The sequence below is a fragment of the Benincasa hispida genome, chromosome 10 (genome assembly GCF_027475165.1).
Source record: "Benincasa hispida cultivar pf3 chromosome 10, pf3_genome.v1.1, whole genome shotgun sequence".
Classification (NCBI taxonomy): Eukaryota; Viridiplantae; Streptophyta; class Magnoliopsida; order Cucurbitales; family Cucurbitaceae; genus Benincasa; species Benincasa hispida.
This window is the reverse complement of record NC_143487.1, coordinates 16,000,318-16,136,400: the sequence shown is the minus strand read 5'-3', so window position 1 is coordinate 16,136,400 and position 136,083 is coordinate 16,000,318. Positions and strand designations below refer to the sequence as shown.

Genomic DNA, 136,083 nt, shown 5'->3' with positions numbered 1-136,083 from the left:
TCTCATTTTCATTAATCCTCCACTTGATGTATCTCATACATCATACCGATTATATCATATATAATCGAATTATCTCTTGTCAATTTGAACGTTTGAAATCAACACCAAGAACTGATTCTCAACTTGAATCTATTGAGCTACCAAGAGAACCTTATGGATCTGTAGCTCGAAGCTTCAACGATACGTGAATAACTGACTAAACTCTTTAGTCATAGGATCCACCATCAGTTAACTGACAGACACTCCACTAAAGACTGACAGCTAAACTCTCCTTACTATAGATATATTATGTGTCCATACCAACCAATCAACAGTGCAATAACCCTTCATAGATCACTCGTAAGTACAGCTAGGTCAATAACCATTATGTCCCTATAGTTACATCTAACTCCTTAAGTACCACTAATCTCTCTAATAAACATAAGTCATAGTCCCACTATGACTAGGTCCTCTCTTCAAGAGAGAAGCTATGTCCACTATGTTCAAGCTCCAAAATCAGCTCTTAAGGGAACAATCTATCTACTTACTCCTGCTTCGGAGAAGGAGTGAATTTCATCTTGTGTAACTGAGTTCCCAACTCCCACATCAGACAAGTCCCCAAAAAGGTAGGCATATTGAGTTGGAAATTTGGCCATTCTCACCCATACTAATCAAAGGACCGCCTTCAAAGGCAGAAATTCCAAAAATACTCATAATTGAGGTCATGTCAACTATGGCCGTTTGGATGAGATGTAAGTCTCCAGTATCAATGGCGTTATATACAGAGACGAATCATCTCGTGGTCCGATCTTATACAAACTTTTTGTATAGGACACCCTCGCTCGCATGTCTCCACATGAATGGTCAAGATCTACCATCTGTAGTAGTTAACAACACTTGCAAACATCTACAAAACGGGTCGTATCCATAGTGTTACAAGGATCGGGAATCCCTCTTTAATCCTTATACTATAGATCTATTTAGATTATCACTTAAGGCATGATCCACTTGTATATCTCATATACATGTTTAAGTTTACATACAATAACTATGGAGCTTTGTTTATTGGATATGAGTAAATGCCAAATAAAATAACTTTTATTTTATTCATAACAATGTGTACAGATTACAAACTACGAGACTCCAGGAGAATTAGGACACCAATCCCAACAATATTCCACTTGTCCTAATGCCTCATAAATATATGTACAATATACAATAAACTAGGGCATACCCTAGTATCATCTCCCACTTACCCTAGACAAGATGCCGCATGTCCCATAGACCCAGACTCTCCAGGTGACCCTCGAGCACTTTAGCCGTGAGAGCCTTTGTAAATGGATTAGCAACGTTGTGCTCCGTCGCGATCTTAGTGACAATCACATCAGCGCGATGCACGATCTCCCTGATCAAGTGGTATTTTCGCTCTATATGCTTGCCCCGATGATGATTCTGAGGTTCTTCCAAATTTGCAATAGCTCCGCTTTTATCGTAATAGAGAGTGATAGGCAAATCTATATTTGGAACAATTTCCAAATCTGAACGGAACTTTCTCAGCCAAACAACCTTCTTAGCTGCTTCACAAGCTGCTACGTATTCGGCTTCCATAGTGGAGTTCGCGATGCATCCTTGCTTGATGCTTCGCCAGATTACAACCCCTTCATTCAAAGTTAACACTGACCCTAATGTCGATTTGCGAGAATCTCTATCGGTCTGAAGGTCAGAGTCCGTGTATCCTGTAAGAATCAGATCCTTATCTCCATCCACAAGCATGTAGTTCCTCGTTCTCTGAAGATACTTGAGGATCGTCTTGATCGCCATCCAGTGATTAAATCTTGGATTGGACTGATATCGACTGACAATCCTTACTGTATAGCAAATGTCGAGTTTGGTACACAACATTGCATACATTAAGCTTCATACTGCTGAAGCATATGGAATCCGTCTCATCTCTTCAACCTCTTGAGGTGTCTTAGGACATTGATCCTTAGAAAAAACGATTCCCTACCTAAAGGTTAACAAACCCCTCTTGGAATCCTACATCCTATACCTACCAACATTTGATCAATGTACGATGCCTGAGATAAAGATAACCTCTTGTTCTTACGATCTCGAATGATTTGGATCCCTAGAACATACCGTATCGCACCCAAATCTTTCATTTGGAATTAGTCAGCTAACCATTTCTTAATTTCAGTCGAATACCCTACATCATTCCCAATGAGTAAGATATCATCCGCATACAGTACCAGGAAAGCTACTGAGCTGTTGATGGTCTTCTTTAAACACAAGGCTCATCAACATTCTGATAAAAGCCAAACGACTTGATTGTACTATCAGATCTAATGTTCCAAGATTTAGACGCTTGTTTCAGCCCATAAATGGTCTTATTAAGCTTGCAAACTTTTGCTCTTGATCTTGAACTACGAACCCCTCTGGTTGAGCCATGTAGATGGTCTCCTCAAGATTACCATTAAGAAAGGTAGTCTTGACGTCCATTTGTCATATCTCATAATCATAAAATGTGGCTATGGACAAGAGTATCCCGATAGACTTGAGCATGACAACAAGTGAGAAAGTTTCCTCAAATTCCACTCCCTCAAAGGTTTTCACCTTTCCATCTACCCTATTTTTCGCTTAGAGATCCACTTACACCCAATATGTCTTACCCCATCAGGAAGATCCACAAGCTCCAGACGTTATTGAAGTAAATAGACTCCATTTCCTGGTTCATGGCCTTAATCCATTCATCTTTGTCAACGTCCTCCATTGCTTTCTTAAAAGACAATGGATCCTCGACCCCAGCATTAGAAATAATGTTCTGGGCTTCAATCAAACCCATGTAGCGATCTGGTGGTTTCATAACCCTCCTACTACGTCGAGGCAGTCTCGACTCTTGAGCTAGTTGACTAGATGTACCAACCTCAACAATTCTTGTTGATCTGTCAATCTGTTCATAACTCTTGTTGAACCTTCAGTAGTCTTAGTCTCACTAGAAATATCATGTAAAACAAGCTTACTTCGTGGCTTATGATCCCTTATGTGGTCTTATTTTAAGAAGATAGCATTTATAGAAACAAACACTTTGTTCTCACTCAGATCATAGAAGTATCCACCCCTTGTCGAACACGGTTCCAACTTCTTCGGGTTAGTCACAAGCACATGTGTCGGACACCTCCAAATCCTGAAGTGGTGTAAACTACCTTTACGACCTCTCCATAACTCAAAAGGTGTTGCAGAAACACTTTTCGAGGGAATGTTGTTCAGAATGTAGCATGCAGTCTCCACTGCAAAACCCCAAAACGAGTTTGGAAGATGAACATAACTCATCATAGATCGAACCATGTCCAACAAGGTTATGTTTCTCCTTTCTGATACACCATTCTGCTAAGGTGTTCCTGGGGCTGAGAGTTGGGACGCAATCCCATGTTCTATCATATAGTTCTGGAATTGGAGGTCCATATACTCTCCACCACGATCATATTTTAGTGTTTTTATCTTCTTACCTAACAAGTTTTCAACTTCAGTCTTATACTCCTTAAACTTGTCAAGGGCTTCAGACTTACATTGCATTAGGTAGAGATACCCGTACCTTGAATAATCATCTATGAAAGAGATGAAATATTCATGCCTACTTCAAAACCAGGATGAACCACCTCAAATAAACATACATCCTATATATATTCACAAAGATTAATGGACTGGGATGAACCACCTCAAAATCGAAAATAAGAACTCTATTTATTACATTTTCCATCGAGCAAACCGGTTCACAGGCGAACCGGGTCTTGAACCGCCCAGGCAAAGCTCCTCATCATTTAGTAAATGCGGCTGGGTATACGATCGTTTAGCGCACAAGAGAAAACATGCGAGTTCTAAACGATCGTTTAGACGACAATGTAGTTGCGAAGCCCAATCATCTAGTCGATCACTTAACAAGCGATAGGTAAACGATTTACTCCGTGATCGTGTAGTTAGTAACTAATCGATGAAGCTTGCTGAGCTACACGATCATTTAGTGTGCGCGCATTAACCTGCGCCTGAGTATCCGATTCTCTATGATCGTCTACCCCATCGTTTACACGACTCGACCAATGCTTGGTCTTCTTCATCTTCGAAGAACAGCAACCCTTGCTACGAAGCTTCTTCACGAACAACTCACAGACTCAAACTCTTTGAAATTACAGACTCGATAGCAGTTAATATGCCTAAAAGCGCAGGGGCCCTTATAATTAATTTCAAATGTAAAAGAATTTAAACAACCAAAGGCTTTATCCCAGAAACTCCATTAATCCACTTCCACATAATTATTTAACGATTAAATAGAGAGTAGACATGCTTTTACCCATCGAGAAAGTAAATGCAATTCTTTGCATCAATGAATTTAGTATATCAGAACTTGGCTCTAATACTAATTGAACGAACTCTTATACAAGAGTCCCTCTGAGTGGAAGCAGATCATTCCAAACTCATTGTGACAGAATTACCACATTTACATTCTAACAGAATAGATATGCATTTAACAACTAATTATCAGCATGCTTTTACCAATTCAATAACAAGAGAACAAGAAATACGTAGTAGTTGAAGAACACTTCTTCACAAAAATCTCGTTCTTTCCAAGGAATGCTTCTCTCGCTCTCGCTGGGAAAATCCACTCCAATTGTTCACCAAATCACCGTCGTCTACCCATGAACGAACTCCGTACGAACACAGCAATGGGGATGACACCACCACTTAGAACCCTCAGTATTCTCGGTGTGAGTATCCAGGAGATGTGGGCTTTGTTGGATTTGGCAGAGGGAAAGAGGAAAGGAAGATCGTATACAATGACCAAGAAAATGGGAGAATATCGGGTCTATCATATAGACAATGCTTGATCGTTTAGGAAGCGGTACATGATTGTTTAGTAAATAGGTTGCGATCTTACAGACGACCGTTAAGTAAATCACTCGGGCGCGCGATTGTTTAAGAAAGAGCTAGACGATTGTTTAGCAAATCCTATGCGATCGTTTAGAAAGAAGTGCACATGTATACAATCGTGTAGAAACATTGAGCTATTGTGTAGGCTCTCGATTTACTATGTGATTGGCAGTATACAACTCATGAGCAAATTCTCTGATCTCTTGCAAAATAAAAATGATTTTCATTTTATTCTTTAGTTACGAAAACTAAATAAAACCTCCCACTATCACACGATTATGGAGAAAATGCCGGCACAATTATCCTATAATTTTCCAATTAAAAATAATAAATAAAATCATATTATATTCATTAACCTATGGTTTAATATCACATATAAACCATAGTGTTTTCTCCTCCACTAGATATAAATAATATTTATATCCATTTTTCTCCAAATAATATATCTCATACATAATGTCAATCATATCATATATAATTAACCAGTTCAATCATATCATATACTATCGAACTCCCTCTTGTCAATTTGAACACTTCAAACTGACCCAAAAACTGATTCTCAATTTGAATCCATTGAGCTACCAAGGGGACCTTATGAACCTATGGCTGAAGCGCCAACGGTATGTGAATAGCTGACTAAAATCTTTAGCCATGAGATCCACCAACCGTTAATTGCCAGGCATTCCACTAAAGATCGACATCTATACTCTTCTCACCACAAATATATTTATGTGTCCATTGGATATAACCAATCAATAGTACGATAACCCTTCACAGACGCTCGTAAGTACAGTTGGGCCAATTTACCGTTTTGCCCCTATAATTACATCTAACTTCTTAAGTACCACTGATCCCTCTAATGAACAATACAACATAGTCCTACTATGTGTGGATACTTCTTGGGCCACGAGAAGGTGTGTGGCGCAACATCGTTCAAGCCCCAGGATCAGCCCTTAAGGGAGAAATCTATCTACTTACCCTTACTTCGGGGAAGGCGTGAATTCCATCTTGTGTAGCTGAGTTCCCAGCTGCCAAATCAGACGAATCCCCAAAGTGGTAGTTTTGAGTCGACGATCTGACGACTCGCACCTATGATAATCAAAGGACTGCCCTCAAAGGCAGGAGTTCCCAACTCATTCAGGATTGAGGTCATGTTATCTATGGTCATCCTAGTGAAGTGATGTCTCTGCCATGAATGATGTTACATAACGAGACTAAAACACTTCATGGTCAGGTCTATACAAACTCCTTGTATAGGACGATCCCGCTCGCATGTCTTCACATGAATGATCAGGATCAGACCATCTGTAGCAAGTCACAACACTTGTAACTATTCTACAAAGCGGGCCACGTCCATAGCGTTACCAAGATAAGGTTTTCCTTCTATATCCATATACTACAGACCATTTTCGTTATCACTTAAGACATGATCCACTTGTATGTCTCCACATACATGCTTAAGTTACAAATGATAATCAGGAATTTTAGTTTATTGGTTTGTGGTAAAGCAAATAAAACATCAAATGTTCATAGACAATAAGTGAAGAAAATATCATATATTATACATCACAAGCGTTTGCTCAAAACTGTGTTTATAACTACAGGACACGAGAGTTTAGGGCATCATCCTCAACAATCTCCCACTTGTCCTAAAATGAGTGGGGTGTATATACAACTAGTACAAAACAATAAACTAGGGCATCAAGGCCCAGTACAAAAAATATCTCCCACTTGTGCTAGTCCAGCCGCGGGCGATCCCTTAGGCCCATGCTCTGAAGGTGACCCTCAAACACTATAGCCATTAGAGCCTTCATAAACGAGTTAACAACGTTGTGCTCCGAAACGATCTTCGTGACTATCACGTCCCTTCGATGCACTATCTCGCGGATGAGATGATACTTTCGCTCTATGTGTTTGCCACGTCTGTGACTCTTTGGCTCCTTGGAGTTCGCTACAGCACTACTATTGTCACAATAGCCGGTGATGGGTCTAGACATGTCTGGAACAACTTCCAGCTCTGTCAGGAACTTCATGAGCCAAACGACCTCCTTAGTAGCTTCACAAGCCACTACATACTCGGCCTCCATGGTAGAGTCGGTGATGCACCCCTGCTTAGTGCTTCGCCACACTACTGCTCCTCCGTTAAGAGTAAAAACTAAGAGTCCTTATCAGTTTGAAAGTCAGAATCTGTGTATCCAGTAAGGATCAAATCCTCAGTTCCATACACGAGCATGCAGTCCCTTGTTCTTCGAAGATACATGAGGATGTTCTTAACTGCGGTCCAATGACCCTGACCTGGGTTAAACTGATACCAACTGACTATTCTCACAACATAGTAGATGTCTGGTCTAGTACAGAGCATCGCATACATCAAACTTTCAACGACATATGTATATGGGACCCGTCTCATCTCATAATCATAATAAGCAGCAATGGACAGGAGGATGCGGATTGGTTTCAACATGGCAATAGGCGAGAAAGTCTCTTCATAGTCGTCTCCCTCCACTTGGGTATAACCCTTTGCCACAAGTCGAGCCTTGAAGGTTTGCACCTTCCCATCAGCACCCCATTTTCTCTTGTAAATCCATTTGCAACCTATAGGTCTAACCCCATCAGGCTGATCTACAAGATCCCATACTGAGTTTAGGTACATCGACTCCATCCCGAGATCCATGGCTTTGACTTATTCATCCCGGTCAACATCCTCTATTACCTTCTGATAAGACAATGGATCCTCAACGTCGTCTTCGACTACTATAGCCAGGATTTCCATGAAATCCAGATAGCGAGCAAGTGGGTTCACAACCCTCCCACTGTGTCGAGGTTCCCTCAACCCTCCCACGAACCGACCTACTAGATGAACTATCATCAATGACTCTTGCTGATGAAGTAGGCCCTTCAATAACTCTTGTTGAAGTTTCAATAGTTTCGTTGGAAAGCTCACATAACACGACCTTACTACGTGGACTGTGCTCCCTAATATGATCCTCCTCCAGAAAAGTAGCGTTCGTAGAAACAAACACTCTATTTTCCGACGGATCATAATGGTAACCCCCTCGTGTACCTTTGGGTAGCCTACAAAGAGGCACAACCTCGACCGTGGGTCTAATTTATTTTGATTAGTATCAAACACATATGCTGGGCAACCTCATATATGGAAGTGACGTAAACTAGATTTACGCCCGTTCCACAACTCTAGAGGTGTTCTCACAACACTTTTGGATGGAACACAATTGAGTATATATATTACAGTTTCCACTGCAAAACTCCAAAACGAGTCCGGTAAGGAAGCGTAACTCATCATCGAACAAACCATGTCCAATAAGGTTCTTTTTCTCCTCTTATTCTGCTGAGGTGTACCCGACGCTAAGAGTTGGAAAATGATTCCATGTTCTAACAAATAGTCCTAGAATCCTGAATCCAAAACCTGTCCACCTCGATCCGATCAAAGTGTTTTAATCCGTCTATCCAATGCATTTTCAACTTCAGCCTTGAACTCTATGAACTTTTCAAGGGATTCAAACTTCCATTGCATCAAATAAACATACTCATACTTAGAGTAATCATTAGTAAAACTAATAAAATACTCATAGCCTCCATTGACTCGCACATTCATAGGACTAAAGAGGTCATATTGTACTAAATCTAGAGGCTCTTTGGCTCGATAACCTTTTCTAGTAAAAGGTCTTTTAGTCATCTTACCCTCAAGGCAAGATTCACACACCGGTAACGAATTTTCCTATAATCATTTAGAAGGTCATTCTTCAACAACCTCTTAATCCTATTGAGATTGATGTGCCCTAATCGAAGGTACCAAAATTAGGCATTTTCTTTTGGAGAAACCCGTTGATATTTAGTTTGAGTTACGACATTTTTAAACATCTCTATGTTATGGAGGGAACTTAATGCTAACGACCTTAGTACATACAAATCATTTTTCAGTTTTGCTGTACAAATTTCTACTCCATCTTTATGAATAAACACTTTTTCACATTAAACTCAAGAGTATATTTACATTGTAACAAGCACTTTACAAAAATTTTGTAAAATAAGAAATTTATTCTGTAAAGTCAATTGTACTCCTCCCACTACCACTAGGATCTAATCCCCTGAAAAGAAGAACAAACATGCTTAGTGGTTCCCGAATCAATAATCCAGGTAGAATCATCATTCTCCACTAAACAAGTTTCTAACAATAGTAAATCATATTTACCTTGTTTCGCCTTGGCTGCCTTTTTCTCTTTTAACCAGTGAGGACAATTCCTTTTCCAGTGTCCTTCTTGGTTGCAGTGAAAACACTTTCCCTTGTCAACTGGCACCATACGCCTATTCCGCTCGGCGACAGGTGGTGGGTTAGTAGGCACCTTCTTCTTCCCCTTACTACCCTTCTTCTTCTTCCACTTTCCAGTGTTCGATGTAGAAGGTGCAGACTTCGTTCCAGAGGTCGAATCTCGATGGAACTTCTTTGAAGATGAGGCAACATTTGCCTTACCTCCCCTCTTCTCCTTACTTTTCAGTAAGAATTGATATGTCTGCAACTCATTGAGGAGAGTTGTAAGGGTATAGTCCACATTATTAAGAATCACATTGCTAACAAAGTGTAAGAAGCTTTTCAACAACAAATGCAGGATTATGCTAACCTGACTGCCCTCATCGATTCTAAAACCATTCATCTCCGCCACATTGAAGTGGACCATCATGTTAAGCAGCTGTTCACAAACAGAGGCGCCTTTCTCCATTTTGGAGTTAAAGATGTGTTTAAGAGCCTCATGCTTGAGCTGTCCCGACGGTTGTCCGAACATCCTTCGCAGGGACTCCATGATCTCACGCTCTGAGACCATGGGCTCATGCTTCTTGGCCAATACGTTAGTAATACTGGCCAAGATATAGGCTTGGGCCTTCTCATTCACCCATGTCCAATGCTCATATGCCTCCCGAACATTTCAAGCGGTGTTAGGAGCTGGAATAGGAGGACACTCCTTCGTAAGGGCAAACATGAGATCCTCGATGATTAGTATGGTCGTAATCATATGTTTCCAACTAGCGTAATTGTTGCAGTTAGCTTATCGGCACTAAGCAACGCAATTGTGGCTATAGCCATTTTAAAACCGTTGTTGAAAAGATGAATAAACTTCTATAAGTCTATGCTTAAACCACATTTTAACACCAATTTTAGTTTTAGCAAAATAGTTTCCAAGTACCCTAAGTTATAAGATTTCTATTTTACAATGATGCCCTAGCAATGCAGGACAAACAACACTGGTGGGGTGATTTGATGCCCATTCACTGGGATGAGACACTCTCAACCATTAGGTAGAACGAACTCTTGGAACTGCACCTAACAGTCACCATTTGTTCGGTCCAGAACTGTTAACCCTTAACAATTACATGTAAGTGTAAACCGTTATTTTCATCCCTAGAGTCCCGCCCTAATGCGCCAATCGTAGGGAAAAAGTAAATTAAGACAAGAGACTAAGTAACCTTATCCTATACAAGAGATCAAATAAAGAAACGTGCAAAACTGCCATCCTATAGGGGGACATTCCCAGGGTGCTTTGAGGCAATGCATAGAAACTTTATCCAAACAAACGAGAGAGACCGTGGGATATGCTGTAGCACGTCTCACTCCCACTTACTATGAACATTCTTTCCATCCACCTTGATATTGACCTACCCAAACACCATTCTTTAGGGGGATGCTTGATGCTCGTATTTATAAAGTGGAAATATGGATGATATGCGTTGTGCACTCAAGTTTCCCCAATAGAATTCAAGTGTAAATTCTTCTGAGTTTCTAGGTAAGTCCAGGGTCGAACACAGGGTCGTGTGAAAATAGATGGCGTTGGTAATTTTGATGAAAACTTTGCGGTAACTAAAAAAAATAAAGGTGGCAGATTTGAGAAAAGACAGTTGCGTTGATAGATGCAATGAGTATGCACTGAACGAGTTGAGAAGATCTTTAGCTAGCGTTACTTGGGAATGCGTCAAACTATGCAATCATGTTACAACCATGCACAACAAGTCATTTTCCAATGTAAATGCGATGCTCCTAAATCTAGGATGCATGTGTTGAATGAAAAATGTCCATAGAGCTCATCCCTAAGTCTTTACTCTTGTCCTATGCGATGATGAAAAATGCATGAAAGCAAGGTGACCGCATACAATCATTTCCTATCTCTAGGATGCATGCGATGTGTTGATAACAAATAGTGCTCATTCCTAAGTGTCTATCTCTCGTTTATGCGTTCTAATCTGGCTCTTTCGAGTCTAGATTCTAACCTGACTTTCCCAAGTCTAGATCCTGTCCTTAGTCTACCCTCTCGAGTATCTCTAATGGACGAATGAAGCATACATAAAAAAGATAATCGCAAAGAATGAAGATTCCCTAGTTGTGCTAGCTAAATGCTTCTCAACCCATTCAACTGATTTAGCTATTCATGCGTGAATAACAAAAAGTGAACAAATATAGAGAAAGAAATTCCATTCTTATAAATGAGTTGAGTACAAAATGACAATGGAAAGTAAGGGTAGAGAGCCTGGTAGCAATTCCTTGCTGACCGAGGCTTATTACACTGAAATCTCTATTCTGATCTAAAGATGTTCCCGCTTCCGTAGGCATCGGCCCTCTCTCTGTCCTTGGAGCTTCTGACGCTCTCCTAAACTTAACGAAACAATCTACCGGCACAACTTCTTCCCTCGCGTCTGCCTTAAAATGAAAGAAAACTAGAAACGTGCGAACTTGTGGAAAAAAAGATTGTAAAAATGGTGAACCCTTTTTCTGAAGAATGCACTTGGTATTTATAGAGCATCCATGGTGAAAGGCGACTTCTCTCTCCTAGTTGTATAGATGGGACAACTTTAATTCCTGACTGATGCACCGCATAATTGTCACCGATAAAGCTGAATATACTTTATGATCGTTATCGGCTGTCAACTTAATTTGGATTCGTCTGTCATCAGCTTTTTGTCCCATCGCTCTTAATTATCCTTTCACCTGGATGTGCCCACCATGTTGCGCTGACCAAGTTGCAGCGATCCTTCTTGGACGAAGTTTGCGAGCATGATCAACGCAAAGCCTTGCGATGAAGTTGCACTCGACCGATGATTTCCTATGATCGCAATCTTGCATTGCGTTAACGTATATTCTGCACAAAATTACAAAGATCAACTGTTCTAATGCGCCGAACGCATGCGACCGCAATATTATAGAATTTATGCTTAATGGACGCAATTTAACATATTTCATCAATGCAATCCAACATTGTTTAAGAACTTAGCACTATGATAATGTGCATTTCTGCCCGTTATCAACGCTCCCAGGGTGCCACGAGGCCAAGGATAGATCTCACAGTGTGGACAATAAAGGGAGAAATGCGAGAGGTTTAAATGACGCATCAAATGCCCCAAGTACCTCCCACTGAATGTTCTACCTAGGGGTTCATTAACCTAGACAATTCGACTATTGATTTTAGTCTAAGTCATTTTAGTCCGCTAAAAAATAACTCTTGTCTTTTAAATTGAACAAGTTCAAGTAGTCACATTAAACTCTTTAATGGACTGTCCTTAATCTTGCATGCATGCATCAAATCTATCTAATTCACCTTTCCAGGTAGGTTCCCAGGTAGGGGTGTTCCATTTCCATCACCTTAAATACTCCAGCCTAGACAAAACCCGCCTTAGACAAATTATCCCTCCTCTAAATTGAGAAATTCTTAACCAATCATTAATACCAGAACAACTCTTGCTCCTATAACGACTAGCCATCATTAATTTGGTCAAGAAATCATTAACTTGCTTAAAAATTTCCTAAAAGTGTGACCCGCCATTTTAGGCCTTAGAAATCTGCTCCGAGCAGCCAATTTGAAGGGAAAAAATCCGATTGGGGAAAAACCTAAAACAAAACCCTATCCATTTCTGGAGTTCACTTTGAACTTGACCAACTGCACAAAACTCATTTGAAGCGGGACGCTTCTAGGGCACCACGAGGGAGTACAGAATGATCTCACGGTGCGAACCAATGACAGAGACCGTAGGACATGTTGACACACACTCTTCACCCACTTACTATAAACACTATTTCCATCCACCTTAATATTGACTCATGCAAACACCATCCGAAGGGGGATGCTCCCAGGATACCACGAGGCCAAATATGAATCTCACAGCGTGAACATTCAAGGAGAAACTTGAGTGGAATCATAGACATATCAAAAACATCTCTTCCTACCATTGAGTATTTTATAACCTAGGGTTTAGTTTACTTAGAAAAGGCACGACTAAGAATTTTAACTAAGTGACTTTTTAGGTTTTCCTAAGAGTAACTTTTACCTTTGATAGTTAAACAACTTTTGATCATCATCCATTAAACTCTTTAACAGAGTCTTTGACCAACTGTCGCATGCTTGTAGAAAATCTATCTAATTCACCATTCCAGGTGGGTTCCTAGGTAGGGGTGTTCGATTTCCGTCAGTTTAAGTACCCCAGCCTAGAAAGAACCTGCCACAAAAGATCCCTTATATATAGCTTTAATACAATTTTGTCTTTTATGCCAATCAATTTAATCCTATTAAGCCGATTTAAAAAGATTAAACGAGGTTGCTAATCCCATTAGGACCTTTTAAAGAATCTCTTAAGGAAGAGCATCCATGAGCGCTCGGATCTTTCCAATTTCATTGTGACCAAAATACAACACATACATTTTTACAGATAGTTATGCAAATTAACACTAATTAACGGCATGCTTTGATAAATAAAATACAAAGGAAAGAGTTCTCATACCAGTTGATGACTCTCTTCAAAATCAAACTCAAACGCAGTGGAAGAACCTCTACACACTCTATTGCCCAGCAAATTAGTCGGCTGCGGCAGCACGATCAACTACACAAACAACGGCAACATGAAAAAGCACAAACAAGTAAGCAGCGGGGACGACACCACTAGTTAGAGCCTTTGGTATTCTCGGAGTGAGAATCCAAAGTGTGGTCTTTGGTGAATTTGGTAGAGGTAGAAGGAAAGGTAGATCGTGTAGACGATAAGCAAGTGGGAGAGAATGCTATCGTATAGCAGAATGCTTATCATTTAGAAAAAGCTACACGATCGTGTAGGTTTTACTAAGCGATCGTATAGTAAAATGTATACGATCGTTTAGAAAACGTGGCATGCTGGACGATCGATTAGGAAAGCTAAGCGATTGTTTAGGGAAAGGTGTACGATTGTTTAGATGATAAGACTCTATCATATAGGCTCTCAAGCTAGGCAATCGTTTACGTTTCCATACCAATTGCGAATTTTCGAACATTTTTCCAAATGAAACAAATTTTCATTTTATTCTTTAGTTACATAACCGAACACGGCTGCTCTCACTAATGCACGATTGAGGAGAGTAATTTGGTCAATTATCTCATAATTAATCAATTTAATAATAAATGAATATAATCATATTATATTCTTACGCTATAGTTTGATATCACATATCTACTATAGTAATATATCACATATCTACTATAGACACAAACATAAAATAATATTAAATTTATTTTCCTTTTAATTCATTTTATTTTTAAATTCATTCTTTTTAAAGTCAATCCAAAAATAAAAAACATACCATGTGTAAAAAACTAGCCGTTAGACACAAACATAAAATAATATTAGATTTATTTTCCTTTTAAATTTCTTTTTAATTTCAATTTTTTTATTTTAAATCAATTCAAAAAACAAAAGTACATCATATGTTAATCTCTTAATGATCCACCATCAACTAATATGCTACCACATGTCTACATGCAAATGGCCTGGTTATGCTACGTCATCCACCATGTATTTTCTCTATTGACTTGTTTCGGTCATATCGTCTTCGTTTAGCTCCGATTTGAATGATTTAAGAGGTGTTGGAATCGTTATTCCGAGCTCTACGCTATGGACATATTAAAACACTAAGATTTTCAGTAATTAAAAATTGAGTTTGTTATCATCAAAACATTGATTAATTAATTAGTTAAAATTAATTAATTTGAGATTAAGGGCCAAAAAGCCAACAATCTCCCCTTTTTTATGATGACAAACCATTTAAGAAAAATAGCTTGAAATACATGTAAACCATATGTAGCACATAATAAAATTCAACATATCACCATAAAGATCATTCTTGAAATTCACTCAAAAAAATAAATTATCCCCCTAATTAATACAATCAAAATCATAACAAATTTATAGCATATTTTTCTTAAACTTCTCCCCATTTAGAATCATAAAAAAGAATAATTAAGAAAAATTTAGAACTACATAAATGTTTCCCTTAAAAACATGAACATAAATTTAGCACAACTCCCCCTAAGAATATTAACACATGCTTTCCATATCTTCCTCTATCAAAATGCCTTCTGAAAGATTTAACAAGTAAAATTATAAAATCAAGAGGAATCACAACGAATAAAACCGAGCTCAAGCATATTTTTGCAAAAGTTTTCTTCATTCAAAGGCTTGGTAAAAATATCCACTAATTGATTATTAGAGCCTACAAATTCAAGAGTAATATTATCATTTTGCACATGCTCTCTAATAAAGTGATGCCTAATATCAATATGCTTAGTCCTAGAATGATGTATAGGATTTTTAGTCAAATTAATAGCACTAGTATTAAGAAGAGTTCAAAAATACCTATACCGTTAATTTTAGATTTAATTGTTAATGTTTTGTTTAAAAAATATCTTGAACTTTCAAAAGTTTCAAAATTTCTCTTATTGTTAGTACATGAACATAAACCGTTAGTACTCGTTGCAAAAGTATTTATAAACTTTAAAATAGTTGCATTAGTACCCTTATCTTAAGAAAATGGTTAAAAATGCTTTTATCGTTTATTTACACTCGTTACCTCCTTCTTCCATTTCCCCTTCCTCTCTTACTTCAACTATGACCTTAATACTTCTCTATTTTCTGTTTTTCTCCCCTCTTATGCTCATCCTTGTTAATTGTTTGACATTCGTTTATCTCGTAAAAATATTTTTCCTTTTAGTTAAGGTATATAGATTATAACCAAGAGAAAGTGAATAATGAAAGTACCAAGAAGACCTTAGGACTTATATATTTTATCGAGGATATACGTTAGCAGCTAAGTATGTGTTAATAACTAAATATGTTCTTTTTATATTTGGTTATTTATCGTTTTGGTAAGTTTTAAGAGAAAATTTTTATTTTGAAATATTGTGAGTTTGGTAAGATTTTATGTTTTAACTTGACGTTTTGATTTGTATTTTGTTGTAAGAAAAATGGTGCAAAAATTGGACAAACGTATATGGAGAGAAAAAAAGGAAATATGTAAATAATAATGATAGAAGTATTTTTAAACTTTTTTTTTTTTTGTAAGGCTAAGAACATTAGTGCCTTTTGAAAAAAGGAAATATTCGTTTAAAAAATTTGCTTTAAAATTGAATATTTTCAAACTCAATAATACTTCAAACAAATCACTATATTAATGATTGAAGTATTTTTAAACTTTTTTTTTGTAAGGCCAAGAAATATGATGTCTTTTGAAAGTTCAGAAATATTTTTGAAACGAATATTAATGGTTTGTGTTCATATACTAACATTAAAGATATTTTTTAAGTTTAAATGTATTTTTGAAACTTTTGAAAGTTCAAGGATGTCTTATAAACAAAATACCAACGATTCTCGTCCAAAATTAACGATGAGAGTATTTTTTATTTTTTTAAAAGTTTAAAGGTATTTTTGAAACTTTTGAAAGTTTAAGATTATTTTTTAGACAAAACACTTATAATTTCCATCCAAAACTAATGATAAGGGTATATTGTGAAATCCGGATTTCCATTTTTCCTACTTAAGCAGGTGGTTAAGGAAATTCACTAAGTGAAAGTTAAATCCTATGTTGAAGAGAAGGAAATTTCTGAGTGTTGAATAGATTTTCCTTGAGTAGTTTTGAGTTAAGCTTTAATTGATGAAAAATTGGCTAAGTGTTGGACTGGGTATTGCTATGTGTTGGCCATAAGACCTTGGAGAGATTACTGGGGTAAAGGGAGAAGAAAAAGTGTGTGGAAGCTTGACTTGTGGGAAAAAACTTGAAAAATTGGCTAAGTATAAACCTATATGATGGATGTGTTGGATGCGTTGGATGATGGATGCGTTGGATGCGTTGGATGCATTAGATGCATTGGATGATGGATGTGTTGGATGCGTTGGAAGGGTGGTATGCATCCATATGGTTGAAGGAAGAAAGTTGAAAGTGATGCGTTGGAAGGTTGGATGGCACGAGGGTCGGTTGTGCAAAAGGCATACGGACGCAAGGGTAGGCGAGGACGCGGGCAGGGCATGCACTGGAGGGTGGCATGCGTCGATGCACAACGCCCATGCATCGAGCGGCCGAGTGAACTCTACCAGCCATGCTAAGCGTCCATGCCGAGCGAGCCCATGCGTCGATGCCAGCGCCCATGCGTCGAGCGGTCGAGCGAGCCTTGTGAGCGATGCTAAGTGCCCATGCGTCGAACGACCAAGCGAGCCCTGCGAGCGATGCTAAGCTGTCGTGCCAAGCGATGCGTCGATGAAAAGCTACCATGCCAAGCAATGTGTCGATGCCAAGCTGCCGGCGATGCGTCGATGCCAAGTTGCCATGCCAAGCGAGGCGTCGATGCCAAGCTGCCGGACAAGCGCCCATGTCAAGCGACTCGTACGAGCGATGCGTTGATAACGAGCGAGCCATGCGATTGATGCTAAGAAACCATCCTATACGTCGAGGCCGTGCAACCTTGCTATGCGTTGGAGTTTGACGATGGCTTGCACGATGGATGCGTTGGACAAAGGCCATGCGATGGGCTAGGTTGGACATATAGTGGTTGGCCCTTGCGTTGGTTAAGGCTTGCGATGATTGAGTGAGTTAGGTTGCGATGGTGTTGTGTTGAAAACCAAGGGGAACCAAGAGTTTCCATGCGTTCATGGCCTACTATGCGTTGAATATCCAAGGGTTTGTGGACGCATAGGAAGGATGAGCTCATATGGAGGACGTCTTCCGGATATGTGGCTTGTTAGGAGGAATTCTTAAACCTTAAGCAAATTAGGTGGATACATAAGAAGACATGTAAAGGATGAGGACTATGCATTGATGAAAGAAGAAGAAGACACATTGGCTTACGCTGATGTAAGAATGCGTTGATGATGTGAAGAAAATACACTTGGACATGCAACCAAGAAGAAGGTGTCGGCCATGGAGCAATCTTGGACGCCTATAAATAGGGCCAAGGACTTCAGATGAGAACTCAAATTCTCTTCAAATTACATAAAGAAGAGTGTGTGAGGACTAATTGGGAGAAGACCATGCGTTGGTCAAGAAGTTCCAAGAGGGGAGATGCTGTCGGACAGAAAAGACAGGAAGTAGTATCAACTTAGAATAAGGAGTTCTCCCAGAATACTCGTGCGTTTGATGTGATTCTAAAGCCATCTAAAAGGTAAAAGAGTCTAGTTTTAATGGTGGGCTTCCGAAGAAGAAGCTTCAAGTAATCGGTCTGGAGAATGAGGAAAAATCAGAGGGGTCGCGCTATCGAGTAAGCTGAGCCAGTATTGATGTTTTGATGATTCCGGCGAAACCACGAGGATTTCTAAGCTAAGATTTTGAGGTAAGATTCCTAAGACATTTTAGAGTATATTTATAGAAGGAAGTATCTCAATTTTATCCATTTTAAATCCATTCTCAAGCAAGAAATTACTAAGTCTATCATACCAAGCTCTTGGAGCTTGTTTTAAGCCATAAAGAGCCCTTTTCAACTTATAGACATGATTAGGAGAATCAAAACTTTCAAACCCCGAAGGTTGTTCTACATAAACTTCCTCCATGATATAACCATTTAAAAATGCACTTTTCATATCCATTTGATACAAAATGAAATTCTTATAAGAAGCAAAAGCAAACAACATTCTAATAGCTTCTAATCTAGCAATAGGTGCAAAAGTTTCTTCATAATCTATTCCTTCCTCTTGACAATAACCTTGAGCTACAAGTTTAGCTTTATTTCTAATGATATTTCCATTTTTATCTATTTTATTTCTAAAGACCCATTTAGTTCCAATTATAGAAGCATGAGAGGGCCTAGGGACTAACTCCCAAACTTGTTATGTGACTAATTGTTATGGAGAAATGTACTAAACATAACATTAGTACATTAGTACTCCCCTTTTACTATCCCCCGACAGGTGGTTAGTCGTCGGGAGTATCCTTTCCACAATTGAGTCTCTAAAACCAACTCCTGATGGCTGAGAATATCGTCGGGAGATCTGGTAAAATTCTGACTATTTGATACGCCGTAAGGAGTTCACGTCGGGAGCTTACCATAACATCCGACGATTTTTTTAGTCGACGGGAGCTTACCAAAACATCCAACGATTTTTTTTAGCCATTGGGAGATGTTCTCTCGATGGGTATTCCCCGACCAATCTCTCAAGAATGTTTACTTCGACGAATATTTTTCTCTCGACGCGTCTTTTACCATTTTTCGGCGAATTCAAGCGTCGGAAAAGTAGTGTTTTCTTGCAGTAGGAACATGTGCCCTCTCAAGTGGTCAGGTTTTATATATACGTATATTGATTTTTGTTGGTATAAAATATTATAGTTGTATTATAGTATATCTACTGTTTTGTATTCCAGAGTACGCTTCAGTTGTCGGGAAGGGAACTGTGGAAATCTAGACAAAGGTTTGGTTCTTACATGCTTTGTTTTCTTTTTCAATTTTAGTATGGATTGATTTTAAATCTTCAAATATATATATATATATATATTAATGAATTGTTCACCATATGGTCCACATTTATTTATATATATTTCTAATTTCAATTTTAATTTTTGAAAAATATATACAATATTTTAAGTTTTTTTTTTAGTATACTCGGAACTGATCAGAAAAACAATTCAATTTTAAATCTTTTCAGATATACATGTAGAAATATACAAATATCTTTACAAAATAATTTTATAAAAATTGATTGAATGATTTTTTTTTCTTATATATTTAGGTGAATGATTCTATAAATATTTATAATAATTTTTTAGTTAGCATTACTTGATCTATATATCAAATATTAATGCATCTAAAATTACATTTATATGAAGGTTGAATTACAAACTTAGTCCTTAAGTTTTGAAAATTGTGACTAATAGATCCTTATACTCTCAATTTTGACTCTAGTTCCTTCAAAATATCTAATAAATTTATAAACTTTCAATTTTATATCCAATAAATTTCGAAAATATTAAGAACATTTAAAAACTATCTATTTTGTGTCTAATTGAACTTTAAATTTTAAATTTTGTAATTAAAAGATACATCAATTCTATATCTAATTGTATCTATTAATAAGAATAAAATTAAATTTAATGTCTAATATAACATTTCATTTTTAACATTATCGAATGTGTAAGAGACCTGTTGGATGCAAAATTGATATTTTACTAATCTATTAAACACAAAAATTGAGAATTTAGGGACTTGTTAGGCTTTTTCTTTTTTAAGTTTTCTAAATGTTCGCAGACTGAACTTTTAACCTTTTTTACATTTGTGCCCCCACATGAAATTCTGGATCCACCATTGGTTGAATTTGACGTCAAGAAAGTAGTAAACTTGATAAACAACTACTTATCGTACTTTACTGAGGTGAAGAATGCAGTTGATGAGATCAATGTGTTGATAAGGCATTTGGGAAATGTCTCTTTCTCGTTTTGTTCTCATAATAGGAATCAAGTTGTTCATATGGTAGCTCGTCATGCTTTTGGTTTCTCTAGTTTGTTTGATACTTTTGTTTCTTCTGATTCAAAAGATTGTAGAAAAAGATGAGTTACTAACTTTTCCAATTAGATGTACGATGTTCTTTTTCATGACCTTTTGTATCTACTATCCCTTAATTTTAGACTTTTGTGAAATTTGCTTCCTTCCAAAAAAAAATGTTGGATTTAATAATTATTGACGCAGTATTAAAATATTTTCTTTTCAAAATAAAATGAAAAAGAAAAAGAAAAAGAAATTTAGGTAAATTTGGCTCTTGTTTTTTCTTAAAATTAAAAATCTTTTATATATACCAAAAAGATATATATTTAATAGCGTAATTTGTTGACGGGTTTCACCACGAACAATGACACTTTTGTCTTTATACCACCACCGGTGGTCGGATCTTAAAGATTGAAATGTGACTCATTGGACCACTTTTAGATGCAAAATCAAAATTTTTTTTGGCAAATTACGATTTTGTGTGATGTCTATTTAGTCAAAAAATTTAAAAAGGATGCTTTTATATACATACATATAGTCCATTTTAGGTTACTTCTCCTAGATCCGATTCCAATCGATTAGCAAAGCATTTTATCCCTATTTTCTTTTATTTTTCATCTTTTATGTACTCTAACTCAATTCCTTTTATCAACACGGCATGTCGATTACAAATTAAAGTAACTTATTCTAATTTAGGTTTTAGGATTTTTTTCTAGTTTCATGTACTCGTAAGTCTTCGAACTAAAATGTTGCATCTACTCGACTCCATTCTTGTTCTTATTGATTATAGTCATATTATTGAACATCTATGGATTTTATGACTGATACTTTTGATTAACATTTGATACGTGACGTATAATCTCATGTTACTCACTAAGAAGCGGTAGGCTAGGTTGGCTTGGTGTAAGTATTCTATGAAAGTCTGGTTCTGGTATTGTGATTCTTGTTTATGGATAAATTCATAGGTGGAAGACATAATCTATTTATTATTGGAAGCTGTATTCATGGTATTATGATTCTTGTTTGAGAAAAGAATTAGTACTACTTGATATTTGTGAATGAGAGAAATGATGGCTTTAGTGTAAGTATTCTATGAAAGTCTGGTTTTGGTACTGTGATTCTTGTTTGTGGATAAATTCATAAGTGGAAGACAAATATTGATGAGTATATGTAATGGATTGGAAATATTGATTCTTGTTTGTGGTTAAATTCATAGGTGGAAGACAAATATTGATGGGCTCGCTATGCAATTTTTTTTTATATTATTTAATATAAAACAATGACGGACATTTCCTGACCCAATACGAGACATATAATGTCGTTTTTAACTTATTTAACCAAAAAAATTGATTCGGCAACGAAATTTAAAAAAAAACAGATAGATTCAGGCTTCAATGTCGGTTGCAACCGACATTGAAGGTCTTTAATGTCGGTAAAGGCTGCAATCTTGGTGTTACTGAAGGCCTTTAATGTCGGTTTTAAACCGACATTAAAGGCAACCAACATTAAAGGCCTTTAATAACAGTACCTTTAATGTCGGTTGCCAACCGACATTATAGCCCAAACAAATTTCTTCTAGTGTACATGTGTATAATTTTTTTTTAACAATACTTTGAATGGGAATTTATTAAATGTCTAAAATTGCAACGCTTTTTAAAGTTTAAGATTAAAATGAGCACTAACAATTAAGTTCAAGATTAAAATTGACCTCATAAAAAGCTAACGAATAAATCTAGGGACAAAATTGATTTTTACCCTCATCCTTATTGAATTTAGGGGGAAAAACGAAGTTTATGCCATTTTACGTTTTTTTTTTTTTTTTTTTTTTTTGTTATATTTTCCATTTGTTCACTAACTAAAATTTTTGCGAGGGCATAAGTGCGGTGATGGGTGGCAAAAGTGTGTTTAGTTCAACTTTTCGAAAGTTTAATTTTGAAAAAAAAATGAAGCGTTTAGAAACTATTCAAAATAGGTTTTGAAGTACTTTTAAAGTATATTTTAAACCCTTTTTATCAAAAAAATACATAAATAAATATGATGTTTTTTTAAATATTTTTTTCTCTAATGTGGACAAGAAGAGGAAGATGAAAGGAAGAAAGAAGAAAGGTAGGGGTGGGAGGAAATTGCTTTGTTGTTATTATTTTTTATTTTAATTGTTATTATAATAAATAGTGCCACGTCAGCATTTTTTTTTCCCTTTTTTCTTTTTGAAACAAGATTAGACTATTCAATTTCGAAATTTGGACTAAAAATATTATTTTCACTAACTAATGTTATTATTTTGAAACAATATCAGTGTGAATTAACTGAAATGAAATTAACGGAACTGTTAATGGAGGCGGCTAAATCAAACATTACCTAGATATTTGAATTAGACCATTCCATTTTGAATTTTCAACTAAAAATATGTTTTTCACTAACTAATTTATAATAATTAGTGATAAAAAAGTAAAATTTAATTAAGTATAATTCTTTCTAATTTAAATTAATTAATAAGTAGTGAGACCAAAATAGTATTGAATGAAAAATTGAAGATAAAAAATGTAAATCTTAAAATTTATGGATCAAATTGAAACAAAAATCATATAAACCATTTTAGTTAAAAGATCATTTTAGTTTCTATACTTTAGAGTTTGTTCAATTTTAGTCTTATACTTTCAAATGTTCAATTTTAATTCATGTAATACCAATTAATATTAAATTTAGTCCATACTATTTGTTATTGTAGAATTTTTTACTGCTTTTTTTATTTCACTATAAAATTTGAAAACATATTCACATATTGTGTTTCTTTACATGAAAAATATTATGATTATTTAATCTATTTCGATAAAAATTAACTTCATCAATGGACTAAATTTAAGATTTACTAAAAGTAAAGGGACTAAAATCAGACATCTGAAAGTACAAATACTAAAATTAAACAAATTTCACAATATAGTGACCTAAATGGTATTTTAACCTAACATTTTAAAGCCTTAAAAATGTAGCATTTGAAAGTAAGACTTGAAATGAAAACTAGACCTAAAACTTATTCAACAATATTCACTTGAATTTATTAACAAAAATGTATTTTATATGGGAAATTGGTACATATGACCCAAAAATTGGGCAAAAAATGTTAAATGGCCCAGTTTTTGAAAAAATGTCGGATGACCCTTTGCCAATGTCAAATCTGAGTGAAATTACCAAAATATACTCGTGTGCACGTAGAAAAACATCTCGCGCTCACTCTCTCATGGTCTCGCTATCGCTTTCTCTCTTGGTATCGCTCTCACTCTCTCTATTATTTTTATCATTCACAAATCACTACTCTCTCTATGTCTCTCAGTTTCGGCCCCTTTTCTCTCTCTCTCGGTCTCTCTCTCTTGATCTCGGTCTCGATCTCTCACTTCTTTTCCTCACTCAAAAAATCACTTTGCATAATCATACCGTAACTAGGTCATTTGTCAAGAAAACAAAGACAATATCATAACTTTACATAATCATGTCGTAGGTAAAGGGGCATTTTGTATTTTTTCAAAAATTAGGTCACTTGTCATTTTAAATTCTTAAAATAGGTTTTTAGGGTCATTTTCCCTTTTGAAGGTTTAAAGTTTTTTACCAACGAAGAAGAAGAAAAAAACAAAAACAAAAACAAACAAAACAAACAAAACAAACAAAAAAAAAAAACTACAAAATCATGTTTGGCTTCGTCAGAACTTCTCGTACTCCACACCTCTCAGCACTCTGCACATTTTGATTCCCTCAAAGATATCGCCGCCGTACTCACTCTTCCGATAACCCCAGCATGGATCCGATGAGTAAACGGATTCATCTGGCGGCGTTGCCGTACCCCGGCAGAGGCCACATCAACGCACTCATGAATCTCTGCAAGCTCCTCTCTCTCAAAAATCCCAACATTCTCATCTCCTTCATCGTCACCGACGAGTGGTTCACCTTCCTCGCCGCCGATCCCAAACCCCAAAACATCCATTTCGCCACTTTCCCCAATGTTATCCCCTCTGAGCTCCGCCGGGCCGATGACTTCCCTGGTTTCATCCGATCCATCCAAACCCATATGGAAGCTCCCGTTGAGACTCTCCTCCGCCGCCTCGACCCACCGCCGACAGCCATCCTCGCCGATACCTTCCTCACTTGGGCTGTCCAGTTGGGGAAATGCCTCAATGTTCCGGTCGCTTCACTCTGGCCCATGTCCGCTACGGTTTTCTCCATTCTTTACCATTTCGATCTTCTCGAGGAAAATGGGCATTTCCCCGCCGATCTCTCAGGTAACTGTAAAATCTATTTAATAAAAATTGCGCTTTTGTAATCGGATTTTAATTTTTTTTCTTACTTTGTTTTGAAGAGCGGGGAGAAGAGATTGTCGATTACTTCCCTGGAGTGTCGAAGATCCGTCTTGCAGATTTGCCGTCTTTCTTCTCTGGCAATGGTCTCCAAAGTGTTGGATTCGCTGTGAAATCCGCCCGTTTCGTTGATAAATCCCAATTTCTCATCTCCACCTCCGTTTACGAGCTTGAATCCTCTGTTATCGACACCTTAAAGGAAAAATTTCCCTTCCCGGTGTACACCATCGGACCCAGTACACCATATTTCGAGCTAGAAAGCTCCGCCACAAACGACTATCTCCGGTGGCTGGACTCCCAAGCAGAGGGCTCTGTTTTGTACGTGTCGCAGGGGAGTTATCTTTCAGTCTCAAGTGCCCAAATGGACGAGATCGTTGCTGGTGTGAAAGCCAGCGGCGTTCGGTTCTTGTGGGTGGCGCGTGGAGATGATGATCGGTTTAAGGACGTTGACAGAGAAACTGGGATGGTGGTTGGATGGTGCGATCAATTGAGGGTTCTGTGCCATCGCGCCATCGGGGGGTTTTGGACTCACGGCGGTTGGAATTCGACTCTGGAAGGGGTTTTCGCCGGTGTTCCGATGCTTGCTTGGCCGATATTTTGGGATCAATTCCCGAACAGTAAGAAGATTGCAGAGGATTGGAAAGTTGGGGTCCGATTTAAAGCAGTTGGGGGTAGGGATTTGGTGAGTAGAGTGGAAATTGCGGAGTTTGTGAAGAGATTTATGAACTCAGAGAGCATTGAAGGGAGGGAGATGAGGAACAGAGTGTCGGAATTACAAGAAATTTGCCGGCGAGCGGTGGCGAAAGGTGGTTCCTCTGATTCCAACATTGATGCATTTCTCAGCCATATTTCTGTAGAGTTATGAATGAATTAAGAATTTGTTAGAATGAATAAATATTCAATAAGAAGATTTTCAATATCTTGCTTCCCTTCATTAGATAGTGTTTCCGGCTGGGTCAAGAAGGGAAGTTCGTTGTAGTATTTTCTTCTCTCTCTCCTTCGTTTCTTTACTTGTTTTTAAGTTAACAATGGGACTATGTGTGACAGAAAATTGGGTTAAAAAATAATGTGATTTTTCTAAAAAGCAATCATAAAAATTAGGTACATAGATAGCTTTTATTGGAGGGGAAAATCGAGTACCCGCTACAAGTTTCAATCGAGTCAACCTCCATGATTGCTATGTCATGTGACTTGGTCAAAGGATGGATTGGATCCACGATTTTAGTATTTTTATTATTTTTATTTTGATTTTTTTTTTTTTTTTTTTTTACTTCTAACTAGATTTTAGTATAAAAACAATTTTTATTATAGAAGTTTACGTGAAGTTAATAGTTGAATTATAAGTCACTCAGTTTTTTACAAGGGATTGTCTTTGTGTACCTCTAGATTAGTTTCGTCTTGTTGTCGTTGTCGTCTACGACAAATATGCCTTTGATCAGTGTTAGCAACATTGAGTCGGTTTGTCTGTTGAATAATACTTTCTACATTTATCAAGGTTTGATCACACATTGAATCCAACTCTGGTAAATTGTGTTGTACTTAATACTTTTGTACATCTTAGATAAAATTATTCTACATATTTGAGAATGTAAGATATTAAAGCTCTTGCCATGCTACAATAGTAAACGTCGTTAGATGTGATAAATCGTCTCATGATTGAATCGTACCAGGAAAAAAAGTCATATGATACAGTTGAGTCATTTCTTATTTTTCCCTTTGCACAATAATCATGACGTGCACGCCAATACAATATATATTCTGCATGAATTCGGCGTCAATCTTAATTGTGCTTACCTCTCAAATCAATCTGGTGTAGTGTCGGGTGTATAGCACGATGAAGGTACCATTTGTCGTGAACCAAACTATCTCAACACACGATCTAGTTGATGCGGCTCTACTATATGGAAGCATATAAAAGGACTAACGGTCAACCAAATGTCTTGACCATTACAACAGTAATCAAGTAGTAATGACCAAATATCTCGCGTGTATGGTGTCCAATTAATCTGAAAAAAAAAAAAAAAAGAATAATTAGATACTTGAAAAGTTTATAATATTCATTTATATATTCATTTGTTACCTGATTATGCATCAATCAGTCAAATATTCGTCAGTATACTAGCAACATATTTGTCGACGGTTCAAAGGCAGCTAATACACCATTCCATCTATTTTTTTTTTAAAAAAATACAATTAATTTATTTTATTACATAAAATGATAGCAGAATGAATGTATAAATAAATAATACCTGGCACTAAGTGGGCGATGACCTGGGGCCTGTAACTGGACTTTGCTATAATTTTAAATCTTTCATAAGTCGTGGCCCCGCTATTTCCAACGCTTGTACATCAGTAGCCCAACAAAGTCCTCTATAAAGCCATGCAAGAAAAGCATCATCCCACGAGTACGTACCAACATGCTCGAAATCAAACAATAGAGAGAATCATAAGATGTACTAGAATATTTGACTTGCCAGCGAAAAAAAATCCTCCAACAAACTGCATAATGTATGCTCGTGCATACCTCTGTATGCTGATGTCGTTGGCATCAGGAGACTATTTTAGAAATTGGGACGCTAACCACGGGATACCCAGTCTTGCTCCTTTCCAATTATTTGGTCGAACGTCCAAAAGATCGTCACAAATAGTTTTCCAATCATGTTGTAACAAACTTGTCAGAGGTTCTACGTCCACTCGTAATCCAAACTAAAGAGCAACATCCTGCAACGTAATTATGCATCTCCCACAAAGCATGTTAAATGTGTGGGTTTCTAGTCTCCAATGCTCTACTAAAACAGTAATGAAACGTCAATCCAGTTGGATAAAACCAATCTGTGCAAGCCCAAGAAAATAAGCATGTTGTACATAAGGCATAATACGTGGATCAAACGGGATAGTACATTGTGCAAATACCTCTTTTCTTCGACAGTCTAAAACTACAATAGAAGAACTATCCTACATCGATTGTGAATAATGGGTATTTGTTGATATAGTTGAACAAGATTAGAAAGACCAGGACCCCCGATGCACAAACACTAAAAGAGTATAAACACATATTAATATAGTCAATTTCATAACAAAGTCCATTACATTAAGAAAAAAAAATCCAACTTCAGTCCAAAAGATAATACAAACTCTATTTTATGAACAGTTCAAAAAGTTGTTTTTTTTCTTATAAACAGTCCAAATAGATCAAAATTCCAAACAATACGAATATTTTCTTCAAAAAAACCAAATACAGTCCAAGTGTTCAGTCCAACTTAAAATATTAAACTACAAAAAAAAAAAAAAAATTCAAATTATACACAATACTAGATCTATACAACACAATCCCAAATTTTCAATCAAAATATATCAAAACTCTAGTTTTTTATGCAGCATTTAAATAAAATAGTAGATCTATGGAGCGCAATCTCATATATTGAAGAAAAAAACAAAACTTTACCTACGGGTCAGCGACAGCAGGAAGAACAGCGACGATGGTGGACGATGGACGATCGTGGACAATAGACAACGGCAGATGGAGGCTACGAACAATGGCTGTGAGAGAGAGACAAAAAGGGAGGAAGTTTGAGATGGGGAAGAAAGTGAAGGGAGAAGGTCGTGGGGTTACTTTTGGGACCACTAATTCGTGTATCCCATACATAATTTAAGGTAGTCGTGTTGCATGTCTGTACATGTGGCAGTCTATGTGTGCCAAGTCTGGCCAGGTGTGCCAGATTCACATGGCGGGAAGGAAGTCGTGGACCCTATCTACGATTTAGGTGTAATCGTATATTGGGTCTACTATTCCACTATCCCATTTTTGTCAATACTTTCAACTCAACCTTATTTTTGTCAATAATTATTAAAATAACATGATTTTTTACAATAAAATAAAATAAAATAAAATAAATCAGAAAATTAGAATTTCAAACATTCACTTTGTAAAAAATACTCCTGAACTTTAAAACTTTCAAAAAATGTCGTTAACTTTTAAGAAGAGTTCAAAAATACCTATACCGTTAATTTTAGATTTAATTGTTAATGTTTTGTTTAAAAAATATCTTGAACTTTCAAAAGTTTCAAAATTTCTCTTATTGTTAGTACATGAACATAAACCGTTAGTACTCGTTGAAAAAGTATTTATAAACTTTAAAATAGTTGCATTAGTACCCTTATCTTAAGAAAATGGTTAAAAATGCTTTTACCGTTTATTTACACTCGATACCTCCTTCTTCCATTTCCCCTTCCTCTCTTACTTCAACTATGACCTTAATACTTCTCTATTTTCTGTTTTTCTCCCCTCTTATGCTCATCCTTGTTAATTGTTTGACATTCGTTTATCTCGTAAAAATATTTTTCCTTTTAGTTAAGGTATATAGATTATAACCAAGAGAAAGTGAATAATGAAAGTACCAAGAAGACCTTAGGACTTATATATTTTATCGAGGATATACGTTAGCAGCTAAGTATGTATTAATAACTAAATATGTTCTTTTTATATTTGGTTATTTATCGTTTTGGTAAGTTTTAAGAGAAAATTTTTATTTTGAAATATTGTGAGTTTGGTAAGATTTTATGTTTTAACTTGACGTTTTGATTTGTATTTTGTTGTAAGAAAAATGGTGCAAAAATTGGACAAACGTATATGGAGAGAAAAAAAGGAAATATGTAAATAATAATGATAGAAGTATTTTTAAACTTTTTTTTTTTTTGTAAGGCTAAGAACATTAGTGCCTTTTGAAAAAAGGAAATATTCGTTTAAAAAATTTGCTTTAAAATTGAATATTTTCAAACTCAATAATACTTCAAACAAATCACTATATTAATGATTGAAGTATTTTTAAACTTTTTTTTTGTAAGGCCAAGAAATATGATGTCTTTTGAAAGTTCAGAAATATTTTTGAAACGAATATTAATGGTTTGTGTTCATATACTAACATTAAAGATATTTTTTAAGTTTAAATGTATTTTTGAAACTTTTGAAAGTTCAAGGATGTCTTATAAACAAAATACCAACGATTCTCGTCCAAAATTAACGATGAGAGTATTTTTTATTTTTTTAAAAGTTTAAAGGTATTTTTGAAACTTTTGAAAGTTTAAGATTATTTTTTAGACAAAACACTTATAATTTCCATCCAAAACTAATGATAAGGGTATATTGTGAAATCCGGATTTCCATTTTTCCTACTTAAGCAGGTGGTTAAGGAAATTCACTAAGTGAAAGTTAAATCCTATGTTGAAGAGAAGGAAATTTCTGAGTGTTGAATAGATTTTCCTTGAGTAGTTTTGAATTAAGCTTTAATTGATGAAAAATTGGCTAAGTGTTGGACTGGGTATTGCTATGTGTTGGCCATAAGACCTTGGAGAGATTACTGGGGTAAAGGGAGAAGAAAAAGTGTGTGGAAGCTTGACTTGTGGGAAAAAACTTGAAAAATTGGCTAAGTATAAACCTATATGATGGATGTGTTGGATGCGTTGGATGATGGATGCGTTGGATGCGTTGGATGCATTAGATGCATTGGATGATGGATGTGTTGGATGCGTTGGAAGGGTGGTATGCATCCATATGGTTGAAGGAAGAAAGTTGAAAGTGATGCGTTGGAAGGTTGGATGGCACGAGGGTCGGTTGTGCAAAAGGCATACGGACGCAAGGGTAGGCGAGGACGCGGGCAGGGCATGCACTGGAGGGTGGCATGCGTCGATGCACAACGCCCATGCATCGAGCGGCCGAGTGAACTCTACCAGCCATGCTAAGCGTCCATGCCGAGCGAGCCCATGCGTCGATGCCAGCGCCCATGCGTCGAGCGGTCGAGCGAGCCTTGTGAGCGATGCTAAGTGCCCATGCGTCGAACGACCAAGCGAGCCCTGCGAGCGATGCTAAGCTGTCGTGCCAAGCGATGCGTCGATGAAAAGCTACCATGCCAAGCAATGTGTCGATGCCAAGCTGCCTGCGATGCGTCGATGCCAAGTTGCCATGCCAAGCGAGGCGTCGATGCCAAGCTGCCGGACAAGCGCCCATGTCAAGCGACTCGTACGAGCGATGCGTTGATAACGAGCGAGCCATGCGATTGATGCTAAGAAACCATCCTATACGTCGAGGCCGTGCAACCTTGCTATGCGTTGGAGTTTGACGATGGCTTGCACGATGGATGCGTTGGACAAAGGCCATGCGATGGGCTAGGTTGGACATATAGTGGTTGGCCCTTGCGTTGGTTAAGGCTTGCGATGATTGAGTGAGTTAGGTTGCGATGGTGTTGTGTTGAAAACCAAGGGGAACCAAGAGTTTCCATGCGTTCATGGCCTACTATGCGTTGAATATCCAAGGGTTTGTGGACGCATAGGAAGGATGAGCTCATATGGAGGACGTCTTCCGGATATGTGGCTTGTTAGGAGGAATTCTTAAACCTTAAGCAAATTAGGTGGATACATAAGAAGACATGTAAAGGATGAGGACTATGCATTGATGAAAGAAGAAGAAGACACATTGGCTTACGCTGATGTAAGAATGCGTTGATGATGTGAAGAAAATACACTTGGACATGCAACCAAGAAGAAGGTGTCGGCCATGGAGCAATCTTGGACGCCTATAAATAGGGCCAAGGACTTCAGATGAGAACTCAAATTCTCTTCAAATTACATAAAGAAGAGTGTGTGAGGACTAATTGGGAGAAGACCATGCGTTGGTCAAGAAGTTCCAAGAGGGGAGATGTTGTCGGACAGAAAAGACAGGAAGTAGTATCAACTTAGAATAAGGAGTTCTCCCAGAATACTCGTGCGTTTGATGTGATTCTAAAGCCATCTAAAAGGTAAAAGAGTCTAGTTTTAATGGTGGGCTTCCGAAGAAGAAGCTTCAAGTAATCGGTCTGGAGAATGAGGAAAAATCAGAGGGGTCGCGCTATCGAGTAAGCTGAGCCAGTATTGATGTTTTGATGATTCCGGCGAAACCACGAGGATTTCTAAGCTAAGATTTTGAGGTAAGATTCCTAAGACATTTTAGAGTATATTTATAGAAGGAAGTATCTCAAGATAAAGCCTAAAACTATAAGTAATTTGAGCTTTAAATTGAATCTGGATCGTAGGGATCAAAAGGGAGCCCGAGGTGACCAAGGAACTTCTAAAGAGAAAGGTTCCTAAACGATTAAGGTGAGTGGTTATTGTATTTTGTATTGTTGATATAATAGGTAAATATATATAGAGGATAATGTTAAATTGGCATGATCAGGGATACATGTTTATCTGATTACTATGCTTGTTGAGATATTGTTTGTATGTTTGTTTTGGAAACTAAAATTGTACCCGGGATATATAGTTAGCATGCTTGAAAAGGGTACTTGACAGAAAAATATAGTTGCCTTCGGTTGGCAGAAAATGATAGTTGGTGACGACCGACGGAAAATATAGTCAAGTTACCTAAGCATAGCTAGCAGGAAAATAGTCGATGTACACATTGGTGAGATAATAGGGTACAGGAAAAGTTTCCACAGGAATTGTTGTTGTCTTAGTATACGTGTGAAAGTACTAGGGATGTTTTTATTATGTAATAACCAGCAGTCAAGTAGGGTTGATTGTTTTAACCAGCAGTCGAGCTGGGGATTGTCCAGCGATTTGGCTGGAAAATAATAATGAACTTGTGGTAATGTTCTTGTTGACTATGCATTGCTTTCCCAAAAGTATATTTCTGTTGACAAAGTTATTTGTTTATCTAAAGGTACCACTCACTGGGCTTTATAGCTCATATTTTTCTATGTTTTATGTTTTAGCCCCCCTTCCCCCTCCAGGTAGCGAAAGGTGAGGAGTTCTAGGGTGCTGCTAAGGTCAAGGTCTGCCACGTACCACAGTTACACTTCCGGAGGGTTTACAGTTGTTCTTATAAATTTGTTGTTAAGTCTTGGAGTTGTATAAACATTAAATTGTTGTAATTAAATGGGCCTACTTAATCAGTTGATTGTTGAATTTCTTCATTGGTATCAGAGTTATTTCCGCAAGAGTTTATTAAGCAGTAAGTGTCAACGAAAGGGTTGATAACTGCTGCAGTCACGCCCTTTCTCAAGCTCGGAGGGTAGTCTGGGGCGGGGTGTGACAGGTATTTTCTTAACTTTTCTCGAAAATTTAAAGGTAATTTGAAACTTTTGAAAGTTCAAACTTCAAAGGTATTTTTTACCCAGAGTACAAAATTTAAGGGTATTTTATATAATTTATCCTTTTATTTATTTATGGATAACTCAAATTTGGTTGTATTAATGTCAAATGATTATCCAAACTAACTATTTACGTACATCACAAAGTATCATCCAACTTTATATTTTCCTTGGAGTCCATTTGTTGTCATGGGTTATTGAGACGTCAAAAATATTCTATTTGTTTGAAGTATTATTGAGTTTGAAAAACTCAATAATACTTCAAACAAACTCAATAAAGTTGATACATCACAAAGTATCATCTAACTTTAGATTTTCCTTGGAGTCCATTTGTTGTCATGGGTTGTTGAGACGTCTCAACAATCCCCGATGGGTAAAAAATCGTGATGCATCCATCGGGGATTGTTGAGACGTCGATCGCAACTTTAAGGTGCATCACAATTTTTATAAACATGCAAATTCTCGCCGATTGTTGAAATTTTGCAATATTATGAATTTTTCCAAACGTGCTCTCGTCAATTTTTGATGGGTGAGAACCCACGATTGCCAATAGATAATTTAACATCGGTCAATGATTTGTGATGTAAACAAAAGTTAGTAAAAAATTTCATTTGTTAGCCTACTATATTATATCCACTAATGAGGTTTAGTGTGTGTGCTAGCCTAGTATATTATATCCACTAGTGAGATTTAGTGTGTGTGTATTATATCCACTAATATGTGTGAGCGCGCGTGTTGTGCGTGTGTGTGTGCGCGTGCGCATGTGCATTTGCGTGTGTGTGTGTGTGTGCGATCAAACCTTCAATCTATATGAAGGAAGCCCATGCCCATTATCATTGAGCTAAGCTCGCTTTAGCTTGATAAGGATAAATCCATGTTTATACTAAGAAAACAATAGTGCATGTATAAGTCAAGAAATCTCAACGACAGTTTTTCTACCCTTTAATCACTGACTTTTTGATGTTTTGTAAAACTCGAACCCTAATTACCTTAAATAAGCAAGTGTAAGTTATGTGATGTCTTCCAATGAGTTTTAATGAGATTACGTTTTGGTTAGGAGTGATGGAGAAAGAAAGTAAACTAAAGAACACGAGAACTCTCGGATGGCTATGTAGGAAAGAATGGTTAAGTATGGGAAACTAAGAGGAGACCATGCTATCCTATGAGATTAAATACTGAATTGTACTGTGATGGAGTGGGAAGAAAATAGCTTAATCAAATCACAGCCATTAATCTTCATTAGTGGGCTAAGTGGCCCAAGGAGATTTCATGTAGGATTTTGGACAGTGGTAAGCAGGAAGGCCGACTTCATTTAATTTTTTTGAACAAATTACTTGGGCTATTCGTGTAATTCTAGTGTCATTCGAAAGCTCTGTGTCTATTTTCTATGGTTGTGCTGCTGGAGAGAAAACTCGCCGGAATAAGTCCGGAGGAGCAAAATAAAGACGAAGGGTTTGTTTCTCGGGTGAATCTAAGCCATTAGTGAAGAATTGAAGCTCCATGACGAATTAAGAAGATTTTTAAGCTAAACTTTTGAGATAATATAACTTAGTTATAAACAACTTTGTAGAATGAAACTTTTTAAGATGAGGCCTGGAAATCAAGGTATATATTTTTTAAATTTGAACTGGAAATTGTTGAACAAGGAGGCAGCTGCTTGAATTGGAGCCAATGATTAAATTTTGAATCTCTAGATAAAACGACGAGAAATTTCGAGCTGAAATTTTAAAGTAATGTTTTTAACTTGATTCTAAGAAAGTTTGTAGAAGGAATTTCCTTTAGATCAGTTCTAGAAATTTAGTTATGAATTGTTGGAATTGAATCTGCAGTTTGATGCTCCAAAATTTTTCTAAGTGTGGGGAGTGTGGGCGATCAAAGGGTACATTCTTTTGACACCCAATCTCTCCAAATTGGCTAAGTGTCCGACCCTCAAAGTGAATGGTAGGAGGCACAATGTGATGATTTGACTTGTGAGCTTGATTTATTGAGTGTGCCTAAAAGGAAGGCTAATGTAAACACTAAGTAATATGCTTATATGTGTAGATTCAACTCCCATTGGAAAAGCCTATCAAGCCTTAAGGAAGCAAACTTGAAGGACCTGTGAGTGACTATAAATGATTTATAAATAGTTTATAAATATTTTAATAATTCATGCTTTATTGACAGTTACTTTTATGTTGGTTATTTTACAAGAAGTTCCAAGCAACGCATTTTTCTAAAGTTTATAAATGCATGCTAGTTACAATGTTTATGAAATATGCTTTGGTACAATGGTTGAACCATGGTAGTTTTCAAAAGAAGATTCTATGACATGTTTAAGTTATAAGTATTTGTATTATTTTAAAGCATATGTGCTCTTAATGTTGTTGAGCATGCGTTAGCAAATGATATTCTTATGAAAATTATGTTTTATGAGATCAAGCTTTTAGTAAGCTTGTTTTATGAAAATGTTTTCCTATCAGGTATTTTCAGCTCAATACTGAAGTACAAGGAGAAGGTATCTGAGTTGTACTACCTAGTTTCAGTTATGTTATGATTCTGATGCTGAATACATAGAGAAGGTATCAGAATAATTCACTCAATTCAGTGATAAGCAGTGGTACCCTGCTTCAGTTATGATCCTTGACATCAGGATCCAGTTTGCTCTACGTGCACGTATGACAGTTAATCAGTTTAGTAGGATTGAACAAAAGGGTTCTTTCCTAACATTGGCTATAAGGTGCTGAACAAAAGGGTTCCCACCCCAGCCCAAGCTTATGGATCTCTCAAACATGATACCCGACGATAAGATTGAACCACGAGGGTTCTTTCTTAGCATTGGCTAGAAGGTGTTGAATAAAATGGTTCTCACCCCAGGCCAGGCTAATGTTTGAGAGATTGAACTAAAGGGTTCTCTCTCAGGTGTTGAACAAAAGGGTTCTCACCTCTGCCCAGGCTTATATTTGAGAGATCGAACAAAAGGGTTCTCTCTTAAACATGATATCTGACGTTGAGAGATGGAGCAAAAGGGTTCTCTCTCAACCGGAAATCAGTTTAGCTATGTTTTCAAATACAATGGTTTTAACAGTTTTATGTACACGTTGCTTGGCATGGTTTAGTTCCAGTATTATGTTTTCTAGCTTTCAGTTTAAGCATGAGATTTATGTTTTTATTAAGTCACTCACTGGGCGAGTAGCTCATTCTTTCAAATGTTTTTCTTTTCCCAGGTAATGGTCATCTCCCCAGAGGTTAGCTGTCATCCTGCTCTACCACTCAAGGACCGGATTTTATTCAAGGACCTGGATGGTATTTTTGCTTTTATAATAACTATAATTTGGTCGCAACCTAAACTAAAATTAAAACACTAATAGAAACTAGACCTAAAAAATATGACTAAAAAGATTTTTTTTTTTTTTTTTTTTTGTGAATTTGAGGAGCACAACGGAAACACGAATATCGATATAATATAATATTAAAATAAATAATATATAATATATAATAAAATAAATACATATTAAAATAAATTGAACATCATATATAAATAAAAAAAATAAATTAAGTTAACAAAATATAAAATAAAAAATTCTCTAAATTCTCCATTTTCTCTAATTTTCATGGATTTTGCCTAATGTGTGTCTTCCAAAACCCACCAAATGTCACTATTTATAGACAATTTGACAAGTAGAAGGTGGATTACATGGACACTAATAATGTGTAATGTTGAGACACATGGACAACACTTTGGGTAATCGAGGCATGACACATGGTCAATGGACACTAAGCATGAGCATTTAATTGACATCTATTATCATAATATTTATAATACTCCCCCTTAGATGGCTATCATATATGAAATATGTCTCGTTAAAACCTTACTAGGAAAAAAAACCTAATGGGAAAAAAATCCTAGTGAAGGGAAAAGAGTACATATTTCATATAATTTATACTCCTAAAAAGTATATTTACTTCCTCTCATGGAAACTTCACTTGAGATCTCTGAGTCGCCGCATTCCAATGCTGTGCACCAGTTTTTCAAAGATTGCGGTAGGTAATGCCTTTGTAAATAAGTTTGTCAGGTTATCTTTCGAACAAATTTATTGTACAGTGATATCGTCATTTTCTTCAAGATCATGAGTGTAGAAAAGCTTTGGTGGTGAAATATGTTTTGTTTTATCTCCTTTAATATATTCTCTTTTGATTTGGGATATGCATGCTATGTTGTATTCGTATAATATTATTGGAAGATTTTTACTAGAACACTAACCACATGTTCCACAAATGTGTTGAGTTATTGATCTTAGCCATATACATTCTCTACTAGCCTCGTGAATTGCAAGAATTTCAGCATAATTTAAGCAAGTAGCCGTTATGGTTTGTTTCACTGACCACCACGATACAACAGTTACTCCACATGTGAATAGATAATCTATATGAGATTTAGCTTTGTGTAGATCAAATAAATATCTAGAATCTACATAACCAACTTGATCAAAATTTGATTTATTTGAATAAAACAAACTCATATCAATCGCTCCTTGGAGATGACGAAGTATACGTTAATTCCGTTCCAATGTCTTTTTGTTAGATAGAAACTATATCTTGCTAATAAATTTACTAAACATATAATATCTGGTATTCTATTATTAGCAAGATGCATAAGTGCACCAATTGCACTAGATATGGTACTTCAGGACTAAGAAGTTCTTCATGTTGGGGTTGATACCCTAAATCTCGTAGGGTCCTATAGTTTGTAATTGTATTGTACAAACTTTTTATTTATTTAATAAAATATGAGATGTTTTATTTAAAATTTAGTAGCATTAAACCCACAAACTAATAAACTAACATTCAAGGTTATCACATGTAGCTTAAACATGTATGTAGAGACATACATGTGGATCATGTTTAAGTGATAACCTAAATGGTCTATAGTAGATGGATAAGGTTGGATACCTTATCATGGTGACTGATAACAGGCAGAAATGCAAGTTATTACAACGCAAATAAGTAAAACATTGAGGGAATGCGACGATAAAAATATACAAAATCATGTCCAAAAGCGTTAAACTGAGAATATTGCGATCGCATGTGCCCATCGCATAAAAGCAACTAATTTACTTATTTTGTGCAGGAAAAATGCGTTGGTGCAAGTTAAATTGAGATCCAACGAATTAGGCATCCCGTGCATTGAAAGATTGCGATCGTATGCGATCGCGAGAAGTTGCTCAAGAAGGTGGCCGCATAAAGATGGCGTATCAAGGTGAAAGCTTAATAAATCATGATGGGATGGAAATCTGATGACAGTCAAATCCAAATTTAAACCGTTAACGACACACTGTAGCAAGTACATTCAACTTTTCGATGACCATTAATCGGTGCATCAGAGTAGAAGATTTAATGACCTCCCATCATTGCAATCATTAGAGAGAAAAACTTCTTCACCTTGAGCTCTATAAATACCGAAGGCCACCATTGTTAAAGAAGTTCGCCATATAGAATAGAGATCATATACAAGATAGTTAGCCGTTAGTTTGTTCATAATCATACTGAGAAGACGGAGATGAGCGAAGAGAAGAAGATGCCGAGAGATCATTCCCAGACAGCTCGAAAGACTGTCGGGAAGTGCTACAAAAGGAGAGATGGTCAACACTTGCAGAAGCAAGGATATTCATCTGAGTAGAGTTGAAGTGAAAAGACAGTGTAAAAGGCCATGGGAAGCAAGACATTGTTACCGGGCTTCTTATCTCTGCATTCTATTGTTATTCTGTATTCTACATTTAATCTATAGAAAATGAAAATCTCATTTCAACTTGTGTTCGATCTCTCCATACTTCGCATGAGTAGCTAAATTTTCGAATGGGTTGAGAAGTACTTAGCTAGCATGACCTAAGATCTTCACGTTATGCAATCATCTTGTCTTATGTATGCGTCATTCACCCTTTAAAGATGCTCGGGAGAGTGGTCTAAAGATAGAATCTAGGCTTGGGAGAGTCAGATTAGAATCTAGGCTTGGGAAAGTCAGGTTAGAACTGCATAAGCAAGAGATAGAAACTTAGGAATAAGTTCTATTGCTATTAACACATCGCATGCACCCTAGAGATGGATATGATAGTATGCGGTCACCTTGTGTATGTGTGCATCATTCATCATCGTATAGACAAGAATAGAGGCTTAGACATAAGTCCTATCGACATTATCGTATACATCGCATGCGTCCTAGAAATAGGAATTATGGCATTTGCATTGGGAGATGACATGTTGTTGTGTGTGTAGCATGATCACATAACTTAAACGCAATCTTAGGAAGTGTTAGCTAAATCCATTCTCAACCCATTCATCGCATACTCATTGTAATTCTCGATTTCATCAACTTTTTACTCAAATTCGTCTCATAGGAAATATACTTAAACAAAACACCATCCAACTTATTTGTTTTCGCTATCCTAAAGGAATCAAATTTACTATCGCATAGTAACTCAGTAGTCCTTGTGTTCGACCAAGAAACCTAGTGAGATTTATACTTGGATCTTATTAGGAAAACTTGCATGTGCAACGCATAACTCATCACTGCAAATATACATCATAATCGCATCATATTTACAACACATCAGTGACACTACGAATACGACCCGCTTTGTAGGTGTTACAATTGTTGTAAAGTACTACAAATGATTTGATCCTGATCATTCACGTGGAGATTTGTGAGCGGGGGTGTTCTATACAAAGGAGTTTGTATAAGATCGGACCACGAAATGACTAGTCTCATTATACAACGTCGTTCATAATAGGAACTTACACTTCACCAAGATGACCATAGGTGACATGATCTGAATCCTGAGTGAGTTGTGAACTCCTACCTATGAAGACGAACTTTTGATTTGTATGGGTGAGAGTGGCAAAATCGCCAACTCGATAAGCCTAATATTTTAGGGATTCGTCTGATTAGGGAGCTGGGAACATAGCTACACAAGACGGAATTCACTCTTTCCCCGATGTTGGGGTAAGTAGATAAATTTCTCCCTTAAGGACTGATTCCGGGGTTTGAACAATGTGGCGTCACGCCCTCTCTTGGCCCGAGAGGGGTTTGATCATAGTTGGACTATGACTTATTGTTCATTAGAGAGATCTATGGTACGCGAGAATTAGATGTAACTACAAGGGCAAAACGGTGATTTTGGCCTAGCTGTACTTACGAATAATTTGTGAAGAGTCATCGCACAATTGACTGGTTATATCCAATGGACATAGAAATATATCTGTAGTGCAAATAGTGCAATTATCGGTCTTTAGTGGAGTGCCCGACAGTTAATGGATGTTGAATAATTTAATTAAAGAAGTTTAGTTAATTATTCAAGTACTATTGGAGCTTCAATCTATAGGTCCATGAGGTCCCCTCTGTAGCTCAACAGGAATTTAATGAATTGGATTAATTTGAATTGTTCAAATTAAATTAGAGAATTAATTAGATGTGATATAATTAATTTTTTAATTATATATGATATAATTAATATAATGTATTTGATACATTATAATATAAAGTTTATTTGAGAGGAAATAAATATTTGAATGTGATTCAAATGTTAATTATGTGAATTTGATTCATATTATTAAATTTAATATAAATGGAATTTATATTAAATACCATTGATGAGAGAATTAAAAATATAAGTATATTATATATGATATAATATTAAACCATAGATTATATGTTATACATGATATATATATATATAATGATTTTATTGTAAATTAAAATTAATTTATTAATTATATTAATTTTGGATTTTGGATTTTAGGGGGGGACATAACTTCCCTCCCCTGATCGCTCTCAACTCACGAAACGAGTGGGCAATTATGTGAGTTTTGTTTTTTTCTTTTACAGAAAGTTTACAGAGAAGAAAACATAAGAAGCTTTCTCTAAGAAAATCCCAATTTCTCTCTCTCTCCTCTCAATTTTCCTCTATCTCTTCCAAAACTAAGAGCCCACTTAATTCCTTAGAGATTCTCATTCCATTAGAGAATACAGGAGGCTCCAATTGGTGGTGCCCATTTTGGATTATTCGTGAATTGTTCGTGACAATTTTGAAGAAGAAATTCGTGAAGAAAGGTTCTTCAAGTGTAAGTCATCTCTAACTCTATTTCTCTCTTTGCATTTATTAAAGCATGTTGTAAGTTTAGTTTCTGCATAATTTTTCGTTCTGTAATTTTGCATTTTTAGAAATACTAAAAATTGGGACGATCCACGTTTTCGCTCAGGGCCTTCACAGGTTCATTCACTTCATTATCATCTCGAGGTCAAAATATATCTTTCGTCACATCTAGTGAACGAACTTTCATTGGAATATTTAATGGATGTGTTTTGTCCATATAAAACCTTTTTAAAACTTTTTTTTTGTACAAGTTGACTGATGAACAAATATTCTCATTTGCTAAATGTTCAATTTGCAAACCTAGGAAAAATTTTGTTTTTCTAAGATCTTTCATCTCAAATTCTTTCTTAAGATATTCTATTGCCTTTTAAAGCTCTTCAGAAGTTCCAATTATATTTAAGTCATCAACATATACTGTTCTAGCAATATTATTCCCTATATATTATGAATAAAAGAAACACACACAAACACGCATGCACGCACACATAGATATATATACACACACACAAACACACTAGTCTTGTTATAATATTTTTTTTTTCATATTTAAACATTTATTAAAATATAAGGAGGGTCATGCCTTTATCAAGTACAACATTTACTTTATCCATATTATTAGTGTTAGATTTAGTATCCTAAATCTTGTATATCTTGTAGTTTGTATTTTGAAAGAACAAGTTAATTATATAATAAAATAAGAGGTATTTTATTTAACATTCAGACTGCATTAATCCAATCCAATAAACTAAGATCCAAGATTATGTATGCAGTAAATGAATAAGGTTGGGTATCTTATCTTGGTAATACTACAGATATGACTCACTTTGTAATAGTTACATGAGTTAAAAATGTTATAGACAATATAAGTCATACTATTCACGTGGAGACATGTGAGTGTGGGTATCCTGTATAAAGAGTTTATACAAGACTAGACCACAAAATGATTGGTTTGTCTTTATAACACCTTTACTTGAAGAAACTAATATTTCATTAGGATGACCATAGGTGACTTGATCTTAATTCTGAGTGAGTTGTGAACTCATGTTTATGAGGGCAATCCTTTGATCTGTATGGGTGAGAGTGGTCGTGTTAGCCAACTCAACAAGCCTACCACTTTGGGGATTTGTCCAAATAAGGAGCTGGGAACACACATACACAAGAAGAAATTCGCTCCTTCCCGATCATAGGGAAAGTAGATAAATTGCTCCCTTAACAGCTGATTTTGGGTCTTGAACAATGAGGCCTCAGCCTCTCACGAGCTCGAGAGGTGTTGGTTTATAGTAAGAAAAAAAATAATTTGTTCATTAGAATAATCAGTAGTACTTAAGGAGTTAGATGTAACTATAGAAGTAAAATGGTATTTTGACCCAATTGTAGTTATGAGCAATTTGTGAAGGGTCAACTCAATGTTGATTGGTTATATCCATAGGCACATAAATATATCTACAATGCGAAGAGTGCAACTATTGATCTTTAGTGGAGTGGTAGATAGTTAATGAATATTGATTGATTTAATTAAAAGAGTTTAATTAAATTAATCTCATATCATTAGAGCTTCTAATTTGTAGGTCCATAAGGTCCTTGTTAGCCCACTAAGGATAGTAAAAAAGAATGATTTGAATTGTTTAAATTAATTAAAGAAATTTTATATTAAGTATAGTGAATTCTGATAGATATGATCTATAATCCAAATTATATTATAATAGAGATATATTTGAATGAGATTCAAATATTAGATTTATATGAATTGGATTCATAAAGATATATATGCATATAAATATGTGATATTTGTATGTTAATTAATTAATTAACTCTATATTAAATTTGGTTTAGTATATAGTTATTTAATTTGTATGCTAATTAATTAATTAATTAGCTAAAAAGATGAAAGTGAAAAAGCTTGAAGAAGGGATTACCCTCTTTCCCTATAAATATACTACTATAAGCCTTTTTAGAGTAAGGTTTGTTTTTGTGAAAAATAACCTAGCCTCCACCCTTCTTCTCTAATCTCCCTTCTCAAAACGAATTTTTTTCTAAAAATTCTTCCATCAAAAGATCTTGGAGCCCACACTTCCCATCATTTTTTTATTCCAAGAGAAGGACAAAGAAGCCTTAGAGGTGGTGTTCTTGTTCGTTGAGAAGCTCGGAAATGTTCGCGACCTTTGAAGGGAAAAACATGAAGAAGGAAAAGAATCCACAAAGATAAGTCATTTCTTCCCTTCATCTTCATTAGAAGCACGTTTAGGTTCTTTTGTATGTTTATCCTTTGAATATTTTCATGAGTTCACTAATTTTTGTTTCTCACAAAATCATTTTTCAAAATTGTGAGGCGAGCACACACTTCCGCAAGAATCAAATTTCCTTCCATTAGCATGTCCGATCTTTCTCCAATTAAGCCAACAGGTATCTATTCTGCCACACTTAAAAACAAAAGAAGATGTTTCATTTGTTGATGTCTTTTGGGATCGACTATTCATGAAACCATCATTATCTAATTATTCTAGATGCATTTCTTCTTGTGCCATAATTTCATCTATATCGTTGATATTCAAGGGTTTGTCTCTTTGCCAACAATGTATTTTTTCTTTTCGCACTTTTCTGCAAATGCTCCAAAAATTTCTTTTAAGACACCAAAAAGTTGTAAATTGGTTGACCTTAGATCTTGTATATTCATTATATCTTCATGTTTTTTACAGTCATTTTTTTTACATTTTACAAAGTTCATGTTATGATGCTAATCTCCTTGATCTTTATTTGCATCTTTATAAATTATCTAACGATAAAAAGTGTATTTGGAATACATTTTTAAGTGTTTAATTGAAAAAATAAGTCATTTTAAAATAAATTGAAGTGTTTGTCGACAACTCAAAATAGCTTTTTAAGTATATTTTAATCCGTTTTTATCGAAAGTATTTAAATAAAAATGAGTTTCTTGAAAAACACTTTTTATCAAATCAATCCAAACGGGTCTAAAATCTACAAATATTTGGAAGTCCGACTTTCTAGCATTCTTGAGATGAAAAATAAATTATTTGAGAGATCGAGATTTGTTTCTGATATGTTTTCATTAACTATTTGAAAGTTCCATTTTCTATAAAAAAAATTTTATGTGAGGGGTCACAAACCCTAGAAGTCTTAAATTTTATTTAAGATAAAAAAGAATTTAATTCAATATAAAGAAGAAAAAAAAAGGATTTCCTTTAATAAAAGGTTGTCCTATGAAGATTTGAGAAATTTTAATATTTTCTCACATTATTTTAATGGAAAAAAATGTTCCTCAATTCTAAAATGACCTAATTAAAAAAAAAAATTACACTTTTTTTTTTATGGGATCATGACTTCAAATGTTTAAAGAATCAGAGTAAAATAAGATTTTGTTTTAAATGTTTCCTATTAATTAAATGTTATTTTAAAAATTTTATTTCTCATTTCAAGTTATAAAATTTGTCTATCCTTTTTTATATAGATGTGTTGGGATGTTGACACACCGAACTCAATTTTAGTTTTTGCAATCTGTTTTTGTTATTTTTTAAAAAAATCTGTTTAATTTCGATGTCTAATCATTAGTGGTAGTTTTTTTTTTTTTTTTTTTAATTATCTCTCTTTGTGGACATCAACTGTTCCTGCCTCATTGACGACAGTATTCTTTCTCCTTTTTAGAATTTATTCTACTCTTTTTTATTACATATATATTGATGTTTTCTTGCTCTTATTTCCAAAAAAAACCCAAACCATCTCATTTTTTTTTCCTTTTTTTTTTGTTTCATTTTTCACATATTTTTTTCTCTCTCTCTCTTTTTAAAACTACCACACTTGCTTTCTTTTCTCCCCCTTCCCCACCATATAGAAACATTGTTCTGATTTGTTTTATTTATCGAAAAAAATTTAAAGAAATAAAATTTTATTTTAGTTAATTTACATACATATAAAAAAATTGAATCAATTTATAACCAGAAAAAAAAAACATATTATTCCTATGAATTTGGAGAAAGAAAGGAAAGAAAAGACAGAAAAATATAACACTGTTATCAATCAAATCAATAAATAAAAAGTAAACACATTTATGATGGGAAAAAAATTCGCCTTTGCTTACCTGGTTATTGAAAAAATTGTTGAAATCCGGATATTGTATTGTATTATAAATATTATAATAATAGATGTTCATGTTTAATATCTATTGACCATGTATCTTGTTTCATTTTTTAAAGTATTGTCTATGTGTCTCAACATTATACATTATTAGTGTTCATGTAATCCACTCCTACTTGCGAAATTGTCTATAATAATGGCATTTTGTGAGTTTTGGAAGACACACGTCGGGAAATTCCATGAAAATTGGAGAAAGTGAAGAATTTTGATAAATTTCTTATTTTATATTTTGCTAATTTATTTTATTTTGTTTCTTTTATTATTATATTATATTAATTTTAATATTATATTTTATTGGTATATGTGTTCTCGTTGTGTTCCTCGAGTTCACAACACGTTATCAGCACGAGTTCCTATTCTTTTTTCCCCTAAATATAGGTCCTAAAAATATGTCAATTTTTTTCCTCTTTGTTATAATTAATAAATTTAATGTTATTTTGCATATTTAATATCTATTAAATTTCTAATATAAATATAATATTTTATGATAGTTCTGCTATGACAAATCTCACAAAACTAGAATTTTTTGCCCTTGATGTTAATAACAATAATTATTTGTCATGGGTGTTTGATTCGAAATCCACTTGAATGCTATGAATCTTGAAGAGACTATTAAAGAAGGAAATACGACATCAAGTCAAGACAAAATAAAATGTGATGCCCCAAAGTTTTAAAAAAGAAAAAAAAAATAGTTGGTTAATTTGGGAAAAGGAAGATGAAAGTAGGGTTATAAAAATTGGGGCCTCAGGCAACGTGCAAAGAAAAAAAAAGATTTCTTTTTCTTTTTTCTTCTTCTTCCTCCTCCTCTAGCCGCATGCCCGCTTCCCCCTCCCCCCCCTTCTTTTCTAGTTACCGATCGAGCCTTCTTCTCTGTGCCGTCGCTCGTCATCAACTAAGTCCCTTCGCCGATCTTCGTTTCCATCGTCGACCGCGAGCCACCGAGCTTTCTTCACAAATCCGTCGTCAGCCGCGCGAGTTCGCCGATTATGCTTCTTCTTCGCGAGCTTGTCCGTCCCCCAACACAAACGAAGCCGCCGAACGCTGAAGCAGCGAGTCGCGTCGTTTCCAGCCGTGTTGTCTTCTCCGTCCGCCTGTCACTGGTTTGGGTCGTCGTGGATCGCGGTGGTTCTGACCGTTCTACTGTTCAGGGTAAGTTTCGGTTCCCTTTTGGTAGCCCACTGTCTTTTGGGATTCTTGGGCCTAATTTGTGATTGGTTTCAGGAACATGTGGTGGTGAAGGAAGTTCTCGAGCGGTGTAAGGTCTCATTTTGGGACAGTTCGTTAGCCTGAGGTAAGTGGTTTACTGCTGGTGGCCATAAGATTTTGATAAGCCTGCTGAGGAATTTTTATGCCATATGTGAAAATGTGATGAAATCTGTTATGGGTATTTGTGCTGAAATTGAAGTATTCATACTGTGATGAAGTTGGACGTAAGGGTTAAGGGATACTATGATAAAGTGCATAAGTAAACTGGGGATAGTGGGCTAATGTTGATATATGAATGGACTGTATTAAGGCTTGATGTATGAGTAGACTGTGAACATTGTAAATATGGGTAACGGTGTTAAAGTTTGATACTGAGTCATGACCTTGATTGCATGCTTATGTCTGAGATTGTACTGTATGCTTATGTCCATATGAGATTTTAGTAGTTGTTAGTGTACCATTGGGCCATGCACATCGCATGTGTGAGCCTTCGAGCCCACATCTTATGCTTATGTACGGTGTCCTTTTTGCGATCACCACTTGTATTTATGCCTGTGACCTTTGTATCACTACTTATGAAAACGTGCCTTCGGGTTCGCCCCTTATGCCTATGTTTATGATGCCCTTGTCCATTTTAGGTCCATAGATTACTAAGTGGGCCCAATAGTGCACTGCTTATTGAGTATATTTTTATACTCACCCTTTTCTTTCCCTATTTTTCAGGTAAGAGTAATGACAGACTGGTGCATGACAAGAGAGATCTGTGACCTGGCCATTAAGACGATTCACTGCTTCCACATATAGTATCATATTTTGAAATCTGGTTTAGGAGTTAGGCGTCTTGCACTTTTATGCAAAATATATCAATTTTATTATTTGACTATTTAATTTCATTCATTTGTTTTTAGTAGGGTTTAGGGGTACCCCGAATAGTAAATTATTTTACTTTAGTTTATTTATTATTGTTTAATTATCGTTTGAGCATTATTAAGTAAAATTTTGGCTCTTGTATTTGATGGTTTAAAAGAAATTGTACGATTAAGCTTATGCATGCATGAAGTAGCGTCCTAGAATGTAGTAGGAAACTAGGGTCGTTATAGTTGGTATCAGAGCCTAAGTTTTAGGTTCTATAGACGGACTTATATCATGAGTCTAATCTGTTCCTTATGGCCACAAATGGATCTTTCATCATTGCTAGATATGTTGTTTTAAAACCTTTAGGGAAATATATATATATATATACATGAAATCCTACTTGTGTGTTGTCGTTTGATGGTTTACCCTGCTAGTGTGTATTAAAGTGATGTGTGTGGTCACCAGGTATGGACCATGAACTAGAGGAAGGGGCAACCGAGGCAGGAAAGTAGTTGGGGAGCGGGACCCCAACCTACAAGAACCTGAGGTGCAGAGCCAAGAGGTACAGGACCCGCCACCTCGTGACCCCTCTGGGTCAACCTGGCATAGGGTTAGACCAAGAAGCGAGCCTCGAACTTCGACTGTGCCCCCATCATGACCGTCGTCCTCAGAAATTTCAGTAGAATATATAACTATGGCTGCAGCTATTGGGAACGTCATCACACAGGTTGTGGTGGGACAGCTAAGGGGCATGGTGGCTGAGCAGATCGCCTAGCACGTACAGTCACAACAGGTGCCATCCTCGTCAGTCCTGTTACCACCAGTTTAGAATCGGGATAGGGCCATGAGTTGGACCGTAGCAGGCCCTTCGTTGGAAGCTAGATACCTGCGAGATTTCAAGAAGTCTGATCCTCTAATGTTTAATGGATCCCAAAAAGACCACACAAATGCAGAATTGTGGTTGTCCACTGTTGAGGGGATCTTCCAGTACATGAGGTGTCCAGAGGAGCAGAAGCTGTAGTGTGTCGCTTTCGTTCTCATCGACAATGCAATGCGCTAGTGGCGCTCGACTGAGAAAATGATAAAAGCCGGTGGAGGCCAAGCCACATGGGATCAGTTCAAAGAGCAATTTTATGAGAAGTACTTCTCTTCTCATGTGAGGTACAACAAGCAGACTGAGTTCATGAACCTTAAGCAAGGGACCATGACAATGAAAAAGTATGAACAGAAGTTTGACAAATTATCTTGTTTTGCCCTTAACCTGGTGTCTACCGAAGCAAAGAGGGTTGAAAGGTTTGTGCAAGGACTCCGAGACGGGGTGTGAGGCATTGTGCAAGCCCTGGAGCCTCCCACCTACACCGCAGCCTTCCGAGCGGTAGCATGCCTGGGTTGTTCTTTAATGATAGAGTTTCTGAAGTCCCTGATGGAGGAAACGGCCCCTGACCAGAAGATGAAGGTTGAACAGAAAGCTCCGGAACCTCCGCAGAAGGTCCAGAGTACAAGCAAGTCAGTAAGGCATGCCCAACGACAGGCTACGACGTCAGGAGAAGTTTGGAGGGAAAGGCCGGTATGCAAGTCATGTGGGAAGCGTCATCGGGGACGCTGTTTGATTGGCACAGAGACATGATTCAGATGTAAACAGATAGGGCATACGGCAGACCAATGCCCTAGTAGTGGTTTCGAAAGCTAGAATGCTAGCGGCGCAAAGTAGACAGAAAAATTACGCGGATGTTAGGCATAAAGATCTGGAGTTCAAAGCAGGTGACAAGGTGTTCTTGAAAGTGGCGCCGATGAAGGGTGTCCTGAGATTCGGAAAGAAGGGTAAGCTAAGTCCGCGTTTTGTAGGACCATTCGAGATCTTGGACCAGGTCGGCTCTGTGGCTTACCGGTTGGCCTTGTCATCGTCTCTTTCTGTTGTCCATAATGTATTTCATGTCTCTATGCTGAGGAAGTATTTAACGGACCCGTCTCATGTGGTGGACTTTGAGCCCTTGCAACTGAATGAAAACTTGAGTTACGAGGAGAAGCCCGTGCAAATTGTGGCCAGAGAGGTGAAAGTTTTGCGCAGCAAGGAGGTGCCACTGGTGAAGGTTCTAAGCAGAATCATCAGTTTGAGGAAGCAACTTAGGAACGAGAGTACGAGATGAGGGCACTACATCTAGAACTCTTCCAGGATTAGAACTTTCGAGGACGAAAGTTTATTGGGAGGGGGGCGTGCGGCTGGAGAAGGAAGAAGAAAAAAGAAAAAGAAATCTTTTTTTTCTTTGCACGCAGCCCGAGGCCCTAATTTTTATAACCTACTTCCATCTTCCTTTTCCCAAATTAACCAACTATTTTTTTTTTACCTTCGAGTTCGCATCAAGGTAGTTCAAATCGACAGCAGCAGCAGGGTCGGGTCTATGCCACCAGTCATCGGGAAGCTGAGCACTCGGGAACAGTAGTGATAGGTATGCTCCCAATCTTAGGACACTATGCCTTGACATTGTTTGACTCTGACTCGTCCCACTCTTTCATTTCTTCGTCGTTCGTAAAGCATGCTATGTTAGTTTTGGAACCTTTGGGCTATGTTTTGTCAGTATCTACACCGTTAGGAGAAATTATGGTAGCAAATAAAAAGATAAAAGCATGTTAGTTAGAAATAGCAAACCGCACCCTTAATGTGACTCTGATAGTATTAGACATGCGTGATTTCGATGTAATTCTGAGCATGGATTGGTTGGCTACCAACCATGCTAGTATAGACTGTTCTCGTTAAGAAGGTGAATTTTAACCCTTCTCCTCCCCCTTAGAGAAGCCAGCTTTAAGTTCAAAGGGGCCAGGACAATAGTTTTGCCCAAGGTGATTTCGGTGGTTAAGGCCAAGAGATTGATTAACCAAGGTGTCTAGAGTATCTTGGCTAACGTAGTTGACACAAGGGAAACCGAGGTTGCACTAACCTCTGAACCAGTTGTGGGGGATTATCCCGATGTGTTTCCAGAGAACTTCCGGGATTGCCTCCGCCAAGGGAGATTGATTTTACGATTGAACTAGAGCCAGACACTATTCCTATATCCAAAGCTCCATACAGAATGGCTCCGGCATAATTGAAAAAATTGAAGGTTCAATTGCAGGAACTGCTTGATAAAGGATTCATTCGACCTAGTGTTTCTTCATGGGGTGCACCAGTGTTGTTTGTGAAGAAAAAGGATGGGTCGTTACGTTTATGCATAGACTACAGGAAGTTGAATAAGGTGATCATTAAGAATAAGTACCTGCTTCCTCGAATCGATGACCTGTCTGACCAGCTACAGGGTGCTACCTTATTTTCCAAAATTGACCTACGGTCAGGTTACCATCAGCTGAGGATCAGGGACAGTGATATTCTGAAGACTACATTCTAATCCAAATATGGGCATTACGAGTTCATTGTAATGTCTTTTGGTCTGACTAGTGCTTCAGCGATATTCATGGATTTGATGAACCAGGTGTTCAAGGACTTTCTAGACGCCTTTGTAATCGTTTTTATTGATGAAATTTTTGTATACTTCAAGACAGAGGCAGAACATGAGGAACATCTTAGGAAAGTCCTAGGAACACTGAAGGAAAAAAAAACTGTATGCAAAATTTTCTAAGTGCGAGTTTTGGCTATGGAAGGTGTCCTTCCTTGGGCACGTGGTGTCGAAGGACGGGGTTTCCGTGGATCCAGCTAAGATTGAGGCCGTTACCAATTGGCTCTGCCCTACAACGGTCAGTGAGGTACGTAGTTTCCTGGGATTGGCTAGATACTATCGTAGATTTGTAGAGAATTTCTCCAACATGGCCACGCCATTGACCCAGCTAACCAGGAAGGGAGCTTCGTTTATTTAGAGCAAAGCTTGTGAGGACAGTTTTCGGGACCTCAAGCAGAGGTTGGTTTCAGCCCCGGTTCTCACCGTACCAGACGGTTCCGGGAAGTTCGTGATCTACAGTGATGCTTCTAAGAAGCCGAGTTGTGTGCTTATGCAACATGGTAGGGTGGTCGCCTATGCCTCCCGCCAGTTGAAGAACCATGAGTGCAACTATCCTACCCACGACTTGGAATTGGCAGCGGCAGTGTTTGTCCTGAAGATCTGGAGATACTACTTGTATGGGGAAAAGATCCAAGTGTTCACCGACCACAAGAGTCTAAAATACTTCTTCACCTAGAAAGAGTTAAACATGAGGTAGCGCAGGTGGCTCGAGTTAGTAAAGGATTATGACTGCGAGATCCTCTGCCACCCAGGTAAGGCGAATGTGGTAGCTGATGCCCTCAGTCGAAAGGTAACTTATTCGGCCGCCTTGATCACTAAGCAGATTCAGTTGTGTAAGGATCTGGAACGAGCAGAGATTGCAGTGGCAGTGGGGGAAGTCACTTCACAAGTAGCCCAGGTGATAGTACAACCCACCTTGAGGTAGTGGATTATTGATGCACAGCAGGATGATCCCAACCTGGTTTAGAAGTGTAGTCAGGTAGGGTCAGGTTAGGCAAGTGAATTTTCAGTGTCAGTGGACAAGGGTCTTTTGTATCAGGGACGGTTGTGCATCCCAGCAGATGGTGGCTTGAAAGGAGAACTGTTGGTAGAAGCTCATAACTCTCCATTCTCAATGCACCCAGGTAGTACCAAAATGTACCAAGATGTGAAACGGTATTACTGGTGGCCCAATATGAAAATGGAAATAGCTGAATATGTCAATGGATGTTTAGTCTGTCAGCAAGTGAAGATCCCGAGGCAGAAGATAGCAGGTTTGCTACAACCATTGGATGTGCCATAATGGAAATGGGAGAGCGTGGCTATGGATTTTATTACGGGGTTGCCCAAGACAGCAAAAGGTTTCTTGGTGATTTGGGTCGTGATAGACAGACTCACCAAGGTGGCACATTTTATTTCAGGAAATTCCACGTACACGGTGAGTAAGCAGGCTCAGTTATACATGAAAGAGATAGTAAGGTTGCATGGTGTGCCAGTGTCAATTGTGTCTGATAGGGACCCTCATTTCACCTCCAGTTTTTGGAAGAGCCTCCAGGCAGCTTTAAGGTCGTGGTTGAACTTCAGTACAGCGTTTCACCCCCAAACTGATGGGCAAACAGAACGTTTAAATCAAACATTGGAGAACATGTTGCGCACTTGTGCATTGGAATTCTCAAGGAGTTGGGATCCCACTTACATTTGGCAGAGTTTGCTTATAATAATAGCTATCAGGCTACCATTGGCATGTCGCCGTTTGAGGCTCTTTATGGCAGAGGTTATAGGTCTTCTGTTTGCTAGGGTGAGATTGGGGAGAGGAAACTGGTGGGGACTGAGTTAGTGAAGTTGACGAATGAAGCCATGCAAAAGATCGAGGCTAGAATGCTAGCAGCGCAAAGTAGACAGAAAAGTTAGAGTTTGAAGCAGATGACAAGGTGTTCCTGAAAGTGGCACCGATGAAGGGTGTCTTGAGATTCGGGAAGAAGGGTAAGCTAAGTCCGCGTTTTATAGGTCCATTCGAAATCTTGGAACGGGTCGGCTCTGTGGTTTACTGGTTGGCCTTGCCACCATCTCTCTCCGTGGTCCATAATGTATTTCATGTCTCCATGCTGACGAAATATTTAACGGACCCGTCTCATGTGGTGGACTTTGAGCCCTTGCAACTGAATGAAAACTTGAGTTACGAGGAGAAGCCCGCGCAAATTGTGGCCAGGGAGGTGAAAGTTTTGCACAACAAAGAGATGCCACTAGTGAAGGTTCTGTGGCAGAATCATCAGTTTGAGGAAGCAACTTGGGAGAGAGATGACGAGATGAGGGCACTGCATCCAGAGCTCTTCCAAGATTAGAACTTTCGAGGACAAAAGTTTATTAAAGGGGGGCGAAGAGTGTGACGCCCCAAAGTTTTAAAAAAGAAAAAAAAAACAGTTGGTTTCTTTGGAAAAAGGAAGATGGAAGTAGGCTTGTAAAAATTGGGGCCTCGGGCTGCGTGCAAAGAAAAAAAAGATTTCTTTTTCTTTTTTCTTCTTCTTCTTCCTCCTTCAGTCGCACACCCTCCCCTTTTTTTTTCCAATCGCCGATCGAGCCTTCTTCTCCACGCTGCCGCTCATCGTCAGCCAAGTCTCTTCACCGATCGTCGTTTCCGTCGTCGACCGCGCGTTGTCGAGCTTTCTTCACAGATCCGTTGTCAGTCGCGCGAGTTCGCCGATTGTACTTCTTCTTTGTGAGCCTGTCTGTCGACCCGATGTAGACGAAGCCGCCGAACATAGAAGCCGCGAGCCGCGTCGTTTCCAGTCGTGTCGTCTTCTTCGTCCGCCTATCACTGGTTTGGGTCGCTGTGGATCATGGTGGTTCCGACCGTTCTACTATTCGGGGTAAGTTTCAGTTCCCTTTTGGAAGTCCACTGTCTTTTGGGATTCTTTAGCCTAATTTGTGATTGGTTTCAGGAACATGTGGTGGTGAAAGAAGTTTTCGAGCAGAGTAGGGTCTCGTTTTGGGATAATTCATTAGCCTGAGATAAGTGGTTTACTGCTGGTTGCTATAAGATTTTGATAAGCGTGCTGAGGAATTTTTATGCCATATGTGAAACTGTGATGAAATCTATTATGGGTATTTGTGCTGAATTTAAACTATTCATACTGTGATGAAGTTGGACGTAAAGGTTAAGGGATACTGTGATAAGGTACATGAGTAAACTGGGGATAGTGAGCTAATGTTGATATATGAATAAACTGTGTTAAGGCTTGATGTATGAGTAGACTGTGAAACAGTTGAAGTATGGGTAACGGTGTTAAAGTTTGATGTTGAGTCATGGCCTTGATTGCATGCTTATGTCTAAGATTGTACTGAATGTTTGTATGTTTATGTCCATATGAGATTTTAGTGGTTGTTAGTGTACCATTGGGCCATGCACATCGCATGTGTGAGCATTTGAGCCCACATCCTATGCTTATGTATGGTGTCCTTTTTAGGATCACCACTTGTATTTATGCCTGTGACCTTTGTGTCATTACTTATGAAAGCATGCCTTCGGGTTCGCCCCTTATGTCTATGCCTATCCTATATTTATGATGCCCTTGTGCATTTTGGGTCCAATGGATAGACTAATAAATCACTGAGTGGGCCCAATAGTGGGCTGCTTACTAAGTATATTTTTATACTCACCCTTTTCTTTCCTATTTTTCAGGTAGACTGGTGCATGACAAGAGAGATCTGTGACCAGGCCATTAGGACGATTCACTGCTTCCGCATATAGTATCATGGTTTGAAATCTGGTTTAGGAGTTAGGCGTCTTGCATTTTTATGCAAAATATATCAATTTTATTATTTGACTATTTAATTTCATTCATTTGTTTTTAGTAAAGTTTAGGGGTACCCCGAATAGTAAATTATTTTATTTTATTTTGCTTTAGTTTATTTATTATTGTTTAATTATGTTTTCATATCTTTGCTCGTTTGAGCATTATTAAATAAAATTTTGGCTCTTGTATTTGATGGTTTAAAAGAAATTGTACGATTAAGCCTATACATGCATGAAGTAGCGTCCTAGAGTGTAGTAGGAAACTAGGGTCGTTACACAAAAGCTATAGTTTTCCTTCGCCATCATCTCCACAAGTGATTGAAAATTGAGTATCTTACAATAAAAGATCCCTGTATCTTGCGAGAAAAAAAAATTGAGAGATATGATCATAAAAAAGAGTTCAAAATTGTTGTTATGTGGAGAGAAAATTACTGAGATGCTGATATGTTAAAGAAGACATTTTCTACATTTCATGTCTCGAATATACTCCTGCAGCAACAATATCGAGAGAGAGGTTTTAAACGATATTTTGAACTAATTTAATATCTTCTTGTGTCTGAACAAAATAACTAATTATTGATGAAAAATCATGAATCTCGACCAACCGGAACAACATCATTCCCTAAAGTGAATGTCGTGAATTTTAATAATTATCATGGTCAAGGTCATGGTCGTGACCATGATAGAGGAAGAAATTATTATTATTTTCGGGGTTATCGTTATAATAATTCAAATTTTAAAAGAACCACACAAAATGATGATCACAGAGGAAAAGCTCCACAAAATAAGAGAACACTTAGTTGATCTCTATCAAACATCCCCGAAGGAAAAAGAGAAAAATGTGGAAGCAGATTTTTTATACTAGGATAATGACATATTTGACCCATCCCATATGATAAATTTGGATGTGGCGATATTTACAAGTAAAAAAATTTGGATGGAACAATACACATACAATATTTACAAGTAAAAAAATATTTTTCCAAAACTGACAATGCTGGAAACAAAAGTCAATACAATATCAAGTTTTGAAATCTAATTGAAGGGTTTGGAAAAGCAAATATTATTTTTCCTAGAGGAAAAAAATTTGCAATTGAGTGTATTGTTCTTTAGTCAATCAAAAGAAATCTACTTAGTTTTAAAGATATACGTTGCAATGGTTATCATATTGAGACTAATAGTAAGAATAATTTGGAATATCTATATATCATATCTACTGTCTTAAATGAAAAATGCATATTAAAAGAGTTGTATGTTTTATCTTCTAGAATATATTATACTCATATACGAGTAATCAACACATATGCAACAATGAACCTGAAGTTCATGAATCTAGATATATTTACTATTTGTCATGATCGATTGGGTCATTCAGGATCTATAATGATGAGAATAATTATTGAGAATTAAAATGGATATCCATTGAAGAGTTAGAAGATTCTTTCATCTAATGAACAAATTAATAGTTAGACCATCGCCAACTAAAGTGGGGTTTGAATCTCCTGTACGTTTAGAACAAATTCATGATGATATATGTAGATCTATTAACCCACCAAGTGGACCATTTAGATATTTTATGGTATTAATAGACGCATCCAGTAGATGGTCACGTGTGTGCTAATTATCAAGTTGAAATTTTGCATTTGCAAGATTACTTGCTCAAATAATTAAGTTAGAGCACAATTTCCTAATTATACAATTAAGATCATTCATCTTGATAATGCTGGTGAATTTACATCTCAGTCTTTTGATAATTATTGTATGTCTATTGGATAAGTGTTGAAATCATGTAGCTCATATTCATACATAAATTGGTTTAGCATAATCATTAATAAAAAATTTGCAGTTAATTGCTAGACCGTTGCTTATGAGAGTTAAGTTTCCTACATCTGTATGGGGACATGCTATTTTGCATGCAGCATCACTTGTATGCATTAGGCTAGTATCTTATCATAAGTACCCGCCATTATAATTAGCTTATGATCAAGAGCCAAATATTTCCTATCTGAGAATTTTTTAATGTGCAGTATATGTTCCAATTGCTCAATCACAACATACTAAGATGGGTCCTCCAAGAAGGTTAGGAATATATATTGGATATAACTTCCCATCACTTATTAAATATCTTGAACACCTAACGGGTGATGTATTTACTGCACGATTTGCTTATTGTTATTTTAATGAGACTAATTTTTCAACATTAGGGGAAGAAATTAAGAAATTGGAAAAAGAAATTACATGGAATGCATCATCATTGTCTCATTTAGATCCCTGTACAGATCAATGTGAACTTGAAGTTCAGAAGATAATTCATTTGTAAAATATAACAAATCAGTTACCATATGCATTTATAGATGCAAAGAAAGTAACTAAGTCATATATACCTATTGCAAATGTTCCATAAAAAATTGATATCCCAACATAGCAAGTTGTCACTAGTGAGTCTAGAATACGTCAGAAACGTGGTAGACTAATGGGTTTCAAAGATAAAAATCCTCGAAAAAGAAAACTAATTAATAGTAAAAAAGACTTGGTTAAGAATATAAATACTCATGAAGAAATCCTTGACATGACTAGTGAGGAAGGTGAAATACCTAAATATAATAACGAGATTTCAATACACTATGTCATGACAAGAAAAAAATGGTACCGAACTCATGTAATTATTGTCAATATTTTTGTGTATAATGTTGCTCTTGATATTATATCTGAAAATGAGGATTCTTAACCAAAATCTATTAAAGAATGTCGACATAGAAAAGATTGGCTTCGGTGGAAAGAAGCAATCAAGGTAGAATTAAACTCACTTTCAAAACGTCAGGTTTTTGGACTAGTAGTCTGAACACTAGAAGGTGTCAAATTTGTAGCATACAAATGGATATTTGTGAGAAAAAAATGAAAATAATGAGGTCATAAGATATAAAGCAAGTCTGGTTGCACAAGGTTTTTCACAAAGATTTGGTACTGATTATCAGGAAACGTATTCTCCGGTGGTGGATGCAATTAAATTAAGATATTTAACTGGTCTGACTGTATATAAAAATTTGGACATGCATCTTATGGATATAGTCACAACATATTTATATGGATATCTTGATAATGATATGTATATGAGAATCCCAAATGGATTTAAGGTACTTGAAACACATAAATCAAATTCCCATGAATTGTGTTCAATAAAGTTACAGAGATTACTATATGGATTGAAACAATCAGAGATGATGTGATACAATCGCCTAGGTGGATATTTGTTGAAAGAATGATATCAAAACAATCCAATATGTCCATGTGTTTTTATAAAGAAATCACAATCATGATTTGCTATTATGATTGCATATATTGATAATTTAAATATAATTGGAACTCCTGAAGAGCTTTCAAAGGCAATAAAATATTTTAAGAAATAATTTGAGGTGAAAGAACTCATAAGAACAAAATTTTGCCTTGGCTTACAAATTGATCATTTAGCATATGAGATATTTGTTCATCAATCAACTTATACCGGAAAAGTTTTGAAAATGTTCTATATGAACAGAGCACACCCATTGAACATTCTAATGGAAGTTCGTTCACTAGATGTGAAGAAATATATATTTCGACATCGAGATGATAATTAAGAACTTCTTGATCCTGAAGTACTATATTTTAATGCAATTGGTGCACGTATATATCTTGTTGAAAATACAAGACCAGATATTGCATTTTCAGTAAATTTATTTGCAAGACATAGTTCTCCTCCCACCAAAAGACATTGGAATGGAATTAACCATATACTCTGTTATCTCCAATGAACAGTTGATATGAGTTTGTTTTATTCAAATAAATCAAATTTGGATATAGTTGGTTATGCAGATTCTGGATATTTATCTAATCCACACAAAACTAAATCTCAAACAGGTTATCTATTCACATGTGGAGGAATTGTTATATCGTTGTCATCAATGAAACAAACCATAACGGTTACTTCTTCAAATCATGTTGAAATTCTTGCAATTCATGAGGCTAGTCGAGAATGTGTATAGCTAAAATCAATGACTCGACACATCGTAAAACATATGGTTTGTCTTCTAATAAAAATCTTCCAACAATATTATACGAAGACAATAAAACATGCATATCCCAAATCAAATGAAGATATATTAAAGGAGATGGAACAAAGCATATTTCACTAAAGCTTTTCTATACTCATGGTCTTAAAGAAAATGACGATATCACTATACAAAAAATTTGTTCGAAAGATAACCTGGTAGACTTATTTACAAAGGTATTACTTACCGTAATCTTTGAAAAATTGGTGCACAACATTAGAATGTGGCAACTCAGAGATCTCAAGTGGTGTTTCAATTTAGGGAAGTAAATATACTTTTTAGAAGTATAAATTATATGAAATATGTACTCTTTTTCCTTCACTAGGATTTTTTCTCATTAGATTTTTCATATATATAATGAACATCTAAGGGAGAGTATAATAAATATTATGATAACAGATACCCATTAGATGCTCGTGCTTAGTTCATTGACCATGTGTCATGTCCTCATTTCTCAAAGTGTTGTCCATGTGTCTCAACATTACACATTATTATTATCCATGTAATTCACCTCCTACTTGCCAATTTGCCCATAAATAGTGGTATTTTGTGAGTTTTGAAAGCACACATACATTGGACAAATTCCATAAAAATTAGAGAAAGTGGGGAATTTAGAGAATTTTTTTATTTTATATTTTTCTAATTTATTTTATTTGTTTATTTATATATTATGTTTAATTTATTTTAATATTATATTATATTTATTTTAATATTATATTTTATTAGTATTTGTGTTTCCGTTATGTTCTTAAAGTTCACAACATGTTTAAAATATTGAAATAGTTATTATGATTAAATAAATAAAAGGTAAAGAGGACAATTAACAAAATAGAAAACCAAATTTAAAAAACTGGAAAACAAAACAAAACAAATACAAAAAAACCAAATTAGAAAACTAACCCACCGAAACAATTTAGAGGCAGAAAAAGTATAAGAAAATTGATCTGACTAGGAAGACATTCTAGTGTAATATATTTTTATGAAAGAACCGTGAAGATTTTAGTTTGTGTAATATTAAAAAAGAAAAATTGTGGAGTAAAATTGGAAATAGACATTTTTAAGTTTAAAATCCTCACAAAAATTCCATCGGTTTGGAATGGATTTATTTTGTTTTCCCTAAATATAAAATATTAACATAATCATACTTCAACATATATGAACTCATGGTTTGATCCCTATCTTACATATTGCAAAAGATAAATAAATAAATAAAATAGTACTTTTTTTTTAATACAATTAAGGTAAGTAATTCGAATTATAGAATTTGTGGTCTCGTATGTAACTATGTTTATTTTGACAAACAAAATAGTACATGAATTACGGTGTATATGTTGAGGTTTTTCTTTTTCTTTAATTGTGTTTTTATTTCATTTATTAACATTTTGACACAAATACTTGAGTTTTATTTATTAATTTTTATCTAATTATAGCGTGTTTGATTTAAATTTGTGTTTGAATGTGGTTTGGGTAAATATACGTTTCATCCTAATTGATATTTTTTTAATTTCAATTGGGGTGATTGTGGTTCAATTGAATTGAATTTAATTATTTATCAATTTAATTTTTATGTATATAGGATAAAGGAGCATTGCAAAGCAAGAAGACTAGTGAAGCACATTTGTTTATTCACTCTCAATTGTTCTAAATTTGTAATACTTAATTGAGAATATTTTTATGGGAATTTTAAAAGGTGAGAATCTTTTATATTTAAGATAAATATTTTCAAGTCTTCAAAAAAGATAGGTTCACTATTAAAGTCTATGAAGAGATTTAATCTAAGGAGGAGTCGATCAACCATTACATCATGATTTAAGAAAGGAATCAATGCTGACTGTAAATTGTACTAATCTTTGATTGATCAATCTCATTTTTTGGACATGACCTTGTTGAGTAAGTTGAAAAACCGAACCACATCTAGTTTTCTTTTTAATTCACTATTACATTTATTATTATTATTGTTTTCTTTTGTAAAGATATTGAATTGTTATAAAGACAAAAATGATCTTATAGGAGTTTTAATTTTAGGTCAAAACACAAACAAAATATAATTAGAAGAATCAAGGACAACAAAAACAACACTAAACAGAAAAAATCACTAAGTCAAGAAAATATATTTTGAAGGAAAGAGTCATCATGTTTGCCCTCGTTAGAAACCTCATGCTAATTAGAACAATATATAATAACATTAAATCACATATCCCATTAATCGCTTGAAGAGAGGTCCTAAATTAATTCTATGAACGGATAAATAACAACACATCAGACTACCTCCAATAAAACTTAATTTAACATTTTAACACCCAATTAAACAATGCATTTGATTTCAATTATGTTTAAGTTGGTTTCTTTTTGTTTGTTGTAGGGTAAGAAACCTAGAGAGATAATTCATGATATTCATATCCCATCATAATGAAAACAATCATAACTCCCAATCTGCCAAGGAATCTAATACTTTAAGGCCTCTTTTTTTTTTTTTTTTCCTTTTTCTTTTTCTTTTTCCTTTTCAATCTCTAATAGCTGAAAATTCCATTTTTATTGATTTTGGGTTTTATTACTATTTATGAACCAACAAACTGACAAAAATTAAAACAGTTTATTTTCGTCATGGTTTGCGTCTAGGGATTTTAACTTCTTTTTAATTAAGGCCTGGAGTGGGCCCATTAGGCCCAAAAAAGGCCCAAATATCCACGACGAATTACTCTGCCGTTTCATGCTTTGGGATCCTAACTATGGAAACGACAACCATTGATGAAAAATAATTGTTCTGGTGGGGTCCACTCTCCTCAAACTAGAACATCTACTACCGACCGCATTGGAATATGCGCCCCCTTCGCATGATCGTTCTCGATCAACGGCCCTGATTTCACCCTCCGAGTAACGTTATACGAAAATTGTGGGCCATGTTTCAGACACGACATCCCCACATGGTTTTACTTGGGTCTCCGAATTAATTTCGTTTTTTGGGGGTAGAAAAACTATTTGACAAATATATTTTTCCACCCAATGAATTTCCAGTTTAAATTTAAAATATTTAATATTATTTTTTAGTTTTGAATTTTGTTTCTAAAGGTATACGTATACTATTGGATTTTGAATTTAATTTTTATTTTGATTCTCAAGTTTTGATACTTTACTCTTTTTTTTCTTGTTTGGTTGATATTCACTTTAGTTGTTGGCGTTAGTTTTTAATTTAGTGGTTAAAGTATAAAATTTTGAAGTCTATAGATTATGTAAAAATTATACTCAAAATTTTAGAGTTAAAATTGTTACGTTTTGAAAAGAAAAGAAGTAATTGAAAACTAGACCGAAAATCTATAGACCAAGAAATAATTATCGAGAAAAGAAGGGGAAGACAGTGTAGCAACACAGTGTAGCAACGTAAATAATAAATAAATATATTTTTTAAAAATATATATAATAAATAAGGAGAATTTTTAAAATTAGAAAAAAAAAATTTCCTATTAAAATAATAATATTTTATTATTTTTTTGATAGAGACTCATCGATGCTATCATTTTTTTTTAACTATTTAGGTAAATAATTTGATATTCTTTTATATGTGAAAATTTCTCAATAAATAATTGTACAGTTTTTTTTTTTTTTCAAAATATAATTAGAAACCGTGGCTACCATCTCACATGCTGTTGGCTACTTAGCTTAAAAACATATTGTTACGCGCTCCACTAAGAGAACGCCACGTGGAAAAATTGACTAACTAAACGCAGGCAAAAACAATCAACTTCCTAAGGTCCCACGTGGCTTCCATAAACATCATCACGTTCACAGTGATACACATCACCATCATGATGATCCCCCGCCCCGCCGTCACATCAGATCGGAGGTGCACCATCATCTTCCACGGACCTCACCCACACATAATAATCACCCTCACATATTTAATGCTCTACCGCCCATAACATTACCACTTCTCAAGAGACTGTTCAACAATCGAATGCAATTTCCTCTTCCCTTTTCCCCATTTTTCACGCTCCAAACTTCAAATCAAAGCCCCACTCATTCACAAATCTGCCCTACGCGCCACTGTTTTCACCGTCACGATCTTCCTTGCCGGAGTTTTCATTCGATTTCTTGTGCTTCAAGGTTCTTCTACATGTAGTTGGAGTGAACAGCGGAGCCATGGCGACGGCATTGGAGTGTTGGTCAAGTAGAGCTAGTACTGATGAGGATATGGTGGAGCAGGTGTTGATGAGGACCCAGGATAGATCGGAAGACTCCAAGGCGGAGAGTTCGTTTGCTGTTGGAGAGAAGGAATCTTCGACGATGCATAAACGGTTACAGAGATTCAGTCGGAATGTTTCTGAGGCGGTTGCGTCGCTTAAAAACTCTTTGAATCTGGATTCTGTTCGCGATCCATCACCTACGAGAACTGAGGGGTCTAAGAAGGCTGTTTGGGGGAGTGTTGTACGGAATCTTACTCAGCTCTATCCTGGAAGTCAGTTGCCGGAAAAGCTCGTCTCCAACATTCGTAAGCATTACGATTCGTTGCCTCTCAGGTTTGGACTCTGATTAGTAATGTGTTGTTGTTAGTTTAGAGTTGTGTGAACTGAAGAGATGGATTGAAAAAGAACGAAATATATAATCGGGAACTGATTGGAGATACTCTAGTAACTGAGCGTTGTAATGGACGATAGATCAGATGCATGTTTTGTAAACATTTGCTAATCATCTTACTGCTGTATTTGTTGTCTCTGTTGTTTTGGTGGTGTGAACAGTTATGCTCAGGCGGGGTTTGACATGAAAGATGTCTTTCTCCACATCAAATTGATAGAGCAGGCATCTGTTTATGATCACCCTGCAATCTTATTTCAAGAAGTGACGAATCGTGATGTTCAGAAGCCTATAATGAAGCTCACATTTGCTTGCAACTCTTCAGTTTCATGGTCAGCGATGTCTGGAGCGTTGGAGAGTGCTGCCATTCGTTGTGAGAAGATACAGATTTTTGAGAAGAAAAAATTTACTCTCGGAGTCATCCTTTTTGTAAATCTGGATGTCCAGGAGAAACTCTTCAAATCAAAGGTTGAAAATGCTCTAAAATTGGCTATTAAGAAGCCAAAAACCACTACAGTGAAACTCCCTTTTGGATTTTGTGGATGCCAAGAAGGTAACACTGGGGGGAAAGATCTGAGAGAAATCGAGGACGATGCTGTTGAACAAAATTGCAGAAGTGGTTATGAGAACTCGAATTTGAGTGACAATTTACGTATTGAAATGCCATTATCTACTTCATCGTTTGCTGTAACTGTCGATGAATGGCAAACAGTCCAATCTGGTGGACATGAGCTGGGTAAATGGCTGCTGAGCTCTGAGAATCTTGAATTCGTTGATCAGATTGGACCCAACTCGTTCAAGGGAGTCTACAAGGGCAGAAGAGTTGCTATAGAGAAGATTAAAGGGTGTGAAAAGGGAGTTGCTTACAAGTTTGAGCTCCGAAAAGACTTGTTGGAGCTGATGACATGTGGGCACAAGAACATTCTGATGTTCTATGGTGTTTGTATTGATGAAAATCATGGCTTGTGCGTGGTAACCAAACTCATGGAGGGCGGATCAGTCCATGAATTGATGCTGAAAAACAAAAGGCTTCAAACGAAAGAAATAACCAGGATTGCTATTGATGTAGTAGAAGGGATCAAATTCATGAATGACCACGGTGTGGCCTATCGAGATCTTAACACACAGAGAATTTTGTTAGATAAGAACGGCAATGCTTGTTTGGGTGACATGGGCATACTCACTGCATGCAAAAACTTGGGAGAGGCAATGGAGTACGAAACTGATGGATATCGTTGGCTTGCTCCTGAGGTTTGTTCACCATAACTCTGATTGCACCTGAAATTATCTAAAGCAAGTTTCAACTACAGTATGCATTGAAAAGAATCAAACATGTATCTATCTGAACAAAGCAATATCTTCTGGCTTTTTTGAGATGTAATTAGTCTTTGGGTTCATTACATTAAACCGCATGGGATAGGATGAGTCCTTTTCCATTTAAAGAGACTTTATGTCACTTTCTCCATGATGGTCCAGTGTGTATAACATACAGTCATGATTTTTTATGCTTTACACATCAATATTGTGTTTATATTTGTCTAGGAATCTCATTTTCTTGGGATGATTAAGGTTAGATTTCACTGCACCATCTTTTTGGCCGCAACTCTGAATTGTAGCCACTTTCTGCTTAACTGGTGCAATTTGTGGAGCCCACCATCTTAAAGCTACGTTAGAGGGAATCTGCCCCTTTCTTCCAGGGACTTTGAAATTCCTGTAGATCTCGTCTCATTACTATCCTTTACTTGTCAGTCTATTTCTATAGATCTTAATCCATTTGTTAAGTAATGACAGGAGTGTTATTGATTTGTATTTGTTGGTTCTATCTGGTTTGGGCCAGATTATTGCAGGTGATCCAGAGAGCGTTAACGAGACATGGATGAGTAATGTATACAGTTTTGGAATGGTAATATGGGAGATGGTGACGGGCGAGGCAGCTTACGGTGCATATTCACCGGTGCAGGCAGCAGTTGGTATAGCTGCTTGTGGTCTAAGACCTGATGTTCCAAAGGACTGCCCATCCACCCTGAAATCTCTGATGATCAGATGCTGGAACAATTGCCCATCAAAGCGCCCTCAGTTCTCTGAAATTTTATCAGTGCTGCTGGACTCCAACAACAACAATCATAGATAAAGTAAGTATATTCCTCTCAACAATCTAAATGGAATCAAAATGTCTACTCTTATGAATTTACTGTAAAGGGTTCCTTTTCCATGTAGAAGATATGCTGTGTTCAATCTAGATATGAGAAGTTTGTGTTGTTCAAATATTAATCCAATTACTTCTCATGTTGGATTTAAAAAAAATGATAATCAAAGGATAAGAAAATACTAATCTCACTATAGGAAACTGAACATTCTTAGCCAGTTACCATTACCTAGGAGGAAGCAGACAAAGAAAGATCTTTATTTTCCCTTTTTATTAGTGGCTTTGACATCATCATGCAAGACCATTTATTCTGTGATTGACAAGGTATTTCACATCTGTATTGTATGAAATAGACATTGGTTTCTCAAGTGATTATTTAATATATGACTGAAGCAGAGTCTTTTTAGCTGACCATTTATCAAAGGGTAGAGATAGGAAAAGAAATGATATTATAAAGATTCAAATTGTTAAATCACTGCCTGAATATGTTAGTTAATATAAATTTATTCTTATATTATATGGTTTTAAGTGGATATACTGTAGCATCATCTTATAATCATGAAAAATGTGAAAAGAATAAAGGGTAGTCTGATTTCTCCTACTTTTATGTTTTTTGTTATTTTTATTTTTATTTATTTTATTTATTTTAATTTTTTTTTTTTACTTTTATGCTTTAAAAGCATGTGAGAGAACACGCAATCTACTTTTGTAATTGCTTCTTGTATTTGTAACCTTTTATTTTGTATTATAACCCGCACATTTATAAATTTGTTATCTTTTTTCAATATGAATATTTGTATGCCAACCATCTTCTTGTCTATTCATGTCTTTTCGCGGGTAAACTCTTCTTGCTTGTTTATTTAATATTTGTTTGATGATATATGAGATTAAATTTACTTTTATCTATAAGTTTATGTTTTTTTGGCCAATTGATGATTTAAGGTGGTACTAGAGATGTTTCTTCAGGATGTCCTAGGTTCAAAGTCAAAGCTTTTGGGTTAATTGGTGATTTAGTGATTTAAGGGTTTTTTTTTCGACTAGAGTGAAATGGGTCGATGGTGCTTCTTAAAATCTATCTAAATATGCTCCATTGAATAATTTGTTGAGTATGAGAAACAAAAGTAGCTAAATCTCTTATTGAGATAAATTTATGAGGAAGAAAAGATGATGGGAGAGGACACGGTTACGAATTACGATTGATTTGTGGGATTTTTGTACGAACGACCTAAAAATTGGGTTAAAAAAAAGGTGAAATTATCCTTCAAAAAAAAAAAAAAAAAAGTGGAATGATCTTTTGTTGACGTCAAATTTGGGTGAAATTACCAATATATATTTGTGCGCACACAAAAATCATCTTGCTTTTTCTCTATCTCTCCCTCTCTCTTGCTCAAACTGCTCTATAAATCTCCCGCTCTTTACTCGTCTCGTTCTCACTTCGTTCTTGATCTCGCTTTCTCTGTCTTTTATCTTTCATAATCATTTTTTACGGTAGAAACATCATCTCAAAAATTAAAATTACATTAATTTTGAATCATTAAACTCATGTTTTGACTGATTTTGAACGTGACAAACACAATTATAATTCATGGTGGCTATCTAAGATATTAGAATTCGATCATTCTTTTAATCTTCAAATGCTTTTAGATTTCAGGTTTGTTTAGCATCTAAATTGAGAACTTATTCGGATTGACTAAGAAAAAATTGTTTTTTAAAAAATTATTTTCATCAACTTAAACTTTTTTTAATAAAAACTTTTCACACTCACATGTTTGGTTACAAACTTTTTCAAAAATGTTATATATATAAATTTGTTTGATTTAGTATATACTAAAAGTGTTTTTATTAAATATTAAATTGTTACTTAGGACAACTATTACACATTATGAACTAATGATTTAAATATACTTTCATTAGCGGAGCTTTTTTTTTTTCAGTATATAATCGATGTAATTGGTCTTCAAAGTTAGCCGTTAGGAGTTGGTCGTTAGAGATAATTGATGTGGTTGGTTGCAAGAGTTGCTAGTCGGAGGTGGTTAATTGTTGGAGGGAGTCATTGGAGTTGGCCATAGTGAGGAGGAGGTGGTGGTCGTCGTCAAAGTTGGTTGTCAGTGGTGGTTGTGGTGGTCAAAGTAGGTTGTTGATGACAGTGGTAGTTAGCGGCAACCATAGTAGAAGCGAAGTAGAAGACAAGTGGGGGTATGTTGGTTATTTTATTTATTATACTATTCAGGGGGTGTATTTTAGAATATTATTGATAGAATTTTAAAATACCCATGGTATTAGTGAGGTAGAAGACTAGTCTTTAGGATTGGCAATAGAATCGGGACCGGAGTGGGGGAGGGTTCCTCGTCCCCATCCCCGATGGGAGATTTTGCCCTCATCCCCGCCATTTGAAGACAGGGATGGGGGTGGTAGGGGAAACGAGTCCCCCATAGGGAGCCATTCCCCGTTTTCTCTTTTGTTTCCCTATTGGAGATTTTTTTTAAAAAAAAAATATCCTAAAATTCTCTTTGGTTTGGACTTAGATTGAGCTAAATTAAAAACTAGGCTAAATATAAAAAATTTACCTAATATATATATAGAAAAAATATTTTAAAATCTAATCAGGTTAAGGATGGAATGGGGATATCCACCCCATCCCTGATTCAGGGACTCTAAAAAGGTCCTCGATTTGAACCCATCTCCAATCAAATCGGGGATTTCCCACCCCGATCGGGGTGGGGTCCCACGAGGACCCAACCGGAATTTTGTCAACCCTACTAATCTAGAATGGTTATAATACATAAGAGTCTGTTTGGTAGATAATTTAAAAAACACTAAATTCAAAGAAAACATAATTGTATATAATATTTTCATATATGTGTTTGGTAGAAGATCCAAAAATCAAATTTCATTTTAAACAAATTTTCAAAATATGTTTTAAAATTTATTTAGTTACTTAGTAAATATTAGGTTGAATATAAATTTTTACTAATTAATTTACGAACTTGTTTTATATTAAAATTTTTGTATAATTATCGTTTTGTAATAATATATAATATATTTTAATTTAACAAAAATAATTGAGTTTATAATGAAATGCTATATTTGTTATTGTTTTTATCATTTTTAATATAATTTTGCTATTTTAAATTTTAAACTCAATATCTAAATACACTAAAAAAAAAAAAATTTAAATGTCATTTTTTTTCAGAATTTGCATTGTTTGGATCACATAAAATATATTTCATAAATTCATTTTTTCAAACATTGTTTTGAGTGGTCGTCAAACATCCAAAAAAATTTCAGTTTTTTTTTAAATTAATTACTTTAAAAGTTAGCGTAAACACACCTAAATTGGTGAAGAATAGTGCTGAACAAATAGTTGGATTGAATAATTATCTAATGATATTTAAATTAAAAGAAAAAAAATTGACATTGATTTAAACCTGGTTGGACATTTGATTTATGGGTTTTTTTTTTTTCAATTCCCAATTTGAACATAGTTTAATAAATTAGGCTATAATTACCCTTCTAAATGTGGTTTAATAACTACCTATGTAATAGTTGTGCAAAATAATGTTTTAAATTTAATTTAAAAAGTTGTTTGAAAATGGAATGTCTTCCTATTGTGTTCTAATTTATTTATTTCGTGTGCATTAAATTAGAAACTATGTGAAAACATAATTAGTAGTTATTTATGGGCACAACGTTTCAGGAAACATTAAATATCGCATGTGAAAACAATAATGCATTTTTTTTTTTTTTTTTTTTTTGTGTTTTCTATATTTTGAGATTTTTACGTAAAACATCCTAACTGTGTGTTTTTTTTTTTACCCTTTTCTATTATTTTAATGTCGGGTATATATATATATATATATTTCCTATTTTTGACCCTTGATGATAGAGAGGGAATATACATTTAATATGATTTTTTTTTTCTCATTTTTAATTGAAGAGAGAAAATACATTTAATATAACTTTTCAATTTCCAGTTACAGAGAGAAAATACATTTAACATTTAATTTTTTATATTATGTGGTATAATCCATTATTTGTTTTGAGTACTATTTGTTTTCGTGTAATATATTCCATTGTTTATTTCGTATATATTCGAAGTATTCTGATATGTGTGCACTTCTAATTAGGTATCGCTTGTGTGCCTATAATATATTCCTCTGATGTCTAATATATATGTCATTTTAATGTAATTTTTATATGATGGTTTGACTTATTTGAATTTATCTATTGTAGTTCATTGTTTATCTTGAGTTTGTTTATATTTTGCATTATTATCTCATGCATACCATAGTTTAGATTCATGGTTATTTTTAAATATATGTTAAAATATTTATATTAGATATTTGCAAATATTCAAACCAATATATGAAATATACTAATAACATTGACTAAATTCCATTTAAGTAAATTTAATAGAAGCTCCCTAACAAAAATCCCTAATTCTCAATTAATGTGACCGACTCAAATTTAAAACCTTATGATTTTCGAATAAACAAAGCCATCACAAAGCTTTCACAAAGCTAGCTACCACAGTATATAAATCACAAATGAACTCAATGTTCAATATATATTATTGTATATGTCATAAATCATAAAGTCTCAATAGAATTGAAGATATATATTACAGTATATACCGAAAAATCACCCTAAAAAGTATTATCATAGTATATATCGATATCCTACAAAGCTCCAAAAAATCGAAGAATGAGAAGCACATATATCACAGTATATATAAAAAAAATCCTACAAAAGCTCCGACAAATTGAAGAAGAAGAAGAAGTACAATATATATGGAAAAATCGTATAAAAGCTCTAAAAAATCAAAACATCATATGTTGTCTCTATATCCAGCACTTACAGTGTTATAAATTTGACCTGTCTATTTGCTCATTTGTGCATTCGTGTGTGTTCACGACCACCTCCCCCATGAATACCTCATATGAGTTCATCCTAGTATGCCTGTGGCATCCAGATCTGCACGTGTCGTCTTATTATTTGAAATAAACCCAGATATATATGGATTATTTCAAATATACCCATACATGTCCAATGACCAGATCAAGATCCATCATGGACACATCATCTGCACGCGTTGACATCTGTCTGCAACCTCATATTTAGCTTCATCGTGATATTCCCAGGTCCTTCATTCGTCCGCGAAGCCCTCCAACCTCAAATTTGGCACGACCCACCGGTTCCAGTGTCGCCCAGCCAAGATTCGGTGTTGGTCACGCATATCCATTGTGGACATCCGTTCGTAGATCTTTGCAACCTCATATTCGACTTCATCCATTCGCTGGCCGACTTTAACTAGCTTTGCAATCTTCTTTGCTTGTCAGTTTCAGAGAAGGGAGAATTGATTGAATGAAGGAAGAAGAGAAGAGAGTGAGGAAGAAGAAGAGGAAAAGAATAGGAATAAATTTGAGAAATTTGGGAAGAAAATGAGAAAAATGAGAGATTTAACAAGATTTCATTTTTTAGAAAATTTAAAAATGAATTAATGGTTGATGAATACACAAAACCTTAGGTTATTTATGGATGGGGGAGATATACAAAACCTTAGGTTTTTTGTAATAAAAAATAGCGGATGAGGTCTTCATGGTAAATACACTACGACATTAGTGAAAATTTGTATTTCGTTAGATTATTAGGTAATAAATAGAGTGCATAAGACAAATGTATAATACAGGCCTACAATTAAGACTTTCTACGTAGAAAGTTCAAAATATTTTTATCTGCGAAGACAACTTATGTTTTTTCCCAAAAAAAACATTATATGGCAAATATGGGAGGATAAATTTTTTCTCTCTTTATTTAATTGCAAGACAACTTAAAAGAAAAAAAATCCAAATCATTCTACAAAAACTAAGCCCGATTTACTTTATTTAAAATTACATGCTTTTTTTTAAATAGAAGAGTTAAATTAGTAGCAAAATTCTAAACCTAAAAACGAGTTTTTAAAAAATTTAAAGATAGATAAGTTATTTATAGTCTTATTTTTCAAAAATTAAAAGAAAAAACTAAATTATTATCGAATGAAGATTAAAAAGTGATGAAAGTTGTTATATAAATAATAGAATTTAAAAAGAAAAAAGAGAAAAAAAGAAAAAAAAATAGAGAAAAAGAAAGAGAGAAAGAAAAAAGAATCGGTTGGCTTGCGTTCTAATCCGTCCATCGATAAAAGCTAAAATCACATTTATTGTAAAAATAAATGAATAATTAAAAGGGGGGAAAAAAAGGCCGTATCCGGCCTGCTTGCTCTCCAAGAAACAGAATAAAATATTTGGAGTCCATTTACCTTTGCAAAGGAAGCTTTCTTTAATTTATTATTGGTAATTACTACAAATTCTTTCAAGTTGGCTCTCTCTAACATGCATATACTTCCATTTTCTCATATATTTTTTTTAGTACACACCAAAATGTACGAAAATTTTACCCCACATGCATGGGAATTACTTTTTATCTCATATTGAACCCATCATCTCACGTTTATCAAATTGTAATAAAAATTGATGAAATCGTTGTAATGAGTCTGAATCACAAATGTAATTGAATTGTCTTTTATCGTATTTACTTAAGATTATGAATTTTGTCACATTTGCCATTACTATTATTGTTATCTTTTAGGATCACACGGTAACGGTAGTGGTAAAAGTGTCAAAATTCATAATTTTTCCTCTAGAACAATAATAATAATAATGGTAACCATGACGATAACGGTAGTGATATGACGTAATTTTTAGACACATTTGGATTGAACATGTTTCGCTCGTTAATCAATTTGCATTTATTTTATTATAGATCTAGAAGTGGACTACATGTGTCAGTACAAATGAACAACACCATTCACATTATCGTCGATTTATTACCTTTTCATTAGGGTAGACGTGGCCTTAAAGTTTATTATGATTACAATGACTAGTTTTGGAGAGTCTTACATATCAAAACATTTGAGTTGTAGCTGTGAGATAGTAGTAACTTAATAGTATTCAGGCCATGTTTACTAATTCGTAATGAAAATTGGTCTAATCATAATAAAATTCTACTGATGGATCAATCGTAATAGGTTGCAATCACAAATGGTATTTGATTGTTTTTTATCATGTTTACCTAAAATTATGAATTTTCTTAAATTTACTGTTACCATTATGGTTACCTTTACCTCTAAGGGCCAAACTGTGACTATTACGGTAACAGTAATAGTAAATGTGTCAAAATGCATAGTTGTTCTCGAAAAATAGTAACAATAATGGTAACCATAACCGTAACGGTAACGATAAGACGTAATTTTTTTATGTAGTCCAATTGATCACCCTCCGCTCATCAACCGATTCGAGTTTTTTGTTTATAGATTTGGACATGGATCCCATGTGTCAATACAGATGTAAAGCACAAGTAAACTGTAGGATTGTATCAATAGCAACGGAAGCACAAGGATCATCGAATCACTCAAATTCACTAATTTTGGCATAATATAAAGTATGCTTCTGCAGAAAAATGGGTTTCAAGATATACTTCTTGTGGAACTTCTTTAAAGCTCCTTCTCCAACTGCAATTTTCTCCATATCTTGTTGTAAACCACCTCAAGATCTTCCCCACTATTCTCTTGGTGTTCTAGATTGAGTTGTTGGACTTAAAACAAGCTTGAATCAAGGGATGAAGGATAAAAGCTCACTGCAGCAATCTTGTTGAAGAACCATTCTTCAAACCAGTTTTTCTCTCAAAAACTCTATGGATTGCATGCTTAATTTTTACTTCAATCTCTTCATTATAATGCAGATCAACATGCAAAGAGAATAGCTGCATGAGTTGCAGCTCATGCTTGGAGAAGACAAGGCAAATATATTGCTTCATGTGTGAGCTACTTAGGTGATGGACAATGGAAAAACTCTTTTTTTCCATTTTGTGTGTTTTTAGTTTTCCAATTTTTCAATTTTATCCAAAAATAAAAATTTGATTTTAAAAAATAAAAATTTAATTAATTTCATAAATTAATTATTAAATAAAACTAAATTAATTTAATATCAAATATTAAATTAATTTTAACACATATCCATCTTTATATATTTAAATCATATTTAAATATAAATTCTCCTATTCCGTTTAATTCTAAAATTAAACATATAATTATATCTCATATAATTACTAATTCCCTTAATTCTAATTTGAACGTTTCAAATTAACTTATCACGCTATTCGAGAGCTAGTCCGTTACGAGCTAGTAGGGGGATCTCGCGGACCTATAGATCATGGGCTCCAACGATCTGAGATTAATTGGATAAACTCATTAGACTAAATTAATCCTCATTCCTTACCTAATGGGTCAAATGTCTGTTTTACCCCCGAGATTACGTCTTATTCCTCAAGTCCCTGCCGATCCTCTAATGAACAACTGGTTTGTGATCCAATCACTAAACCAAACTCTCTCAGCCCTGTGAGAGGGTGGGGCCCCTTGTTCAAGACTTGGATTCAGTACTTAAGAGAACAACCTTTTTCCTTTCCCTAAATCGGGTAGACGTGAACTCTGTCTTGCACCCTATGTCCCCAACTATTTATCCGGTCTTACCCCTGAAATGGGAGTCTTATTGAGTCAGCGTTGTTGAGCCAACCCTCAACTATGAAAATCTAAGGGCAATCTCAAATAAACAGGAGTTCATAGTTAACTCAGGATTAAGATTGAGTTACCTAGGTCATCTAGGTGAAATAGTCAGTCTTAAACAGTAAACAACGTTATAAAGTAAGAGTGACTTATTTCTTGGTCCTGATCTTATGCAAACTCATTGCATAGGATGCCCCTACTTCTCATGTCATAACATGTACGAATTAGGATCACATCGTATGTAGCACTTTACAACACTTTGTAACAACTACAAAGTAGGCCACATTCAATGGTGTTACCAGATAAGGTACCCAACCTCATTCATGTACCATAGATCATTTTGACTATTTACTCGAACCCGATCCACTCTTATGTCTCCACATAAAGTTCAAGTACTCATACAATAGTCATAGGTCTTAGTTTATTGAATTTAGACGCTCATACAATTTATGAGATCAATAACAAGTATATTGATTATAGAAAATGTTTATTATTTTACAAACTGCAAGTTTTAGGACATAAAACCCAACATAAACAACACCACATATAATCAAATGGTGACCACTTTTTAAATTACCATTGGATTGGGGTAAACGTGATTAAATAAATTTCAATTTCAACTCTAAATATCACATAATGGCCAAAGTAGCATCTTCTAATGGTTAAGATTTTGTCACGATAGTTTATTTACTTTTACACATGCAGACTAAGACAAGCCTCAAGTGAAAAAACATGGTAAAAAATCTTCTTTTTTTTTTTGTTGGATGTAGCAAGCAAACAACGGAAGAATTCATGATCATTAAGCACTCTAATTCATTAATTTTAGTATGAAATCAAACATGTGTTGGGGTTGATGCCCTAAAGTCTTGTGTCTTGTAGTTTGTAAACAGTATGTACGAACATTTTTGTTGTTAATATATGATATTTACTTCACATCTTGTATTTTGCTCGGTTAATTGTTTTATTTGCTTTACCACAAACTAATAAATTTAAAATCCCCAGTTATCTGTATGTGACTCAAACATGTATGTGGTGACATACAAGTGGATCATGTCTTGAGTGATAACCAAAATGGTCTGTAGTAAATGGATAAAGGAGGGAAACCTTATTTTAGTAACGTTATGGATGCGGTCCGCTTTATGGAATGGTCACAAGTGTTGTGACTTATCACAGATGGTCTGATCCTGATCATTCGTGTTGGGGATACACGAGTGGGGGCGTCTTATACAAAGAGTTTGTATAAGACCTGACCACGAAGTGTTAATGTCTCGTTATATAACATCGTTCATGACAGAGACTTCACTTCACTAGGATGACCATAGGTAACATGATCTCAATCTTGAGTGAGTTGGGAACTTCTATCATTGAGGGCGGTTCTTTGATTTGTATGGGTGCGAGTGGCCAGGTCGCCGATTCAAACCTACCATTTTGGGGATTTGTCTAATTTGGGAGTTGGGAACTCAGCTACATAAGATGAAATTCATTCCTTCCCTGAGGCAGTGGTAAGTAGATAGATGACTCCCTTAAGGGCTGATTTTGGGGTTTGAATGATGTGGCGCCACACATCTTCTCTTGGCCCGAAAGTGTTCACACATAGTTGAATTATGTTGTATTGTTCATTAGAGGAATCAGTGGTACTTAAGGAATGAGATGTAACTATAGGGGCAAAACGGTAAATTGGCTCAGCTGTACTTACGAGCATTTGTGAAGGGTCATCGTACTCATGATTGGTTATATCCGATGGACACAGAAATATATCTATAGTAAGAAGAGTTCAGATGTTAGTCTTTAGTGGAATCACTGACAGTTAACGGATGGTGGATCTCGTGGCTAAAGAGTTTAGTCAGCTATTCACATACTGTTGGAGCTTCGAGCCACGAGTCCATTAGGTCCCCAGGGTAGCTTGGATAAAGTCGAGAACCAATGTTTGGGTTAATTTGAAATGTTCAAATTGACAAGAGGAAGTTCAATTATATATGATATAATTAGACTGGTTAATTATATATGATATAATGGCCAAATGTATGAGATACATTAATTTGGAGGAAATTAGATATAAATATGATTTATATCAAGTAGAGGAGAAAATACTATAGTAGATATGTGATATCAAACTATAGGATATAAATATAATATGATTATATTTATTAATTAATTGATTGATTAATTATATGATAATTAACCAATTCTTCCATGTTCGGATGTGGGTAGTGGGTTGCGTTGGTTATGGTAACCGGCGGGTTAAAAATGAAAAGAGTTTTCATTTTTTTCAAATGGTGCATTGATATTTTCGTCCGCCCAAAAAGAATTCGTAAAACAATCGCCCGAGAGACTATACGATAGTAACTCTTCCATCTAAACGATTGTCTACTTCACAATTTCTCTAAACGATCGTATACGTTTTTTCTAAACGATCGTTCAACCTTTCATACACGATCGTGTAGCTCTTCTATATGATAAGCACTTCCGCTATACAATAGCACAATTTTATCTCCCACTTGCTTATCGTCTACAAGACGCATTTTCTTCCGTCCTCTACCAAACTCACCAAAGCCCACTCTTTGGGTTTTCACTCCAAGGATACTCGGGTTTCATTAGTAGTGGTGTCGTCCCCGCTGTAGTTTTCGTGTTTGTACTGATCGTGCTGTTGCAGTCGACATACCCGCCGGGTGTTGGTAGATCTGTTGGAAGGTTTCTGCTGCATTGGGTTCAGAAGTTCGAAGAGAGTCTTCAACTGGTATAAACCATTTTCCTGTTATTTTTTTTGTTATGAGCATGCCGATAATTAAAATAATGTGCATAATTGTATGTGTTGAATGTATATCTTTTGTATTTCGGTCACTATTCTTTAAAGGTATTTCGGTCACTATGAAATCGATATGAGATCCTTCAGCATGTTCATACAAAATGAAGAGGATTTCATAAATATCTTTGAATAACTCCTTTGATCTTCAAATTCAGCTCCAATCTTCTCAGCTACTAAGTGTAGACCACTAGAAGATCTTTCCCACTATTCTTTAGGACATTAGGTTGAATTGTGGGACTTAAAATGAACTGAATCGAGGGGAATTTTGAGGGAGAGCTGATTGGTTTTTTTTTCCAAGCTGAAGAACCCTTCTTCAACTTAATATCTCGACAATTTATAACAATTTATATCTCTCTTCTTTACACAACAACTGAATCAACTTGATTTTATCGTGTTTAGTCATGCAATCATATTGCATAGGACAACTCATACTTCATCAAATTAGAATTGATTTGAGTGGAATATAGGTGGGTTTCATGCAAGTGGGAAGACCATTTTAGTGGACTTTTCCTAAAACCATTTCCCTTTAATTTTATTAAACTAAAATTTCAGTTTTACTTCTTTTAATTAAACTAACGTTTTATTAATTTAAAAAAATAATTTAATTAATTAATTTTTCAAATTAATTAGACAACTTAATTAATTCTATTAATTCAATATCAAATATTAAATTAATTAAACAATAATTCTACCATCATGAATCCCTATTCATGAAATTAATATTTAAATATTATCTAATACTCCAGTTTCATTTAATTATATATGATATAATTACTAATTTCCTTAATTCAAATTTGAACATTTCAAATTCACTCATCATGTTATTCTAAGGTTTATTCCGTTTGTGTGCTGGTAAGGGGACCTAATGAACCTAAAGATTGTGGGCTTCAACGATCTGAGATTAACCGGCTAAACTCTTTAACCTAATTAACCACCATTTATTTGTTGGGATTGGTGTCTTAAATCTCTTTGTAATCTCATAGTCTGTAAACTGTGTATAAACATATCGTTGTCAATAAAATAAGCGTTATTTTATCAGCATATAATCAATCCAATAAACTAAGATTTGAGGTTATTTCATGTAATTTACACAAGTATGTAGAGACATATAAGTGGGTCTTGTTTAAATAATAACCTAAACGGTCTGTAATAGATGGATAAGGCTGGGTACCTTATCTACCTTATCCTGATGACACTACGAATACGACCCGCTTTGTAGGTGTTACAAGTATTGTAAAGTGCTATAAATGATCTGATCTTGATCATTCATGTGGAGACATGTGAACTGTGTATCCTATACAAAGAGTTTGTATGAGACTGGACCATAAAATGATTAGTCTCTTTATATAATGTCGTTAATATTAGAGACTTAGATTTCACTAGGAGGACTATAAGTGATGTGACCTGAATCCTGAGTGAGTTGTGAACTATTGTTCATGAAGACGGTCATTTGATTTGTATGGGTGAGAGTGGCCAGATTGCCAACTCAATAAGCTTACCATTTTGAGGATTCGTCTGACTGGGGAGCTGGGAACACAGCTACACAAGACGAAATTCACTCCTCCCCCGATGCAGGGGCGAGTAGATAAATTGCTCCCTTAAGTACTGATTTTGGGTCTTGAACATAAGGGTCACACCCTCTCTTGGCCCGAGAGGGACTTGGTCATAGTGGGACTATGACTTATTGTTCATTAGAGGAATCGGTGGTACTTAAGGAGTTAGATGTAACTACAGGGACAAAACGATATTTTGGCTCAACTGCACTTATGAGCAATTTGTGAAGGGTCATCGCACTGTTGATTGGTTATATCCAATAGACACATAAATTCATCTGTAGTGCAAAGAGTACAGCCGTCAGTCTTTAGTGGAGTGACCGGCAGTTAATGGATGTTGGATAATTTAATTAAAGAGTTCACTTAATTATCTGAGTACCATTGGAGCTTCAATTTACAGGTCCATAAGGTCCCCTCTATAGCTCAACAGGGATTTAATCTTTGGATTAATTTGAAGTGTTCCAATTAGTTGAGGGAATTAATTATATATTATATAATTAATTATAATATATTTGATACATTATAAATGAGAGGAATTTGAATATGATTCAAATACTAATTATATGAATGAGATTCGTTTAATTAAATTTATATATAAATATGGTTTATATTGAGATGAGCTAAATATTTGGATATGATCCAAATATCAATTATACAGATGAGATTTATATAAGTGAATTTAATATAACTGCAATTTATATTAAATGCCATGTATTATTGAGAGAAAATAAAATCTATAGTTTATGTTGTATTTGATGCAATATAAAACTATAGGCTATATGTTATATTTGATATAACATATAGTGTATACAAAAGTAGTTATTATATATATATATATATATATATTTTATTTTATTAATTAAATTGAAATTAATTAAAAGGAAAGAGTTTCAACTCCCTCCCCTCATTCTCTCAATTATTATACGTGGGATTCAAGTTGATTGCAAAAAATTCTACTTCCTGAATTGGCTCTGAGAGAAGAGTTCTCTCCAAGAGAAAAGTTTTCTGTAGAAAAAATTTCCTTCTTATCCTTTCAATCTCTTTTCCCTCTTCGAAGGAATCAAGTAAAACCGATAACTCTTGCTTGAATCATTTATCCCAAGAGAATATAGAGGGTTCTCGAGTGGTGGTGTCCGTTCTTGAAGAAGGAGATCCGCGTGGAAGGAGTTCCGTTTGTGGCTTGTACAAGGGATTTCTTGAAGAAAGAGTTCTTCAAAGGTAAGAGTTTCTGAAATCTCAGGTATTTGTTTTAAAGCATACTATAATTTTAAGTAAATACATATCTTATTGTTGTTTTACTGTAAAACTTTATATTCAGTAAAAATGGAATTTGGGACGATCTTTACTTCCGTTCAAAGGATCTTTTTTGAATTTTTCCTTCGTTGTTACTACCGGGTCACTCCATTAAAGCCCAGTAGTTGCAATCCCCTCACTATAAATATATTGTGTCTACTCGATATAACTACAGTTAGTAAGTTAATCTTTCACAGGCTATTCGAAATAACGACTGGGTAAATAGTTGTTTTACCCCCGAGATTACTTATTATTTCTTAAGCCCCACTGATCCTCTAATGAACAATTGGTTTGAGATCCAATCATCAAACTGAGGCCCTCTAGGGCCAATAAGAGAGTTGGGCCCCTTGTTCAAAACCCAGAGTCAGCACTTAAGGGAACAACCTCTCTACTATTCCTAAAAGCAGGTAGGAGTAAATTTCATCTTGCACCTTATGTCCTAAGCTATCTACCCGATCTTATCCCTAAAATAAGAGGCTTATTGAGTCGGCGGTGTTGAGCCAACCCTGAACTATGAAAATCTAAGGATAATCCGAATAAACAAAGGTTCATAGTTAGCTCAGAATTAAGGTTAAGTTACATAGGTGATCACTTTGAAATAGTCAGTCTTAAACAGTAATCAACATTATGAAGTAAGAGTGACTTATTTCTTGGTATGATCTTATGCAAATTCTTTACATAGAATGCCCTCACTCCTCGTGTCCTGACATACAAATCAAAATCACTTAGTTTATAGCACTTTACAACATTTGTAACATCTACAAAGTGAGTTGCATCTGATAGTGTCCTTATAATAAGGTGTCCAGCCTTATTCGTATACTATAGACCATTTTGGCTACCTACTCAAACTTGATCTACTCTTATGTCTCCACATAAAGTTCAAGTATTCATGTGTTAGCCATGAATCTTTGGTTTATTGGATTAATTTCTAAAATAAAATGGGCAATTCATATATTCAATAACTACTTTATTGTATCAGACTTCAATAAGATCTTTATTGATTAACAAAATAAGTTTATTGTTTACAAAACACGAGTTTTAGGACATAGAACCTAACAAACTCCCACTTGGACTAAAATTCCAGTGGATTTACATATATACAAATATATATATTATGTTGAGTAATGAGATACAATAAGCTAGTGCATCAGATACCCAAGGTTTACCTTCGATAGGTATCATATACCCATGGGTTTTTCTTTCACTTACCTTAGATTATATAACTTGTAGTCTTAGACTCATTAGGTGACCCTCAAACGATTTAGCCGAGAGGATCGTAGTGAACATATCAGTATACAGGGCTTCTTAACTGTCAATAAATGGAGAAGGCATATTACACCCACAATTTTTTGCTTCTTGACGCCAATATAAAAAAAAAAATTAGTGGCTCGAGTTTCGACTAAACTTGTGTTATTGCTAGGCTGTCACACAACCCTCCCACTATGTCAAGGCACTCTCAACTCTTTGAGTAAGATGCACCTGACCTGTCTGAACAACTATTGTTTCAGGGTCAACATAAGCAATAACTCTTATTGATATTCTTTTGCTATTATGGAAGCTCGATACAATATTTGATGATATCTCATATGTACTTCTTTATGTAAACCAACATTTGTCAATTACAAATACTTGATTTTCTTATGTTGATAAAGTATATTGCTTTTTGGTAGCCTACAGATAGGCATACTGTTTGAACAATGTTCTAATTCCTTAGGGTTCGACACTAATATATGTGTCGGTCTTTTCCCAAATTTATGAAATATGTATATATTCTTTACTTGTCATAAATAACCTTTATGACCTATCCGCATCTCATATGGAGTTTTAGAAACTCATTTAATGGAATGATGTTCAAAAGAGTATAAAACAGTCACTACTGTGTATCCCTAAAACAATTTAGGCAACTAAGCAAAAAACTTATCTAACAACTGAACCACGTTTAACAGAGTTTTGTTTTTCTTCTCGATACGCCGTTCTGCCGAGGCACTAATTGTAGAGAGTTGTTACTGGATTCCAAGTTCTATCAAATAGTCTTGGAAATCTCAGATTTTATGTACTCTCCACTTTGATCTGATCGGAATGTCTAATAAGTTTTACCTAAATAGTTTTTATACACCTTGAATTTTTCAAGTGTTTTAAACTTATGATTTAGGTAAATATAACAATACTTTTAATAATCATTATTAAAACTGATGAAATATTCATACCATATTTGTGCCTTGACATTCATCGGACCATATAGATCTGAATGTTCGAGCTCTAAGGGTTCTTTGGCTCTTAAGATTTTTTCTTATAAAAATTTTTTTGGTCATCTTATCTCCAAGATAAGACACTCATTGTGTTAAAAGGTTGTCTTCTAACTTATTTAGATGACCACTTTTTGTTGGGGTCGATACCCTAAATCTCGTAGGGTCTTATAATTTGTGAACATCCGTATGAACAACATTTGGTGATTTATAATATGAGATATTTTTTCATTTCAGTCTATGAAATATGAGATATTTTAGTTGCATTAACCACAAACCAATAAACTAAGATCCCTGGTTATCATTGTAACTTAAGCACGACATATTCCAAAATACGTGACACTACGAGTGTGGCTCGCTTTGTAGGTGTTACAAATGTTGTAAAGTACTACAAATGGTCTGATCCTGATCATTCGTGTATTAGACATGCGAGCGGGGATGCTCTATACAAAGGAGTTTATATAAGACCAGACCATGAAATGTTTAGTCCCGTTATAAAACATCGTTCATGACATAGACTTCCATTTCACTAGGATGACCATAGGTAAAACGACCTTAATCCTGGGTGAGTTGTGAACTCCTATCTATGAGGGCGATCATTTGATTTGTATAGGTATGAGTGGCCAGATTATCGGCTTAAACCTACCACTTTGGGGATCGTCTAATTGGGGAGCTGGGAACTCAGCTACACAAGACGAAATTCACTCCTTCTCCGAAGTAGGGGTAAGTAGATAAATTGTTCACTTAAGGGCTGATTTTAGAGCTTGAATAATGTGGCAGCACATCTTCTATTGGCCCGAGAAGGATTTAGTCACAGTGGGACTATGATATATTATTCATTAAAGGGATCAGTGGTACTTAAAGAGTAAGATGTAATTACATGGGCAAAACGGTAAATTGGTCCAACTGTACTTACAAGCGATTTGTGAAGGGTCATCGTACTGTTGATTGGTTATATCCGATGGACACAGTAATATATCTGTAGTGTGAATAGTGCAGCTGTTGGTCTTTAGTAGAGTGCCCGACAGTTAACATATGGTGGATATCGTGATTAAAAAGTTTAGTAAGTTATTCACGTGCCATTGAAACTTCAAGCTACAGGTCCATAAGGTCCCCTTAGTAGCTCAATGGATTCATGTTGGGAATCAGTTTTTGGGTTAGTTTGAAGTGTTCAAATTAACAAGAGGGAATTTGATTATATACGATATAGTTAAATTAATTCAATATATGTGATATAATTGATATAATGTATTTGATACATTATTTGATTGAAGAGATTTTATAAATATGATTTATATTAAATGCCATAAAAGAGAAAAAGAACTATGGTTTACATGTTGCATATGATGCAATATGAAAACTATAAGTTATAAATATAATATGATAAGTTGGTTATTGTATTTATTTATAAATTATTAATTATGAGATAATTAATTATCTTTTTCTCTAATAACCACCTTGGTGGGAAGTTATAGACGGTTTATGGGTAAATGATGAATAAAAATGAAAATAATTTTCATTTTCCATTGAACACATGACACACGAAGCAAGTTACTAGATAGCTTGCCGAGAGAGTAAACGATAGTGCCACTTTACTACACGATTGAGGAATGAGTCTATGCGATAGACCAATATCTTCTACACGATTCCTCTATTTATTACTTGATCGTCTACTCGATCATTCTTTCTCTTCCATTCCTCCTTCCCTCTATCCAAATTCATACAGATCCCACACGTCTTGGATTCTCATACCGAGAATACCAAGACAATCGAGTGGAGGTGTCCAGTTCTGATTGAGGACTGAGGATCGAGTTTTACTCGTTAGTGAATGAGGATCTTCCAGTTGGTGTTGTTTGTTGAGTTTGCTCGTTGCATTGGTGTTGTTTAATGCGTCGATTTTGATCAAATGAATATATGAAGAAAAGGGTTATTCAAAGGTATTGTACTTTATCCTTTGTTTTTAATTAAGAAGCATGTTGTAATTTAGTCTTTAATACATAACTATTTGGTTTGATTGTAAATGTTTATGTTCTTTCACAATAGGGTTTGGAACGATCTGCTTCCGCTCACTGGTTCTCTAATTTTTTTAGCTATTTCACGTTTAACATTGTCCTTAATCCTATTAAGACTTATATGATCACATTTTAATTTGCCAAATATAAGAACTTGAAGAAACCGTTGTCTTTTATTTTTCAGCTGTTTAAATATCTAAATATTTAAAACAACCTTTACTTTGGTTGGTTTTAACATAGAAGTTGTTTTACGTAGAACAAATAAAATACTTCTTTTGCCAATGAACATTTCATAACAAAAGGATATTTCTATACAATTTGTTCTTTATAAAAGATAGATACAAAACTTTTCATTACATTAACAAGAAGCACATAGATCCATCTTTTTGACAACAACTTCATGATCTCCCACTGGATTTTTTTAGATGGTCTCCTTTGTTCACAATCTGGAGAATTATCTCTTCATCTGCAAGCAATCTTCAGGAACTCATTTCCTTGTTTTGCTTTCTCTGTTTTCTTTTTTGCAAGGTACTTTGGGCAATTTCTCTTCTAGCCCATCTTCATTGTAGAAGAAACACTTTCCTTTATTTACAACTTTAGCCTTGCCCTTGCGGTCAATATGAGGTCTTCTCTCTCCTTTACTCTTTTTTATCTAAATACTTTTGTTCTTAGATGAAGAAGAATCGAATTTTATCTTAGAAGACAATCCTCTTTTATCTGCAGTGGCAACATTTACCTCTACTTTATGTCCCTTAGTTTTCAAGAGGAACTGAAAAGTCTGTAGCTCATTGAGAAGAGCAGTCGAGTTGTATTCTATTTTGTTCATCATCGCATTGGTGCAGAACTGTAAGAAGTTCTTCAAAAGAGACTCTAAAATAAAACTGACCTAACTTTTCTCCTCTTTGACAACTCCATTTACTTCTACCACATTGAAATAGACCATAATGTCCAGGATGTGTTCTCTAATAAAGGCCCATTATTTCATACGATAGTTGTAAACGTACTTGATGACATCATGTCTAAAGGAAAAGGACAATTGTTCAAACATCCCTTACAAAGATTCCATATCCTCTTTAGCGGTATGCATGCACTCGTGTTTCTTAGCCAAAACATCATATATGCTGGCAAGAATATAGGCTCGTGCTTTTTCATTTGTCTTTATTCACTTGTCATATGCTTCCCGAACAGTTCGGTTTGCGTTTGAGCCGAGGTTTGGAGGACATTCCTCCATTAAAACGAACCTCAGATCATCTATTACCAGTATCGTATTCATATTCGATTTTCATGTAGCATAATTGTCCTCAGTAAGTTTATTAGAAGCCAACAACTATATTAATGAGCTAGCCATTATGAAAGATAAACAAATTCCATTAGTGAATTGATTTTTAAACCCAATCAAATTTTAGCAAAGTGAATATATACCCAAAATTTATTATTTTTTGTAATGATACTATAGTGAGTCAGAATAAGTGCTATCGAGGGACAGTCAAATACTCATTTACTAAAGCAAAATGTTATTGACTAAATAATATCTCTAGAATAACTCACATTCCGATAGTCATTTAGTTACTGTTTTCGGTCGAGAACTTACTAACACTTAGTAATTCTGTAAGTATAACCCTCCATTTTCAGATCTCAGAGGTTAGCGACCCCAATGATGCTACCGAATTGGAGAGTCAAGGTTGGGAATCGACCTAAGAAATCCTATCCATTTATGGAGTTTGAGTTATTTTGAATCCCATGTTACAACCCTTTGAGGGGATAGTCACTGTAAAACGACTAGCGTATATCGCATAAAGCCAACAAACATGCGCAACATAGAAACCTCGTGATCAAAATTAATGGAAGAGACCGCAGGACACATTGACACATATCCTTCACATACTTTCTACGAACTACTTCCTATATTCACCTTGATATTGACCCATGTAAATACTTTTTCGAATGGAAGTCACTTTCAGGGTGACACAAAGCGTTGCATAGATCTCACGACGTGAACTCTTAGGGATGTGAGAGCTAAAAACAACATATCGTATATGTTATTAATCTCTTACTGAAGTGTTCTTTTTGTTTTTAGGTAAATCTATACTTAGGTATGTTCCAACTAATTTAAACATCCTAACTCTAGGTGATTACCCAAGTATAATATTTATATTTGGATTTAACCTACAATGTCTATGTGATAAACTAGCTTTAGAAACCTCACATCGCTCATGTATGCTCATAAAACTGAGTTAACAATGCTCAATTATTTGGCTATAATCCCAAATAGGAGGTGTTCCGTAGACCGTCAACTAAAATACCTCAAGCCTTAGATAGTATTATAAACCAGTTGAGTTTGTAACCAAAATTTCACAAGATAACGACCTATTTTAACTATTAAAGCAAGTTGTCAACCTACATGAGCATGCACCTTATATTTGTTATGGATTTTAAATGTCTAACCCAATTTTATAACAATGTATAAAACTTTAGACATGCTTTATGTCCATAACATCCATCAAGCATTTCAAAATTTAATATAACACTTATATTAAACATTTGAAACCCTAAACATGCATACTATATATTATAACTCCTTATAACATACTTTCAATGCATGCAACATGCTTTATATGGTGGGATTTTAAATCTGCATGGTATACTGTATGTATATACAAGATTTATTTAATTATAACATACATCACATGCATAAATAATTAAATGTATATTGATATGGACCAGTTTTAGCAAGCAAAAAGCCTAAATTATTACAACAATAATCAAAATCGGCTTCAAAAAACTTCTAGATCGCTCGAACTGCCCCGAACCGGACCTTTAAAGCATCAAAAGGTGCTGAACCGGACCTCCTAGACCCAAACCAGATTAACCAGTTCACTTGGATCGCCGGTTTGGGCTTGCGCGCACTTTTCTAGGCTGGGATGAGCAACGTTACAATGCTCCATTCCAGCGTTGCGACACGATTTTGCTCATTCAAATATGGGTTGAAAGATTAGCAGTGTTGCAACACTATAGAGGCAACGTCGCGACGCTACCTGGCAGAAGCTTCAAAACCATTTTTCAGCTGTTGCCTGCTGACCTCCCTTGCTTCTTTCTTCAATTACAACATAATTTCAACTCTATTGACTCTAACAAATTTACAGACTCTTAATCACACATTAAGACCCATAAACAAAGAGCCAATTACAACAATTAACATTTAATTGAATAGAATTTAATATCAAAACTTGAAAAACCATACCAGTCCATTATTTTCATACATCTTGTGAAAAACACCCACTAAGCTAAAATTAACACGAATTGAGTGCTTAAATCTTGCTCTGATACCAATTGTTGGATGTAGCAAGCAAACAGTGGAAAAATTTAAGATCACTAAGCCCTCTAATTCATTAATTTTAGCATGAAATCAAACATGCTCATACAAAATAAAGAGAGTTTCAGAAATACCTTTGAAGAACTCCTTTGATCTTCAAATTTAGCTCAAATCTACTCAACTACCAAGTGTAGACCATCGGAAAATCTTCTTCACTATTCTCTAGGACCTTAGATTGAGCTGTGAGACTCAAAATGAACTGAATTGAAGGAAATTAATTTTAGTGGACTTTTCCAAAAACCATTTCCCTTTAATTTTGAAATTCATTTCAGAACTAAACTGAAATTTCAGGTTTAATTCTTTAATTAAACTGAAATTTTATTAATTTTATAAAAAACATAATTTAATTAATTAAAATTTCAAATTAATTAAAATTTTTAATTAATTATATTAATTTAATTAATTAAAATTTCAAATTAATTAAAATTTTTAATTAATTATATTAATTTAATATCAAATATTAAATTAATTAAACACTAATTCCACTATCATGAACCCCCATTCATGAAATTAATATTTAAATCATATTTAAATATTATCTAATACTCCAATTTTGTTTAATTCCATAATTAAATGTGCAATTATATCACATATAATTACTAAATTTCTTAATTCGAATTTGAACGTTTCAAATTTACTCATCACGCTAGTCTAAGGTTTATTCCATTTGTGAGCTCATAGGGGATCCTAATAGACCTACAGATCATGGGCTCCAACAATCCGTGATTAACCGGCTAAACTCTTTAACCTAATTAACCACCATTCGTTAACCATCGGGTCACTCCACTAAAGCTTAATAGTTGCACTCCTCTCACTGTAGATATATTGTGTCCACTCGATATAACCATAATTAGTAAGTTATCTGTTCACAGGTTGTATGTAATAACAGTTGAGTCAATAGTTGTTTTACCCCCGAGATTACCTCTTGTTCCTTAAGTCCCGCTGATCCTCTAATGAACAATCGGTTTGAGATCCAATCATCAAACCGAGTCACTCTCAGGCTAATGAGAGGGTGGGACCCTTTATTCAAGACCCGGAATCAACACTTAAGGGAACAACCTCTCTACTATTCCTAAAAGCGGGTAGGAGCAAATTCCATCTTGCATCCTATGTCCCCAACTATCTACCCGATCTTATCCCTTAAATGGGAGGCTTATTGAACCGGCACTGAGCCAACCATCACCTATGCAAATCTAATGATAATTTCGAATAAACAATGGTTCATAGTTAGCTTAGGATTAAGGTTAAGTTACCTAGGCCATCGCTTTGAAATAGTCAGTCTTAAACAGTAAACAACGTTATAAGTAAAAGTGACTTATTTCTTGGTCTGATCTTATGCAAACTCTTTACATAGGATACCACCACTTCTCGTGTCTTCACAAGAACGAATGAGAATCACTTTGTTCGTAGTACTTTACAATATTTGTAACATCAACAAAGTGGACCGCATCCGATAGTATCCCTAGAATAAGGTACCTAATCTTATCCGTATACTATAAACCATTTTGGCTACCTGCTCGAACTTGATTCACTCTCATGTCTCTACACAAAGTTCAAGTATTCATGTGTTAGCCATGGATCTTTAGTTTATTGGATTTATTTCTAGAATGAAATGGGCAATTCATATATTCAATAACTACCTTATTGAATCAAACTTCAATAACATATTTATTGATTAACATAATGAGTTTATTATTTACAAATATCGAGTTTTAAGACATAAAACGCAACATTTCTAGTCATCTAACTTTTGTAGAAGTAACGAACGAGTTTTTGAACTTCAATTTATAATAATTTAGTCTCATGTACTTTCAAATTTTTAATAATTTAGTCATCGAACTTCAACATATGACAATTCAGTCTCTACGGTTTTAGAATTGTAACAAATTAGTCAGTATGCTTTCAAATTTGCTACAACATAATTCCTATTGTGAAAAATAACTTATCGAATTTAATTGTCAAACTTGTTTTACGCAACAACATATTTTTTATAATTTACAAACAATCTTGACCGTTGATCATTTGACAATCTACGTGTGTAAAAAGTTTCACTGAATCTTAGCAATGTTTTAGTAAAAATACTATTTTGGTCTCTATATTTTGAAAGTTGTTCAATTTTACTTCTTGTACTTTCAAATATTCGATTTTAGTTATTGTACTTTTAATCATTCTTGTATTTAGTCCAAAATATTATTATTTTTTTAATCAAAATTGATTTAATAGTAATAATAATTTAAGATAAACAAAATTAAAGTGAAAAAAGTAATAGATAATAAATGACATCCGATGATAAAATCAATAATAAACTAGAAGTAGAGACGAAAATTGAATAATTATTAAAAATTTGGAAACTAAAATCGTAGGACTACAATCAAGTTCCAAAGTACAATAATCAAAATCATATATTAACCTAGCATTTTTTAGAAATGAAAAGACTACATTATGACGCTAGATAGAAAATTTGATTTGGGTAAAAATACCTCGTAGGTTCATAGATTTGGAGTATAGTTTCTATTTGATCTCTATTTTTCAAAATGTTACACGATTTTTAAGTTTTGAGTTTGATTTCAATTTAATCTTTAAATTTCGAACTGATACAATTTTACATTTGAAATTTGAGTTTCATTTTAATTTAGTCCTTATGTTTCAAGATTTACACTCTTAGCATTAATTTTTTTTTACTAAATACTAAATTAAACTTAGTGTTAATATATATTAATCAATTTAAAAGAATTATAACTAATTAAGTTTAAATATTAAAATTAACTTTATAATTATTTTAAATTAATTAACCGACATTAACAACAAAAATTGAAAACTAGTATTTAATAAAAAAACCAAGATAAAAAATGTAAAACTTAAAACATGTGAAACCAAATTGAAATAAAGTTCAAAATTTAAAAGTAAAATCGTAACATTTTCAAAAAACTAAGTTGAAATCAATTAAATATATAACATTTTGAAAAGTTAAAAATCAAATATAAATTAAGATCACATTTACCAAACCGCAATGAAAATTAACGTAACTAGAATGGAATTCCATCGATGGATCAATTGTAACGAGTCTAAATCGCAAATTTAATTGGATTTTTTTATCGCATTTATCCATAATTATGAATATGTCACATTTTTTTGTTATCGTTACGGTCTGATCCTAACGATAATGGTAATGGTAGTGATAAAGTTAATAGTAAAGGTAAAAATAACCATAAATGTGGCAAATTTATAATTTTCATATGTAATAATAATAATAAAAAAAGTAATAAGTTCCATGTAATTTTTAATCCAATCAAATTGAAGACTCTTTATTCCTTAATTATATTGCACGATTTAAAAATAGATTTTGAGGTGTGTCCTGAACTCATTACAATTGTAAATATCAACAAAAATAATCAAAAAGAAAAAAAAGAAGTATTTTTAGTGATAAATTTTCAACCAAAGAGAAATAAAGGCGGCATGAAAACCCGTGAATTGAAGGAGAGGCCTTGATATTCAGCGGTCAATACAAATACAACAACATAAAAGGTCAAGAAAGGGCCCCACTGATTAAGATGTAGCCAAATTTATCGTATGCCTTACCGTACCCAAGCATTGCCCTTTCTCTCTCTCTCTGTGTCACTGAGCTTTTTCTCTCTCAAAGCGAAGCAAAGGGAGAAGAGAGATGGAATAAACAGGCATCTGTCCCTCAATTCTTCCAAACCCTAAACCATGTCACTACAAAAAACCATATTTACCCTTCTTCTTCCCTTCCATATATGAACCAACCCTTTTCTTCTTACTCTTCTTCCATTTCCATTTCCATTTCCATTTCCCATTTTTCCTCTCCAAGAAACCTTTCGATTCCACCACATTTCTCCTTGTTTTCTTTAACCTTCATCAGATTCCTTCCTTCATCTTCCTTTACGGTCCTAATCGGTACGTTTCCTTCTCCCTTTTTCTCTTAATTACTCTCTCTCTTTTGTTTTAACTTTCGAATCTGTATTCCCACTTCCTAGATCATGCTACCTTGGTTAGGGTTTATGGGTCTTCTCCCGATCGGTGTTCTTTTAGTGTTTCGAGGGGTTTTTCGATATGATATGAATGAATTATTTCTGGGTTTTGTTGTATTGTTTGTTTCGTTCATGATTCTGAGGTCTTTTGGGGTTTTCAGCAGCCTACTGCACTTTATGCTTCCCAGGAAGAGAGCTGGTGAAGAAGGTGTGGTTGTAGAAGGAGAAACTGATAACGGTAGTACTAGCATCGTCAATAACAACAACAACAACAACAGCGTTCAGAACGTGGGTGCGTCTTTGATCAAGAAGCAACGGATCGATTCCGATTCCAATTCCAATTCTAACAGTAACGTTGCTGCTGTTGCCACCGCTGCCACCGTTGCTACCACTGCTAACGATATCGTGAACGACGCTGCATCGTTGATCATGGCCTCGGGTAATTCTAACCCGCCGGATATTGATGAGGATCTGCACAGCAGACAACTTGCTGTGTATGGACGCGAAACTATGCGGAAGCTTTTTGCTTCTAATGTCCTCATTTCTGGGATGCAAGGTCTTGGCGCTGAGATTGGTAAGTACCCTTACTTACGGAGCTCTCTTACTGTCTGCCTAGACTGTTCAGCTCCTGTGGTTGTTTGCTATCTGGTGCATGTGTCTTTTTGTTTCTGCCAGATGTTTCTTGATAAGTAACGAGCATCTCACGGTTGACCTTCATGGTTTAGAATTTAAGACGGTTCAGTTTTATGGCTTTCTGATTTCTTGATACGTATTCATATCTTACCTCCTTTTTTTTTTTTTTAACCTTGAAGCGAATTCGTTTGGTCTTTTATTCTCTAGGTGTGGAAAATCTTGAAACTTGGTTTGATTTAGTGATCACTTTTCTTCAACTAGCTTATGATTAAGTGGTTTGCCTTGTCCTTACACTCTCTCTTTCCATAAACACATGCATGCTCTTTATGAAAAAGGATAGTTTAACAACTTATATTCATGATGCAGACGTATATAGACATGTTATTTATTTATTTTTAATTCTTTGGACCATCGCAACTTCTGACAATATCTATAGAACCATGGTTTGGGCATTTGGGCACTGGTAAATACTAGATCTTTTCACATTAGAGCTGATTGTGTTTTCAGTTTTTGTCTACTCTCGTGATTTTGGGTTTCATTTGTGTGGGCATTTCTTTTTATGCATGTTTACCTGCTTTTGGTTCGTAATGTTTGGTTTTTAAGTTTTATGTTTTAATGATGTCTTATTTTATTGCCCCTGTTTCTGCAGCAAAGAATGTTATTCTTGCTGGGGTGAAGTCTGTGACGTTGCATGACGAAGGTGTAGTGGAGTTATGGGATCTGTCTAGTAATTTTGTATTCTCAGAGAGTGATATTGGTAAAAACAGAGCACTTGCCTCTGCTCAGAAGTTGCAAGATCTCAACAATTCTGTTATTGTCCATACCTTGACGACTAAATTGGTGAAGGAACAACTTTCTGATTTTGAGGTATGCTTTCGCTTTGCATATTTTCTACTCATTTCTCTAAGGAGTGCATTGATTCATTTGATGATATGGAGCTACATGTGATAATAACTGGCAAAGGACGTGTTCCAAAAAATTGTATCCACTGGAATTAGAAGCCTAGATTGTAAATTTGGTGCTGTTTATTTTTGGTCTTGTGTAGAAACTAAAGCACTCCAATTGAAATGTTTATATGAAAAATAGGAAGTTTAATGAACAAGCCCTACATTTCACTTCCAAATGCTCGTATTTCTCTATTATCGTCTGGACATTTGAAAAGAACTCTAGAAGTTATGGTCATCTAGTTTGAGCATTCCGCGGAACTTCCTATACTTGTTTACTCTTAATTTTATTTGTTTATAGTTGTCTGCTTGTGTCTTAGATTCTAGTATCGTGTATTATTTTTATGTTTTAAACATAGTAGAATATTTCTATATTTTTGCATACTGAGCACAAGATTCATGTCAGATCATCTCCAGCTGCCATCTGAAAAGGTGATTGACACCTCATATTTCTGAACTGCCTCTTGATTTCTAAGTTCAATTTGATTTTAAATCATCCACCACACTTTGCAATGCAACAAGAGAGACTTTTGTTTTCTTGCCACTGTTATACCAATTTGGTTAGAATTTGAATTTTGGATGTATTTTTTTTTACAAGTGTTGGAGCCTCGATTAGAGAACTCTGCAGGATCACTTTTAACTCTTTTAGGGTTTTATGTTTTCCAAAGTGCTGTCAGGAAGTCTATTGGCATTTGAAGTTTTCTTTAAAGAGGCCATGATTGGTAATTTTGCCCATCATATAATCAGACGCATCATGAGGCATTGCGTGAACTTTTATTACTAGTTGAAAGAAAACGGTGGTAGGTTGCTGTTGTAGTTCTTGCAAAAGTTTTTTAAAAAAGGTCTTTACTATTATGGTTCCAATATTTGAGGAATGTGGCAAATTTCTTATTGGTAATAGACGACTTTGGGAGCAGTTTGTGAGCTAGAGGAGTATCCAAAATGGTAGTGGGCTACGTGGTCTTGAATATGTTTGAAGGAACTTTTACCATGATTTTGTGGGGGCCCGTTAAGCTAATTTATCTGCCGTCTTTATTCGGTTAGAGAGTTAGAATAGTTTCCTTGGTAGTAGCATTGATAATTTAGATGCTTACTATGTCAACTGAGATCGGTTACTGGATGTTCTTGATTAATTATATGGGATCTCTCAATTTCATAAAAATATCCAGGAAAGGAAACTAACCCAACGAATGACAATTTTCAGCCAAATTCCAATTTAACTTCTTACCTCTTTAAGTCAATTTCTTTTGTGAATCCACCCCCCCACCCTGTTAGAGTTGGGGACTTGGGATGCAATATATAAACTTCAGAAGCTGAAATTTCTCTTCTTGGTCTAAATGTATCGAAATTAAAAAACATACTGTTTCTTGTCAAAAAATTTGAATTGAATGAATTCCAAACTAAAAATGTAGGGTGGATGTTCTTCAGTAGGCTAGTCTCGGGAAGTTCATGGAAGGGTGTGATCAAGGGGTTCAAGGTGGGAAGGAGCTAGTTCATTTGATCCACCTTCAATTTTTTGATGACACTCTTTTCTTCTATAAGGGGGAAGAAAGTTTCTTTGCTAATCTTAATAGATTTCGTCTTGTTTTGAAGCAATTTTTAGGCTTAAGCTTTTGTTAAATAATATTAAAAGGTTTTTGTCTTGTTTTGAAGTGATTTTTGGGCTTGAGATGAATAGAGGCAAGAGCTCTCTGCGAGATCTAAATTGCTGTCCTCCTTAGTATCTTGGGCCTCTTTGGTTGGTTGTGAGGTGAGCCAGTTCCCTTTTAGCAGTACCTTGGGAGGAGTTTGGATTTTTGGAACCACCTTGTCATCTTGGTTGAAGTTCAAAAGAAATTGTTTGCCTTGTAAGTTTAGTTAGTTTAGTTTTTTTCCTCTCTCTCTAAAAGAGGAAGATGTACACTCATCCATTATGTGTTGAGATGAATCCCTAATTATTTCTTGTTGATTTTTAGGATTCTGATCTCGTTAACCCCGTTGAGAAAGTGGTGAGAAATTCTTTTGGGAAGGGGGTTGACGGGGTGGAAGGTATCACCTGGTCGAGTGGTGGGAGATGGTTTTGAAACTGGTGGATCTAGGAGGTTTAGCCATTGGGAGCTTGAGGTGACATAATGTGGCTTTTGTAGGTAAGTGGTTGTGGTGTTTCTACCTGAATTTTAATACACTGGAGCTAAGGGTTATTGTGATAGCCAACACCTCTCGACAAGTGGTGTGAGGATGTTGATTTCTGGTGGGTCTTACCTAAGCTTCTGGAAAGCTTTTTCTTAGGGGATTTCTCCTCTTTTTCTCAGTTTATGCATTGTTCTATTGGGGATGGGCTCAAAGACTTACTTTTTTGGGAGGAATGTTGGGTGGGGAGAAATCGTTGTGTTATCTTGCAATTATATTATATCTTCCAAAAAAAAAAGAGAAATATCCTACAATTATTGTCTTTGAAACATAAGGTTCCATTTGGTGGCCTCGTTGATGCTGTCCTTGGTTCTTCTTCCTCACTTCCAATTGTCTTTGGACGGCCTCTATGTTTTGGGTCTTCTCTCCATTCCGTGAGATCTCCAAATGTGCCTTTGAAGAAGGGATGTTTGTTTGTGGTCTCCTGATACATCTAGAGGGTTCTTGTGCCATTTGTCTTTCACTTTTTGTCAGTGCATTCTCCCTCCCCACCTGTCTCAACTTTTTGCTCTCTGGCAAGTTAGAATTCTAAAGAAGGTTAAGGTTTTTGTGTGACAAGTCGTGTACATGAGAGTGAACACCTTGGATCATGTCCAAAGGGATGAGCTTGAGGCTTCTGATGCCATCTTTTGAATACCTTTTGTTGCACCCTAATTCATATCAGAGTAGACCTTGTTGAGAGAATTCTTAATTCTACAATGGGAACTTATATCACCACAAGTTGAGACTAAAGCAAGTGCTGGATTCAAATTTGTAGATTTAGTAAATTTATATTAGGAACTAGTGAACTCAATCACTTGCTGTCACTACAGTTTTCTGTTGTGGTTTATCTTTTGGAGGTATTCAAATTGGGTTAGTGATTGATCGCTAGGTTTTGTTGTAAACCTAATTTCTAACTTTCGATGACAAACTATTCTTCCTTCATTTTGTTTCTGCAATAGTATATTCTTTTGCTGGAGGCTTGAGGAGAGCTTGATAATTTGTTTTGGGATTGCCAATTTTCTCTGTTTCTTTAGGATAGTTGGAAAACCTCATTTGACATGTGTGGTGCTTGGGGTAGGGTGGTTGTTTGTGGTGGGAATGTGTGTCTTTAAACCCCTCGTTTAAGGAAGGGTAAAACCTTGTGGGAAGCTAGTTGTTTTTCTTTTGTTTTTCCTCTTTTTCTTTTTGTTATTGTATGGAGTATTTGGTTGGGGAAGAATAATAGAATTTTTAGAGTGCTTTGGGAGGTGACTAGGTTTAATGCCTCTTTTTGGGCCTTAGTCACCAGACATTTTGGTAATTATGATATTTGTTTTTCTTATTTTGGATCTAAGTCATTTTCTTGAAGTTTGCTGGTGGACTCCTCTTGTTCGAGCTTTCTATTTGTTTGTTTGCCCTTAATTCCTTTCAGTTTTCTCTATGAAAGCAAATATCAGTAAAAACAGCTCATAAACTTTTGCTTGTGATCTAAAAGTATTGAAATTTCAAATGAAAAATGTAGTCTCGACTTTTAGGACATGAAAACACCACAAAAGATTTTGTCGAATTTTTAATTGATTGCAAATTCATAGGAAGGATCATGACATCTGCCAATTTAGGGAAGTATTATAGACCCATAGTTTTTATTTTCAAAGTGTAACATTTTCCAGTTACTTCCTTTGCACTCGACTCATCTCCTATGAGTTGGTATATGGAATAGCTGAACTGAAGAGATGCCTTCATCTGCTCCCATGTCTCTCTGGACAGCATGCTCCTTGCTTCACACTAAAATACCTCTCAAAAAGTAGATTTTTTTACTCGATCAGTTGTCAGCCATAAAAAGGTTTTTGATTTACTAAGACTTAAGGTTGGGTAATCTCTCAATCTCCCGGCCTCACTAGTCACTAACTAGTGAAATTTCCTTGCGCTCTTAACAAATAGCTGGTTTCAGTTACAGGCTGTACATCTTCAACATCAACGAACGTGTGCTTATTTTTCTTGTATATGAGTGCCACACACATGATTTAACCTTCCATGTCCTGTGGATGCAGGTTGTTGTCTTCACTGATACTGGCCTTGATAAGGCTATGGAATTCAATGACTTTTGCCATAACCACCAGCCTCCTATTTCATTTATCAAGTCTGAAGTTAGAGGGCTCTTCGGTTCAGTGTTTTGTGACTTTGGGCCTGAGTTCACTGTTTACGATGTGTATGGAGAGGATCCACACACTGGAATAATTGCATCCATCAGCAATGACAATCCTGCACTCGTTTCCTGTGTTGATGATGAGAGACTTGAATTTCAAGATGGAGATCTTGTGGTGTTCTCTGAAGTTCATGGTATGACGGAGTTGAATGATGGGAAGCCGAGAAGGATTAAAAATTGCAGGGCCTATTCATTTACTCTCGAGGAGGATACTACAAACTTTGGTAGCTATGAGAAAGGTGGGATTGTCACACAGGTGAAACAGCCCAAGGTGTTGAACTTCAAGCCACTAAGAGAAGCAATTAATGATCCTGGTGATTTTCTCCTGAGTGATTTCTCCAAGTTTGACCGTCCTCCTCTCATACACTTGGCGTTCTTGGCATTGGATAAATTTGTGACTGAGTTGGGTCGCCTACCAGTTGCTGGTTCTGAGGAGGATGCTCAGAAGCTGATCTCTGTTGCCAGTAACATTAACGAGACTCTAGGAGATGGGCGAGTTGAAGATATTAATCCTAAGCTTTTGAGACATTTTGCATTTGGTGCCAAGGCAGTACTGAATCCCATGGCAGCCATGTTTGGTGGTATTGTAGCTCAAGAGGTTCTCAAAGCATGCTCTGGAAAATTTCATCCACTTGTTCAGGTCAGTAGATGCCTAATGACCTATGTGTTGAAATGTTCCAGTCCTTTTCGTCTAAGAAGTTAAGTACACATATACAAGTTTGCATCGCTCTACTTACATGAAATAGATTATAATCCATTGGGACCAGTGAAAGTAATTGTAACTGATCTTGTTTTAACTTCCCTGCATGCCGGGATTGTCATTTGATTACTATTTCTTACACGTTTTTTTCTCTAATATGTAGTTCTTCTATTTCGACTCAGTGGAGTCACTTCCCACGGAATCATTGGATGCCAGTGATTTTAGACCCTTGAATAGCCGTTATGATGCTCAGATTTCAGTGTTTGGGTCTAAGCTACAGAAGAAACTGGAAAATGCGAAAGTCTTTATGGTGGGATCTGGTGCTTTAGGTTGTGAGTTTTTGAAGAATCTTGCACTTATGGGAGTTTCATGTAGCAACGAAGGGAAGCTGACAATTACTGATGATGATGTAATTGAAAAAAGCAATCTTAGTAGGCAATTCCTTTTCCGTGATTGGAACATTGGGCAGGCGAAATCCACGGTTGCTGCTTCTGCTGCTGTTGCAATTAACCGACACCTTAATATTGAAGCTTTGCAGAATCGAGTTAGCCCTGAGACTGAAAATGTCTTTGATGATAGTTTTTGGGAGAATTTGAGTGTCGTAGTTAATGCACTAGACAACGTTAATGCAAGGCTATATGTTGATCAAAGGTGCTTATACTTCCAGAAACCACTTTTAGAATCTGGTACTCTTGGTGCTAAATGCAATACTCAAATGGTCATTCCTCACCTGACTGAAAACTATGGCGCATCAAGAGACCCACCTGAGAAACAAGCGCCCATGTGCACCGTGCATTCATTTCCGCACAATATCGATCACTGTTTGACTTGGGCTCGATCTGAGTTTGAGGGCTTGCTTGAGAAGACTCCGACTGATGTGAACGCTTATCTATCCAATCCTAGTGAATATACTTCTGCAATGATGAATGCTGGTGATGCTCAATCTAGGGATACTTTGGAGCGAATTCTTGAGTGTCTCGATAGAGAAAGATGTGAAACATTTGAAGACTGCATTACATGGGCTCGTTTGAAGTACTATTCTTCATAATCTCAACTGTCATTTATTTCTTTTTAATCTTTTTGATGCTTCAGTTGTTCAATGGTATTGATTCGTGCTGCGATGATATTATTTTGATAGGTTCGAAGATTATTTTGCCAACCGTGTAAAGCAATTGATATACACTTTTCCTGAAGATGCCGTAACCAGTAATGGGGCCCCATTCTGGTCTGCTCCAAAGAGATTTCCTCATCCACTGCAGTTTTCAACTGCTGATCAAAGTCACCTTCAGTTTGTTTTGGCGGCTGCTATACTAAGAGCAGAGTCATATGCCATTTCAATTCCTGACTGGATTAAGAACCCCAGGAAATTGGCTGATGCAGTAGACAGAGTTATAGTACCGGATTTTATGCCCAAAAAAGATGCCAAGATAGTGACTGATGAGAAGGCAACCAGTCTCTCTACTGCATCTGTTGACGATGCTGCTGTTATTCATGACCTGGCAAACAAATTGGATGATACTCGCAGGAATCTACCAGAGGGATTCAGGATGAAACCGATCCAGTTCGAGAAGGTTTTTCTTTAAACCATTTATTGATATGGTTCTTTTTTATGATCATCTTTTCAAAAAAGATAAAAAAGAAAATACAGGCAGGAAGACAGTTATGACCGATTATAAAGGTTTTTAGAGATCTTTGAATCAATTTTGGAAATTCAATTGGCTTAGTTTCAATGGTGCAGGATGATGATTCAAATTTCCATATGGATCTCATAGCTGGGCTTGCTAACATGAGGGCAAGGAATTACAGCATTCCTGAAGTAGATAAGTTGAAAGCCAAGTTCATCGCTGGAAGGATTATCCCTGCCATTGCAACCTCGACCGCAATGGCAACAGGTCTTGTCTGCCTCGAACTGTACAAAGTTCTTGATGGGGGCCACAAGGTGGAGGACTACCGTAACACATTTGCCAACCTTGCACTGCCTCTGTTTTCCATGGCCGAGCCAGTTCCACCCAAGGTCATTAAGCACCGCGACATGAGCTGGACTGTCTGGGACAGATGGATCATCAAAGACAACCCTACTCTCAGAGAACTTATTGATTGGTTGAAAAACAAAGGATTGAATGCCTATAGCATCTCATGTGGTAGCTGTCTCCTATACAATAGTATGTTCCCTCGACACAGAGATCGAATGGACAAGAAGGTAGTTGACTTAGCTCGAGACGTTGCAAAGGTGGAGCTGCCTCCGTATCGTCGACATTTGGATGTTGTCGTGGCGTGCGAGGATGATGAGGATAATGATATTGACATCCCGCTTGTGTCCGTTTACTTCCGTTAGGTACTCTTCTTCACCGGATCATTCTTCCGACCTTGGTCAGACTTTGTTTACAGTCTTTTTTAAAAGTTTAGTACTCTAGAGCTCATGAGTATTCAAAAAGATTAAATGGCCGGACACAGTTCATATATTCATACATAAATTTGGAAGAAACTATGATTTGTGCAATATAAAATGTACCCTTCTCGTATGGTTGGTTGGAGTTATCTCCACCAATCACTGGCTTTGGGATATTTGACTCCTCACGAAGAAAAGATAAAAAGGAAAAAAAATGTTTCTCTTTGCCAATATCTTTCCTATTGTTTCCTTACTGTTCATGATATCAAAGTTATGATATCTTTGTAGTTTAATCTGTTAGAAAAAGATAAGTATTTGTTTTCTTGTTGAGTTGCTTATGAATTCATGTGTATAAATCTTGTAGGATAATATAGTAATTATGTATTAAACTTGTGGTTTATATTTGAAGTGTTGCCTACTAGGAATGTTGGTTTGTATTTCTGGTTTATAAATATGGCAACTATGTGTATAAATATTTGAAGTGTTGCCTAAATTTGTGTATAAATATTAGAACTGTTGAGTGTTTTTTTCAAAAAAAAAAACCGAAAAAAGTTGAAGGGGTTTAATATCTCACTAGTATTTATGAAGATAAGTAGTGAATTTGGCATTTCTTTAGTATTAAAATTTGTCCGGAAATAGGCATAGTAATTAGTTTTCCTATCTTTTTTAAAAAAATATAGTTTTTATGATTATTTCCTCTTCTTCTTGAGCTTGAGTGGATTATTAGAGAAAAAAATGTTTTTTCAAATAAATTCATTTTTGATTAGATTCTTGTAATAAAGATTATTTAAAATACACTTTGACAGAGAGCATTAGATAGATATAATTGATTTTAAAAGTATTTACAAAAATATTTAGGTTTTGAAACTAATATTGTAAGAAAAAACATAGATCTTAACTTCATAAAACTAAAAAAATCTAATATTATAAAACATGAAAAGGAGCTTAAATCTCAACCACATATAACTGAAAAAAATATCATACTATAAAAGATACCAGAAAGGAAAAAAAAAAAAAAAAAGAAGAAAAACAGATCTAAACGGAACTGAAAAAAGATTAGGAATGTAAGGTACTTTCTAAAATATTTAGGGAAATAGGGTAGTTTTGCAGTATATATATACACACGCTTCCCAAAAATGAATTAAAATAGGTCACAGGTTCATTTTCGTGATGTCAAATCAGTTCAAGATACAATTTTATTTTTTTAAAAAAACGGTTAAGATACAAAATTAAAATATAAAATAAATATATAAGAGGTAGCAGGTTGATCGTTTTTAGTTGTGTTTTATGTGTGTATATATATATATATAGTTTTTTATTTTCTTTTATAGAGTAAGTTATTTTAAGTGGTTATTAAGCACTCCAATATTTTTAAATGAATTATTTTTAAAATTAAATCAAATATATGTGAAAATATATTTTTAGAGGGAAAAGTGTCTAAAAAATTCATTTTTTTAAAAAAATAACTTTAGTTCTGTTTTTCTCTAAAATATTATCAATTTCATGTTACACGCGTTATGTCGATGTATGTTTTATAATAATTCATTAATATCTAGAATGACAGTGTTTCATAAGACAATTTATGTTTTCTATTAATTCATCAATATCTACAATGAAAATTTGTTAGAGTTAAAACTGGAGAAATGTTATAGAAATAACAAAAGAAAAACATTGATAGACTTCTAATTTTTAAAACCTCTCTTCAAATTGATTGCAAAGTTGGTCTAAATTTGAATTGTAATCGGATAAAATTGTCTAAATAAAATTAATAGAATGTGACAGAGAAAGAAAAAAAAAAAATCAAATTTGGATTAATTTTTCAAATTTTGAATTGACAATATAGTCTTACGGAAAAATTAATAAAAGATTATATATCGAAATCTGTTATAGAATATAAAACTTCTCATAGAAATTAAAATAAACATAGTTCAAGTCACGTGAGAAAATTATCCGGCAGGAAAAAAAAGGTCAATTCAGAATTGACGATCCATCATCTATCCCAAATATTTTGCCAATAATCATTTTCCAACACCATAACCTAACAAATGTAGTTGAGCTAAAACCTGAAAAATTCTGGTTTCAGGTAGGGCCACTATCGCATTAATTGACATGTTCCAACTTAAAAAAAATTGCAATGAAGCATCAATGTTTATCAGCACCTTCATCAAAGTTAGCCTGATTCATAACTCGAAAATCCAGTTGTTTCTGGTGCTTTAAACGTCGACGTTCATCAAAAGCTTCCCATCCTTCATACTGTCACAAAAGGTAGGTAGACTAATCAAAGAGGCATAAAATGATCCAAACTAACTAGGAAAAATACTACTTTTGTTCATTGATTGCCGCCATAAAGGAAACGTTTAAAAATGATGATGCAAGTCTATGAAACAAAATAATATATCATTTAATGAGACATCAAGTACATACTATCGCAAAACTTGTCCGAACTAATTGCAGCATGAGCGTATACCTGTCGAAGGAGGTCTATGGTGATTTCTGTGTTGTGGAGATCAAGTGTAGAGAGTTGGATGCACATCTTAAATATTGTAGAAGGTAGGGACCTTAGGCCATTATGACTCAGATGCAAAGCCTGCAGCGCATGACAGAATAATTAAGACTGGAAACTACTATTGAAATTTGTTTATCTTATGCCCAGCTCATATAGCTACTACATATGAATCGTTATAATAAAATGTAAAACAAATAACTGAAAAGATTAGTAGCTTAAGCTTGAGTTTAATAACTCATTTAACATGAAATCAGACCCATTTGGTTACATTCAATATTATCTTCTCTCTAGATTAATAGTGCATACTTGATGGCTCTCGTGAGTCAGATTTATACATGAGCCTACATTTGGGAGGTGGTGAAATTTTAAATGATTAAAGTACCCAAACAAACAATATAAGTTTTAGGCCAAAGATGGTTTGATAGTAGTTATTTTCCTATTTGTATGTAGCTCGTCGGAATGTCCCATCATGAAGTGGAAGTTTGAAAGACTAATACGAAAAACCATCATCAGCTAATGGTTAAAGCACCGATTTACAAATTTAGATGCTTCTTTGGAGTTGTAATTCGAATTATGATAGCCATATTCTAAATCATGACTTTTCTAATGCCGAGGTCATGCGGTTATCCTGTGGAATTATTTGAGGTTTTCTAGTTTGGTAGAAAGCTCTATGGAAACTTATGTCTAGTTCAAAACACCTAGTTGTTTGTATCACGCTGTTGCCAAGTTTCTTGGCAATACATTGAAGCCTTATAGGCATATAATTTCACCTGGTCAGGCTTTTATAGTCGAACGAAGGTAATTCTCAGCTATTGGAACTCTTGAAGAAGATTGGAGGAAAAGGAAGAAGAAAGGCTACTTCTCAAGCTGGATCTTGGGACAGCTTGCAACTGGACTCCATTGAGATTTTCTTCTTTCAGTCCTAAGGGCTAAGATTTTGGAGATATTGGTAGTGCTTGTACGAATTTTTCCATTGAGCTGAATGTAAGAAAAGTTAGTAACATTTCAGCTTCAAGAAGTATTCATCAAAGTTATCCCCTCTCTCCATTCTTATTTTTCCTGGTGGTGAGTCACAAATGCTACCAATATTGACCAAGGTAGGATGCTTCAGGTTATGGTAATCTGTTACTTCCATCAATACTTGTAACGAGTTTTGGGAAACAGGTGGATTATTTCCCAGTATCTAATAGCAGATTTACCTTAAAATTAACTGGAAAACAGAACCTAGAAGTCTAAGGATAATAGCAACTATATATTTCATGGATGTAGACATACATTCAATTTAAATGAATTGTCAGTTTGCAAATAAAGAGAGAATGGAAAGAAAAGACGAGGAAATTTCATGTAAGGTGCTCCCAAAGAATGATCTTCTAAGAGCAACTTCGTAATTAATTACTACTTCTATTGAATTTTCTATGAAAGAAGCGTGCTTCCAGTTTAAGTATACTGTATTACGTTCCATAATTTCCACTATTGGATAATAATGGATCATTTGAAGAAAGTATATGATTTGATAGATAATGAAGTTTAGGAACCTTCAAATTGAGCAGACAACCTAGTGTCTCGGGCAACTCTGACAGAAGATTTGATGACAGATCCACCTGTGTACCATAGCCAAGCATGTCAATACAACTTGGGTGGGGGAAGGGAAGGGGAGACAATGTTGGGAGTCAATATTTCTTATTAGACTAAAATGGTTCTTTAAAAATTAAGTCTTGTACCTCTGTAAGAGAACTACATTCCCCAATAGTTGAAGGAACAATGCTTATCCTGAGCCATGCATGGAGAGACGCATTAATAATAGATAACAGTGGGACAAATTAATTCACATTAGATAAACTAGGAAATGTTGAACTATCTGCACGACAAGAAAAAAAACAAATGTAAATAAATTATAAATTATCTATCTACTGAGGAACTATCTACACCACAATTATAAAGTTTTATTGATGAGGAATTTGTACGAGTATGCGGCTCGGCGTTACCTATTATTGCTGACTTTCAAAACTTCAAGTAGGGACAAACATTTTATTTCATCTGGGAGACTCGTCAATTTGTTATTAGTCACATGGAGTTGCTTTAGTGAAGTCAGACTCCCAAGTGAAGAAGGCAAAGTAGTTAACCTGCATCGACCAGCCTAATGTTAATGGACTGGTCAATAACGAATACCTTACTTGGCCATTTTGTATTCTGATATTCCAAAAGTTAGATAGCAACTGATCCTTGAAACAAATGAAGCTACTTACAGATTATGGGATAGAGACAAAACTGTTAGATGCTTCAAAAATGCAAATCCATCCCAACTAATAAACTCTTCAGATATCTCATTAACATTCAGTAACAATTTCTGCAGATAATGATAAAATTGGAGAGATTTTACAAGGAGACAAAGCACTCAAAGATGAAAAGGAAGACGGGAATTAACTTCACCTGCAGTTTACTTAGACAGCCAACTTGAGAAGGAACATGGTTAATAGAGTTGTTGCTCAAATCAAGCACTCTCGCTGAAGTTTCACAAGACCACACTTCATTGGGAATTGCCTACGAGAGATTCCAATGAAGATTTAGAAAGAAACAAACACAAATTTGTTTTGTTCTGGGCAAATACAATGGTTTGCTCTATACTTTCAAATTGCAGTCAGATAAGGCTATCACTCCAGTGGCCTTCCATCTTTCAAACCGGCTTTTATCTACAGAGACACGCTGCTTTTCATCAACCAATTTAGTTGCATTTTGCATACTCCTTTCTCTGGGACGAGTCCTCGCTTCTCGCTGGATAGGGCCATCCTATTCAATCAAATCCAAAGAGTGAAAACTAATTGCCAAATGCCCGATCTCAAATCCTCCAGTCCAAATGAAAACATATAACAATATACATTCCGTTTAATTTTGAACCACAATTCGAATATAAGATGAATCACAAGTTTGAACAAAAAAATCAACTTTCTCGCAGTTTCAACAAATAAACCCTATGAACTTCGACAAGGGGTGAGATACGACATGTAAATCCCTCAAATGCATCCAGTAGGATAAATCGCAGTAAAGGTTAAGCAAAGTTGAAATCCAGATGCATGAAATGAGAATTCGATTGAAAATAAAACCAAGTACCCCTTGGTGCAGTCCCTGAGAAGCCATGAGCATCATTTTCGCTCCACTAGCCACCTCCGACGCCGCCAACGTCATGTCGTCCGCCAAAACTTTCCCTGAAATCACATATCACGAACTTCTCAAAATCCAAATCCACGTCTCCCAGAAAAATTCCTTCCATAAGAAGCAAATCCACAACCTTTGAAGATGAGCTTCTGGCCACGAGGAAGGACATTGGTTAAAGGTTGAAGAAGGGATTTTAGATCCTTTACGGTGGAATCGGAGGGAAGAGTAATTGGTATTGACTTTCCGGTGAACTTGACATTGATAGAGATTGACTTGCCATTGCCCTCAGATGTAGTCGCCGTCGCTCCAACTTCCATTTCTGTTTCGCGCCCCGGCTGAGAAGGCGCCTTGAGATGTTCCTTGAGAACTTGATTAATGATTAGCTGAGATGATTGTTATTGGGCCAAAATGTTCCACGTTTTAAAACTTTTTTTTTAAAAAAAAAATTTAATTTTATTTTTTTAATCTAAACTCAAAGAAATGAAAGAAACTAAAGAAACAAGGAAAAATAGAGAGAATGATGAGCTGAAAAACCTAAAACCGAGAAACAAGTGAGAGAAATTAGAGGAAGCTATGAGCTAAAAGACCTAAAAAAAGAGTAAGAAAATCGAGAGAATGATGAGCTGAAAAATCTAAACTCTAAGAAGTCAAATCCTATTTTGTTGTTACATTGTTAAGTGTTTTTATATACAAGCTTGTTTAGTTTGTTATACTTTCAAAGTATTTTTATTAAATTTGTATATGAAGTAATACTTTTAAATTTGTATATTAAAACGTTTTTATTTATCAAGTTTTTTTTGTTTTCTTTTAGCATACGATCGATTTAATTGATTGTTGAAGATAATCAATGCAATTGGTTGACGGAGTTAGAAGCTGGAGTTGATCGTTGGAGGTGGTCGTTGTTGGGGTTGGCTGTTGGAGCTAGTTGCTGGAAGTGGTCACCAGAGTTGATCACCGAAGGTTGTTGTCATTGTTAATTGCCAAAGGTTTTGTCGCCAATGGTGCTCACTAAAATTGATATTCGTCAAAAGTTTTATTGAAGTAGGTTGCCAACAGTGATTGTCGCTAGGAGTAACCATGGTGGGAGTGAGGGGATTAATGAGTGTATTTTGTATTATATATTATACAAATTCGGGAGAAATTGACCATTAAACACTAAAATTTCTTTATCTAACACCTAGATTTCAAATGTTCCCTTCAAACTAACTTATTTCATAAATTCATTTTTTTGAAAGTTATCTCGAGTGGTTGCCAAATACATTAAAATTTTTTCAAAATGATTTTTTAAACAATAACACTTGAAAAGTTAAACCAAACACATCATTCCTATTAAAAGTTGTTGGGTGAAAGTTTTAGTTTTAAAAATAAAAGGGAACCAACCTTTGGTTGGAAATTTCCACATTGAAAAACTTTGCTTTGGAAGCCTCCTTATGTACTCCAATCTTGAGCTTTGGGTTTGGGCCCCAAAGGGTACCCATGTTTTTGGAGGGAGTGAGGAGATAGACCAATGTTGGTTCAGTGGACGTCCCACACGCGTGCCGCCACCGTCCGATCGGTCGGGCGTGGCGAGGCAAGGCGAGGCGCGTGTCTTTCGGCCCCTCGCACGTTCTAAGGCTCTCTGCCTCTTTCTCATACGACTGTTCCACGCTGAAGGCCTATAAAAGGCGTGACCTTTAGCAGATCATTGACACAACTTTTTTCACTTCGATTTCGAAAAGTTCTCCTCTCCATTTTCCGTTTTTTGTTTTTTGAGCAGTGAGTTAGAAAAGGTGTGTGTTCCGGTCGGTAATGGTGCATTTTTTATCGGGTTTTCTTTTTTTGTTGTTTTATCCTGGGGACGACGTGACAGTATTCCTGACTTACTTGCACACTTGGATAGAGTTGTGAAACGTCTTAAAGAGAGCGAGCTCCACGACTCAACCTATAACGAGTTTCAGTTTTGCAGGTTTTATTCTTTGCTCAATCACCGTGCCTTGATCGTTTGTTGTTCATCGACTGAGGGTTTTGCCGTATCCAACAATTTTAAGACGTCAGTACTACCACATCACTAATGGCCCTCACTAGTAACAATGACGTTATAATATCTGACCTCAACCGTCCATTCCTGTTCGAAGGAGAAAACTTCAAACGATGGAAGCAAAATATGCTGTTTTTTCTCACTGTCAAGAAAGTTGCCGAAACTTGTACTAGAGATAAGCCTATCGTCCCTATAGAAGAACCAACTGAATAACAGATAAAACAAAGCTACTGACTGGGAGGAGAAAGACTTTCTTTGTAAGAACTTTATTTTAAATGGTTTGACTGATGATTTGTATGACTACTACAGTACAATGAATACAACAAATGAGATCTGGGATGCCCTGCAAAAGAAGTACGACACCGAGGAGGTCGGATCGAAGAAATATGCTGTTAACCGTTATCTCAAGTTTCAGATAACGGATGACAAATCCGTGGAGGCCCAATCCCATGAACTTCAGAAGATAGCCCACGAGATAATTATTGAAGGTATTCCTCTAGACGAACAATTCCAAGTTGCTGTTATTATTGATAATCTGCCCCCTTTGTGGAAGGACTTTAAGAATACCTCAAGGCATATGACCAAGAAGTTCTCCTTAGAGAGTCTTAACACCCGACTAAGAATCAAGGAGGAAGCTTAGAAGTAGGACTAGAGGGAGGAGGTGAACGTAGTACTTGGGAAACCCACCTCTGCTATGGTAAAACCTGACAAAAAATCTAAGGGAACAAAGAGGAAAGGTCAGAACCGGGGCTTCAGCAATCAGAACCAACAGAAAAAACAAAAGCCCCCTTAAGGAGAAACGATATAGTTCCTCTGCTTTAATTGTAATAAACCTGGGCACATGGCTAGGAACAGTAGGAATAGGCGTCGTCCTGTTGGTTAGGCGAACTTGACAGAAGAACCATTAGTCACCATGATCACAGAAGTAAATGTGATTGGTTGTTGTGAAGGGTGGTGGATAGACACTGACGCTACGCGCCATGTCTATCATGACCTTAGTCTATTTAAAACTCATACTGAAACTAAGGATAATAATTTCTGTTGGGGGATCACCACTCTACGAAAGTTGCTGGAACCGATGAGGTGGAACTGAAGTTTACTTCTGGAAAGACCCTCATGTTGAAGGACGTCTTGCACACTCCGGAGATAAGAAAGAATTTGGTCTCGGACTATCTCCTCAACAAAGTCGGGTTTACTCAAACTATAAGGGCAGACCTATATACCCTTACCAAAAATAATGTATTTGTAGGGAAAGGGTATGCAACTGAAGGAATGTTCAAATTAAATTTAGACCTCAATAAAATGAAATCTTATGTATATGTTGTGTTCTATGAATGTTTGGCATGCTAGACTTTGTCATGTGAATAAGAATTTAATTAGTAACATGATTAGGCTGGAAATGATACTTAAGTTATCCACGAATGATTTTGATAAATGTAAGTATTGTAGTCAGGCTAAAATTACTAAAACTCCGCATAAATATGTACTTGGGATTTCTGAGCCTCTAGATTTAATTCATTCTGATTTATATGAATTTGATGACATCTTAACTAGAAACAGCAAAAGATATTTCATTACTTTTATTGACGACTGCTCTGATTTTACTTTTGTATATTTGCTGAAAAAACAAAAGTGATTCTTTTGATGACTTCAAACATTTTGTTTCTGAAATGGAGAATCAATTTAATAGAAAGGTTAAAAAACTTTATAGTGATAGGGGAACATAGTACGACTCAGATAGTTTTAATGAGTTCTTTAACTCACATGGAATAATATACGAAAAGACCACACCTTATTCTCATGAAATGAACGAAAAAGCCGAAAGGAAAAATAGAACTTTAGCTGAGCTAGTAGTTGCTATTTTGCTTAGTTCAGGAGCTACATCTTATTGGTGGGATGAAATCATCCTTACCGTGTGTTATGTCTTAAATAGAATCCCAAAGTCTAAAAACAAAACTTTACCTTATGAAATTCTCAAGAATAAGAAACCAAACTTATCCTACTTTAGAACACGGGGTTGTCTAGCCTTTGTAAGGATTCCAGATCCAAAAAGGAGAAAGTTGGCTAGTAGAGCTTACGAGTGTTGGGCTGGTACCGGCATGTAGCGGAAGCGACAAGGATTGATAAGCACTATAATTCATTAATTTTGGAAGAAAAGAAAACATGCTCAAACAGAATTTAATGGGTTTCATGACATACCTTTGAAGAACCGTTGAAATCTTGGTGCTCTAGATTGAGTTGTGGGACTCAAAATAAGCTGGAATGAAAGGGAACTTGGAGAATGCTCACTGCAGCAACCCACATGAAGAACACCTTCTTCTATCCAAATTTTCAGAAAAATTCAATCGGTTGCAATCCCTTGAACTTCACTCCAATCTCTTCAATATATTGCAGACTATCTTGCAAAGAGATTTGTTGCATGAGATACAACTCATGCTTGGAGTAATTGAAGGTCAGAAAATGGGTTCTTTGTGAGCATCTTGAAGATGAAGTTGAAAAAACCATTTTTTCTTTTTGTGCAATTTTCTATTTCCAAAATCTAATTTTGATTTTAAAATCATAATTGATTTCTAAAATCAAAATTTATTAATTTTACAAATTAATTTCATAAATTAATTTTCTAATAAAATTAATAAATAATTATTTAAACAATTTAAATAATTCTAATTAATTTAATATCCAATATTAAATTAATTTTACACAATTCCATCTTCATATATTTAAATCATATTTAAATATATATTCTCCAATTTCGTTTGATTCTAATTTGAACGGTTCAAATTAACTTATCATACTACTCTAGAGCTAATCCATTTACGAGCTAGTAGGGGGACCTCATGGACCTACAGATCATGGGCTCCAACCATCCGAGATTAATCGGCTAAACTCATTAGACCGATCTAACCCCCATTCATTAACTAATGGTTCACTCCACTAAAGCCCATAGTTGAACTCCCCCCACTGTAGATATATTATGTCCACTCGATATAACCATAATTAGTAAGTCAACCCTTCACAGGTTGTTTGTAATAACAGCTGGGTCAAATCTCTGTTTTATCCCTGAAATTACCTCTTGTTTCTTAAGTCCCCACTGACCCCCTAATGAACATTTGTTTTGTGATCCAATCAACAATACCGAGTCCCCCTCAGGCTAGTGAGAGGGCGGAGCCCCTTGTTTAAGACCTAAAATCAGTACTTAAGGGAAAAACCTCTCTACTGTCCCTAAAAACGGGTAGGAGTGAATCTCTTCTTGCATCCTATGTCCCGACTATTTATTTGGTCTTATCCCTAAAATGGGAGGCTTATTGGGCCGACACTGTTAAGCCAACCCTCACCTATGCAAATCTAAGGATAATTCCAAATAAACAGGAGTTCATAGTTAGTTCATGATTAAGATTAAGTTACTTAGGTCATTGCTTTGAAATAGTCAGTCTTAAACAGTAAACAACGTTATAAAGTAAGAGTGACTAATTTCGTGGTCCGATCTTGTACAAACCCTTTTACACAAGGACACCCCCACTTCTCATGTCCCAACATGAATGAATTAGGATTACTTCATTTGTAGCACTTTACAACTCCTTGTAACAACTACAGAGCAGGCCGCATCCAATAGTGTTACCAGAATAAGGTACCCAACCTTTTTCATACTATAGATCATTTTGACTATTTACTCGAACCTGATCCACCTTTATGTCTCCACATAAAGTTCAAGTACTCATCCAATAGTCAAGGGACTTTCAGGTTTATTGGATTTCTATTAAGCAAAACATCTATTCAATAACACTTTATTGAACTTTCAGAATAAGTTCCATTGTTTACATACTACGAGTTTTAGGACACAAAACCCAACAACGAGTGCGTCTTTATAGGTTATGCCTTAAATAATAAAGTCTATAGGTTCTATGATCTAGTGAACCAAGTGCTCATTGAGTCAAATGATGCTAACTTCTTTGAAGATAGATTTTCTTTTAAATCAAGGAATAGTGGGGGACTCAGGATCATGTGGTCTAACCCTAGTTAGAAATCCTAACCCTAGAGAGGAAACCAACCTAGAACCTAGAAGAAGCAAAAGAGCTAGAACTGCCAAAGATTTCGGAAATGACTTCCTGACCTATAATGTACAAGAAGATCCTAAAGATCTGAGAGCTGCCCTATCCTTAGTAGATGCCAACCTATGGCAAGAAGCTATAAATGATGAGATGGACTCACTTGAGTCAAATAGAACTTGGCACTTAGTAGTTCTACCCCCAGGCTGCAAGGCAATAGGGTGCAAATGGATCTTAAGGAGAAACTTAAACCTGATAGAACTGTTGACAAGTTTAAAGCTAGGTTAGTAGCAAAGGGCTTTAGACGAAGAGAAAACGTAGATTTCTTATATACCTTATCCCTTATCACTAGAATTACCTCAATCCGTATTCTGTTTTCTTTAGCTGCCATTTATAACCTCGTAGTACATCAGATGAATGTAAAGATCGCTTTCTTAAACGGTGAACTTGAAGAATAGATTTACATAGAACAATCTGAGGGTTTTGTAGTCCATGGTCAAGAAAATAAGGTGTGTAAATTAGACAAATCTCTCTATGAACTAAAACAAGATCCTAAGAAATGGCATGACAAATTTGATGACCTTATCCTATCTAAAGGTTTCAAGGTTAATGAAAGTGAGAAATGCATCTACTATAAGTTTGAAAATAATCTCTGCACTATTTTGTGTCTATATGTAGATGATTTGTTGATCTTTAGGTCGAACTTGCACGTCATAAATGATGTGAAATCAATATTAAGTCCAAACTTCCACATGAAAGACTTAGGAGAAGCTAGTGTAATCTTAGGCATAAAAGTGAATAGGTCTGAAAAAGGAATTTCTTTGGATCAATCTCACTATATAGAAAAGATTCTAAAGAAATATAATTACTTTGATTGTAAACCAGCTTGTACTCCTTATGACCCTAATGTTAAATTGTTCAAGAACACTGGTGACAGTGTTAATTAATATTAGTATGCGAGCATCATAGGCAGTCTTAGATACGCTGCTGTCTACATTAGGCCTGACATAGCTTATGTTGTAGGATTACTTTGCAGGTTTACAAGCAGACCTAGTAAAGAGCATTAGAATGCTATAGAAAGGGTAATGAGGTACTTGAAGAAAACCCAAAACCTAGGATTACATTATCAAAAGTTTCCTACTGTCCTGGAAGGGTTCAACGATGCTGACTGGAACTCTCTTTCAGATGATTCAAAGGCTACAAGTGGCTTATCTTCGATATAGCAGGCGAAGCTGTCTCTTGGAAGTCCAAGAAACAGACTATTTTAGCCCAATCTATGATGAAGTCAGAAATTATAGCACTAATGACAGCTAGTGAAGAAACAAGTTGGTTTAGAAGTCTGCTATCAGAGATTCCTTTATGGAAAAAGCCGGTACCAGCCATATTGATCAATTGCGATAGTACTGCAGCAATCACAAAAGTTCAGACTCGTTAATACAACGGAAAGAGACAATAAATACGTCGTAAGCACAGTACCATTAAAGAGTTTCTCACTACTGGTGCAGTTAGAGTGGATCATATACAGACTGATGAAAATTTGGTAGATCCTTTCACGAAAGGACTGGCCGGAGAGAAGGTTTTCAGAACCTTAGAGAGGATGGGACTCATGCCTATAGAAAGATGAATCACGGTGAGGAAAACACAACCTGTAGACTGAAGATCCCAAGAAATAGATTCAATGGGTAATAACTTATCATGAGTGATATATAGTGAATCATGCTAAACCAAATACAGAGTTCCATTCCTATGACTTATAGTCTGAGCATGATATCCTGAAGCGTAAGAAAGCTTGAACTAAGTTCTTAATGAGATCTATACTTGATGATAAGTGGGGTACCGAGCTACAAGAGTACTCTTGATAGACTTACCTATGTGAATGTGGAAGTGAGTGCCGCTTCTTGGAGTTTTAGACAAACTCTCTAGAGCGTTCACTAAACTGGGATACACGTGCTAGTCCTTAAAGCATGGGCTTTCATACTACACCTGAATGACACTCTATGTGAGATGCTATTAGAGATAGAGTTCAAAACCAAGGGTTACTCTAATATATTCTGAATCATCTACACTACATAAAGGTTCAAGTCGTAAGACACCTTTACTTATGCACATTGTTGTATAGATTGAAACTGCTCGATAAAAAACTTTCTTTCTCTTTTGTTTAAATTTTCAGGTGGGGGATTGTTGAGTGAAAATTTTAGTTTTAAAAAATAAAATGGAACTAACCTTTGGTTGGAGAATCCCACATTAGAAAACTTTGCTTTGGAAGCTTCCCTTATGTACTCCAACCTTGAGCTTTGGGTTTGGGCCCCAAGGGGTACCCATGTTTTGGGAGTGAGAAAATAGACCAAGGTGGGTTCGATGGACATCCCACACCTACACTGTAGGTCGGTCGGGCGAGGCACGTGTGTGTGATTATTATTATTCTCTTTAATAAAAATATTATTATTTTTATTTTTTATTTTTTATTTTAAAATCGGAAAAAGAAAAGTCCTCCCCAGTGAGTCTTCCAACGAGTCATCTGCGCGATCGCATGTTCTGTGGCTCTCTGCCTCTTTCTCACACAACCGTTCCACGCTGAAGGCCTATAAAAGGCATGGCCTTCAGCAGATCATTGACATAACTTTTTATTTTATTTTATTTTATTTTGATTCCGAAAAGTTCTCTCCATTTTCTGTTTTCTGTTTTTTTTTTCCATTTTCCGAGCAGTGAGTTAGAAAGAGTGTGTATACCAATTGGTAACAGTACATTTTCGATCGGATTTTATTTTTGGACTGTTTTATCCTGGAGACGACGTAACAGTATTCTTGACCTGCTTGCACACTTGGGCAGAGCCGCGAAACGTCTTAAAGAGAGCGAGCTCCGCGACTCAGCCTATAACGAGTTTCTGTTTTGTAGATTTTGTTCTTTGCTCAATCGGTGTGCCTTGTTCGTCGACTGAGGGTCTTGCCGTATCCAACAGAAATTTGTTTAGAAGTTTGTAAAAAGGTTCGTAAAAATACGAGTGGCGGTGACTAGAGGAAATTAGAATCCAAACACATCATTGCAGATCACGACAACTATTTCAGGTACCAATTACCATTTATGAATGGTCAAAAGTAATATTTCAACTTTAGAAAGTATATGAGTTTTTTTCTTAAAAATAAATCACAAAATTCAAATTTTTTTCTTTCTTTTTTTTTTGTAATTTAACATTTTTTAAATTATAATTTCCGCCTTACGTAAACTTAAATTTTGAACTTAAAAAACATGTCTAATAACGTTGACACAGTTTTTAAAAAGAGCTCGTCGCAAGCATTATAAAATAAGATAAAAGTTAAGCCCATATCCATACAATATAATTTTTACAAAAAAGGGCAAAATTGGCCAGCCTAACCCAGTTTAAGTGAGACATTGAAAGTGAAAAACCAAAAATGTCCTCATTATTCATTGATAGTATGAAATATTGTTTTTTTTGTTTTTTAATTTTTACTTGATTTTGATTGCTATGCAATTGCTAAATATACATATTGTTATCTGATTGCTGTTTGATTACTATTTGATACTAATTGTCGATTCTATTGATTATTATCTGATTTTTATTTCACTTTTGATTACTTGAACATTAGTTTCACTTTTACTTTTACACATTTTGCCCTTTCTATTTTTTTTTTGTCAATTAGTTAGTAGCTTATAATATTTTCATATGATTATCTTTTGATTGTCATTTTTTTTATCTCACATTTAGCAGTTTCCGATATTGTCATCTGATTGACATCTGATTACCTCTATTTTTTTTTGCCACATAATCAGTAGTTTCTAATATTGTCATATGTTTACCTTTTGATTGTCATCTCATTTCTATATGAACCTTTTGTTGTTTCTTGTTTCCTGCTTATGTTTCTCATTCTTAAAAAAAAATGATATATTTGATAAATATTTTTGTTTCTTGTTCATAAAATTTGGAAACGTTCTTAAAAATGGAGCCAAAATTGAGAAACTACTAGTTTCTCTTGTTTTGTTTCTATTTTATATAATGTTGTTTCTAAAATATATAAAAGTGTAGACTTGACTAGTTGGTGAGGAAGCATGCCCAAAACACTCCTAAACTTAGTTGTCCTAGGATTAAATATAGGTGGACTTTTTTATTTTATTTTTATTTATTTTATTTTTATTTCGTTTTTCTCTATATTTTTTTATAGATTTCTTTTATAATTCTTTCTTTTTTTTATATATATATTTATTTTATTTATTATTTTTTATATCTACATGTTAATTTAATTTTGAACTTAATTTTCAAATATTTAGATTTATGTATTATTTTGATTTTCAAATTTCAAATTTCAAATTTTCAATAGGGTTGTTTTCAAATATAGGAAACATACCAAAATATTTACAAGAGTGAATTTAATTTTAAAATTTGAATTTTCAAATATTTAGATTTAAATATTATTTAGATTTTCAAATTTCAAATTTTCAATAGGGTTGTTTTCAAATATATGAAAAATAACCAAAATATTTACATATGGAGCAAATTTAATTTTAAATTTTGAATTTTCAAATATTTAAATTTATATATTACTTTGATTTTTAAATTTTAAATTTTCAATAGGATTGTTTTCAAATATAGAAAAATGAACCAAATATTTACAAATATAGCAAAAATTTACTGTCTATCTGCAATAGACCGCGATAGATTACTATATGCGTCTATCATGATACAGATGATATTTTGTTATTATTTGTAAATATTTTCAGTAGATTTTTTATTTAAAATAATTTTCCTTTTTAACATGTATATATAAATATTTTTTGAATTTTGAAATTTAAATTTTGCAATATATATATTATTTTTCTTATATACGAAATCAGTTATAATTTTACAATATATAAATTTTGTTTACTAAGGTCTTGTTTGATAACCATTTCGTTTTTTGTTTTTTATTTTGAAAATTAAGTCTATACACTACTTCCACCTCCAAACCTTTTCATTTGTTATTTACTTTTTACCAATTGTTTAAAAAATCAAGTCAAATTTTGAAAAAAAAAAGTATCTTTTAAAAACTTATTTTTTTAAAAAAATTCGACTAAGAATTCAACCATTGTATTTAAAAAATATGAAAATCATTGTAAGTAATAGGGAAGAAACATGCTTAATTTTTTTTAAAAAAAAACAAAAAAGCGAAATGGTTATCAAATGAGGTCTGAGATATTCATTTAGGTTCATTTTAATATTTTTACAACCATGACATTCACATAATAATATAATTGAGTTAGATTTAAGTCTACATCATTCAAAATTTAAAACAAATGACTTGCATGAGAAATAATATTGTAAATCAAATTTTAGTAACATATGAATTATAGAAATAATTATAGTATTATTGTTAATTTTACATCGGGATCTATGTGTATTTGATAATTATTTTTTATATTTTAATGCATGCTACATATTTTTTATTTTATATAATTAGATTATATTAAAATTATAAAATATGAAAAAGATGTAAGGGAAAAAAATATAAGAAACGGGAAACATTAAATAGTTATCAAATAAGTTTCTGTTTTTGTTTCTTTTTTTCCAGAAAAAGGAAACAGAAATAGTTATCAAACATATTCTTGTTTCTTGTTCTAAAAAAAGAGGAATCAGGAAACAAGAAATAAGAAACGAAAAATGAAAAATAGGAAACAAGAACGTTATCAAACGGCCCTTAACAATCACTGATTGGATATCACTTAACAACCTATCTCAATGATGATAAGTAGTTTGTGAGAGGAGATCATGCTACCAACCATGAAATTAAAAGCATTAGTTGGTTTGAAAAACTACAAAGTACATATTTGTGCTTAATGTTTATTTAGTATCTATATATCCTATATATTTAAAAAATTATTAAATCAATCTATTAACAGACTAAAAAGAACTACTAAAAGAATACACCGTTATATTCACATGAAAAGAATAACAAAAATATCTTTGATGTTCACAATACGACTGTTCAAAAAGGTGCAAATTTACATGTTCTTCTATTATGATTCATACGTTTACAACGACTACACTTTATGCACTTTGTCAAATCACCAATTGAAGGAATCCTTTGATTCCAAAATCTTCTTGCTTGGCGTTAAACAACCAACGGCAATATAATATTGTTCACCTTTACAATAAAAATATTAAGTAATCAGATATAATCAAATAGAAATCACAAAATACTTAATATCTAATGAAAATCACATGGGAATCAACTAGCAATTAGATAGCAAACACATATCAATCACATGACAATCAAATAGAAATCACAAAGTATTTAATATCTAATAAAAATTACATGACAATTAGATAACAATTAAATATCAATTAGATAGCAATCACATAACCAAATAGAAATCATAAAGTACTCAATATCTAGTGAAAATTACATGACAATTAGATATCAATCAGGTAGAAATCATATAACAATCAAATAGAAATCATATAGTACTTAATATCTTATAAAATCACATGACAATCATAATGAAATCAAATAGCAATCATATGACAATCAAACAAATATTGAATGCCAACAAGTGAAATTTCTTAATAAGACAATAGCAGACATGCAAAAATTTGCTGCTATCACTATAAGAATTTGGACTTTTGTTGATGACAAAAACCATCGAAAAATGTTGAAAAGACCATCGATAAAATCTATCATGACGATAATCCAATCTTCGGCAACATCGTCGAGACAACGTGGTCGGGAAAACCTTTCCCGACTAAAAAAAAACCTTGTCGTCGTAGGAAAAAAGATATCTCGACGGAACAAGGATGAAGACTTTTGCCGACTCTAAGCTATACCGTTGGGAAAAGTTATTTATCCCGACGGTAAGAATAATTTTTCACCATTGGGAGAAGTCAACTTATGTTGACAGTTCCACGTGGCGCGGGAGATGGTTTCTTATTCCGACGCTTAATCTACGATTCGATCGTCAGTAAAAGTCCTCTTGAGAGCGATTTTAGTGGGAAATTACACTTTTCTTGACCCCTGTACTGTTGGGAGATGATTACTTATGTCGATGGTGACCTATTTTAGAGTCGAAAAAAAGGTAAAAAATAAGTATGAAATTACACTTTTTCCCGACCCTTGTACCGTCGGGATTACATATTTAGGCATTGGAAATATTTTTTTATTTACTAAATTTTATATATGTTTTTTTTTTTTTTACACAAATGTCATACCTGTTTGAATCTTATAAATATCAAATAAAAATTGCAAAAATTAATTAGATGTCTACAACATTAAATAATATCTAGAAAACATGTTTGAATATCAAGAATTTGTCAAACAAACAACTACTAATATTATTCGTCTTAAATATAACATAACATCCACAAATTCATAACTCCAAAATAACATTATATAATATCCACAAAGTACCTATAAAACACAATTCTACAACCTAACTTAGTTTGTCGAGCGATGAAACTTCAACATAAATCTTGAGATACCTACAAAATACAAATTTAAATAAGTTTAATGCTCAATAGACCATATACCAATCTCAAAATGAATATAGGACTTAAAACTCAACTAAGAAAAAAATGAATTGAAACAAACCAACTCAAATTTACATATTTTAATCTCAAATTCAATATAGAACTTAAAAAACCCAACTTAAACTTAAATATAATTATACATTTACCTCTATACCAACTTTAAACCCAACCAACTTTAGCCTCAAACCAACTCGTATTTACACATTTTGAACTTAAACTCAATATACAAATAATAATCTCAACATCAGTATATAACTTAAAACTCAACTTATGCATAAACATAATTAGATAATCACCCCTATATGAAGGGGAACCCAATATAAGAACATTAACAAATACAAATGAACTTTATTCAAAATAAATATAAAACTTAAAACTCAACTTAAGAACATTAACAAATTGAAACAAACCAACTCATATTTACACATTTCAATCTCAAACTCAATATAGAATTTAAAACCCAAGTTAAACTTGAACATAATTATACATTTATCCCTATACCAATTTTAAATCCAACATAAGAATATGAGCAAATTCAAATGAACTTTATTCAATCCGCTCCCCCTATTTTAACCACAAACTCAATATAGCATGTACCCATCTCAAAATTATTCTCAATCTCAATATAGAACTTAAAACTCAACTAATAACATTAACGAATTGAAACAAACAAACTCATATTTACATATTTCAATCTCAAACTCACTATAGAACTTATGTGAAAACTTAAACTTAAACATAATTATACATTTACCCCTATAATAATTTTAAACTCAACGTAAGAATATTAACAAATATAAATGAACTTTATGCAATCTTTCTCCCCCTCACACCACCACCACCACCCACATCTCAAAATGTTCAGTGTTCAATAACCTGCTGTTAGAGGTAAGTGAAAATAACATATGCAATTCTTTCAAGGCCGGTAAGTGAAAATAACATACACAATTATTTTAAGGCCTCTTTGAGACTTTTGTTTTCAATTTGGTTTAAATTTTGGTGTCTTACAATTTTAGGATAAAACTACAGTGATTCATAATACTTTTCTAATCAATATTTTAGTGCCCAACTGTACTTACGAGCAATTTGTAAAGGGTCATCGCGCTGTTGGCTGATTATATTCAATGAATACAGAAATAGTGCAAAGAGTGCAGCTGTCGGTCTTTAGTGAAATGACCAACAGTTAATGGATGTTGAATAATTTAATTAAAGAAGTTTAATTAATTATTCAAGTACCATTGGAACTTCAATCTACAGGTCCATAAGACTCTTTTTATAGCTCAACAGGGATTATTGAGAATAAATTTTGGATTAATTTGAATTGACCAAATTAATTGAGAGAATTAATTATATGATATAATTAATTTAACTTAATTATATATGATATAATTAATATAATATATTTGATACATCATAATATAACTTTTATTTGAGAGGAATTATATATTTGAATATGATTCAAATATTAATTATATGTATGAGATTCATGTAATTAAATTTAGTATAAATATGATTTATATTAAATGTCATTGAGAGAGCTCAAACTATAGGTTATATTGTATTTGATATAATATAAACTATAAGTTATATGTTATATTGGATATAACATATAGTATGTATATGTTACATATTAAGGTAGTTAACGTATAATTATATATATATATATATATTAAACAAATTGAAATTAGTTTTAATTTATTTAAATTTTTGAAATTCAAAATGGGGGAGTTATTTCTAACTCCCTCCCCTAATATCTCTCTCAATCTTTTACATCGGGATATGGTTCATTTTTTTTTTCGAGGCTCTCCATCTTCAAAGAAGAGCCTAAGATGGTTCTCTCTGAATATTTTCCCAGAAACCTTTCTTCTGAAGGAAATCTAAACATAGATATCCAGTGAGCAGAAGTGGATCATTCCAAATCCCATTGAGAAAGAACTTAAACTAATACAATTTAAACGAAAATGATTATGCATAATAAGTAAATTACAAGCACGCTTCTTAAAAGAATGAATAAGGGATAGAGTATGCAAACCTTTGAAGAACTCTTTCTTCAAGTATCCCTCGATCAATCTCCAACGCATCCAAAGAAGTACTCGAACGCAACGAACAGAACAACCAACAACACAAACTGATGAATCCTCGATCACTATCGATTCCAACTCGATCCTCGAACCTCGAATGGAATTAGAACACCACCACCAGAGTGACCTTGGTATTCTCGAGTGAGAATCTAGGAGTCTTGTGGGCTCTGTGTGACTTTGGATAGAAGAATGAAGGAGGAAGACGATCGAGTAAGTGGGAGATGGATGAAGTCTATTGCATAGACTAGATACTCGATCGTTTACTATGAAGAAGCCTATCGTATAGACTTTGCTACTCAATTGTATAATAACGAGTAAACGAGTAACCATTGTATAGTAAACTCGGTACTCGATCGTGCATGTTCTCTATGCTATTGTTTAGTAAAACGATTTTACTTGATAGCCCTTTTCTGTAAGATTTAATTCCGAATGAATTATCCATCAATTTGGAAAATAATTTTCCTTTTTATCTCACAGTTACTATAAAACTTCCAATAATCTCTCATTCAATCGGTTATTAAAGAAAAAAGAATTACTTATCATATAATTAATATATTATAAATGAATATGATAACCAACTTATCATATTATATTTATAAGCTATAGTTTTAATATTTCATCAAATGAAATATATAAACAATAGTTATTTTTCAATTTTATGGTATTTAAAATAAATCATAATTATATTAATTCTTCCAATTAATGTATCTAATACATTAAATCAATTATTACATATAATTGAATAAATTTAATTATATCAATTTCCTCATGTTAATTTGAACACTTCAAACTAACCCAAAATCTGATTCTCAACTTGAACCCATTGAGCTACCGAGGGGACCTTATGGACCTGTAGCTTGAAGCTTCAACGGTACGTGAATAACTGACTAAATTCTTTAATCACGAGATCCACCATCCGTTAACTGTTGATCACTCCACTAAAGACCAATAGTTGCATTCTTCGCATTACAGATATATTTCTGTGTCCATTAGATATAATCAGTCAACAGTGCGATGATCCTTTACAAATTATTCGTAAGTACAGCTGGACCAATTTACCATTTTGCCCCTATATTTACATGTAACTCCTTAAGTACCACTGATTCCTCTAATGAACAATAAGTCATAATCCTGCTTTGACTGAGTCCTCTCTTCCCAAGAGAGGATGTGTCCACTATATTTAAGACCCGCAATCAGCCCTTAAGGGAGCAATTTATCTACCCCTGCTTAGGGGAAGGAGTGAATTCCGTCTGTGTAGCTGAGTTCCCAGCTCCCCAATCAGACGAATCCCCAAAATGGTAGGCTTCTTGAGTTGGCAATCTAGCCACTTTTACCCCTACAAATCAAAAGACTGCCCTCATGAGCAGGAGTTCCCAACTCACTCAGGATTAAGGTCTTGTCACCTATGGTCATCTTAGTGAAATGTAAGTCTCAATTATCAACGGTGTTATATAAAGAGACTAATCATCTCATAGTCCGATCTTATACAAACTCTTTGTATAGGATACCCCAACTCGCATATCTCCACATGAATGGTCAGAATCATACCATTTGTAGCACTTTACAACATTTTAACATCTACAAAGCGGGTCGTATCCGTAATGTCACCAAGATAAGGTATCCCTCCTTTATCCTTATACTACATACCATTTAGGTTATTACTTAAAGCATGATCTACTTGTATGTCTCCACATACATGCTTAAGTTACATGAAATAACCACGGATCTTAGTTTATTCGATTGAGTAAATGCTTATAAAATAAAACTATTTTATTAATAACAATATGTTCACAAAGTGTTTACAAACTACGAGACTACCAAGAGAATTAGGACACTAATCCCAACATCTTCCTCTCGTAAAAATTTATCTCCATCTTTTACAAAAGAAATCTCAGAGCCTACACACTTTTGAGAATTCTCTTATCCTACAGAGAATACAAAGGTCTCATTTGTGGTGGTGTCTTATTCTTCAGTTCTTGGTTCGAGGGTTCTAGATCGTTCGTGGAAAAGAGGAATTTCGTGAAGGCTGTGAATTCTTCAAGGGTAAGATTTTCCAAACCCTTATTTCTCTTTTCCTCATCTTCTTGCATGCTGTAATTTTTTTGGATTATGCATTTTTGTTATGTAAACTTTTCATTATGTAAAAATTTTAAAAAATTGGACCGATCCTCGCTTCCGTAATGAAACTTCACCATTCCTTTAATTGGTATCAAAGCCAAGTTTTGATTCCATTTTTTTAATTTTCTAGAATGCATTTACATATCTATGGTGGATTGCATTCTGTAAATTGATTCATGTGATGAATGGAATGTTTTTTTTTCTTTTGCAATTATTGGATAATTTCGGGATTGAATTATAGTTTTACAACTTTTTTTTTTTTTTTTTTAACAAATTTGGTTTGTATGAGCCATTTTTTTTTTTTGGCATAACTTGCAAAAGAGTCTATAATTCTTTAGTCATGAGTCGCTCGTGTTGTTCCCAATGATTTTCTAAAGAAAATGAGGCCAAATCGGAGAAGGATCGACGAATTTCACAACTATACAGTGGCTACTATACAGTAACGTTGCAAAGCTGCGAACGATAAACGAAAGAATTTATCGTAGCGTTGCAGCACTAGGTCACAGCGTTGCAACGCTCCGAGACGAAATTTTTTTCGATTCGTGCGTGATTCGGTTCGAGTTGTAGTTGGTTCTTTCATTCGATTCGCTTGGTTCAAGTGGTTTGTGACTGGTTCAGGTGCTGGGCGGTCCAGTTCATGTGGTTCAAGACTCATTCACTTGTTTTGAACCAGTTAGCTATTAATTTTGTAATAGTTAGTTGTTTTTAATTAATTAAATTAATATAAGTATTATATTAATTTAGTTAATTGTTTAGGCATCCAATCATGGTCCAATAATTGTTGTTTAAATTATGCATATGATGTATGGTTTAATTTATATAATTATATGTCATAATTTATGTCATATAGTAAAATCCCACCATAGGTTATAACATTATTCATGCATCATTTATATTACCAAATATTATAATATATAATTGCATGGTTTAATTTTATAGCATGCTCATGCATCATATAATATAAATGTTATAATATATGTTTGCATGCATTAATAACATAGTCATGCACCATTTATATTGTAAGTGTTATAATATATAGTTTAAATATATGGATGGATGTATGTTATTAATTATTTATTACTTTAGTATATAAGTGTTATGTATGTTAAGTAACAAAATGGAATTGCATGAAGCATATCATTATTTTAGACTATTTTATAACTGTTATAATTTACCTAAGTATGCTTTAACATGCAATAATTGGTTTTAATTTATTTCATTTCTTTTATAAAAGTTATAATTAAATGAAATTAGAAATTAAAATCAATAATTCAGAATTGCATGGAAGCCTTAGGTAAAATCATTTTTTAAAATAGTTTTCAAACATGATTCACATAGACCTAAGACCACATTTCTAATGAAATTAGAAATAAGTTTAATATTTTAATTCATTTAATAGGATTAAATTGGTTTTGACTAAAAGATTAAGTTTATAGCAAATGTATCTATAAGGAACCTTTTGTCTAAAGCTAGTTCTGTCTAGGCTGGGGTATTTAAGTTGACGGAAACGGAACACCTCTACCTAGGAACTGACCTGGAAAGGTGAATTAGATAGTTTTGCTACAAGCATGCAATTGTCGATTAAAGTTTATTAAAGTGTTTAATGAACATTAATCAAAATTGTTTAACTATCCAAAATAAGTGTTACTTTAGGGCAAATTTAAACAATCACTTAGCAAAATAATTAGTCGTATTTTTCTAATTTAAATTAACCCTAGGTAAAACATTTAGTGAGAGGAAAATTACGTATATGATACTTCATTTTTCCTTTTTACATTTCTCTCTCAAAGTTCACACTGTAAGATCTATACTCGGCCTCGAGGTACCTTTCAAGTAGTGTTCGATCGATTACGTATTAATCAATATTTGATTGATTGGTCGGAGGTTATCGATAAAAAAGATTTGTCTAAGTCACTTTGTTTCTTTTTGTCTAAGTTATTTGTATTTTTATCCAAGTTTCTTCTCTTTTTGTCTGGCCTCGAGGCACCTTTGCTTGTATCCTCCTACGAGTAGTGTTTGTATAGGTCAATACCAAGGTGAATAGAGAGAGTGTTTATAGTAAGTAGGAGCAGGACGTGTGTCAACACATCCCACGGTCTCTCTCATTAGTTTGTAGTGAATTTTCATGCTCGACCTTGAGGCACCTTTATTTTTGTCCCCCCCCCCCCCCCTACGGATGACATTTGCATGACTCTTTACTCAAACTTCAGAAATGGATAGGATTGCTTTAGTTTTTGCCTCAATCGATTTTTTCCTACAGTTGGCTCATTGAGGCGGAACTCCAGAATCTAAATGAGAGGTTACACTTACAAGAAAATGTTAAGCTAGTTAACACTTTCTGGACTGAACAATGATGACTGGTATTTACAGTAATAAGGAGTTGTTTTGTATATTCTTTGAGATGGTCTGATTTCAGTGAAGGGGTACCTGATCACCTTATGGTGGCTTTTACCCTGCCTCACTGAAACATCATTACAAAGTAAATGTCACATAAGGTGCATTATATTATTTTGTTAAATTTGTGGTTTTTCAAATGGGTAATGCTTGAATACTAATTTAAATAAATTATATGTTTCAGTAAATTCATTATGACTTTCGCAACGCTAAATTTACTCGTTGCTAACAAACTTACCGGTTAAAATTACACTACATGAAAAAACACAATCAACATAATATTGATCATTGATGACTTGAGGTTTGTCCTAATGGACGATTTTCTTCCTTTTCCTGCTCAAAATGCTCCTCGAAACGTCTGAGGGACATATGAGTGTTGGATACGAGAAAATGAGAAGGCCTGAGCGTATATCTTGACAATCTTTTTTGATGTCTTGGCCAAGAAGCATGAGTCCATGATCACTGTCCATGAGATCATGAAGTCCCTGTGGGGGATGTTCGGATAACCGTCCGCACAACCCAGGCATGACGCTCTAAAAAACATCTTCAATGCCCGTATTTAAGAGAGACATCTGTTAGAGAACATATCACTGCTAGTAAATAGTCAAATACAACCAAAATCACTGCTAGTAAATGATAAATGCTTAACCGATAAGTAACAACTTTGCAAAATCTGGAAGGTCTTGAATCTCTTTTTCATTATCCATAACCGCTTTGAATCCTATATAATTAAGATTAAGAAGAGAAAGAAAACCTCATTAAGATTTTAAACTAACAAGTTACAACTATAAAATACAAATAAATAAAATTTAAAGTTAAACAATTAAATAAATACCTTCTTCAAATAATAAAGCTTCTTCCAAGTCATGCTGAACTTCAAGATCTAATAGACCAGAATGTAGCCAATTTTAAGTACAAATGAGAGCCTCCACTGTTTTTGGAGCCAATGAACAACATGATGAATCAACAACACATCCTCCTGTACTAAAAGTCGACTTAGACGCTATAGTAGATACTGGAATTGTCAAAATATCTCTAGCCATACGACTAAGAACCTCAAACTGATGATTGTTTATCTTCTACCATTGAAGTATGTCAAAATCACCTTCATTCTTAACATTGGCTTCCAACAAGTAAATATCAATCTCCGACCCTTGTTCGAAAAGTGTAGTCTTATCGCCTTAAAAATCAATATCAATTGTATCATAGACAAAGTCTTCACCCACCTTTTTAGTTGGATCACAATCAATAATGGTCTCCAAGGCTGAGACAATTGGTGTATTAATAGTAGTACCCCCCTCCCCTCTTCTCCAATGGAACTTCACCGTTCCTTTAACTATATATTTATCCCTATACCAACTTTAAACCCAACATAATAACATTGATAAATATAAATGAACTGTATTCAATCCCTACCCCACCCACATTAGCCTCAAGCTTAATATAACATATCCTCATCTCAAAATAAATCTCGGACTGAATATAAAACTTAAAACTCAACTTCAGAACATTAACTATACTTTACATAACTATATGTTTATGTTGTTAGCATAACTATAGGATAATAACATACAAAATCTTCTAATTAGTTTATTACGAAAGTTGAAGAGCTTAGTTCAATTTATCTTTCATGAGTTGTAAGCTTATAGCTTTCATATCATCCATCTCAATTTGTTTTTTTTCTTCTAGTTCGTCCAATCTAGCCTTTTAGAATTCTATCTTTTTTTGTTGATCCTCTATAACTTTCAAGGATGATGCACTCGACAATAATTTATTTTTTCTTGATTTTTTATACTTTGGTGTCCTAACAAGGCCCACTCTTGTGTCTAATACTTGCTTGCATATTTCTTCTTCTGATATTGATTCAGACCCTTCCTGGGTGGAGGCTTTTCTTAGCTCGACCATTTGACTCTACATCAATAATTAAGACTAATAATTTTATGACAATTATACATTAATAAAGTTACATTGAGAAATAAAAACTTACATATGTATCATTAGCGGCCTGGTTAAGAAACATGTTGTCATTCTTAGAGTGCGTACGCTTAAATAAGTCTACTAGGTCCATTGTTTGACCATTCGGTCATTTCTATAAAAAAATTCACATAGAAGATATTAATAATACTTTCTTACAAATAAAATATAGAAATAACTTTATTTCTACCGTGGATTCTCGTATGCGTATGAAAGTCTTAGAACCAACTGTATGAGTGAAATTTAGAGTTGATCAATTCTTTTGATTAGTCTCTGCCACTTTATAATAAAATGAGAAATTAAGAGGAAATAAATAATTGAAATTTAAGTATACCGAAATAAACACAAAAGTTCTTACTTTCCATTTGGTGGATTTAAACATGGTGCATAAAAAGTGTCAATCTTTGATGGCACCTTTAAGTTAATTAGGTGGGTGTGCTCGTACCTCTTCAGGACTTGCATATTTTTTATAGTGTTTGTGTAGTTCCCCCTATACTCTTAAACAAAATTTTCATATGTTCATCGATGAAATCATTGACCAGTTGGTTGAACAAGTCAAACACAAAATGATTCTTAATTTAAAAAAAATTAGTATCCACACACACACATATATATAATGTGTAAAATATCAAATAACCATCTTACTATTAATCGACTTTTAACAAGTTCTCTAGTTTCTATTGGTACCTCTCTCTATATTCCATAACGAACAGAAAATGATTCCTGAATATTGGTACCAATGGCATTGCTAAACTTTGTTGCATTATCACAAATTGGTTTCTCCCATATAGGGTCGATCTCGATAGGAATTCTCCCACATGCTTGGACATATTTATCCAAATCAATATTGAGAGAGTATCCACGTCCCATCCTACTAGCCATACAACTGGGCTTTGAAGAAATTATACGTTGATTTAAATAAAAATTGAATAGAAATTATACAAATTATACGTTAGTTTAAACATGAGTTTAAATACAAATTATACATTTTAAAAAAAAATAAAATGTGTATCTAAAATAACCTGAATTATCTCCCACTGAGGATGATGTATCGATATGCTCAGACTCTAAATACTCCATTAATGCTTTTTCACTGGTGTGACCTGCCATTCTTCTTATGTAAACAAAAATATATATTATACAACAATATGTAAGTTGTGAAATGAAAAAGAAGATAAATATTTACATGATTATTTCGTATCATTAAGATGTTCATCGAGACTCAAACTCCTATCAGAAGCTGATTGTACATTCTCATCCTCGTCATTTATGAAGTCATCATCAACTCGTTGAATTATTTGTTCTTCTACGACTATAAGATAAACATCAACTCTATATAAATTGATATCGTTCATTGATTCATCGATTGTACAAGGAATACTATTCACAACTTCTAATAACTCAGGTTGGTCATTCTCATATTCTTCTACTTTTGGCATGTCCCACACACGTTTGTTTTGGAATACTTGCACCACTTTCCAATTATTACCATATTTGGGATCGTTGAGGTAAAACACTTTAGCTTGACTGGTAAATACAAAAGGCTCGTTAACAAACCAATGACGAGCTGTATTAATTGATATATACCCCAAATCCATGTGTACTCTATTGGTCTTTTTAGGGTCTGTGTCGAACCATGTATACTTAAATATAATTACACGTTTTTTCTTGGCATACTGGAAGTCCAAGACTTCATTGATAACACCAATAAATTATAGAGATCACCTCCACCTTCACTTTTTAAAGGCACCATGAACCCTCTATTTTGTGTACTCCGACAATTATCACGCTCAATACTATAAGAGCATACTCCATTCACAATACATCCACTGTATGAGCGCCCTTCTGAAGTTGGCCCCATCGCTAGTGAATATATATCATTAGATATATCTCCATTTTCACGCAATCAAAGAACCTGTTAATTCCATATAACACACTAGATCTTAAAAACTAATGTCACTCACATTAATTCAATGAAATTGTTACTTGTCTTTTAATATCATACTTACATGAGATTTTAACCGATTAGGAAAGCCTCGTTGGTGCCTTCTGTATAAATCATCTTGACTTTGAGCTTCATATCGAATTAGTCTCAAATATTGCCTATAAGAAAAAGACATGTCTCAATTTTCTGTTTCACACTTTGTATCAAAATCATCAATTACAATAGAATGTTCAAAACATACTTTCGATAAGATTTTATTTCCATGCAATTGTTCAAGATGTACCAATGTGCACTGCATTTCTCTTCTCTTGATAATGTCCTTACTTTTGATGTTCCTATTAGTCACACATTTTGTCTAAACATTGAAAATTTACCACATATCTCATTCTCTGGAAGTCTATCATCATTTCTTTCATCTCTATTGAACCTCGTCTCAATTCCAGTTATGTACAATGAACAAAATACCAACGATTCATTCATTATATACGTTTTTGCTATAGAACCCTTAAAACATGCCTTGTTTCTTACTTATTGTTTTAATGTCTGTAAACTTCTTTTGATAGGTTACATCCAACTATAACTAACTGGACCTGCAACTTTTGTTTCACAGGACAAATGGATTGCTAGGTGCACCATTACATTAAAAATTGCATGTGGAAATACTTTTTCTAACTTACAAAGTATGATTATAACGTCACTTTGTAATCGTGCCAAATTCCCTATAAATATTGTTTTTGCACATAGATCATAGAAAAATTTGCATAACTCAACAACAACAGTGGACACATCTTTTTTTAAGTATGCTTGAACACCAATTGGAAGAAGCTTTTAAAGTGAGAGTCGTGGGTTTTTGGCCCCCATAGCTTTCCATCTTTCTCACGCACACATCTTGATATATTTGATACAAACCCATAAGGAAATTTGGCTGATTTCATCTACTTACAGAATGCAACCTTGTCACTAGTAGTCAATGTGTATGCAACGTGTGACTTTACAACTTTATCCCCTACCTTTCGCAAGTGTAGTTCTTTTTGTATATTTTGATCTTCTAAATCCAGATGAGCATTAGTTGCATCCTTATTCTTTCCCTCAATATTAACAATGTACTTACCAAATTATTACAAATATTCTTTTTGATATACATAACATCCAATTTATGTCTCAATAAAAGTTTCGACCAATATGGAAGTTGGAAAAATATACTTTTTTTTATTCCAATTTAAACTTCTTTTTCATTTTTTATCACGTTTCTCTAGATGTTTGCTAAGCACATAAAATTTTAACAAGTTCACCTCTCGTAATATATTTTCTTCATCCATGAAAACTAAAGGAGGTTTACGTTTAATTTTTCCATCATATTGTTTGCTCTTGTGCCAACTTTGATTATCTGGACGATAATGTCGATACCCCATAAAACATTGCTTTCATCTTAGCCTTAATGATGATGTATCCTCTTTACAAATAGGGCATGCTTGGTAATCTTTGGTACTCCATCCAGACAGATCACTATACGCAAGAAAGTCATTAATAGTCCACAATAAGCTCACGTATAGTTGAAAGTATTCACTGCTAACAGAATCATAAGTGTGTATACACCACCATTCCATAACTCCTTTTAACTCTTCAATTAATGGTTGTAAGTAAATATCAATTTCTTTTTTAGGAGATTTCGGTTCAGGTATAAGAAGTGAGACAATGAAATTTTTCTCTTTCATGCATTTTCAAAGTGGAAAATTGTAAGGAATGGGCACCACTGGCCACATACTATATGAAGTACTCATATTCCCGAATGGATTGAAACCATCTGAAGCTAGTCCTAAACGAACATTTTGTGGGTCTGAAGAAAACTGAGGAAACTCACGATCAAAATGCTTTCACCCTTCAACATCAGTTGGATGTCGCAACACTATTAGTTTCAACATGTTTATCTTTATGCCAACTCATTTCAGGTGCAATATGTTTAGATGCAAATAATCGCTTTAATCTTGGTATTAAAGAAAAATATCGTAAAATTTTATGTGGGATCTTTTTACTTTTTCTATCTTCAACTTTGTACCGAGACTCACCATATACTAGACACTGTTGCCAATCGACAAATTCTTTCCAATATATGATGCAATCGTATTTGCAAGCATGAGTAGACTCATAATCTAGTCCTAAGTGAAGTAATTTTCTTTTAGCTTCATAAAATGAACTAGGTATAGATGCTCCAATGAGAAATGCTTCTTTTAACAATTCAAGTCTTCTAGTTCAACAGTTAAGAACCTTAATATGCTCCAACGAAAAATGCTTCTTTTAACAATTCAAGTAACAAATCAAATGACTTCTTTAAATAGGTACAATTGGTTACGTGCTTCATTTATTAAGTCTTCAAATAAGCTTGAATTATTATCTCTTTCTTAGGGATTGGTTGTATCTCATTCTTGTTATCTCCTTCATTTACATCGGCAATTGGACACTGTAGATCATTTATAATATTCAAAATTTCATTTTCTTTGTCTATAACATTCATCTCTGTCGTACTTAATCCATCATCCTGTGTCAATTGAGATGTGTGACTCTCGTATCCCTCAAACATGACTAGGTCTCTATGATATATCCATCAATGATACCATGGAGAAATTTCATTAATGAATAAATGTCGTTCAACTCCATATATTGGCTCTACATTACATTCATACATTTTATGCATAGACATCTTCTTTTCTCCGAGTTATTAACATGAAGTTTTGCAACTTCAAGGAATCGGTATACACCTTCTACATACTCAGTTGGTAACTTGTTCCTAATCTTAATCCACTCTTTACCCATTCTTAACAATTTATGTGATAAGTTGAACATGTATGATTTAGACAATTAGTTATATTAGAACACATAGTTTCAGTTTCTAAGTATTAATTTTTTATTAGAAGAGTTGTTTTCTTTAAGAACAATATTCTTTCTTGTTTGTGTTTCTTTTTTTTTTTTATGAATATCCCCAATCATCCGTCAAAATAAAGTTTTCTTTCAAGGGTCTCTTTCTTTTATTACAATGGATTGACATTCCCTTGGTAACCCCTTGTAATCCAATCAAACAAAAAAGGTCAAAATGAAATAGAAAAAGGATGATACAAGAAGAAGTAGCCGAAGTAGGAAACTTCCAAGTGTTTGGGCAATAAACAAGTTTGCAACTATCAATGAATTTAGACACAAAGGTAACATAAACAAACATGGAGTTATTGAATTTAAATTTCAATTTAAACTTAAACTTAAACATAACTATGCATTTACCTTTACCTTCAATGTTATGCTTTCCTATAGACTTGTTCACATTCTTCCTTTCTAATAAGTATCAGACTTTAATTAATCACATCCCTTACAATCATCTCAATGTGATAATTACAATGTTAGCTCACAAATTTAAGCCAACTAACTAATCAACTTTTCTTAAATCCCTAAATAACTACTAACTCCAAATAATCCTTAAATAGTCTATTGCTCCAATTGAAACATGAGAAGCAAACAATGCAGAAATCCCAAGAACAACCAACAATGCAAAAATCCCAAATAAATAACAAGAAAGAAAAAAATATCGACCTCTTCAGCTTGTAGTTTACACTACATATCCTCTAAATTGGTGAACAGGGAGAATTGCTAATGATTGGAAGCAAGTCTTTAAAAACAATATGGAAGCCCTTAAATCATCTCCAAACTACAAAGTTGAAAATCTAGAGGTGGAAAAAAACAATAAAATTCAAAAAACCAAATGGCACAGACATAAAGTTTCCCAGCAAAATCATGCAGTTCAAATAAAACAACCCCCTAAAATCAACCTAGATCAAATCACATCAAAAGAAGAAAAAGGCAGCAGCTCAAATTCACTCGACGCCCAATAACGCATCAATTAAGATCCAACACTCATTTTCTTAGAAAGTAAGAAATACCCATTCATTCAAACAAATCCCTTATTCCCCCTAACACATTTCCTTCAAAATCATAATACAATTCAAGAATCAAACCGAAAGTAAGCTTAGAAATTAAAAACATAAAAATTAAAAAAAAAAAAAAAAAACACTGCCGTTAAATAAGAACCTCAAGGGTTTCGTACCACAATCTCCGAGCGAAATTATATCCAGAAACGAACGACGGTAGGAAAAAAGTATCGGTAGCAACGACATGAAACGAATGGTGGCAACAACAGACACCTATAAAACGACACACCGGTGTAGCTTCCCGATCGGCTCCAATCAGATTGCATAAGAAGATCGAACGAATGAGGGAAAAAGTTTGGAGACCTGGTGGCTGATGAAAAAAATTAAGTGATTAAGATTTTAAATGACCCTATCCCGATGTCTTAAGTGCCGTCGAAAAAAGTTCTTTCTCCCAACGGTAGTGTAACCTACAGTCGAGATAGTCTTGAAAAAATATTATCAATGTTTTGAAACTCTCACTGGCTTCCCTTTTCTCCCGATGCCTAGTCCGTATCGTCAGGAGAGATCTACAAAAGTTTTTCCAACCATTTTTATACCGACGATCTAAAAAACTGTTGGAAATACTTATATTTCCCAAAGCCATTTAAACGACCGATTTTCCCGACATCAGAAAAATCATCAGGAAAAACCATTTTTCCCAATGGTTTCTCTGGCATCGGGAAAACTTTCATCGTGAATAACCTAATTTCTTGTAATGTATATCGTCTAAAAACTTCAGAATCTACCAAAAAAAACATCATAAGATTACATCGATATATAAGTATATAATACCAAAGATAGTAATCAGATAGAAATCCAATATCAATTAAATAATAATCACATAACAATCAAATAGCAAGCAGATGCACCAATAAAAAAATCATGCAATAAAAACATATGAAGAAGCAAATGCCTATTACTAAGATAAACAAATGATGAAACCAGACAATTTCTGAGGTAGACATAACCAGTAGATGAAAAACAAGCAAAAGATTTTTGCCCACAAGCTTTTCTCACAGATTAAAACATAATCAAACAAATACCTATCCATTATAAGAATGATAAACACTAGCCATAAGAAACTAAGGAATGAGATTATCATATTGATAAGGCACATATTTCAATATGTAGTTTCGAAATAATTTATTAAGATAAACAAATATGAATTATTGACAAAATATACATAGCAATTTTCAATTAAATGCAAGAGATTTATAGTCAGATTTCCATTCTAGAGGATGATCATTCAGGAGAGAAATTAAGCTTCATAAAAAATTGAAACAATCGATTGAAATTGTAGAGGATGATCATTGAAAATCGATTTCAAAACAAAAAAAATGAACTAAAAAAACTTCAAGAAAACAATCAAACAAAATCTTTAAAATACCGTCTCAATTCATCTTATTGGACTTATACGGATAAATCGAACACATAATTAAAAACAAAATCAATTTTAGGAAGTAGAATAGTTGAACTTTAAAGAATCTTCATGCGTGGATGTGAAGGAACTCTTTGAGAAGAGAACTTTGAGCAGAAGCAAGATCGACCCAAATCCATTTTTCATTTAATATAAATTTTGTAGTAAACAAGAAACAAGATATGCATTTATTAATAAATTACAACATGCTAATAAAAGAGTTTTAGAAACCTCACTTTGAAGATCTTTCTTCAAGAATTCCCTTGAACAGCACACTAACCACTTGAAGACTTTCTCCAAGAAAAACCTCGAACAAGTTTGAACACGACCACAATAGTTTCCTCGGTATTCTCAGGGTGAGAATCCAGGAGTGGAGGGCTCTGGCTATTTTGGATTAAGGAAATTTTGTGTAAAGAGGAGAAAAGAAATTTGGAGATTTGTTCAACAACGATTCCACAAACACAAAACTCTTTCTATCTCTTTTTTTGTCACAATCAATCGACTATCTACTAGCAAAGAAGAAGAAACTTTTTCTTTTTCTACATGCCAAAAATAACCACCATCC

At 34.7% G+C, this 136,083-nt stretch overlaps 5 protein-coding genes across 14 annotated transcripts; 4 read left to right on the top strand and 1 right to left on the bottom strand.

Annotated features, from left to right (window-relative positions):
* The first annotated feature begins 23,720 nt into the window (after window positions 1-23,720).
* LOC120089188 (UDP-glycosyltransferase 87A1-like) lies at window positions 23,721-25,925 on the top strand. The gene is made up of 2 exons (XM_039046600.2): window positions 23,721-24,931; window positions 25,009-25,925. Exons 1-2 carry the CDS (start codon window positions 24,451-24,453, stop codon window positions 25,869-25,871), a joined length of 1,344 nt encoding a protein of 447 aa, XP_038902528.1. The 5' UTR covers window positions 23,721-24,450; the 3' UTR covers window positions 25,872-25,925.
* A 17,314-nt stretch (window positions 25,926-43,239) lies between these two features.
* On the top strand, window positions 43,240-54,903 carry LOC120089471 (uncharacterized). 5 transcript variants are annotated; one of them, XR_016523735.1, is made up of 4 exons: window positions 43,240-46,556; window positions 46,629-46,698; window positions 47,934-49,915; window positions 54,615-54,903. XR_016523735.1 is itself a non-coding variant. In XM_090305721.1 (4 exons), the coding sequence occupies exons 1-3, from the start codon at window positions 43,631-43,633 to the stop codon at window positions 46,664-46,666; spliced, it is 321 nt and encodes a 106-aa protein (XP_090161847.1). In that variant the 5' UTR covers window positions 43,240-43,630; the 3' UTR covers window positions 46,667-46,698; window positions 54,615-54,827. The 5 variants fall into 5 exon arrangements, 3 of the variants coding, with proteins under 3 accessions (XP_090161847.1, XP_090161846.1, XP_090161845.1); XR_016523734.1 differs by lacking the exon at window positions 54,615-54,903 and adding an exon at window positions 53,875-54,608 and having other exon boundaries at window positions 47,934-53,802; XM_090305721.1 differs by lacking the exon at window positions 47,934-49,915 and having other exon boundaries at window positions 43,240-43,661; window positions 46,305-46,556; window positions 54,615-54,827.
* Window positions 54,904-62,696: 7,793 nt separating this feature from the next.
* Window positions 62,697-65,945, top strand: LOC120088669 (Protein kinase superfamily protein). 3 transcript variants are annotated; one of them, XR_005485002.2, is made up of 4 exons: window positions 62,747-63,330; window positions 63,550-64,636; window positions 64,928-65,098; window positions 65,223-65,945. XR_005485002.2 is itself a non-coding variant. In XM_039046085.2 (3 exons), the coding sequence occupies exons 1-3, from the start codon at window positions 62,954-62,956 to the stop codon at window positions 65,514-65,516; spliced, it is 1,758 nt and encodes a 585-aa protein (XP_038902013.1). In that variant the 5' UTR covers window positions 62,697-62,953; the 3' UTR covers window positions 65,517-65,945. The 3 variants fall into 3 exon arrangements, 1 of the variants encoding a protein (XP_038902013.1); XR_005485001.2 differs by having other exon boundaries at window positions 64,928-65,129; XM_039046085.2 differs by lacking the exon at window positions 64,928-65,098 and having other exon boundaries at window positions 62,697-63,330.
* Window positions 65,946-90,995: 25,050 nt separating this feature from the next.
* Window positions 90,996-100,635, top strand: UBA1 (ubiquitin-activating enzyme 1). Of its 4 annotated transcripts, none has more exons than XM_090305679.1 (7): window positions 90,996-91,328; window positions 91,567-91,976; window positions 92,685-92,902; window positions 97,161-97,955; window positions 98,179-99,047; window positions 99,154-99,586; window positions 99,754-100,635. In XM_090305679.1, exons 2-7 carry the CDS (start codon window positions 91,580-91,582, stop codon window positions 100,348-100,350), a joined length of 3,309 nt encoding a protein of 1,102 aa, XP_090161805.1. In that variant the 5' UTR covers window positions 90,996-91,328; window positions 91,567-91,579; the 3' UTR covers window positions 100,351-100,635. The 4 variants fall into 4 exon arrangements, with proteins under 4 accessions (XP_090161805.1, XP_038902732.1, XP_038902733.1 ...); XM_039046804.2 differs by having other exon boundaries at window positions 91,004-91,328; window positions 91,564-91,976; XM_039046805.2 differs by having other exon boundaries at window positions 91,006-91,328; window positions 91,591-91,976.
* Window positions 100,636-102,286: 1,651 nt separating this feature from the next.
* LOC120087751 (LRR/ubiquitin-like domain protein) lies at window positions 102,287-106,748 on the bottom strand. The gene is made up of 10 exons (XM_039044638.2): window positions 106,197-106,748; window positions 106,019-106,113; window positions 105,536-105,697; window positions 105,341-105,451; window positions 105,157-105,257; window positions 104,896-105,033; window positions 104,632-104,680; window positions 104,446-104,511; window positions 102,872-102,991; window positions 102,287-102,657 (listed from the first exon to the last, which is right to left on the bottom strand). Exons 1-10 carry the CDS (start codon window positions 106,378-106,380, stop codon window positions 102,547-102,549), a joined length of 1,137 nt encoding a protein of 378 aa, XP_038900566.1. The 5' UTR covers window positions 106,381-106,748; the 3' UTR covers window positions 102,287-102,546.
* Between the last annotated feature and the right edge of the window lie 29,335 nt (window positions 106,749-136,083).

Coding starts and splice junctions, on each gene's coding strand:
- LOC120087751 (XM_039044638.2), bottom strand. CDS start 106,380: ATGGAAGTTGGAGCGACGGCGACTACATCTGAGGGCAATGGCAAGTCA. Junction 105,452..105,535: donor TATCTGACTGCAATTTGAAA/GTATAGAGCAAA, acceptor AATCTCTCGTAG/GCAATTCCCAATGAAGTGTG. Junction 102,658..102,871: donor CCATAGACCTCCTTCGACAG/GTATACGCTCAT, acceptor CTTTTGTGACAG/TATGAAGGATGGGAAGCTTT.
- LOC120088669 (XM_039046085.2), top strand. CDS start 62,954: ATGGCGACGGCATTGGAGTGTTGGTCAAGTAGAGCTAGTACTGATGAG. Junction 63,331..63,549: donor TACGATTCGTTGCCTCTCAG/GTTTGGACTCTG, acceptor TGGTGTGAACAG/TTATGCTCAGGCGGGGTTTG. Junction 64,637..65,222: donor ATCGTTGGCTTGCTCCTGAG/GTTTGTTCACCA, acceptor GGTTTGGGCCAG/ATTATTGCAGGTGATCCAGA.
- LOC120089188 (XM_039046600.2), top strand. CDS start 24,451: ATGGATCCGATGAGTAAACGGATTCATCTGGCGGCGTTGCCGTACCCC. Junction 24,932..25,008: donor TTTCCCCGCCGATCTCTCAG/GTAACTGTAAAA, acceptor TTTGTTTTGAAG/AGCGGGGAGAAGAGATTGTC.
- UBA1 (XM_090305679.1), top strand. CDS start 91,580: ATGCTTCCCAGGAAGAGAGCTGGTGAAGAAGGTGTGGTTGTAGAAGGA. Junction 97,956..98,178: donor AATTTCATCCACTTGTTCAG/GTCAGTAGATGC, acceptor TCTAATATGTAG/TTCTTCTATTTCGACTCAGT. Junction 99,048..99,153: donor ATTACATGGGCTCGTTTGAA/GTACTATTCTTC, acceptor TTATTTTGATAG/GTTCGAAGATTATTTTGCCA.
- LOC120089471 (XM_090305721.1), top strand. CDS start 43,631: ATGTCCGATCTTTCTCCAATTAAGCCAACAG. Junction 43,662..46,304: donor TTCTCCAATTAAGCCAACAG/GTATCTATTCTG, acceptor TCATCAACTAAG/TCCCTTCGCCGATCTTCGTT. Junction 46,557..46,628: donor TGACCGTTCTACTGTTCAGG/GTAAGTTTCGGT, acceptor GATTGGTTTCAG/GAACATGTGGTGGTGAAGGA.